Source organism: Tachypleus tridentatus, chromosome 8, assembly GCF_004210375.1.
Source record: "Tachypleus tridentatus isolate NWPU-2018 chromosome 8, ASM421037v1, whole genome shotgun sequence".
Taxonomy (NCBI): domain Eukaryota; kingdom Metazoa; phylum Arthropoda; class Merostomata; order Xiphosura; family Limulidae; genus Tachypleus; species Tachypleus tridentatus.
The window spans coordinates 683,151-818,682 of record NC_134832.1 but is presented as its reverse complement, the minus strand read 5'-3'; the positions used below and the strand labels follow the sequence as shown (position 1 = coordinate 818,682).

Below are 135,532 nucleotides of genomic sequence, written 5' to 3'. Positions count from 1 at the left end.
TGAAATGTTTGTTTCATGAGCTAAACCCTTCAGTGTGGATTCCTGTACGTGGTGAGGGGACCTACTAGAGAAGGTTCTGTTTTTTCAGCTTACCTCCTCTGGGATCTGAACATGCATCCATGAAGGGGAGGAGAGGATCCTGGTGGTTGAGGGGTCTAACCCTAACACACCACTTTGACCTTTTATTTCTGTAGATGGGCAGTCTTGGGGTACCCCCCCAAGGCTAGGGTCAACCAAGTACCAGTGTTGGATGTTCTCAACAGGTGTTGTGGACATATCTAATGTTAATATTTGGGCTTAGTGCTCGCAAAACCATGGCTTTGCTGCAGTGTCCTTGTTTGGCATTGTAGTGCATCTCTCATAGGGCTCCATGGTGGGTGGGGTTAGGGGGTGCCAAAACATTTTATTTTTTAATGGATCCTTGAAATAAAAAGTTAAATAAAATAGTGAAAAAACAGTCCATAGGTAAATGACCATGTCTTGACGATTCTGAGCAGCAATCTTCAACATCTGTAACGCCTGTACCTCATTCTCTTATACTACATTTTCTTTTAAATAAACCTTTAGGACAAATGTTTCCCCTTTCTATTCAGAAGAGACTAGAGGGACTTTCTGGCTTTCCAAAGTCAGTCAAAAAGTTTTATTCTTGTAACATTGGTGGAAACATCCACACCTAAACACAGTAAACTTCTCTTACATTCAAAGGCAATTGGGGATATACCTATTGAGGATATACCCAATGTTACTTTGAAGTTGTCATGAGGAGTTATTGTTTCCCCTTTCTATTCAGAAGAGACTAGAGGGACTTTCTGGCTTTCCAAAGTCAGTCAAAAAGCTTTATTCTTGTAACAATGGTGGAAACATCCACACCTAAACACAGTGAACTTCTCTTACATTCAAAGGCAATTGGGGATATACCTATTGAGGATATTCCCAATGTTACTTTGAAGTTGTCATGAGGAGTTATTGTTGAGAAAGATTTGAAGACCATTCCTGATTCTGATATTCGTGCTGTTTTCTCCACCCATGGGGATGTGCCTCACTGCAAAAACTCCTCTTGCAAAAATGTAATTATGATGCTTACCAATGTTCTCATTTTAACATCTACATCACCACATCCACCTGCCACCATCAAAGCAGCCATACATTTCAAACCCTTTCAGATATTTCCAGTGTCAGCAGTCTCTGCACTCCAAGACGACGTGTCATGGTTCCTTGACATATGCTCGTTGTGGTGGCAAGGACCACAATGCCTATTAGTGTGAAACAGACCCTCATTACTTCAATTGCAATGGCTCTCACCCATTGTACTTTCATTCTTGCCCTAAGTGATTGGAAGAAAAAGAGTTACAGCATTTGATGACTCTTCAAAACATTACTTACCCTGAAGCTCAATTTTCTGTCAACCACTTCAGCTCGGATGTATGCTGCTGTACTTTGTTCTACTGTTACAGTGGGAGTGCAGACTGATCTCTCTGTGCCACCAAAAGAATAAAAAAAGTAGATGAATCAATGTTAACACCCATCTCTGTCCCTAATGTTCATCGGCAAGCCCCAAAATCCATTTCTTTTGTTTTCAGGTATGGGCATTTTGTTGGGTATATCTTCTTTTGCACCCCAAGATGCAAAACGATCACTTATTCACATCTTCAGTCACTGGAATCCTCTTCCAACAGCAAAGACCTGCCCAATTAACCCAGGGCAGGATCCATGGAGGTCGAAAGACCTCCCTCGAATAAAGAAATAAAGATGTGGTCAAAAACAGAAAGGCTCTCAACCTAATTCACCTACACGTAAATAAAAATGGCCACCTTGATACAATGGAACTGTCAAGGTTTACATTCTAATCTGGATGTCTCCAAAGCATTAATTGCTTCCTATCATCCTGTATGTCTTTCCTTACAGGAAACATTTCTGAAACCTGCCAATACAGTCACCTTTTGGCAGTTTTCTTTGTACAGAAATGAGAGGTTGTGTGATGGACAAGTGCTGGGAAGGGTGGCACTGTTGTTTTATCAGCAGGTGCTCACCCTGTCTCTGCCACTCAACACATTTTTGGAGGCTGTGACCATCTGTGTTTCCTTGGGTCTTACCATCACTGTTCTACCTGTCGTCTGTAGAGACTTATGATCAATCAAGCCTTGATGTTCTTATTGAACTGTAGCTGTCTCCCTTTTCAGTCCCGGAGGACTAATGGACATCAGTGCTGATATTGATAGGAGGGGTCGATCTGTAGAGCGAGTGCTCTCTGATCACAACCTTTCTGTTTTTAATGCTGGTTCCTATACTTCTTTTCATGCACCTAATCAGTCTTTTACAACTATTGATTTCTCAACTTGCTCCCCTTCACTATTCTCCATCTTTTTTCATGGAGGGTTGACAATAACCCATAAGGCAGTGATCATTTTCCTATAATTTTGAGAGAGAATAGCCGAGGTTGATTCCACCCAACCGTGTGCCTTGGTGGAAGCTGGATCAAGCCAACTGGCACTCTTTCACTGCTTTCACAGAAATTGATTCTGCCATTGTCTGTAAGCCATCAATAAATGATTGTGTGGCAGCAGTTACTGACTGTATTATACAGGCAGCTGCTCAATGTATTCCTAAAACCCCTACACCTTTTCCATGATATCTTCATCCGTGGGGGAATCCTGCCAGCCTCGTGGCATGGAAGGTTCAAAAACAGGCCTAGGATACGTTTTGTAGATATCCCACACTTCTAAACCACATTGGTTAAGCTGACCTATGCACATGCTCAACAGGTCAGATGTCAAAGCCAGAAGGAATCTTTGACTGAATACATCTAGCATCTCTTCTAGCACCAGTACCAAATCATATGGAACAAGATCCAAAAGGTTAGTGGGCAATATAATTCAGTCCCCCTCTCAATCTTCCTCTCTGGTGGCCAGGAAGTAGCTGATACCCAGAGTATTGTTCATACTTGAGGTGAAAGTTATTGCCAGTTATCTAGCACTTCTGCTTCTTCTTTCACATTTTTAGCCAACAAGACTTGGGCAGAGCAATCACCTCTTTCCTTTCAAGCTGATTTTCTCTATGACTATAATCACCCCTCTACTCTGGAACTCAAACTGGCATTAAAATGGTCAGACCTGATGATGTACACTACAGGATGCTATGCCATCTATCTCCTGATTCTCTTACTATTCTTCTCATTGTTTTTAACTGGATCTTGCAGGAGAATGTTTGTTTTTCCTGGTGCCAGGCTATTGTCCTACCTTTCTCTAAGCCTGGGAAGGATCACAAGATTCTTTCAAACTACCATCCAATTGCTTTGACGAGCTGTTTCTTTAAGACCTAAGAGAGGATGGTTTATGCTCATCTTGTTTACTTCCTTAAATCAAACAACCTACTCTCACCCACCCAGTGTAGGTCCCGACAACAGCACTCCACCATGGACCACCTGTTTTCACTTAAATTCAGAGAAGCATTTCTCGAATTATAACATCTTGTATTAATATTCTTTGATCTTGAGAAGGCTTATGATACAACATGGAGGTATGGCATTTTGCAAGACCACCAAATCTCTATGGGTTACGGGGCCATTTGCCCATTTTTATTAAAAAATTTGTTAATGGACAGGAGATTCCGAGTTTGTGTGGGTTCAACACTCCCTGTTCTTTTCTACAGTAACTTGGAGTCTCTCAGGGCTGTGTTCTGACTGTTGCACTTTTCAGTATAAAGATTAATGCCATCACTGAAGAACTCCCTCTCACTGATGCAAACAGGCTCTATGTTGATGACTTTCATATCTTGCCAGTTGTCAAACACTAGCTGCTGTTCAATATACCTTTAGACTGGCTTCAAAGGTTTACTGGAGTGACCACAGCAAATGGTTTAAACTTTTCTCTCTCTCCAAAACTGGAGTGACCACAGCAAATGGTTTAAACTTTTCTCTCTCTCCAAAACTGGAGTGACCACAGCAAATGGTTTAAACTTTTCTCTCTCCAAAACTGGAGTGACCACAGCAAATGGTTTAAACTTTTCTCTCTCTCCAAAACTGGAGTGACCACAGCAAATGGTTTAAACTTTTCTCTCTCTCCAAAACTGGAGTGACCACAGCAAATGGTTTAAACTTTTCTCTCTCTCCAAAACTGGAGTGACCACAGCAAATGGTTTAAACTTTTCTCTCTCTCCAAAACTGGAGTGACCACAGCAAATGGTTTAAACTTCTCTCTCTCTCCAAAACCATTTGCATGCACTTTTGCTGCCAACTGAGTATTCACCTTGTTCTGAACTCCTTATCAGTGAAGTTATGCTTTCTGTAGTCCCCAAGACAAATGCTTTGGGCTTATCTTCAACCATAAGCTGACCTTTATACCACACATATCAAGCAACAACGAGTCAAATGTACAAGAGCACTTAACATTCTCCATGTCCTCTCTTCCACCACTAGGGGAGGAGACTGTTCTATGCTAAAGATATATTGTACTCTTATCTGGTCAAAACTAGACCATTGGTCAGTGGTCTATGGTTCTGCACTGGGGTTTTCTGCACTTCCTTAGTTCAGAGCTTATTCATAGAGTTTCATGAATCTCCTCTACACCTCTGCCATTTGCAACTGTCTTTACTACATGCTTCAAAACTTTGATCCTTACCAGAACATCCCACCTGGGATTGTGTTTTCCTTCCTCAGTGGTCTATGCTTTTAAAAATAGACAATTTGCCATTGTTCTTTTTGGCCTTTGTATCCAGGTGCAGTTGGGTAAGTTGGCTTTGTCCTTGGATAATGTTGCTGTATCAACTGGTCAACCCATCCCGTCATAGCTTATTACAATCCAAAAGTGTGACCTTTCTTTAAGTCATATGAGAAAAGTAGACACTCCTGATTGGAAATACTGTCTATTTGCTGAATATCTTTCAAACCATTATTCCATTCCTACTTATATGGATGGTTTGTAATTAGGTAACTCTGGGCTCTGCCATGGTTTGTTGTGGTTCAGTGGTTGTGCACAGAAAACCCTCTATAGTTTGTGTTTACTGCTGAACTATATGTCATTTCTCTTGCCCTTGATCACATAAAGGTTAAACAGTACTCACATTGCACTATTTATACTGAACTCTCTTAGTTCTGTACTGGCCCTGGAATTGCTTCACATTAGTTCACACCCTGTTCTCGCCAATATTCAAAACTGAGTGACCCATCTACTTCTATCCAATATTTCTGGATACTGGGGCGTATTGATATTTGTGGGAAAAAGCTCGACAAAACAGCAGCAAAATCTGTCTGCTCTGGCATTATCACCGCTATGCCTGTTCCATACATGAACTATGGTCCTGTATTCAAGTTGGCAGTCGACTTGGAGTGATCAACTTGAAAACAAGCTCTTTCAAATAAAACCCTCTATTGAACTTTGGCTGTCTTGCTTATGTAAGCATTGGAAAGAGGAAGTTTGTTCTAACTAGACTATGCAACTCTTTGTTTTCTTTTATCTGGAACTGATGCGTCAGTGTGCTGTCTGTGTAACACTCAGGTCACAATAAGCCACATTTTATTGTCTTACCGTAATTACAACTCTCAACAATGGCACTATTTTAAACATGTTTTGTCCCAAGGTTTATCCATAACGTTAGACAATGTTACTGGCGATGGTGACGCTGGCCCCCTTACAAATGTTTTTAGTTTTTTTAAAGGCCATTAATCTTTTTAATGCTATTTAAATTTTTTAAGTTTATGCACTAGATTGTTTTTTATGATTTCCTTTTAAAAATCAAAGTACATCAGTTCAATTTGAAATGAGAAAATGTCCATAACATCAAATAACCAGGACTGGAAAGGCCAACTTCAGGTGTCTGATGCTGATGTTTGAACTACTCATTTGTTATCCTGCCAAGTTACAATAATTAAAATTATGATACAGAAAGTCCTTTATAACTTTTACTGTAGTTTCTCTCTTACTGCTCTAAACTAGATATAAAAATTGGATTTAATGCTATTTATGTTTTTAATTCAAAAATTAAACTGTTTTGTATTACCTTAATACCTTTTTATTAATTTTACTTTAATCTTAACTTTTTACTGGATGTTTGCAGATAGCTTAGTTGCTTTGTGCCATAAAATACAAAACCAACCAACCAATCAATCATGAGTTAAAATCAACCTGAAAATCATTTGCACTATTGTTTAAGCCATGTTACTGTTAACACTGTTTCTCTGCTGTTACATCAAAATGATTTATCATTGGACTTGATGTTTGTTTTGTTCAAAAGTGTATAAGAAACTTTATTGAATGTGTTTGAGATTAATCCATTGGACTGACCTGTACTAGAGATAGAATGTAGACTATAATTTCAAATTTATTATATGCACGTGTGCAAAATGTGTAAGCTAGCAGTGAAATAGTTTTGTTGTATATGCCAAATGATACTAATTAACAGTAAAGAATCCTTTAAATTTGTTAAGGGTGAACAATATGTTAAAATAACAGTTGGACCTTTTGAGGGGGATGGTAAAGGAAGGCTGGTATCTGATGATCATGAATTGGCTAGGCTATTAAATATTGTTTTTCTTCAATTTTACCAATAAATATTTAAGCATTATTCAACATCTTTAACAGCTGATGAATAGAAACAAGATTAAACAAAATGACTACTTTAATTCTGAGCTTGTTAAGAAAAAAATTTGGAAGCTTAAAATATGATAAGGGTCCTAGGCCAGATGGTATATGCTCCAAGGGTTACTATTTTTTGTCTGTCCTTAAACAGTGAAATTGGAAATTAACTGATGTAACTCCTTTCTTCAAAGTATTTGGTAAAAATTGTACTTCCTAATTATATCAGTTGTGTTGGACATTCTTGTTTTTGGATTGTGTGCAAAGTTACACAGGGACTGTATGCAATAACCACCCATAGTTTAAAAGTGACAGACTAAAGAGTAGCTATTTAACATTATCTAATGCCCTATGGTCCAAAGGGTTAGCACACAGAAGAGGTGTCAAATTCAAGAGAAGCCCTTTCTTGGACATAAGAATTTAGCCTATACTCTGATGGCCAGGTGGTTAGGGTGCTCAACTCATAAATCTGAAGATCACAGGTTCAAATCCCCATCATACCAAACATGCTCACCCTTTCACCTGTGTGGGTGTTATAATGTGATGATCAATCCCACTATTTATTGGTAAAAAAGTAGCCCAAGAGTTGGTGGTGGGTTGTGATGACTAGCTGCCTTTCCTCTAGTCTTGTGTTGCTAAATTAGGGACAGCTAGTGCAGATCGCCCTAGTGTAGCTTTGCACAAAATTCAAAAAACAAACCAATACTCAGAAGATCACTAACATTAATCAGCCAAAGATAGGTAAGGATTGAACAACATCTGATTCATACTCCCAGGCTATGAAGATTAAACCATGCCCCTGATAATTCATGTAGGCACAATGTAAGCGAGAGAAATTAAGGGTTGAGAAGGTGGAAAGGTATCCAGTTATTTTGAGGTCACTTGGAGGAGATCTATCTAAAATGCCTAGAGACTGTTATAAATGAGAGTACTACAGTCCTGGTTCTTGTCTCGACCAACTAAAAAGTACCAGACGTTCCACTGCAAGATAACAACCACTACCCATAGTTTTACTCAACAGGAGAGATAATAAGCACCCATGATATAAATATACACGTGAATCCCCTTGGTATGGATTCCTGTACGTGGTGAGGGAACCTCCCAGGGAAGGTTCTGTTCTTTCAGCTTACTTCTGGGATCTAAACATCCACCGATGTGTTTGCCATGTATGGCCTCCCATGAAAGGGAGGAGAGGATCCTAGTGGTTGAGGGGTTCAACCCTTACACACCACTTTGGCCTTGAATTCCTGTAGACAGGCAGCCTTGGGTCAGTCGGCTGGTCCACTCAGGCTAGGGTCAACCAAGTACCAGTGTTGGATGTTCTCAACAGTCGTTGTGGACATTATATCTGATGCTGGTGTTTTGGTATAGTTTTTGCAAAACCCTGGTGTTGCTGCAGTGTCGTTCTTTGACATTGCAGGGCTCCATGATGGGTCAGTGGGCACTGAAATTTCCCTTTTCTTTCTATTATGGATACTCCAATAAAAAAATCTTAATAAAATAGTGAAATAATAACCTATGGGTAAACTAGAGAAACTTGCTGGCTTTCCAAAGTCAGTAAAAAAACCTTCCATCTGGTGACATTTTGGTGAAAACATCCCCATCTCAACACAGTGAACTCCTGTTGCATTCAAAGGCTATTGGAGATATACCTATAGAGGTTACACTTCATGCTACTTTGAATTCATCACGAGGAGTTGTTGTTCAGAGGGATTTGAAGAACATCCCAGAGTTGGAAATTTTCTCTAGTTTCTCCATCCAAGGAATTTCTGCAGTGAGGCGTATCTCCACTCGCAAAGATATTAATTATGGTGCCAACCAATGTCCTCATTCTAACATTTATGTCACCATGTCCACCTGCCACCATTAAGGCAAGTTATCTTAATTGCAGAGTATGGCCATACATTCCAAACCCTCTGAAGTTTCCAGTGTCAACAGTTCGGTCACTCGAAGACATCAAAACACTAATTGGTTCCAACCATCCTGTTTGTCTTTCCTTACAGGAAACATTTCTGAAATCTGGCAATACAATCACTCTTCAGCAGTTTTCTTTATACAGAAATGACAGGCTGTGTTATGGACGAGGGCATGGAAGGGTTGCACTGTTGGTTGATCAGTATGTGCCCACCCTGTGTTTGTCACTCGACACACCCTTGGAGGCCATAGCCATCTGTGTTTCCTTGGGTCATGCCATCACTGTTTGTTCTCTGTCTGTCACCTGAAGAGACATAATGATCAATCAGACCTTGATGCTCTCATTGAACAGTTGCTGTCTCCCTTTTTCACCCAGGGGGACTTTAATGGACATCATCCCCACTGAGGAAGTGCTGGTATTGATAGGAGAGGTCTATCTGTAGAGCATATACTCTCTGATCACAACCTTTCTCTTTTCAATACTGGTTCTTCTACTTATTTCTGTGTGCCTAGTCAGTTCTTTACTGCTCTTGATCTCTCAATTTGCTCCCCTTCATTATTTTCCCATTTTTCTTGGATGGTTGACAATAATCCACAAGACAGTGATCATTTCCTATAATCTTGAGAGAGACTAGCCGTGGTCAGTGCCATCTGACCCGTGTACCCTGGTGGAAGATGGATCAGGCAAACTGGTCCTCTTTCACTTCTCTTGTAGACCTTGATCATGCCATCGTCTGTGAGTCATCAATAGCCAACTGTGTGGTAGCAGTAACTGACTGTATTATACAAGCAGCTGCTCAATGTATTCCTAAAACCTCAACATGTTTTCCACTATATCCTCATCCATGGTGGAATCCTGCCTGCCACATGGCATGGAAGGCTTAAGAATGAATCTGGGATACTTTCTTTAGATATCCAAAACTCTCTAACCGCATCGCTTTCTATCGGGTTCGAGCATATGCTTGATGGGTAAAACGTCAAAGCCAGAAGGAATCTTAGATTTAGTTCATAACCAGCATATATGTCCTCTACCACCAATTCCAAATAATTTGGGGCAAGATTTGAAAGGTCAGTGGGTAATATAATTCTGTTCCTCTCTCGATCTTGCTCTTGGATGGCCAGATAGTAGCTGATATCCGGAGCATCTCCAATACTCTAGGTGAAATCTTTTGCTGGGAATCTAACACTTCTGTCTCTTCTTTCACCATTTTAGCCATCAAGACTTGGGCAGAGCAATCACCTCTTTCCTTTCGAGCTGATTGTTTCTATGAATGTAATTGTCCCTTTACAGTGGTGGAACTCAAACTGGCCCTTCATCGGTCTGGCAGTACATCGTTTGGACTTGATCATATACAATGTGATATGCTGCACCATCTACCTCTTGCTTCTCTTGCTGTCCTTCTGGTTATCTTTAACCAGATCTGGCAGGAGAATGTTTTTTCTGATGCCTGGTGCCAGGCTGTTATCCTGTCCTGCCTTTCTTCAAGCCTGGGAAGGATCCCAAGATTCCTTCAAGCTATCATCCAATTGCTTTGATGAGCTGTATCTGTAAGACATTAGAGGGGATGGTTAATGCTAGTCTTGTTTGGTTCCTCAAATCAAACAACCTCCTCTTCCCCCACCCAGCGTGGATTCCGATGACAGTGTTCCACCATGGGCCACCTGATTCGACCTGTGAAGCCTTTCTCACTCGACAACATCTTGTATTAATATTCTTTGACATTGAGAAGGCTTATGATACAACATGAGGTATGGAATTTTGCGAGACCTCCATATATTTGGGGAAGACATCCATTTGCTCATTTTTATTAAAAAAATTTTTAATGGACAGGAGATTCCGAGTTCATGTGGGTTCGACATTTTTCTGTTCTTTTCTACAGTAATTTGGAGTCCCTTAGGGCTGTGTTTTGAGTGTCACACTTTCAGTATAAATATTAATGCTGTTCTATGTCGACGACTTTCACATCTCATGTCAGTCATCAAACATGAGGTATATTGAGCGGCAGCTACAGAATGCCCTCAATTGTTTATTGAAGTGGACCACAGCAAACAGCTTTAACAGCTCTAAAACCATATGCATGCACTTTTGCTGCCAACACTGTATTCACCCTGATCTTGAACTCCGTATCAGTGAAGTTGTGCTACCTGTGGTCTCTGAGACTAAGTTCTTAGGGTTTATCTTTGACCATAATCTAACCTTTATACCACACATCAAGCAGCTTCCATAAGGTTCAGAAGAAGGAAGTTGTTCTAACTACGCATTGGTCACAGTTTTTTAACTCGTCATTTTCTTTTATGTGTAACTGGTGCACCAGTGTGTAGTTTGTGTAACACTCGGATCACAATAAGCCACATTTTACTTTCTTGTTGTCGTTATGATTCACAACAACAGAACCATTTTAAACGTGTTCTGTCCCAAGATTTGTCTATAATGTTAGACAGTGTTATTGGTGATGGTGACACTGTCCACCTTGGTTGTGTTCTTGGTTTTTTAAAGGCCATTAATCATTTTAATGCCATTTAATTTTTTTAACTTCTTTACACCTTTTTATTGTGGCACCCTTTTAAAAATCACAATTCATCTAGTTCAATTTGAAATTAGAAACTGACCATAACATTAAGTAACTCGAAACCAGTACTGGAAAGACTAACTTCAGGTGACTGATGGTGGTTTTTGTACTTACCTGTTAGTCTTTGTGGTGAGTTATGATTATTATAGTCACACTACAGAAAGTCCTTTACAACTTGATTTAGTGTAGTTTTTCTCTTGATGTTGTAGACTAGAGGTAAACATTGGTTTTATGCTATTTATTTATTTTTTAACTTTGTTTTGTTTTACCTTAATTTCCTTTTATGAATTTTACTGAATTTACTTTTACATTTTTACTGGACATTTGGTGCAGATGGCCTAGCTGCTTTGTGCCATAAAGCACTAAATCAACCAACCAACCAACACATGAATTACGTGGCCAGAACTTGTGATAAGTTTTAAATGTGCAGAGTTATATGGCGATTTGCCGAGAGCAACTTGTTGTTGTGCATCTGGACCTAATTCCTAGCATGAATGTTAGGGTTCCTATATACCTGCCATGCTGTACTTGCAACACTGGTGGAATCTTGGCCAAATACAGGCTAAGAACCACAAGGAAAAATCTTTACCCAGTATCATAGGTCCTTGAATGAATTCAAGCAGGTTTTTGCCTCCGATGTTCAAAGGTGCAGTGAAAGGAAACCTGACTAGTTGTTGAATCATTTCAGTAATAAAATTCCTAGACTCAGAAACAGGCAGTAAAATTCCTGATTCTGAATCATTATGGTCCTTTTTGGATCTTATACAAGGTGTTTGGAAAGTCACTGTGCACTTATATATTTATTAACAGACATGTTATAATATAGAATACAGGAGGTAAATATGAATGACAATTATGAACAATGTTGAAAGTGACCCCCGTTGGCATCAATACAGGCCTGGATCCTTTTTATTTTGTTTTAAAACACCACTATCAGTTGCTGGCTTGAAATAGATTGAATAAAATATGATTACCAAACTGCACAGTGACTTTCCAAACACCTTGTAGTATATGTGGTTGAAAAGAATGGATACAGTTGTTTATGTTGCACTATTGATTCAATCCTGTGAAGAATCAGGTGATCCAGTTAAAGAAGACTAAAACCAACAACTTTTTACATAGTTGATCTGTATTAAACATATAGTAAAATTAACTTCCAATGGCACAGCATATTGAAAGGACATACTTGTAAACAAGTCTGTTGAAAGACTTCCTAGCAAAACCAAAAAAAGCAAATTTTGTGTGAGAGACCTTCTCGTCTTTAAAGAGGCAGTTTCTTTTGAGACTATATGAGATAACTTTAGATGAGTCATTGGAGAAGAAAAGTCCATAATAACAAATTGGTTACAACCCAGAGAGAGTAATCTACTCTCTCATCTTCATCATGTTGAGCTATAGCTATGTCAAGGATTAACTAATTGTCTACACATTCCAGCAATTATTAATTACTATGGTTTTCAGTGAATGGGCAGGATTAAACCAAGTTCATCCATGAGATACATGCTGCATAAAGTGATAATGTTGATACTACCTGAATATCATTCATGTTGAGGGGAATGAAATATGTTTCAGTTTGGGGCTAGTTACTGAACTGCCCATATTTTATCAAGCAGAAAATACTGCAGGATAATTAGTTAAAACTGACAGCTTGACAGATGTCAGCCAACCATGAGTGACCCTACTATGGTATGCAAAGTTATTGGAAACATATCGGCAAGTGCAGGAAAACTGACAATACAAAGTGAACACTGTAATAAAAAACATCAGAAATCTAATAGAATCCAAGTTGGGCTTGACTAGTTTTTTGCTTGCACTGAAAAAAAATTATTGGTAAGCTCGGCTTTCTTGGAACTGTGTGGAGCTCATGATGCAGTCAGAACACATAAGATTTCATAATATTTCAAGCCCTTCAGATGAGACCACCATTTTTGCCAGTGAATTCTGGTAATTGACAAATGGGCTAGACATTAAAGAAAAGGTAGATCTCCAGTTTTGTATATGGAATATTCACAGATTAAAAGTAGTTATTTGTCATCTTGAATTTGGCATTGAAGATGGAGCAATGACACGAGTGAGGACTTTTCCATTACTGATATATTGCCACTGCTTTGCTGATAGAACAGCATGGTACAGAACATCAGAAGAAACCCACACAGATCAAAAAGCCAATTTCAATGGCTAAGTGGTTGCTGAGTTTTAGGTGTGGTGAAATGGTCACTTCATCTTATCACCCCAATATTATAGTTTGAAAGAACAGATAATACAGACTATGAAGTGGAAACTATGCCATAAAAGGCAATGGAGTAGGATCTACAGGCTGTTTCTCATCTTCAAGTGAGAAGTAATTCTAATTAATGTGATATGTAATCCTCCAAGACACAAAGATCTCCAATAATGTGTACAGAAGTGACTAAGATCAGTACTAGTTTATACACGTGGATTAGTTTTTTAAACACACATACAGTTAAAAGAAATTAAACGTACCTAAGTTTACTATACAGGATAAACCTTTACAAACAATATACATATACACACAAGATCATTATAAGCACGCAAAATACTTGATAAATATTTATGATAGAATACCCTTTTAAAAGTGACAAGTAAAATAAACGAAGTGTAAAATATAACCCTTTAAAGTAAAAAATTATGTATACATATAAAGTACAATCATGGTCTGACAATAGTACTCTTTTTCTCAGTATGATATAGTATAGTAGATACTTGGAAGTTTAAGCACACTAGACCATTGGAAAGTTGAGGATCAGGAATTTTATATTAAACAGAAAAGGCCAGATTTATATAAAATGTAAGGCAAAAGAAATTCTTACTGGTCAGAAAATCAGCTGGCTCAAGAAGATTGTAGCTGCCTGGTTACAACCACACCCTCCTTTATTAAGTACATTTAGAAACAAAGTAATTAAACTAATATATTTGTTATGGAACGTTTCTGTAATGTTTACCTGTGCTCACACTATTTGCTAGTAAAAGGTGTATAACTAATGCCTGTGAGATTCTCAGATTCATTGAATTTCTGTTTAATCAATACTTTTGACTGTGCTACCTACCGTTGCTATTGCCATGATAATGATCAACACCATTTAGCCTTCATCCTGGAAACATTGCTTTTACAGTTGTCTGTCTTTTTTATTAACTGTTCTTAGTAAAAAACAAAAGACTACAAAACTGGCTCTATACACATATATTGGCTTTGTTTTACAGATGCCAACCTATATTTTTCACTATTAGAATCCACCAATGCTTTTAAAATCTCTCTTGAAACATTATTCTAGATGTGAGCTTAATTCTGTGTAGTTTTTAAAGTGTGACCAAGCTTTACTTCCTTCATCATCTCTAGTACATTTTTAGCCTATATTATCATGTAAATTATTCTGAAATAATCTTAAGAAAATATTTAGAAAACATGTCTACTAAATATTTCATTCTGCGTAATTAAATATATTCAATCACAACTAAATAAAACATTGGTTATACCAAGTGTTTACATTTTGTATTTTATCCAAACCTGTCTGAATTTCATTTACAACTGACAATTTCATTCACTCATAAATATTTCAATTCAATCAAATCAAAATATCTTGCATGCTTCTAGCTGCATATTAACAAGTAAAACTGTTTTCACCCAAATATGGTAAGTTTATAATGTCTTATAAATAACTATAGTTAACTTTGTACCACAAGGTCTTAAAATCCAGATGAAGTCTCGTGTTTTTCCATTCACAAGCTACTTAATATTGATTTTTTTTTATTATTATTATTTGTGACTGATCCATCAGTGTTGGTCTGGCATGGCCAGGTGGTTAAGGCACTACACTCGTAATTAGAGTGTAGCAAGTTTGAATTCCCATTGCACTAAACATGCTCACCCTTTCAGTCATGGGTGTGTTACAATGTGTCAATCAATCACACTATTTGTTGGTAAAAGAGTAGCCGAAGAGTTGGTGGTGGGTGGTGATGACTAGCTGCCTTCCCTCTAGTCTTAAACTACTAAATTAGGAAATGGCTAGTGCAGTTAGCCCTCATCCAGCTTTGCATGAATTTACAAAAAACGCCATTCGTGTTATTTGACTCCTACATGGGACTTTATGTAATGTTTACATACATATGTTAGGTCAGACATATTTATACAAATATATAGCCATATACATATATCATCATTACACATCATAAACATTAAATGTTTAAAAATACCTGTGGCTCTCTCATATTTCAGCTGGAGAGCCCTTTTGGATTACATCATACAAATTGTATTTCGATAGTTGTTTTACAGTAATGTGATAGCCTGTAGGAGCTGTCAAACTCTTCTCTTTTTAGGCATCAAAGTGAAACAATCACTTGCAAAATTCATCTAAATTAAAATTTTTCATTGACAATAATTAATTTTTTTTTTAATTTCACACAAAACTACCCTAGGACTATCTGCACTAGCCATCCCTAATTTAGCATTGTAAGACAAGAGGGAAGGCAGCTCATCATCACCACCACTTGGGCTACTCTTTTATCAATGAAAAGTGGGATTGATCATCACATAATAATGCCCTCATGGCTGAAAGAATGGGCATGTTTGGTGTGATGGGGATTCAAATCTGTTACCCTCAGATTGTGAGTCAAGCACCCTAACAACCTAGCCACAATATGTATATTAGTATATACTTTGAGTAAATACAGCTTCCTTACCGTACAAAAAGAAACTATGGCTTTTAGATGTACAGTGAAGATCATACAGCATGCTCTACAGATCTGCCAATCAACCAGATTAGGTACGTGATTCTTGCACAGTAAGCTTCTGCTCAATAGCTTGTAAAATAAGGATTGCAAAACTCTTTCAGTCCAGCTGATCTACCAGTAAGCAAAATTTCTTATGTAGACAATAAAGTAATCATGCAGTATAGTTCAAACATTATACCTTACAATTCCACTCAACAGCTTATACAACAAGGATTATGATGCCTTTTCAGACTTCATAGCTATTATTTATAGTTGCACAAACTATTTTTGTACTATGCATCACAATTATTAGCAAAAGCCATCCTATTTTTGATAACTGAATGAAATACCATCTGATAGCTCAGAAAACTAGAGCTTTAACTCTCTTTCAAGCATTGGTAGTTCAACCTAATGACTGTCTTAGCTGCACACTGGTCAAGTGGTAATTAGGTTTACTCTCAGCCATGTTGGTTGAGAGGCTGTTGTTCATAGTTTAATTAACTGCAAAATATATACCTTATCTTTAGATCTGTTGCTTCCTTCTCTGGTTCATCCTAAATGGTCAGATAGGTGCATTCAACTCTTTATCCTCTGGTCAAACAATTTTATTAGAGGTTTGTCAGCATTGTAAAGCTGCAGCTTTGAAATGTATACGGTGAACTCTGACGTACCTTTCAAATGCCCTAACTCATAAATTAATGAAAAAATTTGTTAGAGCACAAACTAAACACCTTCCAGCCCAAGCTGAGCAGTTTCCACCCTTGTGACATGCACCAAAGCCACAATAATGCACCAATTTGGTACATTCATTCCACAACTGTCTTATCATAGCACCTCTTCTGTTTTATAATGGTTTTCTTAGATGTTGATACAAACACCTATGCATAAGCTGATGCAGAAGTTAATCCCTTCACATTATTCTTGTGTCTATGGGGAGTAACGTTTCCCACCCAAAAAGGCATATGTTTGACAAACAACCTATTGACCTGCATCTCGGAACAGCTAGTATGGGTATTAACACTTTTACTGAAAAGCAGAAAACAACATGTCAGTCTTCCTATTAACATATCTTATGATATATTTTTATTTCAAGTGGATTTCTCGTCATCAAGAATCCAATGACCTCTTCTCAATTTTCATGATAGACCAACATGATGTGCAATGAATGTTCATCAGAGTTTGCTTGGTTGTTACTAACAAACTTAGCAAATGTACTTTTAGCAGTTTGTATTACCCGCTTTGTTAAACTAGCAGACTAGACATAATATGCACATCTTCATCACAACCAGCATGTTACAGAATTCAAAGAACCCTTGGCTATTGAAGTTATGTTCCTGTTACATATGGTTCTATTTATGTGCTGTAAACCAAGTTATTCAGTACTCTGTCAATGGGTCAATCAAACATTGTGTTGATTTATCAACAAATGGGTAAGCCTCAACCAACTTCACAAAGTAGTCAATGGCCATGAGTATGTACATATAATCCAATTCTGTTCTTAGAAAAACCTGTGATGTTCAGCACTAGACATATACCTGATTTATCATCCATTGCAGCCCTCTCTGTCTAAGCTGTATCAGTCACTCAAAAGTGATAGACATGTTATAAAAACATTATCAAGAATTCTATTTATATCTGTTTGTTGAATTTCACCCAAAGCTGCTCAAGAGACTACCTGTTCATAAATATCAGGCCATGCAAGACCATGATTAGGATACTCATGAGTGCATCTTTCTAGATTAGTTCAGGGAAAGTCTAATTCTTTAATCTTAGAAATATAGCAGATGCATTACATAATCCAAACCATAAAACAAGAAATTATTACAGCCCATTTCCCACAGTAACAATTATAACCCTGTGATCTAGATGATATATCCAAAGTACAGTCAATTATCTACATTAGATAAGTATTCTTTTAATTTTCTCTCCAAGTTCTCTAATTTCTGGTCTTGTTGTTCTTTAATTTTCAGTATGTTTATCGTTATTCTCTATTTAGTTTTCTTTCTCATTCTTGACTTTCTTGAAATGGTTTTAGTATCTCTGGTAAAGTTATAATCTTGATTTATTGACGTTTGGTAATTTTGAAGTTAAATATGAGTCAGTTTTATTTTATTTTTACTGAAATAATCCCACTTATTACACAAATATTGTTATAGCTCTAATTGTAGAGTTTATTTTTAATTATTTGGAAAACACATTTTGAGTCCAGTGCACATAACGATAACAGATTAGTTTATTTTTCTTTTAAGTTTGCTGCAGGCTACTTTCACTTTTAGGCCTGTGGTATTTTTTAAAATTGCTGATTTTTCAATAAGCAAAAAAATAGATAAATCTGAATATATAATTAATGACTCATTCAGGAGATAAGAAGAGTGATTTGATATTAACTGAGTCTTACTAGTGCATGTTTGTAAAATGAGACTAATATAAAGTTGAAAAAGTTTAAGCAGTTTTTGTTGTTGCACAAAAAGAGAAAATCAGTGTATATCCATTTTCACACATAAAAAGACAGGCACTTTCCTTCAGTTCTATGATTATTCCCACAGTTATCTCTCTCTGAGGATAAAACTATATGGAACTAAACATGATAATCTAACAATATAACCTCTTAATAGAAAGAAACTATGCCTAAATTCAACAAGTAAGATCATTTTCTTTGACAGTATCATTTTGTGACATTTTCTGCTCTCACAGCATTGGTCACCTGTTAAATTCAGTAGTCACTATCATAATTGGCCAACAGAAGGTATTACAATGTCAATGTGTTTAACTCAGCTGCACTATCCTCCAAGGTAAAAGAGATATAGTTAACTATAGAATACAGAAAAGTTAAACAACTAGAACAAGACAGTTGTATTACCTTTCTGAAAATAAATAATGAAACCTTTTCTTAACACTCCTACGAAAAGTGGGGCCTAATAGGCCCCAAAGCAACTTGAAAGGTTATTAATATTAGGCTAATAATTTTGTATTTAAATGAAATTGCCATTTAAATCCATTAATGAATGGATTAACGAGATTCCCACTGCCCCTATCTACTATCTAGCGAAACCACAGCCAGGGGAACGGGCTTGGAGAAATCAGGACTAGAAACGTCTTTTCGTAGGAGTGTTAAACAAAAAAAATCTCTATATCATCAAAGTAGGTAAGAAAGTTATGATCTGCCCGCATATCACTTTTTTTTTTTTGCCTTCTTTTTTCCAGACTTGTCTCAAGCTGACAATGAATTTAACTTTAAAAACCAGTTATATTTAAACTAATGACATGGTCAAGGAGCATTTCAATAAAAATACTAATATATCACAAGGACAACAAAACCCCTTAACTTTTAACTAAAATATACTTCAAAAAATAAAAACATTCTTACAAAGTTGCAATGAACAAATACATAACAACATAATAGAAAATTAAACTAAGAAAAGGTAGAAGGAAATCAAAGAGATAATCTGTCCACTTTAAAAATGGATAATCTCTGGAAATTAATCATAAAACAAACCAAAAATAAAAACAGAGTAGAAATACTTTATCAATGATTACATATTATAAATCAATTTAACAACAGTAAGTCACTTATTCAGTGCCCCTTCAAAATGGAGGTAGTGCACATAATACTTAAATAAAACAAAATGCTCATGTTCATAAATTAACCAAATGAAAAGACTGCAAAAATGCTTTGATGTGTGATTTAGAGTCACTAAAAATTCACAAATTAAAACATTCATAAAAAAGGTATCCACAGCATGCAGAAATTTAAAGGCTACGTATGTAATGGCTACAGTAAGCAAATATTCAAAAATCAAAACTAAGAGACATGTCAGAAGATATAAAACACTGTAGGGAGCAGTCATAAATGAATAAAAATTGCCGAAATCAATAAAAGTGCTTTCAAATCTTATTTGACATTTTCACACAATAGCAAATATACTACTGTGCATACAAACATGTACAAAATATGAATTGATGTTTGTTGTACATTACTTTTGATTACAAAATCGTAACTTGTACAGATATGTAGAATACTACCAATGAAATATTTGCAAATTCCTGCTCTTTCAGGCATGTGTGAAAGATTGAGTGCATTGTTATAACACATAACAAACTGAAATAAATATATACATACTAAATACAACACACTGCCAGGTTCCTGTATTCCACAAATACTTATAAATGAAAAAGGCAAATAATACCTCAAATTAAAAGCCACTCTGCAGAATATTCAAAATAAATTAAATGTGTGAAAAATAAACATTTACTCAAGAAAAATGGTCGAGGCTTCACTTCACTCATATTGGTACCACCAGCATATTCAATGTTGTCATTATTTTGAACTGCTCAAGTGTTCATGAGATTCTGCTCAGCTTCAACTAGCCTGTCTCATAGGTGTCAAACCTCCTTCCATCTTAATTTGACAGAAGAGTAGCCTTTCATTGTATTTGATGTTCTTCCCAGTAATAGGGATCCCATGCTTCTATCCATGTGATTACTGTCTCTTGTTAGTAATGGGGCTTGAGCTCTACAAACTAATCTTCCTCAGACCAGTTTGTTATCATTTCAAGTATTTTAGTGGAGAGCTCTATGTCTAACACCTTTTTGAATGTCTCATACTATTTTTCTGCTGATACCTCAGAGATTTTGTTAGTGTATGACCTTTTACACCTCTCAGTAGTTTCAGCCCTCTCATTGAAAGAAGGAGTTGTCGGACAGGTCACCTGACTCATCTGCACCACTATCACACTGGTCTTTCTAGCTAACATTCTAGTCTTGCTAGAGCCAACCTCTTCTTTAACTTCCACGTCTTTTACCTCCTCTTGGTTGTTTTACTGCAAAGCTTAGTGGAATAGATTACTGTGATCTCCCATCCTTGATTTTAGTAAATAGAGCAATGTTTATTCCAACAGTCCAATGATGAATATTTCCTTCATCCCTTATCATAGACACCTCAAACATTTGATGACATCAGTGTCAACCAGCTTGCAAGCTATTCCAAGGTCGACACATTGGCAAGCATTACATCTTTATCCATAGGCTCTTCTTCCTTGATGACTTTACATCTTTCATTGTAGAAAAAAAAAATTGGTGATTTTGAAGAAAAATTCATGATAACTTATGTCTCTGACAGATAAAGAAAACTGGAAGTCAGTAACACTAGTTCAAGTCATGCCAAAGTACACAATTGAAAACAAGAGACTGGATAACCTTAAATACCTAAATTCTGGATTCATATACAAAGATTGCCTGATTTCTAATTGGTCACAGGTTCAGATGAGTGGATTAGTTATAGGAAGATCATAATGTTTGAAGTAGGTACTGGCCAAATGACATGTCTCCTGGCTTAACATGTACTGTTAGCCATATAGCATGTGCCAAAGGAACTAAAGGATTTCACAATTCCCTAGTTTTTCCTGGGTTTGTATGCAGCCAACTCCTTCTAAACATACTTCCCTCTGTTACACAATGGGAGCATCGAAGTCAAACTCTTCAATCTGGGCTCATTATTAACCTATCTTCTGGTTTTCATAAAGACATACCTTGGTTTCAAAAGCAAGAAATGAGGCTCAAGACTTCTTGGATCCTACATACTTGAGCTGACATGGATTGGATGCCATTAATTTCACATTTAATCATTAGGCTTTGACAATACTCTCATTGTATTTCCTTATGGAGCTCATTCTATTTAAGTCATGTAAGAATTATTTTATGGATTACAAGGTTTCACCACACAGGTGGTACCTTCTATCTACACTTTTAGTTAACATTTTCAGTCCAAAGTCAACTGCATTTTGTACCAAAATAAAGTTTAAAAATATTCAGTAAAACTTCTTATTAAAATATTTCAATTTGCATGTCTAAAATATTTTTATCAGAGTCAAGTAAAGCATGAAGTACACCACGTGCATGTACTTGTTATGATATCTAATCCATTATTTGCGAACTTAATATATCATCCGATAATTTCATCCACTCATCAGTATTTCAAAAATACGAAGATAAAAATATTCTTTGCACTATGCTTATGAGAATTACCAAATATAACTGTGTTTTTTAAAAAACATAGGTAACGTTGTGTTTTCTCTCTGTCACCATAGTATCAAACTCTTTGTTATAAATGTCTCTTTCACATAAAATCGAGAAATCTATATTATGGCTGGACATCGAGACTAAATGTTCCTTCAGCATCAACAAAACTCGTATGTACACCGTATTTCCCAAGAACGTTTTCCAGGTTATTTATCACAGATGACCTCGTATTCACCCGTTCTTAATGTCTAAATAAAATCCATTGTGTCCATGTTCCCTTTGTTTTCTTCTTATTTATATTCTGGCTTCTTACTAAATATTGTCCCCCGCTAGTACAGCGGTATGTCTCCGGATTTACAACGCTAAAATCAGGGGTTCGACTGCCCTCGGTGGGCTGAGCAGATGGCCTTTGTGGCTTTGCTAAAAGAAAAAACACACTTACTAATTATTACTTTCACTTGGGTACATTGCATTCTTTCTTTTTAGGGAAGCCTCATAAATAGGTTTTGGAACATCTGAAGTCATTGTGATGTTAGGTTCTGACCTTTCAACTCGCATAGAATTTTGATTTTTTACCTTATCATGTATCATACCTGCCCCCAGTGGCTCAGCGGTATGTCTGCGGACTTACAACGCTTAAAACTGGGTTTCGATTTCCGTGGTGGGCAGAGCACAGATAGCCCATTGAGTAGCTTTGTGCTTAATTCAAAAGAACAACAATGTATCCTGCCTTATAGAGCACAGTATAACGAATACAAACCTTCTCATTCAAGATTTTCTACAAATAGTATTATATGAAGGACTTAAATGCCAAAATTATGCCGAATATTGTTTTTTAACTGTTTGGGTGCATTCTTACCTACTATGAGATGTTTCTTTCTATTTGTTTTATAGCATATCAAGAGTTGAAAAAGAAATTTTTAGTACCTTTCTGAAAAATTCGATGTAAATTTTACCATAAACTAACGTCATAAACTAAATAATCACCCTGAAGTCACAAATGACGTTAGCCATTCCAAAGTCAATTTGTAAGTCTCCCCTGATTGGGTTAATACGTTTATCATAGAATCCATGTGATGTTTTCGACATTTACGTGTTGTCAAATGTGTATGTGTGATTAGTTATATATAATGCCATATGCACAAGCTTCCATTTCACTTTGTCAAATAACTTTAGCAATTTATACAGCTCACTTTCGACTACTGCATAAACAACTTAGAGAACTTCCTCGTCACCTCCCAAACCCACGCTTGGTGATGATGATAATGTCAAACTCTTTCTTGATTACGAGAAACCCACTTGAAATAAAAATGTATCTCAGAACGGCTGGTATGGGTATTAACGCATTTACCCGGCAATGGTCATTTTCAAAGTTTCTCTTTGTTAACTTGAAGATGACCTAAGAAGGCCGAAACGTTGTTCTCTGCTTATCAATAAAAGTATAAATACCAATACCAGCCGTTCTGAGATTCATTTTTATTTTAGAGTTCATGAAATCTATAATCACACTGGTAAATTTGACAAACTAAGATTGTGTACTAATAATTAGCTTACTGAATAAAATTCGTGCTGTTATTTAGTGTACTTCATTACACACCCAAAAGAAGTTGGATTCCATTGTCGATCATATATTCAGCATGTCACCATGAAAATCAATAAAAAAATCTAATAAGTGCAGGATGATATGCCAGATTCTCATAACTGTTTTTCGAGATATCGGAAAATGTTTTGCATTAGAAAAGTCACTTTGTACCTTAGAAAGCAAGAAGTCACAATAACCTTTCAATCACATGGTCATCTTAGTTGTCATTAACAAAGTAGTAACATTGTGCTTTCAATGATACACAATGGCTCAAAAAGCAAGGAGTCGTTCAGTTCAGCAGTTTTTAACTGCCAGGCGATCATATCTTTGAATAATCATTTCTTTTAAGGGAAACCTCATAAGTGAAAGCAAAGAATAATATATTATTTAAATCCTCGTGTTCTCAATCTAATGATGATTCTAGCTTTAGTTATAAATTTCATAAAATTTGTCTACAATTCAGATGTGGTAATCATTTCCAGTTCCCGTGACATTTCACCTATTTAAATAAGTTAAACCAATTAGAGCTTTCTGACACATCTAGATATTCATCTGTCTAATGTAAGGAAGGTATCAATGAAAGTACGATATTTACCCATTTAGAGTCCATGCACAACTTTGGCTTACTGTCATTCTTTCTAGCAATCACTAATGGTGATGACCAAGATTATTTGAAGGCTATATGACTCCCTCCTGTACTTTTTTGCTGTATTTCAGTGCCTCATCTTCCTAAATCTCCCTGATTGTTGGCATGGTGGTTGCTTTATTGACACACATTGCTTATGTTTACATGGTCCTGAGTCACAATCATTCAACCAAATCAACTATATAATCCCACAAATACATTGGCACTTGTCTCAGCAAGTGAGTTATTTTCACATCATTGAGATTACAATGTTAACCGACACTCTCAGCTATGTTAGAAGTCTTGTCTTTGCTCTTGTTTACAGTGAAATTAGTTCAAATCTAACTTTATGATAGCACTAGTTACTTTCAATTTGCTTGCCATACCTATGATCATTCCACTATATAACTGGTCAGTTAGTCACCCGAAACTACAAAATAACACTGGAACATCATTCCTTGCCAGATTTATTTCTGCCTAAGTTAAAATTACGTGTTTCTCAAACATGAAACAGCTTATTAGATGTATGGCTTTTAAAACCAGGTAAAATAGCACAAACATTAGGCTTTCTCTAAAGCAAGTACTCCTGTGTCAACATTTGCAGACTGACTGATGACATGGACCCTTGTAGCATTTACAAAACTCCTGTGCCAGGAGAGGACTTCTTCAACACTTGATGGTTTTTCCATACAGTTATCTCTCTATGCTTGTGAACTTTCGTTCTTGATAATGATACTTCTGCTAGAAAATGTAATTTTTTTCCATTAAAGTGTTCCTTTAAACTAATTAAACTCGGGATATCAATCAAGATTCAGTACACACATTATTGTTTCAGAACCTTCAGAATAAGTCCGCATTATAAGACACCGAACTTTATCTTTCTGATTTACTTCTGGTATTTTTGGGTAAAAAAATGTTGATTTCATGTCAGCTGTCGCGTAGGTATATTTGCAAGTAACTAGAGATTCATTCAAGAAATAGGGATAGCGACTCTAATCAGTTAATTAACTTAACAGTATTTTTCATGTATGTGAAACAATGAGAAAGGACAAAGTTAAAAAATGAAAGTAGCATTTATTATTACTTAAATAAAACGAAAGTGATATGTGCTTGTATGCACAAACACAAAAAACAGCCACTTTTACTAGGCTGTGCTTAGTTCCATAGCTTTCTCTATCTTGAAATATGTATATTGAACTAGATACGATGATTTTTAAAAAAGCATTTACTCTATTATCTCTTTTTACAACTGGTTTAAGAAAATACACCTAGATTCAACAAGTAAACTTGCTTTCTCCGTCCAGTCAATAATGTCACTTCATAATCTTTCTTATTACCCTCTCAGAACTGGTCACCTGTAACATTCAGTTAATGTATAATCTGCTAGTAAAGAATATTGTAATGACAATCTGTTTTAACGTAGGTACTATATATTGCTGCAATAATCTCTTGGGAAGAAAAGATACTGATTGCTATAGAGAACAATGAACTGTTTGTTTGTTTGTAATTTCGCACAAAGCTACTCGAGGGCTATCTGTGCTAGCCGTCCCTAATTATGCAGTGTAAGACTAGAGGGAAAGCAGCTAGTCATCATCACCCACCGCCAACTCTTGGGCTACCCTTTTACCAACGAATAGTGAGATTGACTGTAACGTTATAACGCCCCCACGGCTGAAAGGGCGAGCATGTTTGGCGCGACGGGGATGCGAAACCGCGACCCTCAGATTACGAGTCGCACGCCCTAACACGCTTGGCCATGCCGGGTCAACAACGAACTGAAGCAATACAATAAAGTAAATTTTATGATTTTCTGTACTACACATTGCTACCAATCTAGCACAGAAACTAATTAAGCAAAAACTTTATAAAAATATCTCTACCACTAATATAAATAGAAAACACATTATAAGCATACATATTACACTTTAATTGCATAAACAATGTTTGAACAGCAATTTTGAGATTAATGATATGTCTGAATCGCAAACAACACTTCACTGATTCATTTATTATCTGTATTTATACCGCACTCTTGTTGTAACATACTGCACGAATTTTTTAGATTCTATAGAGATTTTGGCTTTATATCTCCGAACGGCTGGTATGGGTATTAACATTTTTACTGAGATGTATTTTTATTTCAAATGGGTTTTTCGTCATCAAGATATTAACTTTCGTGGATTTCTGGAAATTGCTTTATTCATCCTCAATCAAACAAGTAACTATCTTTGAGCAATCTGTTGAAATCAGCGAGTGAAATCGAACCTCGGATTTTAGCGTTATAAATCCGTAGACTTACCGCTGTACCAGCGAGGGACAAAATTTTTGCACTATTCTGCTTTAAAATCCACATTGGACTGGATAAATAGATAATGAGAAATATATATATTTACTGTGATATTTTATTAAAGGTTTTGGGCTTGTAGGAGATATAATTTGCATTTGGGAATTAGAAGGCCTTAGTAGCTGTGCTCTTTCCGACATAATACATTGGGCTTATGGAATAAAGTCATTGTTTTTTACCCGGAAGTTAAATTTTAACTATTTTTTTTTTACATTCCGCTGACATAATTTCACAAAGTTCAGGAAAGTGAAAGTCAAATATACGTTGTCGTTATGCTTTTTTTTTCGATTCCATATGAGCAAAATTTACAGGTTTGAGAGTATTAAGAGTCAATATTCAGGTTGACTGTTCTTACTCTCAAACAACGAAAAAGTGTAGTGTCTTTTGTGTCAAGAATGCGACCAATGTTAATCTCTCGTACAATCCATAGGTTTAATGCTTGTGTTTTAGCTTAACTTTGTTTTAGCCTAGTGAAAGTAACGTTAGTTTCCTACTTTTTATTTCTGAAGATAGAAGTTCATCGTAGAATATTTTACAACTGGTAATATGTTTGGCACATGTAGAATGCATTTTCTGATATATGTGAACTTTTGAAAGTATAGAAATTTAAAAAATTGCAAGTCTTCAGAATAGAATGAATAAGTTTTAAAGGTAATCTAGGCTATCGTTAGTATGGTACTGATACATAGTAATAGTGTATTACCACTATCAGTTGTAAGTTGTTTGCTGTTAGTGTATGAATTTTAACTAATGGTAGTGTTGGCAAAATAAATATGTCTAACGCTCTCTTTAGGATATTTAAAATGAATAAATAGCCCCCGGCCTTGTATTACATACAACTAAAATACCGAGTTTAAACTTTCAATGTTGCTTCCAATTGAACATTTGTTGTAATTGTACTTCAATACTAATACTGTTAGTCTAGAACTGGTAAGTACTTCGTGCTGCTGCTTTACAAATGTCTTTAGTTGTAGGCTTAGTAATGCTACTGATAAAATGAGTGCTATTATAATGTATTTTGTGTGATTAACAGTAAGGCTACACCTGTTGTTAGTAATAGTAGTATTGGCTTATTACATTTAAAATCTTTTAGTTTTACAGTACAGTGCTACTAGTAGCAAGCTATTACATTTAATTCTTGTTAGCATATTTTGTTAATAACATTGTATAGTTTCAGACAATTTTCTATGATTAGACATGAAAGATGAATGTTTGAAATGTTAATTTTACTTTTATGTAAGTGTAGGTAAATGTTGCATATGATGTTATTTTGATGCTGAGTGTTTTGGAAAAACAAAATGGAACTTGAGTGATCTTAGCAGGAATGTAATCAGTATGAGTGGAGAACTTACAGACAGAAATATTTTATTGTAAGAGTTGCAGAATGCTTGAATTAAAGGTTTTTTTCTAAAGAATTTAATATTTAGTACTGTCTTGTAATCTTTGTTTTAGAAATAAGCATTTGTGAAGTTTTGTGTGTGTGTTTCTATAAAATAACAAGCATGAATATAACAGAAATGAAATTTCTCAATAAATAAAAACCATATACCAGAAAAAAGTAAAATAGACAGTAAAATGGTGATAAAACTCAATTACTCTTGTAATTTTGATTATGGTGATACTCCGTTTCATTTCTGTAATATCACAAGTGAGAATTGAATGAAAACAAGATACTGTGTTGATATTTTAATGTTAAATTTAAAGAAGTGAAATGGCACTTAAAAGTTTCTAATATTCAGTTGTGTATTATAAAAAAGATCTCTTATTTTGGAATCATATTTTTAAATTGAGATTAAAGTTTTTTCTAAGTACTGTGTTATATTTTATCCACTCAACCCTTTTGCTGTGTAATTAACATTTGGGCTTATTCTCAAGAAGTGTCAATTATCCACCAAGAAATATAAGTATCAATGTGACTATTTATAGTACTAATTCAATTCTGAATGAAGTTGTGTTTTCTATATTTGAAAGTAATATTTCTTAAAAACCTTATTGGACAGTGAAAATTAATGATTCAAACAAAAGAATTGTGGAAAATTAGAAGTGTTTTCCAGTAAGTGACATAAATATAGGAAAAACTAAGTCAACAAGGGGCCAAAATCATTATAAAATACATTATCTAGATAAGATTATCAAGGAGATAAAGAAACTGTATAGATTCTGTATGTATTCCTTCAAAGTTGGCAGTTTTGTTTTAAGGTGTATAAACATCCAAGTTTTGTGGTGTAGGACACAGGTGGCAGCATGTATGCAGGTTTGGTAATTGGCTTAAGTACAGGAGGATATTCCCACATGTTGCAGAAGAGAGAGACTTTTTTTTTTTTTTTTTAAGTAGGTTTGGGATAAGTCCATATTTCACAGTCTGTGGATACAAATGTTTATTTGAATGTGTCTGAACTATGCAACAAAAGAGTTAATTGCAGGAAAGGTGCTCACATTTTAAACAGTAAAGCCTTTTTGCAACTTAAACACTTTGAGTACTGATTTTGATGTTGGGAGTGTCATACTTGACTGATATGTTTAAAGAAAGAATGCAAGGACTTGTATCTAACTTTGGACGTTTTGTTTGGGTGGTGAAGAGATGATAGAGGAAATGTGAGTTTTAGAGATGTTAAGTATTGGAAACCCAGATGCAGTCTTATTTTTAAGCAGAACAAATGCTCGGAGCAATAAATGTTGAATGGCATGTGTTGTTATTGAAATAAATTAGTTTGGAGTTGGAATTTTGTTGATTGTTAAGCATGTGGATGTAAAAGATTAATTGTATTGCATTCGGTGAAAAGAGATTATTTGGTGAACTGATTGGCCTACTATTACCTTGCCAGATTTTAAGTAGGTCATTCTTTTGAGTATTGTTAGAAACTGAAACATGCATATATTTATATATACTGCTTTAAAAAATACTAAATCTTAGTGTAAACAATGAGGTTGTATTTGAAGGTTCATTCACTAGCCAAAAATAGCTCTCTAAATCTAAAAGTGCAGCAGTCAATTTGTTTTTTTCTGTCTTGTTAACAGAAGCATTTGATAATGATTGATATTAACCATATGTTGTTGGTTGTATGGGAAATATTTTAAATTCTATTTGCTTGGTACACTTCAAAGTTCTTGATTTCATTTCTATGGAGTGTGTGATTTCTAGTTAAGGTGTTCCTTGCAGTTAATTGCTATTGTATGATTGTTTCCTTATGATCTGGATGTTCAGATAGTTTATGGAGAAATTTTTGTTTTCAATTGCAGAATGAATGTTGAGAAGTATATTATTGATGTGGTTTGAGAATCTTTCTTTTTTCTTAAAGAAACATAACATTGACATAATTACTACAATCAAAACAAAAGACAGATATCACAATCAAACACCTTATTGCTTATAGTTACTACAGTGTAGATAAGAGCATCAACAGTATTACATGCAGCTAATAAAAACACGCATATCGGAGAAACCGAGAGAGAAATAATCTTGAGATTTAAGTGGCATCTTACAAGATCCTTGAATGTTTTGGAACATATGAAAGAAATGAAACATCACTGAAAACAATGTCAACATCATCCAAAGAGAACCAGAGATGAACAGAAGAAAGATAGCCAATGCTATATAGATATCCATGAACTCCACTATATCTATAAATATTTTATGTACCTCATTTTCCAAAAAAAAAAAAAGCTTACTTAATACACCTACAAACTTTACCTCACCATCTTGAGTCTGTAATGTTCTTTGAAATTCATCTGCCTTTTTCAGTGTAATTTCTATCCATTTCTGTGGCTCAAAACATTGTGGTCATTTAAAACAGATTTTGCCTACTATAAAAGTTCCTGTTTTTGTATGTTTAATTTATTCTTGTTAAACATGTCTAATTAATTAATCAATAGTTTTATGTTAAAAAGTATGATTGTTAAACTGCTTAAAATGGTGAATATTAACATTTGCTTAATTTAGATGCATTTTGTTGCAGTGGTTGGAATAGTGTTTTTGTAATATGTAGCTTGTATGTAACATCAGATGGGTATTCGTAATGTTGGATTTTATTTGTAGATTCTATATATACAGTATTCTTCTTTATAACAAATTTTAATAGTGTGTAAATTTTATATTTCACTTATATGTATTACCATAGAAGTAAAAAGGTTTTTCAATCAAATATGAACTTCTAGTTATGGAGACTTTATCAGTAAAGTAGGTAGATCAATACTGTTAAAGGATCTGATTGTCAAAGGTCAGAATCTACAGGTTGTTACAGTCCTAGTAAACAAAGTTAAGTAAAAGCCATGAATCAGAATAATGCTGTTGGTTGTAATATCTGTGATATATTTGTAGTGTGTTGTTCAGGTTCTGTGTTTCTTGGGAAGAGTGGTAACTTTTTTTTTCTATGGTGTAATTGTTTCCTTTCAGGATAGCTATACTTTAAATCCTTTTTTTTTTTTTTTCATTCTTGGTTCATCACTTGAATTAATTTTTTGTGCTTATTGGAACAATGTTGTTCCAAATTTTTCCACAGGATCAAAGGATAAGATCTAAGGTTTATGTTTTGGTTGCAGAGCTTTATCCAGAATAGAGGTGTAGGCCTTCAGTTAATAAGTAGGGAATCATGAAAGTTAGGTTATGTTTTGTGCACCAAAGTAGGATATGGTGTTAAGCCTAATGGTTGTTTGTATAATCAACAGCTGGGATTTATTATGTAACTTTGCTGTCTTAAGTATTGCTATGAAATTGACTTAACCCTATGTGCATGTGGTTGGTTAATTAGATTGACTCTGTATAGGAGAATTAGTGTTTGTTACAGTTCTAAATTTACTACATGTATGCTAACTTTTAGTAAACATTACAGATCTGTTGTACAAAAAAATTACTTTTTTCTTGTTAAAGAATTTTTACGAAAGATTTTTGTATGAATTTATGTAGATAATTTTCATGTTAAATATAAAATATTTAAATATAAAAATATAAAAAATATTTTTTTCAACTTCCAGTTTTCATATCTTATATACATGAAATTTATAATCATATAAATGAATACTAAGGTTTTTGGTAAAATACTTTGTCTTTTATTTCCTTAACCTGTTAATAATTGTAATGAAATAATTTGTAACCAAAATTGAAAAATGTTGTAAAAATCAGAAGTATTTATTTCTTTTTATAATGACTTCAAATAAGTTTTATCTCTAACCTCATCACAGATGCTTTTAATTTTATTATTTTGCTGCTTTTTGAATTGTCTAACTTACCATAAGGAAGCAATATATCACCAAACAAAAGCATAGCTCAAATTATAGTAAGCAGAGTATTTAGTTACATAATGCATAAGCAATTGCATGTGTTTTTTTATCTAAAGTAATAAGTTTCTAATTTTTATATTTTTGTAACTTTTACAATAATATATATAAGCAATACATTTAAACTGGCTTATGGGTCACATTGTAAAGGGTGTCCATAAATTATTCACCCAATTATAAGCCTTTATAAATTCCCCATTATATGAGCTATCTTAAAATAGTTTGCAGCAATTAATAACACAACTAAAGAAATTTGTTTTAATTAAGTAAATTACCACAGTTCAGGCAATAATTCAGTAAACTTCCACGTAAATGTCATTGGTAGCATGCAGAACATCAAGGCAGTAGATGATTTCATTCCAAACATTAAAAGCATGTCTTGCATGATGGAAGCCAATGTCTCTTCAATTCAGTGTCTTAATTCTGTGATGATATCTTTTTTTGCATACACTGCCCTTTATGTAGTCCCATAAAACAAAATCCAGAAGCATGATAAATGAGGCAGCCATGGAAAAGGTCTACCTCTCTTGATCCAACAAGAAGGGAACTTTTCATTGAGGAATCTGTGCATATCTAATCCCCAGTGTGGTGGTGCTCCATCTTGCTAAAAGAACACATGGAGATGCATATCATCAAGTGGAGATGCAAAATATGCTCCAAGCATATCCAGGTAATTTTTAGCCATCAGTGTTCTCATAGAAGAAAAATGGTCCATTCACTTGGTTATGGGAGAAAGCACACAAAATATTTGTCTTTGTCATGTGGATTTTCTGTTTCTCACATGCGGCAGTTGTGTCTTAATTTTGACAGATGGGATGTTGCTTCGTCACTGAAAACAACATTGTTAAAAAAATGCTCATCTTCATCAATACAGTTAAGAAATAAAGAAAAAAATTTCTTGTGTGATTATTTGCTGCAGACTGTTTTAAAATAGCTCCTCTAATAAAGAATATATAAAGGCCTATAATGGGGTAAATAATTTATGAACACCACTTATAACAAAGTACAAAAAACATTTAGAACTTGTGTAGGGGTCTCGCACTTGATCATCAAAGCCTTGTCAAAACTTAACCCTATTTCTTGGTATGGTTGTGTTCGTGTTGTACTATGTAAAGTTATTTTTTAAAATTTAAGTATGCAATTTGTAACAAAAAATATTGACATTCCCCCAAAAAGTATAGAATGCTCTAAAATTATGTAATTGATGTTCTAACAAAGCTATTACTGGGTTAAAACAATTTCATAAGTTTGTGAAGACAACAATAGTAAACAAGGAACCTGAGTCTGAATTTTTTAAATTTTCTTGTCCAAAGGATTCTGACTTCATACAAATTAAGTTAAATAAAATTATTTGGTGAGCTGAGGAAATATTTGGTGAATTACTTTTAATTATAATATGTATAAGGTAGTTCATATGGAGTAGCATAATTTTAATTATAGTTTTGGTGGAAAAATCTTAACAGTAGTATGGAAGAAAAAGTGTGGTGTTCTGGTTGATAATGCTCTTAAGTCTTTTAAGCAGTGTGTTGTTATGTGTGGTAGGGCAAATAAGATTTTGGGTTGTTTTTTATACAGAACTGTAGAATACAAGTTTAAAGAGGGTATACAGTATTCCCTCGCTATTCATGGGGGTTACGTTCTTTACCCCCCACGAATAGCGAAAAACCGCGAATATTGGATGCAGTTTTAAAACTTCTATGTATGAGATTATATACGGCACTAAATGCTTCCCAGACACTTTCTAAAGACACTCTTACTCATTAATACAGTAATAATGTAGTAATATTGCATGCAGTCATGTATTTCACTAATGTAGTAATGATAATGTAAACACATTTTAATTTTGTACTGCAACAATATTTTAATCAAAAAGAAATGTAAGTACAGGAGGACAGTAACACCGCATAGTATAGTTACCCATACTGTATTACTGTACCGTAAAGTCATTTTCTATGCGTACAACACATGTATTAGAATTGACAGAAAGTGGAACAAATTTAAAGGCAAACTTAGATAAATACAGTACGCACAGTTCAGGCAATAATAATACAGTACAGTACAATTCAGTAATAATTGTTCGATAAAGACGTCAATCGATAAAACTGCTTGAGAGAGTAAATACAGACATACCCTCGAAAAGCGCTTTTAGTCTCTATGACCTACAAAAACCCGGTTTACCGAGCATTCGTTTTTATGACGTTATGACGCTAGCCCGGTATACCGGCATACGATGCGATAGGGTTAAGAGCCTAACCCGCGAATGGGGAACCGCGAACAGGTGAGGGTATACTGTAATTTCATTGTATAAGTCACTGGTTAGACTTCACTTAGAGTATTGTGTTCAGTTTTTGGTTCCTTATCTTGGGAAAAACATCAAACTCTCAAAAGGGGTGCAGAGGAGGGCTACTAGGATTTACCTGGAATGAAAAGGAAAACGTTGGACATTTTATGATTTCTGATATTGTTTTTCTTAAAGCAATAAGAGTTGCAAGGAAATTTGAGGTTCTTAAGGTTAAAGGAATTGACAGTAGTGATGTAACATTTTTTTTTTAATGGTGAGAAGAGAATGACTAGAGGACACAAATTTTTAGAGGATAAGAGATTTTTGGAAGCAATTGCCTTAAGATGATGTCAGGTGGCTTATCTCTATTGAATTACTCTGAAAGTTAGAGAAGTAACTATCATGTAATTCAAAAATACATAAAAGACAGGTAATGCATTAAATTCTGAAATTGTTTTGCATTAATATATAAGAATTACTATCATGGAATATGTAATGCAGTTTATGCTGCAGTGTGAAATTTAGCATATTAGTGTAAAGCATCTTCATTCCTTGACTTGTGTATCAAGATAACTGATGTCTGTTGTTTACCATATTTCTGAACATGGGTCTTAAAAAGTTTAATGTGTTGATTTAATATGTGAGATAACAGTTTTGTTTTCTGAAGTATGATTTTGTATTTAGGCAATAACAAAATGATGTCATGATTTTCTTTAATATTTTGTTAATGAAATAATAATTATCAGGTTCTTAAGCTATTCAAGCAGAGTGCTGTTGCTAGTGTAGGACAAATAGGATTTTAGTTTGCATTTACAGAAATTTTGAATATAAGATTGTAAAGGTCATATTTCAGTATACAAATTCTTGGTTAAGTTTCATTTGGAATGTTTCATTAAGTCTTTGGCTTCTTACATTAAGAAGGAAATTGAGTTGTTGGAAAGGATTTAAAGGAGGTCTATTAAGGTAATACATTGAAAGGAAATGTTAATATCTCAGAAATTTTCTCTTGTAAAAGGAAAAGTTTAAGAATTGTGATTGAGATGTTTAAGATTCTTAAAGTAACTGATAGTGCCAATGCTTCTCTTGTTATTGTATTTAGCAGTGAGAATGGTAGGACAAGGGAACATGTATAAATTTTGGCAGGGTGTTAGTTTTCTATGAGGCTACAGTAAAATTAAATAAACTTAAGGAAAGGCCTGAAAAAAGTTTAAATCGTAAGGGCTGACTTTGAATTTTTCAATCTAGATAAGGCTATTTAAGTAGATGAGATGGTCTTGGTAGGCTAGCTGGCCTCTTGTTGTCTTTAAATATTAAATGGAACTTAGCAGTGTGTGCAACATTACGTTTCTCATTTCCAGCAACTATAGTTGATATAGTTTTGTTGCATTTCATCACACTGTGTTTTTGTTACTGTATGTTAACTGGTGATAAATTTTGTTACTTCATATGACAAATGGTTATCTTCTCCATTTTTAAATGTAGAGACAAACACTGCATAATGGTACTTTAATATAGTTTCAGTGTCTGATGTTTTTTTCTGAGTTTGAGTCTTCATTCCAGATTTAAATGATCATTTTGAATTTGCCTTACTGATATTTAAGGAATCTCTTCATATTATTTGGTTTCTCATGGAGATGTTTCTATTCTGTTATTAGGTTACAAATTGGAATGTTTTGTTTGTTTTTTTTCATTTTGGGAGGAGAGACAGTAGCTCTAGTTTCTTTGTAAGTATGCACATTCAAAATGGTTTTTTGCCATCTGATTCTTGCTGCTGGCCAACATCTTCACATTCTCAGTATGCACCTTCAGCATGTGTCTGTGCTAGTTTTTCCTTGGTTTTGTTATTTCTCTTGCAATTAGAATTCATAAGTAAAACTATTTTATTTCAGTATGGTGTTGAGTGAATCGGTGCTGTCATAATTTACATGTTCTGTTTTTCAATGTCATCAAACCCTTTGCCCTTTTGGTGACATTGTTATCCTGAGGGTCACTTCTTTCTCTGGAGTAGTCATTCAATATCCCATATGTTGCTCTCAAAACCAGAATATTTGTGTGACATGCATTTAAGTTAGTTTGTATCTCCCTTATGCCCTGAACAGTTCCAATTTGAACATCTTATTGGAGCTTTCTTGTTTACAAAGCAAGACTGATGTCTGTTTATGGCATTCTTCAATTGTTTCTTTACAGTTTCTATTGTAATTTTTATTCATTTTGCTGTTCTATTCATGGATTTTGAATTTAAGAGCACATAGACTATACTAAAAACTTGTTTGAGACTAGTAATGTTTTGTATTGTATGCTGCTCTTATTTAATAGCTATGGGCATGTATTTTTATCTCCTTTTACCTTTTAATGTTATTTGATGTTCCTATCATATGTATTATTGTTTGTGGTGCTTTCAATTCACACGACTTTGTTGTTCCTCCACAGATTTCAAGTTGTTTTATATTTATCCTAATAATTTCTTTTGCAGTTTTAATTATGAAATTCAAGAGTGTGTTAAAGCAGTTTTTGAAAAATTAGCAATTTTATTACATGGCTAGACATAACCTGTTGTATAGAAAATTTGTATTTTCTTCGCTTTTGATTCGTGTGCATTACGTTATTGTGATGTTTTTTTGGTATATGGTTTAATGTTGCCTATACGTTGCTTTGTTTTGTTTCATTTGGCTAGTTGTTTTGATGTTGACTCTAAATTTCTTTGTTCTAATAGTTCCTTTGTCTAGGTAGTTTGAAGTTGCTTATATTCTTTCTGATCTCCAGAAATGACAAGCAGTTGAGTCAAACTGGCTGTTAACAATTACTGGTTGAGATTGGTTCCAACTTCTCACTTAATATAAGAATTTGAGGTCTTAGACTAAGCCCTAAAGTTGCTGGGTTACCATTTTCCAGAAACTTCCATTCCCTCTTTCTGTTTCTCTCCACCTTTATAATGTTTTGTTCAGTGTATCAAATTGTTTGTTTTTTTTTCTGACATAAAAGTTATACATTATCACCTAGCTATACAGCAAGAACAATTATTCTTTCAAATGTGCAAATCAAATCTTTCTCTGTTTCTTTAAGTTATTTCCAGAATGTGTTTCACTCATAATATTGATTACCAAGCATCCATTGAGTACTACTTTTATCATTTGAGATAAGTTGAGAGTACTTTTTTGTTTGGAAGAGAGACTACCTTAAAAACCCACAGCAACAACTAACTGTTTGAGTTTCATGGGACAGTTTTACAAAAACAATTAAATACAGTTGAAATTTTTTGATCTGAGTTTCACCGTGTGGGTATTTGGGTATTGATGTTAAATACCCAGGAGGGTCAGGTACATTCTGTGGTCTAGATAATTTTGAATCTCTTGCCATTAGTTTGCAAATCAACCACCAGGACAGTACTGTTAGCAATACCAAGTCACCAGGTTTGCTTACATCTGAAGTCGATTTTTGTAAGTTATACTTTACCTATTTCTCAAACCTACACTGTCTTCCAAGAAACCAAGAGTTGTGGAAGGTGATGTTAGTGTTAATAAGTGTAAGCATAAATTGTTATCTATGCTTGAAAAGGTGGAACTACTAAAAAATTAGATAAAGGAACTTACTTGAAGGCTTTGTGTGAATTCTATGGCATTGGCTCATCAACAGTTTTTATGATTTTAAAAAACAAAAGAAGCAGATTTTTTAAAGTTTTTTGCTAAAAATGAAAGAAAAGTTTAAAGTGTTGGAAAACTTTGAAGGGTTTAAGATGCAAGGATATGGACAGTGCAATTATAAAGTGGTTTAAGCTCAGACACAATGATGGTGTAAGCATTTCAGGTGAGATGGTTATGGAGCAGACCAAGGTTTTTCATCAAGAACTAAAACTAGACTATGACTATGAATATTTGCAAGGATGATTACACAAGTTTAAAAACAAGCATGGTATTTCACTACATAGTGTATGCAGTGAAAGTGAAGTGTTGATACAGAAGCTGCAGCAAAGTTTGTGGATGAATTTGCACAGTTAGTAGCAATGAAAATTTATCTCCAGAACAGGTGCACAGTACCACTGGAACAGCCCTGTGTTGGCATTGCTTGCCACAAAAAACCCCTTGACCAAGATGCTGAGAAGACTCCAGTTAGAGGTAAGGATCCAAAGGAAAGGCTAACAGTTCTTGGCAAAAGCAATGCAACTGTCATACATAAGTACAAGCTCATGGTAAATGGTAAGAGTATGCATTAAAAGGGCCTTCAAAGAGGTGAGAATTTTTCCAGTTAGCTATCAAGGTAACAAGAAAAGGTGGATAACAATGCAATTATGTCTTGAATGGTTTAAAAATTACTTTGTATGGGAAGTTAGAGCACACTGCAACTCTTTTGTCTTCGATCTGAAGTGTAAACTTGTTTTGCTTTCAGATAATTGTTCAGCCCATCCCAAACCATAACTTTTAATAAAAGATAACGTTATTGAGCTGTACCTCCCTTCCAACTGCACCTCTTTGGTTCAGCCCTGTGACTAGGGCATATTACATTCACTGAAATGTAAATACAGATTAGAGGTCATGCACTGTTTGTTTCAGTGAATAGTGGAAGCCTGTTGCAACTTTTATGAAGGATTTAATGTAAATGATGTAATATGGTCACTCACTTCTATCTGGGATTTAATATTATCACATATTTGCACGACTAATAACAGCATTACAATTTTTGATATTGGAAATAAGGGTGATGCAAGTAAAGCTGAGGAGGAACTATGAACTTGCTGTATGGAGACACTACCTTACAGGTTATAACTCACAGTACAGAAATTTATGTATATATGGGATGTTAATTAAGTTAGTTTTCTTAAATGAAGGGTTGAGTGTCAAAGATGATTTATTTTTATTAAACAAAATATTCAGGAGGTAATAAACAAAATGCAAAAACCTTACACTAGGCCTTGTCTAATATTTTTATATCTAGGAGCCAATCCAGTAAATCAGGAAGCAGGTGTACCTAATCTAACTTCACTACTGTTTGTATGGGAAATGGGGGGGGGATTTATGTATATTTATTTACTTTCTCAGCAATGAGTGCATACTAAAAATCACGTTATATCAACAACCATTTGATAATATTGTCAAAACTAACTGCCTTTGATCCAATCTTTGTCTTAACATATGCACTGATTGGTTAAATTGATAGAAAGAAGAAAAAAATTTTGTGAAATTAATAATGTGTTGTGCATCATGAAAAAGTGTTGAATAAACCATTACAACCCTAGAAACAGTTTTATTTAAGACTTAAAGAATGCAAAAATATCAAGAGTCCAGAACTGTTCTAGATACAAGTTCTATTTAGCACAATTCTACACGAATAACACAGGATAAAATACTGGGTACTATGATTACATTTTGAGATGCCATGGTGACCTGGTCCCTGTGATTTGTCAAGGCCTGCCTTATATTGAAGTGTTGTATTGTTTATTCTCTGTGCCTTTAAAAAGACTTTGTTATTCATATCATAATCCCAAAGACAAAATGTATAGTACAAACACTTAATCTGAGATGGTTTCCAAGCTAATTTTGTTTCTGTGTATAAACTTTCACTTTTGGATAACAAATGTTAATGTTTCAGCTTCCCATGTTACATAATGTAGTAACTTCCATCCAGTTTTACCTCTTCAGTGATAACTAAATTTGTAATATTTTGCCTATTACGAACTCCATGTTTTGAAAATACTTGGCCTGCACATGTACAGCAAGTCCATATATAATAGGTTATGTTGCATGTTTTCAATATTTAATCATTATCTTAGGGTATATTTTTTAAGTTTCTAGATATGTTATAAATGGGTTGATAACTTCCTAGTATACCTTATTTATATTTAGGAATACACATTTTATACATTTGTATGTTTTGAGCATGCATTAAGTAGTTATTAAACTTTATTTTCAGGAATTGGAAATCACAGTTTAGGTATTTGCAGCCATACAGTAGTAACAAGACTATGGCTACAACCTCATGCTGTTGATGAAGACAGCTTGTTTATAGGTATTTTTCAACATATCATGGATCCAGTTGCCAGTTCACATACACCAGAAACTGAGTGAGTACATATACATGAAGTTTAAACTAATTATCTTGTGTGTTGAAAAATGCTACATAACAGAAACATATGATCGATCGTTCATTGTTTGTCTGATTTTTTTTTCTCTACAGAAATGTCTACATTCCTGAGAAGAGAAAGTTACAAATTGTCATGTCTTGCTAAATTACAAAACATTTGCACACTTTTTTTTTGTCTGTAATAAAATTGAGATGCATAAACACCTGGTGGAACATAGAAAGTTTTTGGGGATATATTTTCTTTCACAATTATTTCATTTGATTACCTTAGCTAGTTCATAATAGCATTTTGCTTTTATGTAGTGTGAAAGTACTTGTGTTCAGAAGAGGGAAACATGTATAGAAAGATGCTTTCTTTTTATCCAATGACTTGGTGGTAAACTTCAGGACCTGTAGTACTAAAATTTGGGGTTTTACCAAAAGATATTGGTCAGATAGTTTTTTGCATAGCCTTATGGTAAAATGATCAAGTCAAACAAAGGTCTAGGTTGGCAAGGATTTTGTACAAGATACAACAACAAAAAATGTTTAATAAATGTGAATAAGTTTCAGGAATTAAAGTTTTGTGAAGGGGAGAGATGTGCTTTTTTCAATCCATAGTTTGAAAGAGATTTTCACTTTCAGAGAGGTGGCTATTTTGGCCGAAGTTGAGGTTATTTCCATTACTAAATTTGACAGTACCATAGAATTCCCAGGGAAAAGCTTTGAGATGAACATACTTGTGGTTGACCAGTGTAATGTTCTCAGTTTGTGTAACAATTTTTTTAGTTTTTGTAATTATCCTGTCTTTGAGCTTCAATTTCTACATTTCCTTCCATATTTAAACATTTCAAATACAAAAAAAAAAATCTGTCTCATGAATATGGTTCCACAAAGTATGTAACCACAAGATATGCATGAGATCCACTCTGAAGTGCATGTGTATCAATACTTATGACATTATAACTTTTAAGAGATCAATGCATAACCAATCATACAATGTCTATGTGAAGTACAACCATTGCTAAAATAATATCACAGCAAGGAAAAACATCGATATTGTAACAGTGACTGCACAGTAAAATCCTTTAATACAGTTATCATGGCTAGACAAATATTGTGCTTGCTTTCTAGTGTTCTAATACAACTTAAGCATGACTTAGGCTGGCATAAATGACTTTGATTGGACACACAAATAATATTGAATACAAGAGCAACAGAATTTTGGAATAAAGCGGGTAAAATATCAAGTTTTGTACTGTTTTTAATGACCTTGACATTATCTGAGCGAGTCATTTTTACTATGTTTGCAAAACTAGTTTGCTGTTAACAGATGCAAAGGAAATAAGTTTCAATAAACAGTTTATACAAGTACAGTTTTGTGTACTTGTTGTTAACTTTTTTAAACAGTTATACAATTTTACTTTACAAATAATTGTGTTTAGGGAGAGAATATACAAAATATCTTGGTTACTGAAAAGTTTGTACTGTTTTTTTTCTAACATGAGAGATTTTTAATGGAGAGTTAGAGTTATGCTTGTTACAGATCAACTATATATTTTTCCAGTTTTTGCTCGTATTTGCTTGTAAGATTGAAAGAAAGCTAAAATTTAAATCTACTACATCCCATCCTTTTGGGTCAATTAAAGTGTGCATATCATGACATTTTACAGTGTTACATTCAGAATTTAATTAAACTTTGTTATTAATATAAATGAATAAATTTCAGTGGATATGTAATTTATTAATCAGATTTTTTTTTATATAGCTTTTTGGAAAAAATATTTAAAAAAATAAATTTTCTTTTGTGTGCCACATGATATGCCTGAGGTTCACTTTTTCCAGTTCACAATTTTCTAAATTTTAAGATAAGCTGAAGAAGATTCCATCCATTTAGAAATACACACAATGCATAATTACAAGCAGGAAACTGAAAAATGAACCTTTTACATTCTTGATCAGTTAAGATATTCATAAATTTGTGAAACCCACCAGAGAAGCTGTTTCACTTTCTCTCTGAATTTCAAAATCTCTTACCAACCTACCTTGTATAGCTGATGGACATATTTATAACAAGTTGAAAGAGTTTATCTTCTGTTTAAATTTTATAATTTAATGTCCAATTTTGGTACCATATCTGTTATTTGAGGAGTATTCTTTAGTTTGTGTTAAATATATTTGCTGCTCAAAACAATAACAAAATATTTTTAAACCTGTTTACAGCTTACTGAGAAAGCCATGTAAGTTGTAGTTTTGGGATAGTACTAGTGAATGATATATAATTTTTTTACCAAAAAAAAAATCAAAGAAAGATAAGTGCATTTGTTTTTGAATGCAAAAATATTGTGAAACTTATCAGTCTAGCAAAAAAGTCTGAAGCTTTGTTCAAATGCAAATTGCTGTTATTTTTTGTTTGTTATACATCTTTAAATACAAGAAACTAAAATATTGAAATAATAAACTTTTTAGCTCTGTCCAACTAAACTAAGTAGAAGGCTTAAAATTTCACAATGTCACATGAAGTGAGAAGCATGATTCTCACATGTACTATTTATGTTACATCTATGAGTTAAACATCTGATTAGCTCCCACTGTGATTTATTGCATTTGCTGTTGGATTACTTTTATTCTTCTACGTACAATGTAAATCAACAAAATCATAAAATTAAAGGAAAACAGGAATAAAAAAATAAACATTTGAGACTGTTATTATAAGTAATTTTAAATTTTCTGATCAATATTGTAATTAGTGCAAAAGAAAAAAATGGTCATTTTATTTAGTGATTTTTCAGTTTTTTGTTTCACTGAATGTTGACTTCTCTGATTTTGTGTTAGGGTAGAGAAGATGTACATAATTGTACTGAAAAAAAAATGTATCATTATGTGAGGCCTTAGGAATATTAAAACAAAGTTTTTGTTCTTAATATTTAACTCATCTTTTACTAAAACTAATTCAGTAATGACCTTTGAAATATACACAAAGATCTTTAGTACTAAAAGGTTAAATGTCTATTTTTTCTTATTCAAACTGATAAAAGTCAAGACTGAAATGTCCACAAGAAGAAAGGAATTTTGTATGTAGTTGAATGAACATTGTACTAAATATTTGTATTACTGTTAAGACTTTCAGGGTTAAAAGTTTTCAAAATATTCACCATTATAAAGTTGTACTCCTTCATGTTGTGTAAAGTTATGTTATTGGCATGGTACCTACCTAAAATGTTAATTCTTTTGCAGTGGGCTTGTTATAATGTACATGAGTTTGTCTACACATGTGCACATTAAGTATTTGCACTATAACTTTTGATACTGCATGTGTATCTTCACAAAATTTGGTAAATTTTAATAAATATAAAAAGTGTATTGTATTCAAAAAATCAGATTTTTTAATTAAATATTTTTGCTAAAGTTTGTGAAAATAGTCTGTGCAAAGTGATTTCATATTATGATTTAAAAGATTTTTCATCCCAAAAATCTCGTATGTTGTTTGTGTAATCTCTAAAACCTCCGAAATACATTTCAAATGTTTGTTTTCAGTGAAACTACATATTTTATTTTCTATACTATAACTATGTGGGGTCTGTCACAAAACCAACCTCATAATCATCATTAACGAAAAAAAATTGTATAAAATGTGTTTTATTCATGCTAGAATGACTGCATATTATAACACGGAAATACAAATGTTTATTCTCTGTGTGTGCGTGTGTATATATATGGACGTTATTGAATTACATCCATATGAAGCCAGATGAGTAAAACATATAATGAGGAAGGACTGCATTAAAATCAGCAAATCCCAACCTCTGATTAATTATATTATAACCATAAATTTTAAGCCATAAACAAAACCCATTACAATTTGTTTAATTTTAATGTGTTTTGTTTATGGCTTAAAAATTTATGGTTATAATATGAACATGTATATTTTGCTATATTGATTTTCCTGTCATACCTACCTAATATTACATAGCTTGCAGTGCACATTCTCTCAGGCCACATATCCAGTAATATAAAACTGGCCTTTAGTCATCCCTATCTTGGCTGTGTTTTCGTGGACTAGTATTTTGTAATATAGTCACATTTCAATTATTATACATTATATTTGTATATAGATTATTACTATTTAGAAATAAATTATTAAACTTATTTTTCTTCTAATATGGAACAATAAATCAAGAAGTAAAGCAATTATTTCTTCTCCCTATGACCTTTGTACACAGTTGCTGCTGGACATAGGTCACTAAGCCTTTTTAAAATTTCACTTGTGGAGGATATCAAACAATTTTAGGTTTTATTTGTACAGTTAAATAGCCAAGAATTTATACATAATTACATTTATACTGTAAATTCCATTGTAATTCATTAAGATCAGTAACTAAGATATATTTAGATTTTAAAAAACAGGACATTTTGAACAGACTAAAGACACAATCTACCTCCTTGAGACCTTGGATTGAAAGAACAAAGTAGCTCTTTCAAAGATTATGGGGTCACCATGTTTGATTTAGTACATGAGCCAAATCTCAAACAAAAATATGAGGTCCTGATTTTATATTCTAACTTGATAATACACTGCTGGCTAATGAGCATGAAGAAAATATATGCATTTTGTGTTGCTAGACTCAACCACTTATTTAAGTAGAGCTTTGAAAGATGAAAATAAGAAAAGGGAAAATAAAAATAAACTGTTTTTAGCATTTAATAGGGAAAATGTGAACACTAAAATTAGCCTGAATACTAGCTGGTCAAAAGTAGGGCTGCGACGATTACGGACTTTTGTAACCGGTTAATCATGTAATCGTCACAGCCCTAGGAATTTGCGCGTGACGGCTGCACCGAACGTTAACAAAAACTCTAAAGGCTTTCAACAACAACAACGAAAATTCAACCAAACAAAAAGGCAAGCAGTTTGTAAAATCGCGATAGGCAAACATACCAATGTCAAGGTCAAATAATGGAATATTTATACGCAAATGTCGATAATCGTATTGTTTTCCCTCATTTACTTTTCTCGGAAAAAAATCTTAGATTTACCGGTTAGGAAATCCGTAACCGGTTAAGAGCAGTAACCGAACCGTAACAGGTTTATCGTGTAATCGTCACAGCCCTAGTCAAAAGTTTAAAACCATACCAAAAATAAGTCCTAAACAGGGTAGGAAATGCCCAACAAGAGGTCTCGGTAGTGAGTTGCACGGCCATCATTGCAAATAACTTCAAACAATTGCTTTGGAATGGTCGATATAAGTGTTTGCAGAAGGCAGGCTGGAATGTTATTCCAAGTGGTGAAGATAGCTTCACGAAGATCATGCACCGTTTGGAATTGATGTCCGTTTTTATAGACTTCCCTTGCCATCCACCCCCAAACATTTTTAGTGAGGTTCAGTACGGGTGAACACACTGGATGGTCCAAAAGAATCACTGTATTCGTCATGAAAAAGTCCTTTGTCTTGTGGGCATTGTGGATTGCAGCGTTATCCTGCTGAAAGATTCAGTCATTTACACACAAGCGAAGGCCTTCAGTCAATAAGGATGCTCTCTGCAACATGCCAATGTAGCCAGCAACTGTTTGATGCCCTTGTATAACCTGAAAGCACCCCAGATCATGATGGAACCTCCTCCAATGTGTCGTGTAGAAAATGTCTCTGGTGGGTTATTCTCTTCGTGCCAGTAATGTTGGAAGCCATCTGGACCATTCAGGTTAAATTGTTTCTCATCAGAGTACAAAACCTTTGTCCACTTTTCTACATCCCATATTTGGTGCTTTTCAGCAAAATTTAACTAAGCTGTTTCGTGGTGTGGAAGGAGGCATGGCCTTTGAAGATGTTTACGTTTTTTAATGCCTTTCTCTCGTAGATGCTGTCTTATTGTTCTTGAGATGCATTCTGCATCCATGAGGGCCTTAGTCTGGTTCGACGATCAGCTGGTGTCTTGCTGGACAACCCATCGAATCCTCATGCTCAATGCCGGTGAAATTTTCTTGGGCCGACCACTTGAAATTCTCGTTTTGTATCCCTCAGGGTCTTTTAAGAAATTTGCAACAGCAGTTTTACTATGCTCAATTTCACCATCTATGGCACGTTGAGAGAGACCTTGCTTTTGCAGCTCAACAATTCTGCCATGTTCAAACTCTGCCAATTTTTTAGCCTTTACTGTGTTTTTACACAATGTAACACAGGAGATGTCGGTGGGAAATATTGACAACGCTAATGAACACAAATGACTAAATTTTGTTACGTGTTTACAGATTAATGCTTCGTTTCAGTATGGTCTTAAACTTTTGACCAGGTAGTATTTCATCTAATTTTATAGTGTTCATATTTTGCCTGTTAAATGCTAAAAAAGTTTATTTTCCATTTTCTTATTTTCCTCTTTGGAAGCTCTACTCAAATAAGTGGTTGAGTCTAACAATGCAAAATGCATATTTTTTCTTTATGTTCATTGGCCTTAAGATTTTGGTCAGCAGTGTATTAGTAATTTGAGTTCCTAATTTGTATGGAAATTATAAACTTGATATATTGACATCACAAACATCTAATTTTAAACAGTGCTGCATGCAACATAGCACTTGACTCATCAAAATCAATATTTAAATGTTCTATTAATATTTACTTTTAAATTAAGAAATTAACACATATAATAATAAAGCTTGAATTGCAATCTACAGTATGATTCCAGACTTACTGACATAAGTTCATAAAATAGTATTTCAATAAAAATTTGAATGCATCAACAAACATGATGACATGGCCTTTGAACCCTGACCTGATGTGAAAAGGTTATTGGAAGTCTTTACAGCAACTAAATGTTTCAAAGGTCCACTTAGAGCTTATGGTTTTGTTGGTGGCATTTCATGTACTTTTAAATGCTTTCCTATGAGAGAGGAATTATTGAAATAAGTGTGATTAGAAAATGTTTACTTATTCCTCTTGATAGTGCTATAGTTTTCAACATCTTCAACCACATTATAACAGTTTAAGAATCTAAAGAAAAGACTACGCATTGGTCACAGTTTTTTAACTCATCGTTTTCTTTTATCTGGAACTGATGCACCAGTGTGTAGTTTGTGTAACACTCAAATCACTGTAAGCCACATTTCCCTTTCTTGTCATCGTTACGCCTCTCAACGACGGCACTATTTTAAACATGTTTTTTCCCAGAGTTTATCTGTCACATTGGACAGTGTTATTGGTGATGGTGACACTGTCCACCTTGATAAAGATTTTAGTTTTTTAATGGCCATTAATCTTTTTAATCTCATTTAAGTGTTGGATATTTATTCATTACACCTTTTTAATTGTGTTTCCTTTTTCAAAGTTTCAATCTCTCTAGTTCAATTTGAAATTGGAAAATGGCCAGAACATTAAATAACTCGACACCAGGACTGGAAAGGCCAACTTCAGGTGATTGACGCTGCTGTTTGAACTACCCGTTAGTCGTCCTGGCGAGTTGTTATTCCAATTTTGCTGCATGTCTTTTAAACTTTTATTACTTTACCCTTTGGTACTGCCCATAATGACACATAACTCAGAACCAGGACTGGAAAGACCAACTTCAGGTGACTGATGGTGGTTCTGGTACTTGCCTGTTAGTCTTCCTGGTAGGTTATGATCATTGCCATTCTGCTGCAGGAAGTCCTTTACAACTTTATGGACTGGATGTCAACATCGGTTTTATGCAATTTTCTGTTTTTAATTGCTGTTTTGTTTTTACTTTCATTTACTTTTACAAATTTTACTACATTTACTTTACTTTTACCTTTTTACTGGACATTTGGCTACTCATTATTACGATTTTGCTATATGTCTTAAAACTTCTATTTTTTTACACTTTGATAATGGCTGCTGTGACACACAACCTGGAACTAGGACTGGAAAGGCCAACTTCAGGTGACTGACGGTGGTTCTTGAACTTACCTGTTGGTCTTCCTGGTGGGTTATGATCATTATCATTTTGCTAGAGAAAGTCCTTTACAACTTCTCTTACTCTGCTTTCTCTCTCACCATTGTAAACTAGGTGTCAACATTGGTTTTATGATTTTTCTGTTTTTCAATGATGTTTTGTTTCACCTTCATTCCCTTTTCTGTATTTTACTACATTTAATTTGTTTTTACCTTTTTAACGGATGTTTGGCGCAGACAGCCTAGCTGCTATGTGCCATAAAATGCTAAATCAATCAAATCTGCAAATATAAATAAAACTGAAGTATCTACCACATCTTAGATTTTATTAATTGTGAGAGTACTGCTCATGAATTGTCAAGCATGACAGTACAATCTGCTGAAAGATCTAGTTATATCATTCATATTTTTTTGCCCTTCAGAACTTTGAAAACAGATTTTCACACATTGTTGATTGTAGCACCAAAGCTTGTATTCCTCATAGTAAACTGTCAAAAATAAGTAAAACTGTGTTGATGGCAGTATAAGTTACCTAGTTGTTCAATAATAATTTTACTCACGTTCATAAATCTCTTTGAAAATAACTTTAGAAATTAATAATTCCTGTAATAAATTAAACTGGCTCTTATTTCATGTGCCAAGTTTCAAGACAATCTATTAAGAAATACCCAAGATAGTTCCAATTTTGACTGATTTTCTTCCTTTTTTTTTTCCTTGACCAGAAGTATGGAAACTATTTAAGAGAAAAACATGCTTTAATATTTATGAATTTCTTTCAAATATGGTACACTGATAGGTCTTTTCAGTATACAATTATGAGTATTATTTTGTTTAAATATAAGCCACAGTGCAGTTATTCAACAAAAACTGTATAAACTACTTGATTTTGACAAATATTTTAGCACAGAGTCATGAGGTACTGGTCTAACATTTTTACTGCAGCTTCACCTAAGAGTAAAATTAGATCGTTTAGTTCTTTGTCATTTATGTTAAAGACGGCTGGTTTAGAACAACAAAAAACTAACGTGAAAGGATGTGCAGATACACAAGTATTGGTTAGACCAAACAAACTAGATCAGCAGTTTCTAGCCCAAGGTGGACAGCCATTATTGATTTTTCATTGGAACCTTTGCAGCATGAGAATTAAAGGAATAAAATCATAATTGTCAGCCAAACTGGTGGCTACACTTATAGTATGAATAAGAAAATTACAGCTAATATTCATTCATTAGTGAGCTACACTGTGTATTTTACCCACCATTGTGCTGGAAGTTGAATGGCTGTGTTGATTTTAAAATACTTCATGTGTCTTTTGTGGTGTTAAAGAGTGCAATCAAATAAAAACACATTTAATATTTATTTTTGATAGCAAATTGTAGTGTAAGGTTATCTTATTTTATATATTTCTTGAAAAAAATAGATGTGCTTAATTCCCCCTTCAACCTTCACCTACTTATACAACATTATATAATAGCTATTAATATCTGAAAGAATGTGTAGAGGGCATTTGAATCTTATCTACCATGATTCTTGCCTACTACTACAATACTAAATAATTGTTATTAATTTCTGAAAGAAATGGGTGATGGGAATTTGGCCTCTTCGGATCTTTTTCCTAGGTCCATGCCTTGTTATATGGCATTAAAGAATGTTATTAATTTATGAAAAACAGTGGTTGGAGGGTATGGTCCCGTCTCCCCTAGATCTTCACCTCTTTATACAGCTTTTAAAAAAATAGTTGTCCAGTTTTAGATTAGAAACATAAGATAATGTTAAAATGGTGAATTTACACTTAAATATATAGAAAGTTGCCTGTGGGTACTTACAACCAATTATTTTGCTCCTAGTTAGCAGTTCAACATTATATAGTTTTATGCATAACAAATAGTATTTCGATTACTTGGAATAATTGAGTACAATAAGTAATTGAAAATCCTTATTTGGATTAGTTATTTTTGTGACATTTAATTGTAATTTAAATAAATCAATTGTTGAAATAATTTTAAAACAGTAATGACTGGAAACACTAATTTTTATTAGTTGATTATTTTCATGATATCAATTGATGTAATTGTTCACAAATGATGGGTTGTAACTGTAATTAGAAATACGATATAGATGCCAAGAAATAATTTTTGCTTTTTTTAACATTAAAGAATTAGTGTTCTTTTAGCTAAAAGAAATTTATGATAATTATATTTATTTTATTTATGAATTTAAATGATCAGAAGAAACAATTGTAAAATATATCCACCATAACAAGAAAACATATCAGTCATCTACCTAAACATAATAAGTCATCTTTTTTAATGCAATCAAAATATTAGCCATAGTGTCTCAATTACTTTGTCAAGTATGCTTATTAAATAAATACTGTAACAAAATTTAGAATAAGCTTTCCTGATACAATATAATAAGCTAAACCAAAAAACATCCACACTCTTTACTCATTTGTGATTCTACAAGCTATTCACATTTTTGTTTTTGCACTGTTCTTCATCTAACATCTTTTCTTGCTTTCATTTTTCCAGATTATATCCATTTTTCTTTTCTGTGCATTTCTCTTCTGTCATTCATTGTTTACCACAGTGTATCTATACTTTACATTGTATATGAAATCAGTCTTTGATAACTTTCTTTTTTGAAATATGCATGTGCAGTGTTATATAGATAAACACAGCTAACATTCTTAACACTAAGCAGCATTAGATATATTTTTAGATTTTCTAACTTCTCTTTTTATTTTTAAACCCATTTTTATACAGTAAGTTGCAATAACCCAGATTTCACTTCTACAAATACAGTTACTCTGTTGAAAGGTAGGATTTATGTTATTGGTGTTGCATCATAGAAGATGGAAGGTAAACAAAATATGAACCAATAAAACTACATCAAAAAATAACATGGCCATGTATTGTCCAAATCTGTAACAAAAATGTAAAGTAATAACCTAAGAATGTTTACATTCCAAAAATACGAACACTAGTATGTTGTATATTTTTGGGAAATATTGATAACTTCTTACATTAAAAAGGAATTACAAAATATAAATTCTGTTTAGAGTATCCCATGTGAAGAAGAAACGGTATTTCTCACAGGTTTTTGAAAGTCCAGTGGTAGTAGCAGACAGTGGAATAAAGGTTTGCAAGAGCTCTATTGATTTCTGAAGGTGATGTTTTGTCTTTTCTCCTGTTTCAGTGAAATAGTTTTTATCAGTAGTATGTCTGACAGCATGGAAGAGGAAGTACAAAAAGATCCAGGGAGCAAGAAGAGACAAAGTACACATCTGAAGAGAGCTTTAGAAAAGAGTAATGATTGGCTGTCTGCTGATAATGAATCTGTAAGTTTACATATTACTAGATTTTCTGCTGTTTTGTTTCATTGAAGTTATAGTTATTCAGTTTTGTTTCCTAAACCTAATTGTTATTTTTTTTCTTAACTCAAACTTTTTCATAATCAGATACAATTGAAGGATACAGAGAAATTAAATGTCTACTTGGAATTGTTGATGCTGAGTTGAAAGTAAAACTTTGTACTGTGGTAAGAGTTACTATTTATAAGGTTAATCACAATTTCATTTATATTTATTAAGTTTGAGAAATAAGTTTGAGTTGAAAGTAAAAATTTGTACTGTGGTAAGGGTTACTATTTATAAGGTTAATCACAATTTCATTTATATTTATTAAGTTTGAGAATAAATTATTTTACCAACTGAATTGGATTGGAGGAGAAAAGCCAGTATCATATCATAGCATGTATAGGTTAGAAGTGGCAAGCACTGTACTGAAACACAAACAGTTGACCATGGCCATTACATTGTTTGGTTTATTGAAAAACTAATGGTTTTAAGTATACATATTTTGTGTGTTGTTAGTTTCATTAATACATTTGTAACAGTTACTTTAAGTGAGTTTTATTGCAATAACAAGTGATATGAAGTATATTTACTAGAATTCTTACACTATTGTTTACCTTTTGAATGACTGTTTCTTTAGTGAATCTTTCCATATGGGTCATGGGTCAAAGACAGTGTCATCACATTGGTTAACTTGCATTACATATTCTGTTGCTAGTTTGGTATCAAACTGTAGAACTTTAGAAATCTTGTAATGCAAAATTTAGTATTACATCAGGTCATCCCTAAAGTAATTTCTGATTTTAGATTCAGAAAAAGAGAAAGGATTTTAAATGCTTTTACTATTATTTAATAAATAATGTATGTTCCATTATTATTAATTACTTCCTGCCAACAATTCACAAGCTTCTGAATACCACTTCTATAAATTTCTTGGTGCTTGGGAGAAAAGAATGTAGAGAGGGTAGTTTTGACATCTTCATGTGTTCCACGCTCTTTACCATCAAGATAGTTCTGCAAACTTCGGAATAGATGATAATCAGATGGGGCAATGTCTGGAGAATAAGGAGGATGTGGAAGTTTTTCTCAGTCTAGTTCTTCAATCTTTGCTGTTATGATCCTTTCTGTATGGGAACATGCATTTATCCTTGTATAGCACAACACCTCTACAATTTATCAAAACAAGCCTCTTTTCTTTCAGTGCAACATTCAAGCGCTCTATCTGTTGACAGTAGAAGTCTGATGTAATCGTTAAAAAGGGTGGCAGCAACTCAAAGTGGATCATATCAACAAGGTTGATTGATTGGGTGATTTGGTGTTTTATGGCACAAAGCAGCTATCTTTGGTATCAGCTATCTGCACCCACATCAACAACATTCCACCAAATGCTTAACAAGACTTTCCTAGGGTGGAGATCCATTTTAGGCTGTGTTTTAACCAGTTTACCTGCAGTGAGCCATTGTCTGCACTGCTTAACATTTTTATAAAATATCCATTTTACATCTCCAGTCACTAACCTGTCCAAAAAAGTGAGTTACGTTCACGAGAGTGCAGAGAAGTGCAAATGTCCACTTCTGTCAATTCATGGGAGATCCATTTTCCAAGTTTTTACACCTTTCCAAGCTGTTATAGATGATGGTAAACTGTTGAATGGGTTGAATTGAGCTTCTGTGTTAGTTCTTCAACTGGTACAGTACAATCTTCATCAAGTGCAACCAGCAGCAAATCATCATTAAATTCAACAGGATTATCTGAATAGGGCACATCACTTGAGCTGTAGTCACTTTATCTGCACCACAGACATGTTGAATGTTTTGTGTAGCTTATTCTGCACTGTTGCCTTTTTTAAACTTGTAAAGCATTATATTCCTAATGTGCTCCCTGGACACATCCATGTTTATCAGGGTTTATTTGCTTTATGATCTGAAAAAGTGGAATTATGTTAGTTTCTTTTATTTGTCTGAACATTTTTATACAGGTTCTACTACATATTTTAGTCATTAAAGTCTTGTACAAAGAAGTGATGATGCACTTTCTGTATTAAATTTTCAGGCATTATTTATGGGAGGACCTGATACATTATTGAATTTTTTTAGTTTAAAAGTAAGTATTAAAAACACAAATCAATATTTGTGTGTCATGTGGTATGTTTAATGCAGCAGTAGTTTAAATTAAATATTTGTGATGTGAAAATACTGAATATATAGTTTTGTATGAATTAGGAACTCGAATTACTGATGTTGACAAGCTAGAACACAAAGTAAGAACCTCATATCTTTTCTGTTATCTGAGGTATTGCTCACTTACTCAGTCAAAAGATAGTGGCTCCCCTCACCTCTTATCACTTTTGAAAACACTCCCTCATATTCACTTGTATGTGATGGGAATAACCAGTCAAAAGCTTACTGTCCCTCTAGTGACTTCCTCAGCCATTCTGAGTGTTGTCACATCTTTCTTTCTAAAGAAGATTCCAAGCAGGCAGGCTGTGTCTTTATTATGTTTGAAATTTCATATTTTTGTAGACTGAAATACAGCAGAGTTACTAAACTTGATAAATTATAGTGGAATTCTGTGAAATAATTTATGATTTTTGGTTGTTCATGTGTATGCATGCATGTGTGTGTGTAAAACAATTATTTCCTTTCGTATACTTTGTACAAAATTTTAAGAGCAACCATATATGAAGGTCATAACTAGAAGTTATAGTTGTTTGTAAATGCTAATAATCTGTATACATATAATGTATAATAATTGAAATGTGACTCTTACAAAGTACTTCTCTACTCAGATGCAGTGAAGACAGGTTACTTTGTAAAGACTAAAAGTCAGTTTTATTGTTAGCCAGACAACATGCGTTCATACATGTCTGAATTTATAACTTTCATTTGACTCATTACATAATGAGCTATTTTGAAGAACAACAGTGCTATGTTTTTGATCAGGGCAATGGTAAATATTATATAATACTGACTTCAGCACTGCATGTTGTGAAAGGAGCATCGGAAAAGACAGAAATCAGAATTTATTTTTTGTGAGCTAATCGTATCAAAATGCATTTTATCAATTTGCACCAATATACTGAGCACATGCTATGCATTCACTTGCTATAAGAACATCAATTGTCTGTGTCTATGCAGAACAGTTTTTAGAGAGATTATGAAAATTAGGATGTGGTAGATCAGAAATGTTGAAAACCAATACTGTCTGCATTTTGCTATTTTATGATTAATTTTCTTACCACTTACAGTGGAAACACATTGTGTACAATAACTTACAGCTTGCAGTTCATTTATTTCTAATCTGTATAAGAGAAAATACTGTATTTGTTATTTTTTTCTTTGTTGGTTATATTTTTCTAATATCTTTAATTAACACACACAATACATTGAATTTTTGTTTTTATTTTCAAGGGAGTGCACCCTATCTCTAAAAAACCTGCATCAAGAACTCCTAAAAGAAGAATCAACATCAAAAAAGTGATAGGAAAAGACAAAGAAGCTTCAAGTAATAAAGGTAAACTTAACTGTTTTGTGCAGTTGGTAAAACTTAAACAGTTTAGTTTTCTGTGTTTGACTGTGTGCAACACAGACTAAATAACAAACAGTGTTTTGATTACTCTGAACTCATTTCTTTGTATTGGAACAAATAATGTTTAAAGCATTAGGAGAAATTTAAAAAACTTCATTAACTTCTAATGTCTTCCACACGTCATATTTGTTTACATTGAGGATACTAATAATAAATTGACAAACAGTTTATAAGCATAACTAGCATAAAAGCCCATCAAAAATGGCTGGAAACCATAGAGTTTTAACAAAATCAAGTTTGTCTGTACCTCCAAAATGCATTTTTACTTCACGTATTTCATCAGCTACAAGTAATTCAATAATCACCTCATTTCTCTTTAAAAAAACATACAGAAATGAAATGTTATAGTAAACAAAAATTTATGTACACACTGAAAGAGATTTAAATAGGAATATTGAGCTTTTTTCAGTGAAAAGTAGAAACAGTGTGGACATTCCAATAAAAATTTTTTTAAAGGTCAAGTAGGTAATATGTGTTAAAATATCAAAATAATATATAAATTAACATTTATTTACCATTTAAAACATTTTAAGTGCTGACTGTAATGTTAGTAACAGAAGGCCTGTGTGTAGTATAATTTAAGTATTAGACTTAATACATAACCCCTCAGTGTGGATTCCTGTACATGGAGAGGGGACCTCCTGAAGAAAGTTCTGTTCTTTCAGTTTTCCTCCTCTGGGATCTGAACATCCACCCACATGATTGCTGTGTGTGGTGACCCATGAAGGGGAGGAGAGGATCCTGGTGGTTGAGGGGTCCAACCCTAACACAGCACTTTGACCTGTTATTGTGATGTTATTGATAGGAGGGGTTGCCTCTCTGATCACAACCTTTCTCTTTTCAGTACTGGTTCTTCTACTTATTTTCATGCACCTAGTTAGTGCTTTGCTGTTATTGATTTCTCAATTTGCTCCCATTTACTATTTTCCCTCTTTTCATGGAGGGTTGACAATAATCCACAAGGCAGTGATCATTTTTCTATAATTTTGAGAGAGACTGGCCGTGGCCGATACCACCCGACCAGCATGCCCCAGTGGAAGCTGGATCAGACAAACTGACCCTTTTTCATTGCTCTTGTAGAACTTGATCATGCCATCGTCTGTAAACCCTCAGTAGATGACTCTGTAGTATAATACAGTAACTGACTGTATTATACAAGCTGCTGCTCAGTGTATTCCTAAAATCTCGACACATTTTTCACGATATCCTTGTCTGTCAATGACTTTCACATCTCATGTCAGTCGTAAAACATGAGGTACATTGAGCAGCAGCTACAGACTGCCCTCAATCATTTATTGAAGTGGACCACAGCAAACAGCTTTAACTTCTTTCTCTCTAAATCCGTTTGCATGCACTTTTGCTGCCAATGGGGTATTCTTCCTGATCCTGAATTCCGTATTAGTGTAGTTATGCTGTATGTGGTCACTGAGACAAAGTTCTTGGGACATGTCCTTGACCGTAAGCTGACCTTTATAACACACATCAATCAGCTACGGGTCAAATGTACAAGAGCACTGAACATCCTCTGTGTCCTCTCTTCCACCACTTGGGGAGTAGATCGATGTTTTATGCTAAAGATGTATCATGCTCTTATTTGATTGAAACTCGACTATGCATCACTGGTCTATGGCTCTGCCAGACACTTGGCCTTAAAGATGCTGGATCCCATTTATTGTCAAGAACTTCTATGCATTGGGGCTTTCCACACTTCCCCAGTTCAAAGCTTATACATGAAGTCTCATGAACCTTCTTTGCACCTCTGCCATTTGCAACTGTCTTTATTATATGCTTCAAAACTTTGTTCCTTACCAAAGCATCTCACCTGGGGTTGTGTTTTCCTTCCTTGGTGGGCCATACGTTTTCAGAACAAACGGTCTGCTATTGCTCCTTTTTGGCCTTTGTATACAGACGTAGCTGGATGAATTGGGTCTGTCTTTGGATAACATTGCTGTATTCATTGGTCAGCCCATCCCACCATGACTTCTTGTGGTCCCCAATTTTGACCTATGTATAAGTCATCTGAGAAAAGCAGACATTCCTGATTGGAAATTCTGTCTGCTATTTGCTGAACATCTTTCGAACCATCCTACCATTCCTATTTATACAAATGGTTCGAAATCAGGTGACTGTGTGGGCTCTGCTATGGTTTGTTGTGGTTCAGTGATTGCTTGTGGAATCACCTCTACAGCTTCTGTGTTCACTGCTGAACTGTCACCATTTCTCTTGCCCTGGATCACATTCAAGTGAAGCAGAACTAAAACTGCACTTTTTAACTGACTCGCTTAATTCTCTACTGACCCTGCAATCACTTCACGTTGGTTCACACCCTGTTTTCGGCAATATTCAAAACCGACTGGCTCATTTCTCTTTCACATCTACTTCTGTCCAGTTTTTCTGGATACCAGGCCACGTTAGTATTTATGGGAATGAGCTCACCAAAACCGCAGCTAAGTCTAGCTGCTCTGGCACAGTCACCTCTGTGCCTGTTCCTGGCAGTTGACTTGGAGTGAGCAATGCAAAAACAAGCTTCTCCAAATAAAACCCAATATTGGACTTTGGCCATCTTGATTCTGTAAGAATTAGAAAGAGGAACTTTTTCGAACTAGACTACACATTGGTCACAGTTTTATAACTCTGTTTTCTTTTATCTGGAACTGACGTACCAGTGTCTCGTCTGTGTAACACTCAGATTACGGTCATTTATCTTTTTAATGCCATTTAATTATTTTAATTTATACATTAAACCTTTTTTTAATATGGTTCCCTTTAAAGAATCACAATCCATCTAGTGCTATTTGAAATGAGAAATTGGCCGTAACATTAAATAACTCGAAACCAATACTGGAAAAGCCGACTTCAGGTGACTAATGTTGCTGTTTGAACTACTTGTTAGTTGTCCTGGCGTGTTATTAAAATTTTGCTACATGTCTTTTAAAACTTTTATTACTTTACTTTTTTAAAATGGCCATAGTGTCAAATAGCTCAGAACCAGGACTGGAAAGGCTAACTTCAGGTGTCTGACAGTGGTTTTTGTACTTACCTGTTAGTCTTCCTGGTGAGTTATGATAATTACAGTTATGCTACAGAAAGATCTTTATTACTTGTATTACTGTAGTTTTTCTCTTAATGTTGTAGACTAGATGTAAGCATTGTTTTTTTAAACTTTGTTTCACCGTAATTTACTTTATGAATTTTACTAAATTTTACTTTAATTTTAACATTTTACTGGATGTTTGGCACGGATAGCCTAGCTGCTTTGTGCCATAAAACACTAAATCAACCAACCAACAACCTAATACATAAATGTAGTGTGAAACTTAGCTGAAAAATTACTTGGTGAACTTTATTTTGCTTTTAGCTGAGTTAAACTATTTTTCAACATAAATCATATAGTTGGCCTAAGAACAATCATAAGATAGTTTTCATGCTAACTAACAATATATGTTGTTGAGCATTACAAAAAAAGAAGTGTGTGAGAATTTTCAACAGAGAATTAACAAGCCGTTTATAGTCAGTGATGCAGTAGTTTTATTTTTGGAGAACGTACTACATTTTACATTTTCCTGTTGTCTCTTCTTGTAACATGTAGTACGCTCACCAAAAATAAAACCATATCATTGTGCTTATAACAAGCAAATTATTATATAACATTTGGCAGTTCTTTATTTTGTCCTTTTGTTTTGTTTTTTCTCACTTTTTGTTTAATATGCTCAACATTTGTTGAAGATCTCACTTCTGTAATAAAAAGTTGTTTTTGTGGTAATTGTAACTTAAGGAATGAAACAGTTTCAAAAGAATATTATGCACTTTTTCTCTGATTTTCATTTGTGAACTTTAATTGTGTAGTACAAAATGCTCAGTATCCAATTATTACTACTAAAATTGACAAGCCAATTATTTGGGTACCAAATATTATAACCAAATAGCCAATAAATGCCGTTTGTTGAATCCATTTAATTTACTTTTATGTGTGTGAGTTAAAGAATTAGAACCTATTAATATTACATTTTGTGTATAATTTCTTTCACTTTCTTTGCAATTACTTCTGATTTATATCAATAGAAAAATTGTCAAACATCTTTGTTACTTAATCATGCAGCTCAGTAACTCAGAGAAGAAGTATTTAGTTTAAATGAGTTTCTGGTATGATAGATACATTAATGTTATTATAAGTTTTTGCATCTCCATTTTGTTTAAAGAAATACTGAACTTTGCAGAACCTGATGAAGATAGAGTAGTTAACACAAATCCTGTTCCTACTGTTGCTGACAAACCTCAAACTTCTAATCAGAATGGGGGAGTTAAAAGTAACAGGTGAGTTCTGATTTCTTTACTAGTAAAATAGAAATGGTACAATATTTCTAAATATGGAATCTTGAGTATAAAAACTGAATGCTTTATCAATGTATTCTTTCTTTTAGTCTCTTACTTTAAAATTTTTTTGTTCAAGTGTTGGGTGCCTTTTATTTCTTGCTTTTTCTGTCTAATTTTTTTGTCTGTCAGACATTTTTCAACAAGATCTGGTTGTCCAGCTTTCTCCATTGGAGCTTCAAGGGTCTAAGTGTCCAGTAAAGTCAGTAATTAGAACCTCAGTTTAATCCTTTCATGATGGGTGGGTCTAACTGCATATTATGGTCTTTTACCGAGTTATTTTAAAAACTAATTTTTGTTTGTGTTATACCAATTAGAAGAACAAGATCATAGTTAATAATCCATATTTTAATAGTATGAGTTTTAAGCTCTTAATATTATGATACAATGCTGTAAAAATTCTGAATTTCCCCTAGTGTAAGAAAAGTTACATATTTTCTCCAGGCATCCCATTTTCTGTATTTTATTCACCATCCCTTCAATAAGTATTAAATTTAACATAAATTACCTACTATAAAATTGTCATTACTCGGACAAACCATAATTTTTATAACCTTCAATTGTGTTTGATTACAGAGCCATCAAATGCAAAGTCAGACCTCTTGTCAATCCCACCTGTCACATCCTTTCTTTCAGGATTTGTTAATAGTTTAATTTATATATTATTTACAATCAGTAAAAAGCCAAGGTTTTGATTTATCAAATAACATTATATTACATTGTTTTCTGAACAGAGAATTGTCAATTTCTCAGTTAGTAGGAGCTTCGGTCTCACAGAAAAAATAATGAGCAGCTTGGATGAATTTGTAACAGTTTTTATCTCATAGTTAGCCAACAAATTTATGATGGGGGAAATTGTCTGCTTTTCATTTGTTATTGTTGAATATTATTTGGTACATTATTTAATTAAATTAAAATTTAGTATATTATACCATTAAACAAAACAAAATAGGGTTAAGTGTCATTGTTTTTCATGCTTATTCTTTAAAATTCACCAAAATGTGAAGTAAAGGACCTCTTTAGGTTTATTAAGGCAAGATTAGGTAAAATATAATGTTTTACAAGTCATACACGAGCAACTTGGAACATAGGAGTAGCTCATGGGTAATGTAATTCAGTAGTGCAACATCAGTTCCACATTCCCAAATTTATACTGGCACGAATAGTAGTACTTAGTTGTTCAAAAGGAAATCACAGCAACAAAATTTAAGTATAAATAGATATATACTGTTAGGAGTTTAATACTACTGAGGATAAACGAATGTAGTTTTGTGTTACAGTTTGAAGTCATTCTAGAAAAACAAACAGTAATTTAGATTTTTTTTCACTGGTTACAAGGTTACATGTAGAATAAGAGTAGAGAAAATAATGGATAGAACATGAAATTTTACACAAAACGAATATTTGAATTGTATTGAGGAGATTTAAAAGACTGTGCAAATAATATTTGAGAATTATGGGATGAATATTTTTTGTGACATGAAAATTACTTCACACTTGTATTAGTAGCAAAACAGACTTAATATTTTTACAAACAAATCTTTGATTGAAATACTTTGAGAAAAGTTATAGTACAAATATTTAACATGTGCAAGTATGTGCACAAACTCATGTATTTTATACTGAACCCCATTGTGAAAGGGTTTATATCTGGATAGTTATAAGCTGCATATCCTAACAACATTTGGATTCTATGCTACCAATCTGTAACCAGTTACTTGCAATTTGCTCAACATAGATGAAAAGCTGTACACTGCACCAATTTTAAATGGTTTAATGATTGTTTATTTTTTAGATGTACTGCCTCATAAAAAAAATATTGTAGAAGCCAATTTCTTTGATATTTTGTCTGAAATATACCTCCACTCTCTCTCTCTCTCTCTCTCTCTCTCTTTGTTTCCTCCTTTGATGTCGATATTTTACCAATGGCAGATTTACGGTTGTGTAGACCCAGAGGTTAATAATTTTTTGCAGGCCCTATATCCCATGTAATTTTACATAGAATAAAATTTTCAGTGGGGCCCACATTAATATCATGGGCCTTGGTGTTTTGTGCAAATAATTTTGTATTCTTCAATATTTTGTTATATTCCAAAAGGAAGTTCATTTTCAAAACACTCACTAACTTAAGTGCACTTACCAAGTTTCTAAGATACAGATTTTTTTATATTAACTTTCATTTGCTTTCCTTGTAGACTGTGTATGCCATAGTGTAATATCAATTACCATGTAAATGATTTTAGTGCTATTTCATAAATGAAGGAATGCTATTTTATCACAGTAATAATCTAATTTTAACTTCTTGTATAATTGCTTATATTCACTTTTTTTTCCACTTCTAGTTCTGTGGAAACATCCAAACAAATGTTTTTTTTTAGAGTAGTACCAGTAAATCCTCTAGCCAGTGGACCTCGACAGCAACAGCAACAACTAGTTAATGGAAGGAGTTGGAAGTATGCAACTATACTGAATGCAGATATATCTCCCAGGTAACTTCAGAATTACTTAAATGTTAGTTCAGAGTTCAGCTTAGTTATCTCTCTCAGCACAGAATCTGTCCCAGGGACTAACTTCAAAATAATTTTGTGCTTTTTATAGTTTCCATTTAATTTTTAACAGTGTTCATATCTTCACCAAATTTTGCATATTATCAGTGAACATTACAAGGTTTTAGTACTCGGTAATGTTTTTCTCATGCCTTTTTTGTTTTCAAATGTTGACTATCCAACATGCAAAGTAATTTTGATGTTAAGGTTAAAAATACCTTTATGCATCAGTAAATTTTCAAATTTTTCATGTTAGATAAATATCAAGCTTAAAAAAAAACTACATTTTGTTATTTTCACTGTTATATCTCTGTATGGGTTTGTTCAATTTGACTGACCTCATAACCACCATAAAACATTAGGAGATATAAATTGTGCTTTTTGTTCTAGAATGACTTCAGATTTTAACATGAAAATACAAGTGTTTAGTGCAATTTGTTTAAGTCTCATAACATTATACATTTGTATATATATTTACTATATTGACTTTTCAACCGTGCCTTGCTAACATTTCAGAAGTTGCAATGATTGATGCCATACATGTGCATTCATGTTACTGTATTCAAGAATATAAAAACTGACCTTTACAAAATTACATGTTGTGGCTGTATTTTAAGGAACAAGTATTTTGAAAAATAGTCACATTTCAGTTATAATACATTATTAGTATTTCCAAATAAATTCTTACACTTATTTTTCTGAAACCATATAACAGTAAATAAAGCAGTATAGAAAACAGTTATATCTTCTACTTATAAACATTGTAACCATATAACAGTAAATAAAGCAGTATAGAAAACAGTTATATCTTCTACTTATAAACATTGTACTTGTTTGTTGATTACCATAAGTTGCAATGCCTCATGAAGTTTTGCAAGTAGAAGATATGAAACAAAGTTGTTGTTTTTATATATATACACATTTTGAAATAACCAAAAATCATAAATCGATATATCAATACCACAAAATTATACTAATTTATAAAACCAAGCTACATTTGGGGGTAAAAGTATGAAATTTGGAGCTCACTAATGTCATACCTTTATAGCTTGAAATCTAGAAAAGAAAGAGTTTGTCATACACACATCCTTTGCAAAGGCTAAGAAAACCACTTGGGGGACATTCTGAGCTTTCAGTTGGTTATACAGATGTCATTGAGTGAAGTAGCTGTACGTGTAAGTATTTCCAAAAATTGAAAGTAGTGAAGCCACCATGGTTGATTCAATAAACATATTAAAATTTTGCAAAATAGAAAAGATAGAAGGTTCTTATTTTATATCCTAGCTTGTCAGTATCAGTAATTTGAATATGTAATTTGTGAGATACTAGAGACTTTGTATTTAGACATCACAAACATCTAATTTGAACCAGTGTGTCATTCAATATACATGCTACATTTAAATATCTATTTAGGAAGTTTTATAGAAAAAAATAATAGTAATTAAAATCTACCCCAAAAGTAAACATTCTAAATTATTTTTTCAAAAATTGCTTCAGAATGGAATATTTTTGAAATCTTAAAGCTACAAATTTATAAAAATATCCTGTATAGATATATCTTGTTTGTAAAAGATACATAATCTGTTAAAAGTATTTCTTAGTTTTACACTATTTTATCTGGTAGGTTTTTATCACAATGCAGTAAAACAAGTCATACAATGGGTGCATCAAAATGACGTGTGTGAATTATAGTTAAATTTTTAAGCCCCCCTTATAAAAAGTAACATTTTGTTTTTAAGCCTAAAACTGAAAAATTATAAAATAAATGTTGCACAGTTTAGAAATGAGCATTTTAGGAAGTTTATGACAACAGCCAGTCATGCTTAAAATTAACTAACCTAACTTAATGGTCTGGCCATGTGTCTCTCTCTCTCTCTTTATAATTTTCTTTTCTATATTGAAAAACTTTTATGACAGTTGATCTGTAGCTTTTACAGTCCATGCAATTTTTTTTAATGGGCATCTCATGACCTTAGCTTGCTTCTGACTTCATTGTGACCTTAATGTTTATAAGAAGATGAAAACTTTAAACATATTAGTAAACCTATGCTTCCTCTTTTAAAATCAGGTCATCAACAGTTTAACTTTATAACCTGTTGATGTTTTGTATCTTATTTATGCATCATGGTATTTCATCATATCTCTACATCCAGGTGTTTAGCTCTCTTGTACACTTGTTACCTTCTCAGACAAAACAGTCTTATTACTTTGTGTATCATGCCATATAAAAACAAGACGGAATCCTCAACAGCCATGGCACTTGAAATTCTAGGTGAGATTGTAGTAAATTAATCTGTGAGACCTTTTTTCTTTTCTATTAGCTATATTTGTTTGTGCCAAAAATATTAAGCATTGGGCACTCATATACCCAGTTTGGTTTTATTACCAATCAGGATCTCTGTCAGTGTACCTTCAAATTGAAATTATTTTAGGCAAGATTAGAGTAAATTTGAGCATGGTCAAATACATCATTCAAAAGAGTTTGATCTCCTGAGCTGAAAACTAATTAGATCTAAAATTGTTCTAAAAGAGATGACAGAGCTGTGAGACAAAAGTGTGTGCTTAAAAAAAATAGAAAATGAACTTGAAACTATTCAATGAGTCACAGCTAAAGAGAACTTTGGTTTAAGAGGTTAACAACATTGGAGTTCAAGATCTCACCTGATGTTCCTGTTTGATACTGTATATAATGCTTCTGCAGGAGGCCATTGCATCCAGAAGAGGTAGTCCAAGAGAAGACCAGAGCACACCAACAGATCATGTCCCAACTAGCCTCAAATAATGTACAGATTACTCCAGTTTCTAACAAGGTTAGTTTAGAAGAGACACATAAGAATTTGAAATAATTATAGAATTAAGTATCAAACTACTGACCAAGAAGTTTGAAGAAAAACCTGTTATCATTAACTTGTTTATGCAGGAATATTAAACTGAACACATAATGCTATGTTGCAAACTAAGTATTTAACAGATGTTGAAACATTCCTCAGTGATAATGTAACTGATCATAATTGTACTGGTTCAGTTACTTCAAGAGAAAGATGTTTTACAATTTCAGTACTTGTATATTATTATTGTGTGACATACTTGTCTGCTGTCAGTGTTTGCACTTCTTACACATATTATTGGGGTACTTATAAAAATTGTGTGTAGAATGACTTCAATATTGACTAAGAGTCATGTAAGTTGAAAAGCAACATATATCATTTGCTTATTTGTTTTCATGGAACAATTCATTTTTTCAAAATGAAACCATGGAATAGGAACACGGATCCTCTTCATTTGAACAGTTTGCTGTGTGTACGCACTGTGGTCAGTTAAGCAGGTGCTTCACCAGATGTGACTTTTGTAAAACAGTCCTGCCTCAGCCTGTCAAAGTACACAAAAAGGCAGTCATTAAAGATCTGGTTATCTCTGGAAACTCGTGGACATCATTGACCAAACAGAAGTTCTATGGTGGCAAGCTAGCAGAACATTATCAAGCCCTTGGAGGAGATGAGCACCAAGGAGAGAAGATGTTTGCTACTTCTGGTGAAACCAAACAAATGAAGAAAACAAGAACAAAAGGGCAAGAACCAGGTACAGTGTAATGTTTGAGGGTGGTAAATAACTTGTGTACAAAGTCTTTAGAAGGAATAGTTGTGTAAGTAAAAATGAAAACACCACTGACTAATTATCTGCTAACAGTTGTGTGTTTAAAGTAATTATATGATGAGGGAAAAAAAAAAAAAATTATTACTGTGTGTGTATTATCATTTATAGTCCTTGGTATGAAAAAAAATTGCAAGCTATAAACATGACTTACCAATTTAGTATTGTAGTATTTAAAAAAAATTACTTCATTGGAACACTTGTAATTTGGTAATGTACCTAAAATTTATTATATTCAACAGAATGTTTAAAGTACATAGTGACACAAAATAACTAATTTTTACAAATATTTTAAAAACCATTTAGAATTGAGTTTGCATAAACATAACTCTTAGGTGGATATAGAAAAATGTGAATTGTTGCTCCAACAGTCACTTTAAAGTTGCTGAAGAAATCTGTTTGAATAGACAGGGAAGAACTTCTTAAGACTTTTTCTCACTTATTTTAAGAGTTAAATATCTTTAAAGTTTCTGTATCAGGAATACAAATTATATGGACATCATTATTTCTTTCTAAATAGTATTTTCTTGTTTGTTTAATATAAGGAATGCTGAAATTATGCATCTGGTGTATAAACTCATACTTTCCTTTTATTAGTTACAAAACCTGAGGTATTTATAATATTATTCTTAATCTTTTGAAACAAATTAAAGTTAAGAAGTTTAGAAGAGAAGAAATTTCACTTGGTTTTGATTTTATTTCTAAATATTTTGTAGAATGTCTTACACTATCTTCTGATGATGAAGATAGTAAAGAAAATACAAGTGTACGTTCACAAGTAAATTCTGGTTCAGATGATTTGGTTATTGACAACAATTCAGAGTTTTTTGATGATAAGATGCTAACTCAAGCTGCCTCAACCATCTTTGCACAGAGAACAGAGAGAATGAGAGACAAGGTAAATAATTTTTAACTATTTAAATTTATAAATTTTATGTCTCTTACAAACTTTTATTTATTAAAAAGAAATAAAGATGCAAGAAAATAAGACTGAAGTAATTTGTTTTTAAAAAGAAAATCATAATTTATAGTCAATTAGAGAACTTATTCCAATAAGCTCAAAATGTAAGTAAATCCACTTGAATATTTTATGTTAAAAATTTACAAAAGAATTGTAGTATTTAAAGGAATAAATTCTGTCTTTTTATTCTTATAAATGGAGCTATGTTCCAAAATTGAGTTTTGTGCTTCATATTTCCACTTTTATAATCAAGTTGATTTACAAGTTTTTAGGAATTTTATCAAAAACAAACCTTTTATAACTTAAAAGTTTTTTATTTAATTCCATTTTCAGAATAATCAAAAATTAGAGCTTTAACCCTCTCCTGACAGGTCAAAGGCCATATCATTGTTTTTGTTGATTTACATTCAAAATTTTATTGAACTACTATTTTATGAATTAATGTCAGTAACTTTGTTACCAAACTGTAGATTATATCTCAAATTTTAGTATTATACATTATTCTATATCTTAATTCAAACAAATATTTAAAAAAACATCAATTTTTGTGCATCACATGGTACATTGAATGCAGCACTGGAGCAAATTATATTTGTGATCTTATAATACAAAGCCTCTAGTTTTGTACAAATTAGAATTTCAAATTACCTACACTTAAAAGGTATAATGTGAAATAAAAATCTTCTGTCCTTTCTACATCCATTTCTATTACTGATGTACTGCTTTACCTCCTTTAATTTTGGAAATGGTCCATTTTATGCACTAAATTCAATATATGAAGTGAATAACCAATTAAAAGTTCACAGTGTTTCACAACCGATTTTTCTCTGCCATTTTCAAATATAAAGGCATCTTATGCTTGTGAGACAAATCTTTGTACTGGTAAATTTAGTCTTTAGTTTGTCTGAAATTTCATATTTTTTTTAGACCCAAATACAGCTTAGTTTCTAAACTTGAATATATACATTTTACATAATTAAATTGTGTTTCATATCTTCCATGTGCAAAATTTCTTCAGGCAAAGGTCATAACTGTTTGCTTTACATCTTTATTTACTGTTCTATGTTTTCAGAGAAACATGTTTAAGAACTTGTTTGTAAATATTAATAATGTATATACATATATAAAAAGTATTACAACTGAAATGTGATTGTATTTTACAAAATACCAGTCTACTAAAATACAGCAGAGAGAGGTCATTTCTAGATACAGTAACATGAGTGCAGGTGCACCACAATATTCTAACTTTTATGCTAGCCAGCAGTGGGTGAAAGGTTAATGTAGTAAAACTGGTAAATATATAATGTTAAAGTATTTAAGTTGTATAGATTAAACATTTGTATTTTCAAGTTATAATTTGTCATCATTCTAGAAAAAAGAAAAAAAACAAAAGCATAATTTATATTTCCTAATTTTTTTTATGGTGATTATAAGATTGGTCAAATCTGTCAAGCACTTATAGAAATTTTGATTTGATGGTACTAATAACATATAAATACAAAGTTCTTTGAAAAAAAAAAGCATGATAATCATCTGACAATTATGATGATTTAGCATGTGAAATTTAAAATTTTTGATTCATAAAATAATTTTAGTCTGAAAATGAAAATCTTTAATTAAAGTATCTTAAAACTTAATTCAACAACCTGATATTTTGAGTATGAAAGCCTTTTAATGTTACTAATAACCAGCAAAATTTTGTAAACATATGCTTGAATTATAAAAAATCATACAGGGTGTTTGGAAAGTCACTGTGCAGTTTTGTCTGTTAATAAATGTATAAGTGCACAGTGAATTTCCGAACACCCTGTAGTATAATTACTGTAATAGATACTGTCTCAGTTACAAATTGTTTGAATTCTATATAGTGTATAATGAAAGTATTACATCTACATTCATTAGTTTTGTATTGTAGTTATACATCTTTTCTATGTCTCTGATACACAAAGATGAGGAAGCATCCTGTTTCTTGATTTTTAATTTTGTTACATAAGCATCATTGAGCAGTTAATCCTGTTCTAATGGACTTGGTTAATATAAGTTCCTAACTATTTTGTACTTGTTGCAGTTGTAGTACTATAACATTTAACGTGATAGATGTAGCTTTTCAAACTTTCAGTAAATGTTACAAGACTTTTGTTTGTGAATTAGATTTTTTAGTTAAGTATTTTTAATAAAGATTACCGTATGAGTATGTTGAGTATTTTTGTTTATTAGTCCAAGCACAAAGTGATGTTAAATTTCAAAATGGATTTATTGAATCTCAACATTTTCTAATTTTATTTGTGTAATCTAAAACCTTCTAAATATTTATAAAACTTGTTTTTCAATAAAGCTTTGTTTTGTGTGTTATTTTCTCTTCCCTGTCTGTATAAAAGTTTGGTTAATGTGACTGACCTTGTAACCACCAAAATAATTCAAAATAGATCTAAATCACCTTTTTTAATTCTGTTTAGAATGACTTCAAAATGTAACATGGAATTACATTTCTTTATCTTAATCAGCTTTAAACTTTTTACAATACACATCTGTTTATACTTAAATTTAATTGTTTTATTGCCCTTTAAACTGTATCTAAATTAATATTCCTGCCATAAAATGTGTAAATCAATTGGTGAATGTAGAAGTTATTTTACCCTATCAAATTAATCAAATTACATAATGCATGGATTGTTTCTGAGTGTACTTGTAAAATAATTTCTTTATTAATCTTTACTTTACTTTATCTATCTACATTTAACTTCAGTTTCTAATTTTTACATTTTAATTACATTTATAATAATAAATAAACATGAAAAACAAGAAAAAAGTGCTTACCTGGATCTTCTTTTTTGTCACCAACTATTGATAACACTTAACCCTACATTTTTTATACTAATGGTGCTACTGCACTGAATATTTTTTTATGTAATTAAGTAATGTCCCAAATAACACAGAATAATAACATTTGGAAAGCAGATAGTGTCCTATAACTATCACAGTTTTTCTGGCTAACTATTCAAGAAGAACCATTAAAAATTTAATTAAGATCATCAGTGTTTACCATGGGAATGAAGTTTGAACTAGAAGCAAAATAAACAGTTTTTTTGTGCAGAAAACAATGTAAAATATGTAATTTGGTATATTTAAACCTTAGTTTTTTGTTATTTATAAGTAATGTAGTATTACATCTCAGAAAGAAGTCACACCTTCGTTGAGTGATGAAAATATTATAATGAGCAATTTGCTTTAAGATACCTAGAAAGCAAATTTCTTAATTCTTACACTTGGGGAAATTGAAGATATTTTAATCTTGTTTCATCAAATTAAGAACTTCAAACTTGCATAATATTAACATTTGGATTATTATCTAGGTTTTAATGCCAAGTTTGTATATATAATGCTAAGAAAGTAGTTTAATTAAATATTTAATGTGACTAAAACTTCCTGACATGCTAAAAATGACGGTTGTTCTGAAAGAGTTAAAACTAAATTTTAATTTTATTTGTTGTTGAGCATACTGTGTCATCTGCTGTTAAAATCATTATTTTGTTGAACTGACATAGTTTTCCACATAATTAAAGTTGTGTTATAAACTGTGTTAACTAACTCAGACATATATTGTAAGAAACCATATCAACAAATAGTGCCACAATTCACTTATTTCTTTCAAGATACATATAGAATTGTGGTTATGGATTATGTCAACACCTGTAATGAGATCATACAGGTGTTCTCTTTTGTGTATGCAAAATCTTACATAATTTTAAATCTAGAAGTACATAGTTGTAAATGCATGTGTAATGTAAGAAGTGAAGCATCAAGAAAACCATAAACAAATGGTTTTCATATATGTACCATAGTGTGCAATCAAAAATACTTATTTAAAAAAAAAAAAAAAATCTCGTCATTAGTTATCTTTGTATTTGACCTTTTATGGATGATATTAACCAGTTAAACATAAATGCTAAGAGTGATATATATGTTTGGATAAAAAAAACAAATTAACTTTCTACTCTCTGTTGCTCTAGGATGGAAATTTATTGATGGGAGCTTCAGTTCCTCCATCTTCTATACAGCATACAGCAGTGGCTGTCAACATGCAAGGCCAACCTGTTATAACAGAAAGTGTTGTGAAAACAAACCAGTCATCAGTAGGCGAATTTTCACTAAGTTGTCGAAGTATTCGAGTTGGTTCATTTAGAGTTCATGCTGAAATACTGGACCTGGTATCTGTAAACAAGGATAGCCTGACTCTGAAGTTGCCAACATTATCTAATTGTATGTAACTGGTTCTGAAGGGATTTTTTTCTTTTTAAAGAATCAGTAGACAGTCATGTTGTTTATAAAGTTTAAAATAATCCTAGATATGCCTTGCAAATCTGCCCAAAAGTATTTTAAAATAACCTTAACAAAAACATTCCTAGGTCTGCTTAATGTTTTCTAGAGGTAGCTTGAGTTTGTTTACAAAAAAGTATACACAAGATTACCTATGGATATCTTAAAGTAATATTGAGAATAACTTGCCAAAAAGCATTCATAGGCTTACTTTAGTTGTTGTAAACCAATCTCAGTTTGGTTTTCTAAAAAGGTTGTAAAAACCTAAATATCGTAAAATAACCCTAAATATGCATCCTAAAATACCATACTTAAGTGTATTTCTTTAACTCTTAAATTCTTAATATTTTGTACATTTTTTTGGAATTATTTTCAGGATGCCCTAATAATTATAATTATACCTTATACAATTTCCAGCCTGTTTTTAATAAGTGAACAACAACATGGTTTGCATTAGTTTTCAGCCAAAGAGGCATATATGTTATTGGACAGTGTCAATGTTCAATGAGTAAATCAGGATTTGAAGCCAGATGCTTATAACATCCACTCAAGATTAAGTTCCTTACTGTATGTTTCATAAATGCTGACATTGTTTCTTAACTACCAAACTCATTTGGGCTTAATCTTTCATATTGCTTAACTGTTTTTTGTTTTGTTTTTTCCTCTTCAAAACTAAACTTAATTTTCTTCTTGTGTTTAGATTTTCAACTTTTAGTTTTGTAGTTCTTAATAATCAGTGAAATTAAAAGTAAAATTTATTTTACTGTTGTTTTTTTTTTTGTTGTCGTTTTTTTCAGCTGATGAAACTGTCACTTTAACACTTCATACGGACGACATAGTTCGTGTGCTTGCACATTTTGGAGATTCACTACCAGTGTTGTTTATCTATTCAACCCCTGTTTGTGGTACGTTAATCCGAAATCATCTGTGTATGGATAAAAAACTTGGACCATTTTATGACCCAGGAGGAAGAGGTATGGCAGTTATACATTGGACTTGAGTTCAAACACAGCAAGTGGGCAAGTTTTCTGTATGGCTACTTGTGTATTTTTTTATTTGTAAAGTCAGTGAAATGTGAATGTTTAACTTTTTAAGTCATGTTGGTAAAAACTTAGATCATATCTATCAAATCAAACATATCAGGCAATACACATTTTTATTGGCAGATTTAACAGAAACAAGCCTTTGCAGTCATTAATAAAACTTGTAACAATAACTTAAAAATACGTTTATCATTAATGTTCACAATCAATATTAATAGCCTATTTCACTTTTTAACTACTATTATTTAAAACAAAAGATTTTTTGATCAAAAATGAATACAATAAAACATTTTAAACTAATAGTTTCATTAATATTACTAGTCTGATATATTTAACAGCATTCCTTGTCATTTTTGTCTGGGTTGATGTAACAAGTTTAAGCAGAATTCTTCCACAGGTAAGAGTAGATTTTATTGAAACATGATTTACAGTAATTTATTTATTGCTGTAAAATTTATGATCTTTAATAAAATCATTCATTACTTTATTTTATATACACTTATTTATATTTACAAATATTGTAGTCCTGTTTATTCAGTAGTAGTTTTCACACATCAACTCCTTTTTCCCCCAGCCCTTGGATTATTGCATCATTTCTGTGGTTTGCCAGTGCAACAATGTTAGCAAAGGAAAGATGAGTTCCTTGTGATCCAATCTTCCCAATCATTGATAATATTTTAAATAATACTGGGATTAATGGCCCATCCTTGTCCCATTTGTTTTGGAATAAAAAACTTGTATAATCACCCTCTTGATGAAATGATGACAGTTTTTGTTTGTTATAAAATCCCTTGATTATCTTGTACATCCTTCATTTTCCAGATTTTTCCATACAGCTTCTTCTTACTGATCTTGTCAAAAGCTACTTTAAAGTCAATAAACCATGCATACAATTTTCTTCCAAGTCTTTTTGTTTATTTTTCATTGCTGTATTCAACATAAAAATGTCTTGTGTCTCATAATTTTTTCCAACTTCTGTTTCATTTCCCATAATTAGCTTTTCATTTTTTCAGCCCAGTCCATGAGCAATGTAGTCATTATGTTGGCCAGTACCTTGTACAGTGTTAATTAATGTGTATAATTCTTTGGGTTGCCTTTCTTGCCAGCCTTGTAGATTGGCAAATTAGTCTGTCTCTCCAACTATCAAGGAAGGTTCCACTCTTCCAGGTCGTGTTAACTAGTTTCTAAAGATCTCTCACTTTCTATGTAAGTGCTTTATAAAATTTGTTGATTTCAAAGTTCTCCACTAGTTACTTGTTATTCTTCTGTTTCTAAGTTGATTTTGTCAATTCTTCTTGTTCACCCCTCGGTCTGGATTCCTGTACGTGGTGAGGGGACCTCCTAGGGAAGGTTCTGTTCTTTCAGTTTACCTCCTTTGGGATCTAAACATCCACCCACATGTTTGCTGTGCATGGCAACCTGTGAAGGGGAGAAGAGGATCCTGGTAGTTGAGGGGTCCAACTCTAACACACCACTTCGGCCTTGAATTCCTGTAGACGGGTCAATCGGCTGGTCCACTCTGGCTAGGGTCAACCAAGTACCAGTATTAGATGTTCTCAGCAGGTGTTGTGGACATTGCAACAACGCCAGGGTTTCGTGAGCACTATACCCAAACACCAGCATCAGATACAGTGTCCTTATTTGACATTGCAGTGCCTCCACTCGTGGTGCTCCATGGTGGGTGGGGTTAATGAGCACTGAAATTTCCCTTTCTTTATTATGGATACTCTAATTACAAATCTTAATAAAATAGTGAAAAAACAGTCCATAGGTAAACGACCATGTCTTGAAGATTCTGAGCAGCAATCCTCACCATCTGTACTACCTGTTGTTCCTCATGTTCTTATATTGCATTCACTTTCAGACAAACCTTTAGAGCAAATGTCCCCCTTTTTCATTCAGAAGGGACTAGAGGCTTGCTGGCTCTCCAAAGTTAGTAAAGAAGCTTTGATCTGGTGATGTATTGGTAGAAACATTCACATCTTAACACAGTGAACTCCTATTGCATTCAAAGGCAATTGGGAATAAACCTATTGAGGTTATACCTCATGCTACTTTGAATTCATCACGAGGAGTTATTGTTGAGAGGGATTTGAAGAACATCCCAGAGTTAGATTCTTGCTGGTTTCTCCACCCAAGAAGTTTCTGCAGTGAAGCGTATATCCACTTGCAAAAATGGAATTATGATGCCGATCAGTGTCCTCATTCTCACATTTACATCACCACGTCCGCCTGCCACTATCAAGGCAGGTTATCTTAATTGCAGAGTACGCCCATACATTCCAAACCCTCTCAGATGTTTCTCGGTTTGGTTAATCGAAGACATAATGTCATGGTTCCTTGATGTGTGCTCGTTGCTGTGCCAAGGACCATGATGCTTACGAGTGTGAAACGGACCCTCATTGCATCAATTGCATGGACTCTCACCCATCCTACTTTTGTTCATGCCCTGAATGGTTAGAGGAAAAAGAGGTTCAGTGTTTGTAAACAATTCATAATGTTACTTATTCTGAGGCTCAAAAATTGCTGTCCATCTCAGATCTATGCTGCTGCACTTCGTTCCACAACTAGTGGGAATGCAGACAGAAACTCTCTGTGCCTCCAAACGAATCATTCTCCAAACAAGTGAAAAGTCTTTTGACCTCCATGGTTAAAAAAGTTGATAAATCAACTTCAACACCTATCTCTGTCCCTTACATATATTCCAAAAAACCCGAAAATTCACATTCTTTGGATCCAGGTACAGGCATTTCCTCGGATGCATCGTCTTTTCCCATCTCAAGATGCAAAACAATCATTCGTTCATGTCCTCAGTCACTGGAATCCCCTTCCAACAGCAAACACCTGCCCAGTCGACCCAGGGCAGGATCCATGGAGGCTGATAGACCTCCCTCAAATAAGGACAGTAAGGAAATAAGACGAGGTTGTAAACAGAAGGGTTCTCCACCCAGTTCGCTTAGACATAAATAAAAATGGCCACCCTGATACAATGGAACTGTTGAAGTTTACATTCTAATCTAGATAGCATCAAAACACTAATTGGTTCTAACCATTCTGAATGTTTTTCCTTACAGGAAACATTTCTGAAACCTGCCAATACAGTCACCTTTCAGCTGTTTTCTTTGTATAGAAATGACAGGCCGTGTGGTGGACGAATGCATGGAGGGGTGGCACTGTTGGTTGATCAGCGTGTGCTCACCTTGTCTATGCCACTGGACACACCCTTGGAGGCCATAGCCATCTGCGTGTCCTTCGGTCCTACCATCACTGTCTGTTCTTTCTACACGTCACCCTGAAAGACATATTATTAATCAGACCTTGATGGTCTCATTGAACAGTTGCCATCTCTTTTTTTCATCCTGGGGGACTTTAATGGACATCATCTCCTCTGGGGAAGTGCTGATATTGAGAGGGAGGCATTGCTCTGTAGAGCATATGCTCTCTGATCACAACCTTTCTCTTTTCAATACTGGTTCTTCTACTTATTTCTATGCACCTAGTCAGCCCTTTACTGCTACTGATCTCTCAGTTTGCTCCCCTTCATTATTCTCCCATTTTTCATGGAGGGTTGACAATAATCCACGAGACAGTGATCGTTTTCCTTTAATTTTGAGAGAGACTGGCCCGTAGCCAATACCACCCGACCAGCATGCCCCCGTGGAAGCTGGATCAGGCAAACTGGCCCTCTTTCATTGCTCTTGCAGAACTTGATCCTGCCATCGTCTGTAAGCCATCAGTAGACGACTGTGTGGCAGCAGTAACTGACTGTATTATACAAGCAGTTGCCTAATGTATTCCTTAAACCTCAACACGTTTTCCACTATATCCTTGTCCATGGTGGAATTGTGCCTGTTATATGGTACGGAAGGCTCAAAAAAAGGGCCTGGGATACTTGCTGTAGATATCCTACACTCTCGAACCTCGTTGCTTTCCAGCGGGCCATTCATATGCTTGGTGGGTAAGACGTCAAAACCAGAAGGAATCTTGGATTACATTTACACCAGTTCTGAAGTCATGGGACAAGATTCAAAAGGTTAGTGGGCAATATAATTCTGTCTCTCTCTCGATCTTGCTCTCTGATGGCCAGGTAGTAGCTGATACTCTAAGTGAAAGCTTTTGTCAGGTATCTAGCACTTCTGCCTTTTCTTCCACCATCTTACCCATCAAGACTTGGGCTGAGCAATCACCTCTTTCCTTCAGAGATGATTGTCTCAATGACTATAGTCATATCTTTACACTGGTGGAACTCAAAGTGGCCCTTCATCGGTCTGGCAGAACATCAGTTGGACCTGATGGGATTTGGTAGAAAAACGTTTTTCCTGATGCCTGGTGCCAGGCTATTGTATTACCTTTCTATAAGCCTGGGAAGAATCCCAAGATTCCTTCAAACTACCATCCAGTTGCTTTGACGAGCTGTCTCTGTAAGACCTTAGAGAGGATGGTTAATGCTTGTCTTTTTTGGTTCCTTGAATTAAGCAACCTTCTCTTGCCCACCCATTGTGGATTCCAACGACAGTGCTTTACCATGTACCACCTGATTCAACTTGAAATGTCAATCAAAGAAGCCTTTCTTGAATGATAGCATCTTGTATCAATATTCTTTGACATTGAGAATGCTTATGATACAACATGGAGGTATGGCATTTTGTAAGACATCCACATATGTGGATTACGTGGCCATTTGCCCATTTTTATTAAAAAATTTTAATGGACAGGAGATCCCAAGTTCGTGTGGGTTCGACACTTTCCCATTCTTTTCTACCCTTATTCTCAACTCTGTATTGGTGAAGTTGTGCTGCTTGTTGTCCCTAAAACAAAGTTCTTGGAGCTTATTTTTGACTGTAAGCTGACCTATATACCACACATCAAGCAGCTGTGAGTCAAATGTACAAGTGCACTGAACATCCTCTGTGTCTTCTCTTCCACCACTTGGGGAGTGGATCGATGTTCTATGCTAAAGATATATCGTGCTCTTATTCAATCAAAATTCGACTATGGATCACTGGTCTATGGCTCTGCCAGACCATTGGCCTTAAAGATGCTGCACCCTATCCATCATCAAGGACTTTCGCTCTGCACCAGAGTTTTCCGCACTTCCCAGTTCAGAGGTTATACATAGTCTCATGAACCTTCTTTTCACCTCCTCCATTTGCAACTGTCTTTACTATATGCTTTGAAACTTTGTACCTTACCAGAGCATCTCACCTGGGGTTGTGTTTTCCTTCCTTAGTGGGCCATACTTTTTCAGAATAGAAGGTCTGCCATTGCTCCTTTTGGCCTTCATATCCAGGCACAGCTGATGAATTGTCTGTCCTTGGATAACATTGCTGTATCCACTGGTCAGCCCATCTCATCATGGCTCCTTACAGTCATCTGAGAAAAGTAGACACTCCTGATTGGAAATACTGTCTGCTATTTGCTCAACATTCTTTCGAACCATCCTTCCATTCTTATTTATACAGGTGGTTCAAAATCAGGTGACTGTGTGGGCTCTGCCATGGTTTGTTGTGGTTCAGTGATTGCATGCAAAATCCTCTCTACAGGTTCTGTCTTTGCTGCTGAACTGTATGCCATTTCTCTTGCCCTTGTTCACACAGAAGCTAAGTAGTACTCAAACTGCAGTATTTATTCTGACTCAGTTAGTGCTCTACTGGCCATGGAATCACTTCACGTTAGCTCTCACCCTGTTCTCGGCGATATTTAAAACTGACTGGCCCATTTCTCTTTAACAGCTACTTCTGTCCAGTTTCTCTGGATACTGGGTCATGTTGGTATTCACGGGAACGAATTCGCTGAAACTGCATCTAAGTCTATCTGCTCTGACACTCACCGCTGTGCCTGTCCCATACTTGGACTATGGTCCTGTATTCAAGGCTCGGCTCCGTGCCAGCTGGCAGTCAACCTGGAGTGAGCAATGCAAGAACAAGCTTTTCCAAATGAAACCCTATATTGGACTTTGGCCAACTTGCTTCTGTAGGGATCAGAAAGAGGGAGTTGTTCTAACTAGACTACTCATTGGTCACTGTTTTTTTAACTCATTGTTTACTTTTATCTAGAACTGATGTACCAGTGTCTAGTCTGTGTAACACTGTAATCACAATAAGCCACATTTTAATTTCTTGCATGTGTTACAGATCTCTACAACGGCACCATTTTAAACATGTTTTGTCCCAAGATTTGTCCATAATGTTAGACAGTGTTATTGGTGATGGTGACACTGTACACCTTAGAAATGTTTTTAGTTTTTTAATGACCATTTATCTTTTGAATGCCATTTAAGTATTTTAATTTATACATTAAACCTTTTTTAATGTGGTTCCCTTTTAAGAATCACAGTCCATCTAGTGCAAATTGAAATAAGAAATTGGCTGTAACATTAAATAACTCAAAACCAGTACTGGAAAAGCCGACTTCAGGTGACTAATGCTGCTGTTTGAACTACCTGTTAGTTATCCTGGCGAGTTATTATTATAATTTTGCAACACGTCTTTTAAAACTTTTATTACTTTACTTTTTTAAAATGGCCGTAATGTCAAATAGCTCAGAACCAGGACTGGAAAGGCCAACTTCAGGTGTCTGACGGTGGTTTTTGTACTTACCTGTTAGTCCTCCTGGTGAGTTATGATAATTACAGTTATGCTACAGAAAGACCTTTACAACTTGTATTACTGTAGTTTTTCTCTAAATGTTATAGACTAGATGTAAATGTTAGTTTTGTGCTTTGTTTTTTTAAACTTTGTTTTGTTTTATCTTAATTTACTTTATGAATTTTACTAAATTTTACTTTAATTTTAACTTTTTACTGGATGTTAGGCACAGATAGCCTAGCTGCTTTGTGCCGTAAAACACTAAATCAACCAACCAACCAATCCTCTTGTTCAAATTGAGCATCCAGTTCATTATTTTGAAAAGGTAACACTTCATGTTGACGTTCTGTTAGAACTGTTTCAAACTACTATTTGCACCAGTGTAAGTTGTAAGTTAGTTTGTGCATTGTGCAAAACATTAATATCATATAATTTAACTTGTACACTCGAAAAACAAGAAATAGTTTTTACCTGTCTTCTTTTTTATGCTATGAAGTTTCGATGACACTTAACCCTACTTTTTTATACTAATGGTAGTAATGTACAAAATAATTTTTATTTAATTAAATAATGCACCAAAGAATAAAGATTAAAAATATGCAAAAAACAGACAATTTCCTCTAACTATAACAATTTTTCTGGCATTCTAATTATATGTCAAGAGCTGTTTTTATCTAAGCTAGTCATTATCTTTCTCTTAGGAATGAAACATGTATTTGAAGAGAAATTGACACTTGTCTGTTCAGAAAACAATATAATATAATAAGTCATTTGACAGATGAAAACCTAGCCTTTCTATTGGTTATAGATAATATGAAATGAAACATAAAATAGAACTATTAACAAAGACAGGATGTTGCAGGTGTGTTTCAGGAGTGGTATGAGTTTCTACTTGATAGCTCTGTATTCAAACAGATTTGAAATCTATAAAAGTTATGGTTTGTCTGAGCAATTGTGATTTCCTAATTAGTAATTAATCTTAAATTTTGTACTTATTGGAGGAGTGGAGAATAAAATAAACAAGATAGGATGCTTATGGAAAATGTCACCTTACTCAGATGAATTCAGGACTTTTTAAGATGTTGCCATATAATATAAAGAAGTTAAACTTGTATACTATTAAAAATGGATTATTAGTTGTGATATTATGCTATACCAATTGGTATAAAGTAAAAGGTAGTTTTAATTCCTGTCTTATATTTGATCCTATTTTCCTTAATGCTCGTATTAAAATTGCATCGAGAACCTGTATTCTCCTTTTCTTATCTCTCATTTTCCACTAGTTTTTCACTAGTCACTTTTCAGATTATGGCACAGCATGACCAGGTAGTTAGGATGCTCGACTCATAATCTGAGGGTTGTAGGTTTGAATCTTCTTTGCACCAAACATTCTCACCTTTTCAGCTGTGGGAGCATTATAATGTGATGGTCAATTCCACTATTCTTTGGTAAAAGAGAAGCCCAAGTGTTGGCAGTGGGTGGTGATGACTAGCTGCCTTCCCTCTAGTCTTACACTGTTAAATTAGGAACAGCTTGCACAGATAGCCCTCATGTAGCTTTGCTCAAAATTCAAAAAACAAACATTTTAAGGTAACCATGAACTCTCATCTTTTAGCTGGCTTCAAAATAATATATAATTACTTTGAGACAGGGTACTGTTTTTGAAAGTAAGCTAATATTTTGGGCATTTTTACTATTTTTCACATTATTATATGAATACCAAGTTTTTTTTAAAATAATAAAGCCTGTCTAAATCAGAAACTGCATAGGGTGGAAACCTATACAATCCAGAAATATCAAAATTTTGTGGCATTGTCTTAAGATTTCTCTTATAGAAGGCCCTCTATATAGCAGAACCTCCATAACACAGACGGAAAACTCTTTCACCTACCTCGTCTATCAACAAGTAGAATTAGAACTTGAGTAAGGCAGAAAAAATGTTTTTCATTGAATATTAATTTTTTATTTAATTAATTTGTTTAAATATTAATAAAGTCTCAGACATTTTGTTACAGTAAGTGTTGATTAAATATATTCTGTTCTTTTTTTTGCTGTCGTTATTCTGGAGGTCGCTATTAGAAAGAAAAATTGACTGTACTTTTGGTCTCATTTGCTGATGGAAAACTAGAGAAACCATGGGTAATAGGTAAAAGTGAATATCTGCGCTATTTAAAAAATTAAGGAAGAACCAACTTTCTGTGGAATAGAAAGTGTACAATAAAGCATGGATGACATATGCTATATTCCAGGAATTTTTGAGTAAATTAAACAAAAGAAGGGAACAAGAAAATTGGAATATTCTACTTTTCCCAGATTATGTAACTTGTCATTCAACAGTTCAACTTTCAAATATTTGTTTAGTCCTTCTATCTCCATGTACAACATTAGTTTTACAGCCACTTTAGACCCATATATAATTTGGTGTAAAGTGAGTCCATTTGTGCAGCAAATACTCTGACATTATCTTCAAGTTATATTAATAGAAAAACTACTATTCATAATATCTATGTAAAGCTAAATTGTAGCATATTTTGTACTTGTGGCAAAACTACTGAGACCATGCTGCTATCCCTAATTTTCAACAACCAACCAAAGTGAGGACATCCATCAGTTAGCTACATCCTATCATCCACCATCCTTGATAAGAAATTGACTCTCACTCTTATTGTGCACCCATAGCTTAAATGTATGAAGAACATCTTGTGGTATTTCACAGATTCTTGGGCCTGGCATGGCCAGATGATTAGGTTGCTGTTTGTCAGTTAATCTGTGGGTTGTTGCCCTTTCAGTCATTGGGGTACTATAGCGTAATGGTCAATCCCGTTATTCATGGGTAAAAACATATCTCAAAAGTTAGCAGCAAGAGCTGCCTTCTTTCTATTCTTTAACTCCTAAATTAAGGACAGTTTGCACAGATAGTTGTCATGTACCTTCACACAAAATTCAAACCAAACCCAGTTTCAGAATCCAGATCTCTTCCACACTGCAAACTTGCAAAACTTGCATCTTATGACCTAATTAAAAATGTGCTAAATTGTCAAACAGGATGGTCGAATTTGCAAGTACTTTCCATGCTATGAGGGAGTAATACATATATTCTCATCCAGATTTCCACTTAAAATGTAAATTAACACACATATTTGTTGACCTGAAGATTTTGTTACCAGTTATATTAAACTTATTGTGCCATCATTTTGCTGAGTATGTCATAAAGTATTCCTGAGGGTTTGCCCATAGTAATATATAAAATTAGTTATACTATGCTGATGAATGAAAGTTTAAGTTTTTATTCCATAGAAAGTTTTTCTCTGTTAACCTTGCTTAAGATGAGACCCAAAAGAGAATTACAGTCCTGCCGCACGAGATCACCAATGAGCAGCGATTATTTTTTCGGACTCTCTTTCTTCCTGGCAAGGTTGAAGAGATTGACCAGAAGACAGCAAATGAAATCTTAGTTAGGTCGACACCTGTGAACATGGCCTTTACCAATGTAAGTATTATCTTTAATGAATTAATTACCCTTTCATCTTCAGACCTTATCCCCATTAATCTGATAATAAAAATAATATTCACTTGATGAAAAATTCATGGTAATATTTCATTTTTATAATGACACATATTAGACAGTCTGATCCTTATTCATAAAATTCAGTGAGACTTAGGATATGCAATTTTTAAATCTACTTACTGTGAAAATTTATTAATTTTAGAAATGTTTGAAAATACACTACTGAAAAACCTTTTTTAAGAACTTTAAAGCTATCATTCATGTTTTGGGGGTAGCTAAACATTATTCTTTTTTCTTTTACTTAACAGAATCGCTTAGGAAAGTTAAATGCCCTCCCTGTAGCAAGTCGCTCATCGAATCTATTAGTTCAGGTATTTTAGTTATGTTATAAAAAGTAAAAAAAGATTAGTATTCTGATTCTAAAGAAGTCAAGAAACAGTTTAGTAAAGAAGGAACATTATTCATCTGAGTTAGTTCAATTCAGATTTCTAACTCTTTACAAAATTGTACAATTTGTAAATAATTAAAGGCTACTGTTTAAAAAAACTTGATTTATTGTGTAGTATTTATTAGTTTTTAATTTTCCTGAAACAGTTTTGTATCAAGACAAATATACACATTCACACTTCATTTGGTTTTTGTTCCAAGTTCATACATCAAAGAGTTTCTTAAAATAAAACTTGTGTGTTTTTGTTAGAATAGCGTATGTCTTGACATAAATCATTAAAATGAAAATTTTCTTTGTTTCTGTTTTCCCAGAATACTTCATTTTCAATATTCAAATAATTCTATCACTATGAACATTTATAGTACTTTAAGTATAAAATAAAAAGCTTTTCTTGTGAATGTGATACTACACCAAAACATCCGAGATGAGTGGTACGAGCAAAGGATCTGATAGGGTTAATATTTTTTTTATCTCTTGTAGTCATACCTTTTATGGCTAACAGTATTTGTCTTGTTTCAGAGTGGTATGTCTGCTCAGTGTCCTTCAGACAAGCCTGTCAAAAAAGTAAGTCTGTTTAGGAATATTTAATGGAGGTCAGATGTTTATTTCTGGTGTTATTGCAGCTTGAACTTATTTCACATACAGAAATAAAACAGTTAGTTAAGGTGTGTGGTGTATAGAAGTTACCAACATCAACAGTGTTTCACCCAGAAAAATAAAACGCAAGGAGTTAACATGTGGTGTATAGAAATGCCAACACTGACCAAAGAACAAAATCTGCACTTAGCCTTTTCACATAATTTGAATTTATATATCCACAATATTCATTGGAAGAGTTTTAAAAATTAAAACAATAAGTTTTAAATAACTTCATTTATTCCTAGATTTATTATTGTTACTGATAAATAAATTGTAATATTATTGTAATGTAAAAAATTACATTTTTTTAGAAAATGTAAGTGAATATGAAAAATTGTAGAATTAAATAGAATAAATTCTATTTCAGCCTGGTATCCTTTAAAAGAAAGAAAAGAAGCAATTTTCTTTAACATATCTTTAAAATATCCAGTGCAGCAATAGCTACTACACTACTCACAAAAATTAAAGGATAATGAGATTTGCTTAGTTTTTTGTTGTTTTTCAAGTTCAGAAAGTATGTTGTTGCATATTACAATTTATCCAACCTAGGGCTTGCACATTTGTGCAACAATAATTTCTTATATAATACCAGAAATGACTGATTCTGCAAAGCAGAAAATAAGTTTTGATTGATTTGGAAACATGTTTACTGTTAAGAAAATGCTACATTTATACATTTTGTTTTTGTTGGTTGTGATTTTTGTTAAGAGTTGGAAGAGAAACCAATTACCTGAAACTGAAGTTTGCAGAGGTATGCCATACTGCTTCAGGAGGACAGCATCCTTATAGGTCACAAAAGTTTCACAATCTGTGGTTATTAGATTGCAGAGAATACATCAGAAGGCTAGACCAGGGTCACAGAAGGGATACAAGTGTAGTAATGGATAATATTTGCAGAATTTAACCCTTAAAAACTGGACCAGTAGATTTAGGGACCTCAGGAACATGTTTCGTCAAAGCAATGGAGTGCCTGCACTATCACACTTAATGGTTAGGAACAGGCTCAGTGAGGCTGGAATCAGGTTTAAGATACCAGTTTTAGCCTCTGTGCTTAAAAGAATCAAACAGACCAACTTATGCTTTCTCAGAAACATGACACCTGAACCCATATTCAACAATGGACCCCTGTACTTTTGTACTGTACCCAGATGACAACAGGCTCGGCATATGTTCAAGTGATTAACTTGTCAGGATTTGGAAACATGAAATGTATTAATATAGATCTGGTAACATTGTCCAACATGTGGATGGCTCAGTTGTGGTTGTATGGGGTGGAATCTGCTTGTAAGGGCATACAGATCTTTCAGTGATGATAGAGGACACCTGAAAACAAAGTGATGTGTGTTTGATATTCTGCTCTCCATTGTTCACTCTCTTGCTACTTCTGTTGGAAAAACATTCATGTACAAATGGGATAGTACCTTTACTTAAATTGCCAGTATCACACTTTTTTTTTAAGGATAAAGGAATAGAGATACTGGACGAGCCCATTAAGTCACCAAACCTAAATATGATTGTGTGTGTTATTTATTGTTGATGTCAAATGCAGGTCTTTCATCGATTCATCTGTTTTTTGTTTTAAATCCAGTGTATGATTTTAGTTAACCAAATTTGTAATATGTAGTCTTTGTTCACCTTTCTTGTATCTTTGTAATACTTAAAACCAGCCATTTCTCTCACATGTATCAATTTTATGCTTCAAATTATTTTCTCTAAATTTATAGCTTCTGTATATAAATCTCTCATTTCTTCTATTATATCACTGTTTCTGGCATTTGCTATAATATTTTATTTTCATATTTTTTAATATAGATTATTGGTATATCCACCTCCACCCCAAACAGGTGGCATCACCATCACTAACGAGGATTTAGAGTGTCTTGCAGAAGGAGAGTTTTTAAACGATGTCATCTTAGATTTCTACCTCAAGTAAGACAGATTTGTTATTTTCTAGTGTGTTTATAGAATTCCAACGTTATATTTCCTAAGTTATAATTTATTACAAATCTACTTCATACTGTTGGATCTTCTCTAAGAAATTCATTTCTCCAATAACTTGTACAACATTTTTAGTTAAATATACATTTTTTGTTGTCCTTGTTCTTAGTGTAAGCTGTCATTTACCTCTTCTCTATGTAGTATGTTACATTTAATCTTCACTTAGTTTTAAATGAAAAGAGGTTGGAATAAAGCAGACTCCAGCATTTTTTCCACTAATGATGAACAAAGTAACATGTATTTGAGTTCCAATTTTTAGTTTTTTTGATAAAAACAACTTGGTACTTAGTTAATTATCTTACTAAATGTTGATATCCACAAAATTAGTTTTGGTTTAGTGGAGTTATCTTTTACTTCTAGTAGTTAGCTGATGTAATAGTAAGTAGCCTATTGGTAATGAATATTTTTGATGTTATTGGAATTGTGAAGGTTTTAATTTTCCAATTACAGGAGGAATGGCATGATTCATCACCAAATTTTGCATGGATAGAAACTATAAACAAAATAATTTGTTCTATCTGTTATGCCAAGTTACAGTTTACTCTTACTATCAATATTTGATGTTTCATTTAAACTCTAATGTTTACTTGCATGAAGCTTCACAGAGAGATTTCTAACTTTAGGCTTTTAATAGAGTTTATTTAAGACCAGTTTCAGTTGATGCCAACTTTTGTTTTCTAGATACATAATTATGGAAAAACTTTCAGAAGAAGACCGCCAAAGAACTCACATATTTAGCTCTTTCTTCTATCCTCGTCTCACTGCTAATCCAGGCAGTAAGCCACTTTCAGAGGAGGAGGCCAACATGACGTAAGTTTTATAATTTAGTTTAGTAATGGAAGGGTGTTTCTATCTCTCAAGGTAAAAATGTTGGCTTACTCCTGAGAAAAAAAAAAACATTGAAAAACCATCAGTAATGTGTGAAAGTAGTTTGGTTAATGAACTATATGGATGAAAAGGTGCTATTTGAAATTTTTAAACAGTCAGTATTGAAACCAGAAAGTTTGTGCCCACTTAATTATCTTGTCATTATGTATAACCCTTTTGCAACTGATGAGTGTCATTGCACATTTCATGGTCTTTTGGTGGGGTATTTTCAAAATTATATTAAGTAACTTCATTTTTACTATATATCAGTAAAATTAGCATTAAAATGTAGTTTATATTTCAAATTTTAATATTGCCTTTGTTTTAATTTCTTGATTGAACTGAAGATACTTAAAGCTAAATTTTGATTTGTCACATCTCACCTCAAGTCTTGTTGCTCAGTTTATTTATATTTTTACACCTACCATTTACTTCTGCAATTGGTTATCAAATTAGAAACTGGAATTTTAGATACTGGCAAGCTAGGATATAAAAATAGAACTTCCACCACTTTGATTTGCTGAGATATGAATGTATCTAGCAAATCAACTAGTTACATCTTTTACTCTATGCTTTCCAAATCTCTTGTTTAGTACCACCTACTTTTTTAAATGTATATTTATGACCAATAGAAAGAGCAGTTCTTTATAAAGAGCTTGGAGGAGAAAATCATAATTTCAAAACAGTTGAAGTGGGATGAGCAAGTTGTTGCTCTGACAAAGATTTTTTAACACACATGTTCTTTATAAACCAAGATGAGTTAGATGTTTTTCTTTCTAAAATATACATTTCTTCACCTTCTGCTCAAAAGGGTAAACAAGGTTTAACACTAAATGCATGCAGGGGCAGAATATTTTCCTATTGCCTATCTTTGCTTAAGTACTAGAAATCAGTGTTTGTAGACATAATTTTTATTCATTGTTCCATGTTTTGAGAAAATTAGCTAAATTGTAAGCACTTTGTATATGTATTATATGGTAGCTGAAATATCAGTTTAATTTGAAAAATATTAGTATTAAAGTTAAATGTGTACTTTGTGGGCCTGTGTCTAGTAGTTTCAAACTTTGTAATAAATAACAGAAATAATTGAACAGAGCTACTCATTGTATTTCACATTTTACATCTTTTTAGTATGCTTTCATGACTTGTCTACAGGTTGAATAATCAAGTATATTGTTAGGGTTAAGGTAATAACAGATAAAATATAAAGTTTTACTGAAAAAAAACGAATTTTGTTTACTTAAGTTTTTGGAGATTGCACAAATGAAATTTGATATTTTTGGGACAAATAATAGTATTTTTAACATGAAAATCACTTTGCTATCAAATAGTAACAAAACACTTGATATATTTACAAATAAACCTTTAGTAAAAATGCTTTTAAAAAATCTGATTTGTGTACAAAATACTTGTAATGTTTCCAAAAAGCCTACCAAATTTTGTGTTAATAGCCATAATATAAATATTTAACTAGTGAAAATGTATATATAAACTCAGAATTTAATACCAAACCTGTTGCAAAAGGGTTACTTAGAAGCCCAGAAACCAGTAATGAAGTCTGTTTTTCCCAGTTTACACTTGTTTAACATTATATTAAGAAAGATTTAGTGAAATAAGAGTAAAGTATTTTGGGCTCACATTTAGATACATAGCTTACTGTGATTAGTTATTATTGTGTCAAATTTTTTGTAGTCTGAATAACATTTGTTTTATATTTATTACATAGTGTTCAAGAGAGACGTCATAACAGAGTTAAAAAATGGACTCGTCATGTGGATATTTTCCAAAAAGAGTTTATAATCGTACCCATCAATCAAAATCATCACTGGTTTCTTGCTATCATCTGTTTCTCAGGCCTGGTGAAAGACAAGGTTGTCAGTTCTACTAAATCTACTGGTGAGATAGAAGCTAGTCCAGCTTCTAGCCCTGGTTCTGAACAAGCTAATTCCAGTATGACGATACAGGAAGAAGGTAAAATCATGAGTATATTTTTAACTAACGTAAAATCCATAAAAATCAAGTTGGTCATCTCTATTTATTTATTTGTCCAACCCAATAACAATATCTACATGACAGCACAACTCTCAAATTTACTGAGTTATGTAAGTTTAATGTTAACTTAGGATTAAGTAAGTGATTGTTAAACATTTTACAATAAACTGAGTTTTGAAGTACATTGTGTGAGGCAGGACTCAAGACTGACTTTTGTGTGACTTACGTTGAATAATGTACATTCAACAGAACCCATTGGGATAACTTCTGGATCAGATCTGAAAGAGGGTCAGTTAGAGATGGAGGAACCAGAGTCTCCACTTCCAGCCAAAAAAATGTCACCTAACCTGTCCACTGATGAGCAAGAAGACCCTATTCCAAAGTCTCTAAGTCCATCTGAACATAAACAAGGACCAGCAAAGTCTTCTAATAATTCTGATCTCCCAAAGAAAGAGTAAACTTTTTAATATATTTTTGGAAATTTAAACAATGCAAGAGTTGTCAATGTATATGCAATAATAATGCACTTGTGAAATGTTCTTGGTAGCACTAGTACATTGTGATATTTGTGACAGAAACCTATTTATGTATATGTTAGCTAATAATAACTTTTTGTAGATGTATTTGCTGAATGAGAAGTTTGTTTCTCAAGGTTGAGAAAGTTTTAGAAAATAGTTTGAAATTTCTTGGCAGTTCTAGAAGTAATACTTTTGATATCAATCATTCCTGTCAGGTTGCTCATTAAAAGCATTTGCAATTGACTTTTTATCTCTCTCTCTCTTTTTTTAATTAACTTTTGAGGATAATGAGCATTTCATTACAGGCCATGCATCCTTGTGTTTGATTCTTTACTGGGACCAGCACGATGGAGGATAGTTGCCACGCTGAGAGAGTAAGTAGTAATTATTGTCAGGCAACAGTAATGTTGTTCTGGATTTGTACAGAACATCTTTGTATCTGGTGGTATTGAATTTATTTTTATATCTTTAATACAAGATGCCATCATATGAAATTTAGTTTATTTTTTTGTATTCTTTTTTAAAGATTTTTCTAAATGACCTGAAAGTTTGATCGTCTTGGTTCTTGTGTTGTTAATTTAGCTTGGAAACATGTTTTAAAATTTTAAGAATAAGGCACAAAGATAAATTGGGAGAAAAGAATCAGATTATGCTATTCAGGGGCACAGGTGGAGGATATAACTCATTATGGAAGATATAATAATGGGATGTAGCAGAAATTCAGTTTTTGAGGTGTACATAGGGGCTAATGATGTAGGGAAAGGTAGGTCAGAGAAGCTGATTGATAAGCAAAGGGTTGATTAAGACATTTAAAGAAAAGTTTTTAACTTAATTTTGTCAGGGATACTACCTAGAATTAACTGTGATTGATGAAGTTGTAAGTAGGTCACTAGGTGTAAATGCTAGGCTTAGATTCATAAGTTAGGATAAGCAGATTGGCTGGATGGACTTGTAGGATCAGGTCAATGGAAGAAGAGAATGTTTTGGAATGGATGATTTACATTTAGATAACAGCTGACTTGTGAATTGTTACTATCATAATGCTTGAAGTATAAGAAATAAAACAATGACTTTAGAGCACTGGTAGGAATAAGGAATTTTGGTTTAATGGGAATAATGGAAATGTTGTTAAATGTAAATGAATTTGGTAATAGAAATTTCTTTAAAATACAGGGTCACAGGAAGTTTAATAGGGATAAAATATTGAAGATGTGGGAGACTGGCTTCATTATGTAAAATGTGAGTTACATCCTGTTTAAGTTGAGGACAATAAAAATAACAGCAAGAACATTGAATTCATTTGTGTTTCTATTAGTTGATATACTAAGGAAATGACTTTTAGTGGGAATTTATTACAAAACTGGATGATACTGATGAAATTAGTGAGAAACTTTACCATGAGATTAAAATTTAACCTGTTAACCCTTTTGCAGCAGGTGTCCTTTACTGCATATCTCACAAGGCTTTTGGTGACTTGCATAAACATTTAATTAAATTACTTTGTTACACCATTAGGATAGTATATAATCATAGCTAATAATCAGTATTTTAATAGTAAGTATGTTTTAAGATATTGATTTTATAAAACAATATTAAAAAGGAATCTTGAATTTCCACTAGTGTGTGAGAAATGACTTTCTGTAGACATGTGCTCTTCTGTAATATATTCACCACACCTTCAATAAGTACCAAATGTTATGTACATTACTAAAATATTGTCATTGCTTTGACAAAACAATTTTTACACCTTCAATCTTGTTTGATTACAGAACCACCAGAATAGAAAACCAGACCCCCTTTTACACACCCACCTGTCACATACTCTTTTATACATTTAATATTAATTATTTATAACCAATAGAAAGCTAAGGTTTTTATTTATCAAATTACATATTATCTAAGGGTGGTTAGGTTTTGGAATTGGCAGTGAATGGGGTGAACTAGCTGCCTTTTTTCTGGTTTATTGCTTCTAAATTAGGGGTGGCTAGCACAGATGGCTATGAAGTAGTTTTCCATGAAATTCAACAAAAACCTAATATATAAGTAACAAGGGAGTGTCTGTTGTATGGATGGGATTTTATGCTGATCAAAGAACATTACTTTCTATATGTTTCTGACAGTGTGTTATTGGCACAAATAGAAAAGCATTATTCTGTTAATATGGACAAGCAGGTTTTTAATCATTGTTATGCTAAAGATTAAAAGTGATACCCATTCTACAGATCTTCTACAGTGCATAATATAGAAAAACTAGATGTAGTTGATCAAATGGACTTCATTGTGAGATTTGAGAATACAAGTGCGTTTGATGCATATGGAGTCGAAGTTGTGCTTAAAATTGAGTTTGATAGTATAAAACTATGGTTGTGTTTGTTTACTTGGTGAAATTTTGATCAAATGCCCTTTCAAACCCATAAACAAGCCTCTTGGTTAATTATAACTTATTTCTGGCTTTGAAAAAGTATGTGTGACTGAAATGTCACCTTGAAAACAAAATATGAGCATAGTTTATTAAGATGATTTATCTCTGAAGTCTAACTTCTTTCTCTTATCACCTTCATATTTTTTCTACTTATTTGGTATTAAATACTAGTCAAAACACTAAAAGATTAAAAAATATATTTTTTTAATTACAGTTTCTTGTCTATTCCATTTGAAAATGTAAATCTTTTTAACATTTGGATTCTTCCAAAATCTGTATTTCTTCAATATGTCCACGTCTTAAGACTGTATTCACCTACTTTATTAACCATAAAACTATTAGGTACTTAGCCTGTGAATGGAAAGCAAAGAAAGGAGTGGCAAAAGTTTTTGATCGAGACACGATGCGAGGATACACTCCCAGGGTTCCACAGCAAACCAACTTCAGTGATTGTGGTCTCTACGTATTGCAATATACTGAAAGTTTCTTCGAGGTTTGTGTCTTTTGAGTAATCGCATGCATATATGAGAATACTTGTTTATATTTACTGTGAGCATTCTCATTAAACTAGTTACTTTGGCATTTTTTGTTGAAATTCATAAAATTTTCAAGATACAGATCAGATAACCTTTTCACATTGTACAGAATGAAAATCTTTATTTGATTTTGCCAATTATTTTCCATGTATGTCAAACATGGCTTAATGTAAAAAGCAACATAACAATATTTTTAAATAACATATAATATGAAGTCTATTTAAAATAGAGAACACATTTTCCTGAATTTAAACAGTCAACTCATGAAGGGTTATCCAATTAACTAGTAAGATCTGGTCTTTAAATAATGACATGAAACCAATTTTATATAAATATAGGGGAGCATCCAGGTATTTGTTAATATTAGGCTTAATATACCTTCTTCCAATAGTGTCTGAGTTTTCTAATGTAGGATAATTTTAATGGTTTGAAACTGGCTGTTTCAATAAAGGTAAATTTATTACACATAATCAAATGTTCATTGAGTGTTGATTTCTTCCTGTTTCTTTAATATATTTAGCATTACTTACATTCTGTTTGGTATATTACTGTGTGATTTTATGGCTGTTGTTTGTTTTAGCTTTAATTATATGGGACAGTTGTGATTAAACCACCACTTTTAAGCTTTGTTTTCCAAGTAAGCTGTATCTCTTTGAAAATTAAATTATATGAGTCATTTACATTTTTTGATCAATTGTAAACCTTTTGGGGTTTGATTTTAGGCAAAAATATGGTCAAGTGCTTATGGCAAAATGTTGCCATATTTTACAGTCAATAAATACAAGAAACACCAATCTTTTAATATTGATCAAAAATTTTAATATTTGTGTTGTAGAAAATTTGATAAGACATAAACATTTTCTACTGCATTTTCAAAAATAAATTTATCTTAAGGTTAAATATGTGTATTCCAAAATATTGAGTGTTTTTACTTCTTTAAATATAGAATCCTTTGCCATGGTTTGGTAGGCCTATGCCTTGTCTTGATGACTGGTTTCATGAGGAAAAAGTGATGGGAAAAAGGGCCGAACTTAAAGACCTTATTTTACAGATTCATAAACAACAAGCTTCACAACAACTGCTAACTACACCGAAGTCCCACCAGAGGGCACAACCCTTACAGGGTACTTGTCAGGGTCAAGACTCTGTTTCCAAAAATAATGCTTCTTCCACAACTTCATCTCCACTCGTAGTGTCCCTTTCGCTATCGGAGGCTTGTAACAGTTGAAATTCCAAGGATAAGCTAGTTTTGTGTTATTGTGTCTACGATTCTAAGACATACCCATGTGCAGCAACTTTCTAAAAAAGAAAGAGGGGCAAGTCATAGGAAATCTTGAAAGATTTAAGGTAACTATGGAAACTGAATCAGCAACAATCACTGTGCTTTACTTTATCAACTTAAAATTGGCTAGCTAAAAGTTACATCCAAAACAAAATGCAGTTGAAGGAACTATTACAAGTAGTTTCTAAGTCTTACTTCACTGTCGAAGCTTTTCTTGGTACTCGCTATAGAAGCAGAACTAACAATGACAGATTTATTGGATTTTTTTTCTTCTTCTCCACAGTGATATTAATATAGTATTCAAAAGTCAGTTCTTGTTGTGTATTAACAGTGAGTAATTCACAGCCAGTGCAGAATGTAATATAAAGCTCATTGTTCATTGTTTTGTTTTTTAATCTTCTTTCCAGAAAATAAAAATACTTTGGTGTGTGTAAAATGCACATGTAAATAAATGAGAATGTATACTTTGAGTGTGGACTACAATACATTTCATAATTATGGTAATAACTGGTATGAGGGCCTTTAATAATAAAAAACTTCATCCTAATACCTAATAAAGTATTGGAAGGTTTCACTGAAGGTAGATTAGCTCAAGTGTTTAATTGCACTGCATCATTCTGCAGATATAAATGTATCCTTGTGATTGTATAAGTGACGTGTGTTCATTAGTACTGATCTATTTTCTTTTCTTTTTTTTTTAATGTGATTGGAATAACTGTTTTGAAGTCATTTGAATAGTCAACTGTGTGGAACAGTTTCAAGCAAATATTTTTTGGTTGGTACTTTTAACAGACCTATTACAGTAGGTGAAGTTATGATATAAGGAAATAAGTACATCTCGTGCTTTCCACTTCGTTTACAAAAATAAAGTTATATATTTTGTACCAGCCATTGTATGGTTGTGTACAAAAACATCATATTAACTTGAGAATTTATATATTATGTAGTTTTTCTTTGATAGATTGTTTAGGCAGAGTATTTATGATGAAACTTTGTAGAATGGGTGGCAACTGCTTGTTGTGGAGACAAAAGTGTAGAGGACGACATTTCAGAAGTTTTCCACCTTTCGTATTCAAGTCAGTGCGTGTAGATGTTGTTGGTCTTTTATAGTAGTCCTGATGGATTGTGGAGAGCATGTTATGATTGGTTGGATTATCACTGTTTCTGATTGGAGGAAAGATTTCTTGTAGATTCAACCAATGACAGTCACAGGTTACTCACCTCCAATCTGGAATCTCTGTTTAGTGAAGATTTAATAGTGTTAATATAAAATGCTTCTTTGATTTTTCTTGTCTTCCAGAATTTGTCTGTGTTGATGATTCTAGTTTTCTCCCAGTTTATTGTGTCCAGTTGATGTGGCATGCTCTGCAGTGGCTGAATTTTGTGTTTTCATGAGTCTTGTACAATCTTTGTTCTTTTATTCATGTCACAAGTTTTCTTTCTGTTTCCCCAATGTATGTATCATTGCAGGAATCATTTTATATTAGCACTATTAAACCTTCACTGAACAGATTCCAGATTAGAGGTGAGTAACCTGTGCCTGCTATTGGTTGAATCTGCAGGAAATCTTTCCTCCAATCAGAAACAGTGATAATGGACTTTTGAAACGTCATCATCTACACTTGTCTCCACAATGGGCAGTTGCCGTCCATTCTACAATGTTTCATCATGTCGATTTATTTCTACACACCAAATAAAAGGATAAATTACCCTTCAGTTTTAATGTTCTGGTTTTGTTTTTAAGCTCTTTAATTCTCATTTAGTAATATCTAATAAAAGTTTCTTAACCATTTAATTTCTTGTGAAGAATTATTTTGCTATAAAAAAATATTAATTATTTCAGTTAAATATTAACATGTTCTCAAAATTTACATGTGAAAAACACATCATATAAAAATAACTGCTGTCACTGTTTTATTACACACAGGATGATTTATTTAAAAGAATTTTGTGTGCATCCATTTTTTTTCTCAAGTGTTGAATATTTTAATAGCAGATCACTTTATATAATATTAGTTTGTGTGTTTTGATATGTGTCATTTAAGAAAATCAAAAAAATCTGAATATTGTGAAACTTATTTGGTTTTTCAGCATCACCTGTTGAATATTTTGTGTTCAGCTAAAATAATTTTTAAATACTTCAATAATTGAGATATTTTTGAGACTGGTCTCCATAGATGCGTTAAATTTATTCTGTCTTGTTACTTTCAAGTAGCAAAGCAGTTTTTTTTTTTATAACATGATTACCTGTGATCAAACTAACATTCATGAGAACATGTCTGGAAACAATAGCTTTATTGACATATATTTTAAATCTATCTTTAAAAAATATTGATTCTTTCTACTGCTGGAGCAACTTAAAAATATATACATATAATTTTTCAGTAACAAAAGGACTCAAAGTAAACCATAACTGGTACTTGAGGAAAAGTTTGAAAATAAACATTTAAAATTTTTATTGTACCCTTAGTGGTAAAAACTGATTTTCAATTCCCATGTTGGGCACAGCACATAGCCCATTGTGTAGCTTTGTGCTTAGTAACAAATAAATAAGCAAGCTCTTTCTTTGTTTAACAATGAGAATAATGGGTTTCCATTCAGACTTGTGGTTCATTTGTAACTTCAGTTTGATGTCTAATTATAACACAGAAAAAGTTTTGCTTATCAACAATGCAAATTTCAAAATATTTTAAGAAATTTTTAAACAGTGCTTTTATTGGAAATGTTAATAAATTTTGTTAAGGTTGCATAAAGCTTCAGTAGATATCTCAGCAAAAACTTAATGAATGGGATCAGGTGGAAGTTGAAATTATTTCAATCATTGTTTAAAAATGAAATGAGATAAAATGTTTTGTATATTTTTCTCAATTTCTAACATAACTGGAGTAATATTATGGAAATAGCTTGATCAACAGTGAAAAAATATTAAACCCAAAGTTGGAATTCATGCATTATAGCTGTTTTGTATGTGTATGAGAAAGTTTGTTTGCATAAAAAAAATTAAGTAAAACCCTAAAAGCTTGATGAAACATCTACTTTGGGTAGAATACAAAAAATAAGTAATGAGAAGTTTTTTTTATTAATACCCAAACATGATTTAATGGTCAAGGTATTGAATTGGAGTCTGCAGTTTGAGACATGAAGCTATTAAAACTTGCTCTATGTCTTGGTATTGTTTGATGTACTATTGTATTGGACTCATCCACTTCCTGTTTTCCTTGAGATTCCAAATCATCATGGATTTTTATTACACGTTGGTTGAAAAATGTGTCAACTTCCTTTATAAAAACACAACAGGTAAATGCTACAATTTCAAAATAAACTCAAAGCTTTAAAGCAACAAACCTGAGTACAGCACAATTTAAAATTAAGCTTTCTAAAACCTGCAGTCATTCAGTGTGACAGATATAACTTGATATTTTTTTAAGCCACAAAAAAACATTTATTGTTTAGTCATGTCTTGTGCTATAGCTTGTTTTCACTGTTCCATGGATAAGGTAGAATTCTTATCCATCGAGTATGATATTTTTGTTACAATGTAACACCAAAATATGCCTGGAATGTTCGTTTAAGAATGTCAGCTTGTCTTTGAGCTTGTGACAACGTGAATGATTTTCTTTGTCGAAATCCACTTCCTTGGTTATAATCAGTTCTTGCTTGTTTCCGTTGCTGGGCATTTTTACTTCTTAACCATCTATAAAAGAAAATGGGAAATAAATTTAGTTATCTCAACAGATCAAGTATATTTAATTGTTAAATGAATTAATAAACAGAACTTATATATCATCAATCACAAACTGTTATGTTCTAATGCTTTATGAGCTATTTGGATTTTATTTATTAATTTTTCAAAAGATGTGCTTTACACTTCAGCAGGGTTCAGAGTTTATGGACTAGGGTTCATATCATTAAAACAGCTACAACATATACTTCATGTAACATAAACATAATGCTTATACAAAACCAAAGTATGCAAGTGTAAAATAAAAATTATTATGGTTGTAAATACACAAAAAAAGTTAAATTATTTAAAGGAAACTGATTTTAAAATTGATTTTTTAATACTGACAATAAAGAAAAACGAAATTATAAATAAGATGTTACAATAATCAATGGTAAAATAAAATTTAGCTTTGATCTTAATGTCTGCCCATATTCAAACCTTTTACTTCAAAATACTTAAGGTGTAGTATGCTCATGTTCACTTATTATCTTTCTTGTAATGGCAGCAGCACAACTACATGGAGGTTCAAACAGAAATTATATCATGGAATTTAAAATGAAAAATAAACTTTAACTATATACAATGCAACACAAAGACAACAGACAGTACTTTTATATTGCAGTGTTAAAGTTGTATACTGACCTATTGATAACCTACTTTTCATTTTCCCAGTTGTGCTATATGATACTTTATTTTTCAGTGACCTTATTGATGTTGATGGAGACATTTCTTGTTGGTGTTTTCTTAGTGTTATGAATTAGGTCTATATCCTACCAGTGGAACTGTGCTGGAATTTGTGTGTGAGCTTTTGAACTAGTCAACTACTAAAAACTTGTAGTTACATCTTGTTTTTAATTTCAGCTTTGCTAGGACATCATGTGTACAATAAGATTCCTTCAGCAGAGGTTAGTACATGTCATCTGGTCAGACTATCAAGACAGGCTAAATCCATAATGTATATTTTGAATACTGCTGGTGAGAGCAGTGATCATTAAGACAGATCAGTACTGGTGATGACTGAATTTAACTGCCAGCTTCCATGCTTAATGTATGTTCTATTAGTGAATGCAGCTATAACTCATACACATTAAAATGATGCCACTCCTGAGAATTTTGTCACCAAGGATGGGCAGATAGACTATATAGAGCCACTGCTCAAGTGTTCTGAACAACTTCAAAACCTTTCCTTATATCACAAGCACTTATACAGGTTTATTTTCCACTTGTAGCAGTTTATTAGGTAAACCCAGTTACATCCTTCTCTTCAATGAATTTTTAGATGAGAATGACCCTTCACAGATTTGATAAAAGCACCAAGTTTCATAGATGATATCAATTATTCAGATATGTTGATATTGCAGCAATACCTTTAAATAAGATGGCTTCTGAAAGGTTAAAATTATTACACCACTTGGACCTGGCGTGCATCTTTAGACGTTTGTTTGTTTGTTTTTGAATTTTGCACAAAGCTACTCGAGGGCTATCTGTGCTAGCCGTCCCTAATTTAGCAGTGTAAGACTAGAGGGAAGGCAGCTAGTCATCACCACCCACCGCCAACTCTTGGGCTACTCTTTTTACTAACAAATAGTGGGATTGACCGTTCCATTATAACGCCCCCATGGCTGAACGGGTGAGCATGTTTAGCACGACGGGGATGCGAACCCGCGACCCTCAGATTATGAGTCGCATGCCTTAACACGCTTGGCCATGCTGGGCCATCCTTAGACGTACTTGTGGCTCTGTGCATCATATCCAGAGTTGAAGATAACTTCCACATGTGTACATCATCATAGGTGAATAAAGACTACTGTAGCTTGAGCTTCTCTTGCAAGTCAACATGGTCATGTGTACATGAAAGCTTTGACTTACTCTTAACTGGTATAGATTGAGGTACTGTTATTATCCTAAACAAGAAATTGCTATGTCTTTTAATTTCTGCATCAACCATAAATTTGTGGGAGTGATTATTAATTTGCCCTTGCTTTGTAATTCATTCCATTTCATGCCTCACAGTTTGGGAGCTGGTCACCTGCAGAAAGCACAGATACTGTGTAATATTTGCTTTTTCTGTCTAGGTTGGTTCATGCCTTATCTACATGAGCACAAGCTGAGTTTGACTGCTTACTTTTCCAGGGTATAGCAGAATCACTTTTATACTAGTATAGCTTTTTGCATAAGTTGCTGTTTTTATTTGACTATGGAAATACACTTGAGGACATTACATTGCTAAAAATGTCACCTTGTATGGGTTTCTAGACTGTTTTATACTACTTTTTGTCTTCATTTTAACACAACCTTGACCTCTGTTTAGTTGCATTATATGCTAACACGGCAGAGGGCGTTTGCCCCAGTTGGTTTGATTAGGTTTAACAAACTTTGCAAGCATTTGTTTCATACTTTGTGTTAACTATTTTACTAAACCATCAGACTAGGAACAGTGAGATGAAGAGTGTGTCTTCACCTCACCTAACACATTACAAAACTCAGTGGATAGTAGATTGTTCTCCTTGTTCAGTTTGAATATCTTCAGGTGCATGAAATTGTGTTATCTAATGCTCTGACAACACATCACCCATGATCTGTGCTGAAGCATCAGCTAATTGGTAAGCACACACCAATTACCATCATTCAATCCCTGAGAGAGGACCAGTAATATAAAGGGATGTTTTCTGTAGAAGTGACTCATCAAGAATATTGGAGTTCACCCTATTTAGATTGGCTTTTCTTCTGGGTAAAATGCATCATACACTACTTACACCATTGTTGAGTATAGTAACTAAAATGCAATCGGTAGAACTACTATCAGATGTTGGCTCTGGTGCATGGTAACCCCCTTGGTGCCCTCTAGTTTTGTGTCATACAAAGTGTGGAAATTTTCTGCCTTAGAACTTAGGGGAATATTAGCTATAGTTGAGGACAGTAAAACAATACACCTTCCTGCACTTAGACTGCTTGTACAAGTGCTACATGTTATGTATGTTTATACTTCATTCCTCAAGTTGCGCGAGCTGAGTTTTGTCTGGTTATACTGGAAGGAGAGTGCACAATAGTTTGTTTTTTTTATTGAATGTGCATTGTTTGTACTTGCGTGATGTTAAAATACTATTGTTTGTCCTAATTGATTGTCTGTTCCCAAGGAAAACAATGGCATACTTTTATAGCAAATCACTGAGTTCTGTCACTGTTAATTGCAAATTATTTGAACAGTTCTTAACCAGTAACCTTAAATATGTTGACAGCCATGTACTTCTTGTCTTGCTACTTTAGGTAGGATGAGATTAAGGCAGCAATGGCATTAGCACTGGTCTTGATCTTCTCCATTTTATTTGCTGTACCACCAAATATCTGACTGCTTGTAATCACAGAAAAATACCATGACTTCCATCGTTCCTCAGACAAATTGCTCTCTAAGCTAATGGTATTTGCTTTCTGGACAGTAAACTGCTTTATCACTACATTACAAGGAACTAACAATTAGACCTTATCCACTTTAAATCGTATAACACACTGTGATTCACTCTCCAACATGCACTCGTACTGCCTGCTGTTCTCGGACCTAGTTTATCCCATCTGATAATTTCTGTTGTACAAACTGTACAGCTGTCTCATATATATATTCATGCCAAAACTGAGGTGAGAAATAACTAACACTGTTCTATGAGTAATACCTCTGACATAGCTGGAGGTGTGCCTCTCCATTCACATTTAGTGTATCACCATTAGACAGAACAACATCAGTATTAATTGACTGTATTTTCACAAGTACCTGAGATAGCTGATGTGAAAACCATACCTATTGGAGCAAGATGGTTGCTGCTGCACCCTAAGTCAATATTAACTGACTACTCTCACAAGCACAACTGATCTGACCACCTTTTGGAGCAAGATGATTGCTGCAATCCTCCAAGTCAGTGACCAGACCCAACTTCCGTTAGTCTTCTAGAAGTGAAGTAGAAGCAAATGCTGCTGCTTATTAGTGTTTCTGTGCAGTTTGTCAGAACTTAATGTCTTGTATTACGAGGTATGAGTAGTTCACTTTTTAGTGACCCAAAAGTTCAACCCTTAACGATAATATACTTTGTTCCTGGAGTGACATCTAAAATAATCACGGGAGGCTGACACAAACATTATAAAAGGACAAAAAAGTTGTGACTACTTACTGGAAACCAGAGCAGTTGTGTTGCAGTATGGGTGGTTAGTTAACTCTTGACATAGGCCAAGCATGACATGATGCAGGTATCTCAGTAGGACTGCACTCTTGATCATCTGGTGCAAGATCTGCTTTTCCTCATTCACGGGTGCCTATAGATTTGGTAAGAGCTTCTCATCTTTGGACTTCTGGCTAACACTCGAGAGACTCTCTAACATAAAATATATGGTTTTGTGGGCGTACTCAGAGGCACCCAACAACCATTAATCCTTGTCCATGAAAAGCAAAATGGTTAGTTGCCACATGCAGCTCATCCATTGACTTTGCACAATACTAGGTTTTTCTGTGACTCAATATCGCTCTGGCATAGTACCTCATTGCCTGGAGAGGCTTGCAACTAACAAACTCCCCAGTTAGTGCCTGCTATCTCTTCAGTATCTGGTGGACTTTGAATACCCATGGCACCTCCAGTCTATCTTAACAAGTCATTGGTGATTGAAGGTGGGGTTGTGTTGCTGTGGTTTGCTAAAGTGCGAGAGACACTTATTCATTCTTAGACAAATCTAACAACACCATGACAACTCTCAATACTCCATGTCTCCCTCAAACTAAAATTGACCCTCAGAGGCAAAACTTGATCAACCATACTGATTCCATGGCTACATCGATAAAAATGTTACAAACCTTCACAACATTGATAAAACTATGAAAGGATTTCTTCTAGACCCAACAACTCTTTTGAACAACTGTCTTTCCTTAGTTACCAACTTTTCCTCTTTAATGTGTCATTCAACTTGCCAAAAATATCATTTCTCCAAGAACAAAATATTTTTTTAATTTAATAGTACAAAAGTACACATATTAAAAGAAAGCGTAAAAGTCCCCAATAACAATCCTGTGGTCAACGCACAAATTTTCTTCCTCCTATAAACTTTATGTAATTTTAAGGCGCATTAATTTACCTCGAGAGTTAAAAGATAGGTTTTGCAGAACAAGAGGAAATACAATAATGAAATGCATTGTAAATTAAACCCGAAATATCATGTGTAATTGAATTTCAATAATAGAAACTGAGAGCCGTCTTTCCTATATGATATTCAAATGGTCGTCGCGTATAGTACGTACATCCTTTCGTAAAACCACTTGATAGCTCAGAAAGGAACACTTTCAGTGGATAATATTTTGAGTAGCCTACCAGCTTGATTGTTAATCTTTGTTAGTACCTTAGAACCCCCACATCTGAATAAACATTTGGTTCCTACTACTTATCAGAAAAGCAATAAAATGTAAAAAGAAATGTTCTTTTCAGCTCTGTACAATACATTTTGTACTAGCAGCATGCCTCTACCCTCAGCAGAGATATCTTCTACTCCATAGACAACCTTCTTCACCTTTAACTGCTTGCTATCTAATCTGGTGGCAAAACAGCTAAAGCAAATGTATTTTGTGTATTAATGGTACCTCCAGTCTTCCTCTAGCTATTAGTGATAACGAAGAGCGGTGAGGCCCACTCTTGCTGGTCAACAACAATTTGGGTATTTTAAAGAAACCTCCTCTTGATCTAAGGGATTCCAAACAGTAGGCCATTGCTGCAACCTCAACGACCACTTTCTGTGAGTAAAGATTACTTTCAGGGGAAGAACTCGATTAGAGGTTTCAGGCGGACGTTATCCTTCCTGAACTTGTAACCAACTAGAGACTTTGTACACGAACTTTTATAGCAGCATCAAAACATTTTTTCCTGACCTCACTACGTTTTCTCTTCATCTGGCAAAGAATGAACGGATTTCTAAAATCACTGATGATCCCCTACGTGGAAGTTTCCAGATTCTTCTAAACCTAAACACGGAAATGTTCCTTGAGAATGTAAAAACAAAACAAAACTAGGTATCCAACGATATCGCCTGCGTGAAGGCCCAAAATTCCACCTGAGAAACGTTTATTGACCATATACAACTAGCATACGAAAAAAGTAAAGTACTGTACAAGATAGGAATTTATATATGTTACATATAAAGATATATACTCCAAAACACGTCGCTATGTGCTTAAAAGACTCTGGAATCGGACACATAGCCACCACACCCCGAGAATAGTATCGATCAGGGTTTTTTCTATTCTTATTTTTCAAGACACCAATTGGTGATTCAGGACGGTGTGTGTCAGTATCAAGCGATGCCTCCAAATGCTAATATCTAAAAAGTTTTGGGTGCCGGATCCAATCACCACGCCCTTCAGTAACACAGCAGGATGTCTGCAGACATACAACGCTTTAATCTGGATTTCGATACCCCTAGTGAGAAGAGCATAGACAGTTCTTTGTTTAGCTTTGCCCTTAATTACAAACAAAGTACTACAACACCTTATAAATATTGTACTGAAAAACAACAACATGGTTTTCACGAAGTAGCTGAATTAAATGTGTGTGATTTACATAAGATTATTTTCTATCGTCCACCGATTTTTCCCACTTAGTTTAGATTTACACCAGGTAATGGATGTGGTATGCATAGGTATGTAATCATTAACAAAGCTGATAATACTTCTCATTCGAATCCCTGTCACCGAACATGCTTGTCCATCAGCTGTGGTAGCGTTATAATATAACAATGAATCCCACTCTTTCTTGGTAAAGGGGTAACCCAAAAGTTGGCTGGGGGTGATATTGACTAGATCCTTTCCCTCTAACCTATCACTGTTAAACTAGGGATGGCTAGCACAAATAGTCCTCGTATAGCTTTGTGCGAAATTCAAAACAAATCACTATAAATGTGTCTCGGGACGGCTAGTATGGGTATTAACGCTTTTACTAATAAAGCAGAGAAGATTATCTTCAGGTTCACAAAGAGAGAGTTTGCAACTGAAGGTTGCCGTACATATGCTTTAGGAACGAGAGTGTAAACAGGTACGGGATTGTAGGGGGCGTTGCTATTGTATCAAATTTTCATTTTAATCTACGTGAGAGTGTCAGCTCGGAAAATAAAATCACACCAAGTATCAAACTAAGAATTTTAATTGTTAAACCCTTAAATTAATTATAAGTGAATCTCTCAAGGTCTTTGAAATTTGAGTCTTACTTTGGTCTCGCACTTATATAAATAATACCAATATAATTTACAATTATAACTTATATTTATTAATACTGTAAACAAAATCAGCTTAACAAATGTTTAGAAAATTATTATTGTTAGTTAGCTCTTACGCCTTGTAAGCGTTTTGTGCTTCTTCTTTGCTTCTCATAGGCTTAGCTTCTACAGTTTCCTGCTCTTCATAGAATTTTAACATATTTTCTCGAAGTTCTTCCTCATCTTTTCTCGCTAACCACGCTCTAAAAGCTCCCTCTGCGTCTCTCCATTCTTTACGAGGCTAGAAGTAAAAAAAAAAAAAATTACTATTGTCACACTTGTTTATATTAACTTTGAACACCACATGGAACTGGAGATTCAATCAAGAATTCTCGTAGAATTAAAACTGAAAATTTGGCCTGACTTTGCGGATGTCAATATACTTTTCAGGGTTCATAATGCTGCCATACATAGTTGTGATTGATATATATAGGAACTTTTACCATAAACATGGCAACGAGATATGACAATAATATTTTAAAATGCAATATTTCTTGACGTTCATTTCTTTAAGGTTTCGGCCGATTGTGCACTTCTAAAAATATTTGTGCCTTAGGAACAACTAAACCCTAATAAATTTGTGGCTCTTGAATTATACCTACACCTATACGCTGCATTCCAAGTATTTGATTCGTTCATGATTACCAGTATGTTAACAGTTAAGTTCACATAACTAAGTGGCGTACATGAGTCATAAAAATGCAACTGCTATATTACCTACATATCATAAGATATCTAACTACATCATTTGTGTACTTTTATATTTCAGTTCATGATTTAAAATATACAACGACTATTTAATGTTCTCAAATACAGAATTTTAAACATAAATGTTTAATGCTTTAAAATACTATATCTACAATTTAAGTTTATTTTACAATCCCACATACTTACAGGCATAAGAAACTAACAGGGCCATAAACAAGGTTTATGTGGTGAGACACTTAAAACGTAAAAAGCTTATGCATCTATTTGTTAGTAACATAAAGAAATACAATTAGTGCTGTGGTTGATAAACACAGTATTTCTGGGGCCGAAAAGTTCTGATGCTTAGGCTGCCTAGACAAAGGTTCGTGGTTCGCATTCCGTTGAAGCAAAAAACACGTTGTGCACACTGGGGCCATGAGTACACTATAAGATTGTTGGTAACATCCCAGACAACAGTGACCAAAAGGTTGGCGATGGGTGCTGTTGACTAGCTACCTTTCCTCTACTCTATCAGTTTAAAATTAAGGATGGCTGTGCGCAGGTACTCTTAACAGTTTTGTTCAAGATTTCCGAAAAACAACCAGTGTTTCTGAAATGTATTCGACAGACTCGAGTGAAAGAGCACAATTTTTAACGGTTTTAAAAGTAGCATATGTTAGGCAATAGAATGAGTATTCGTATTTGACAAAATATAACGAAAACCTGATATTATTTAGTTGAATTATGGATATTGTGTGTGTTTTTTTATTATAGCAAAGCCACATCGGGCTATCTTCTGTGTCCACTGAGGGGAATCGAACCCCCTGATTTTAGCATTGTAAGAATTATGGATAGGGTGTTGAACTTTAATTATGAAAAATTCCTAAATTATTTCATTTATTTATATAATTTTCGTGCTTGTGAGAACTGTTCTTAGTTAATGATGTCATCTTTGTTATTTTTGTTTTATTTTAGCTGGATAACTTGCAACTAAATTGATTAATACAAATATATTATTTTTCACAAACACGCACCTTTGTGCCTGAATAATTCAGGCAATTTCCCTGTTTTTTTACTTTCTTTTGCTCAAGCCAGGCTTTGAAAGCACTATCCGCCAAATTATGTTTCTCTTTCTTTCTTTCGCTTTCTTCTTGTACCTTCTTCTTCTTTTCCTCCAATTTGTCCATTGTTTCCTTACGAAGCTCTTCACGTTCACGGTCAGTTAAACCGTACTGAGAACGTGCATTACCTCCATAATTTGGTAGTTTTCGTCGGAAGTCCCCATTCGCAGAAACACTTTGACCAATATTACGATCTCGGTCTCTCGCGGATTGTACAAGTCTTTTCCCTCCCGATATCACTGATTTCGAAGTGGTTCTAGCTGACCTGGGTCTCTTCATATTCACAGGAGTTTGACCTTTTTCTCTGTTTTCTGACCAGTTTGTTTTATTAATTTCACTGCCATTAACTACACGACAAACACGATCATTTTTAGCTTTACTTACATATTCCAACGTCCTACCACTGAGAGAGCGACAGTGAAGCTGTACTGAACTGTGTTCTGTAGTAGAATAGTCTGAGCTTAACGCACACGTTAAATTTCGATTTTCTATGGTAGTACTAAGTAATACTTCATTATCGTTTTTTGTGCTGGAACATTCTTTGTCATGTAACGGGAACCCTCGAGATCTTTCTTCACATAATTCATTTGCCTTGGAATTATCAGTACGATCTGACTGCACCAAACGACCTTCAGAAAAATCCGTAACCTCTTTTTCATCTTCTCTACGGACTTTATTTTGCTCTAGTTGTACGTCGGTACCAACAGCTCTACTCTCGTGGGCGTCTTCCAATAAATGTTCTTGCGATTCAATAGCATTTATTTCTTCTTGATTCTGACAAGTAGATTGTTGTTGCCCATTTACAATATTACTTTCCTCTGGGTCTTTTTCTTCGTCTTCTGCTGATTTGCTAATGGAGTCTTCCTCAAAGTCAGAGGGATAATCTATACTGAGATAGTACTCGGCGTCGTGTCCTCCCTCGAAACTGTCCGAAAAGTCAGAAGGTGTAGGAGATGGTGGTACTATTAAATCAATCAAGTCTTCTTTAAACTTCACTCGGACTTCTCGGTCGCATTTAACAGGAATGGGGTCCTCTTCAAAGTGGGCATTAATTTCCTGTAATTTTTGTTCGATATCATAGGGAATATCTGCAAATGCTAAAACAATGAAAAGTCATAAACAGAATGTTGTTTACCCTTTTTATCTTAATTATTTATAATTTATTCTACTAATTCCAGTAATATTCCCATATTTTTACTCGTTAAAACTAGTAATGGGATAAATCGAGATTATATAAAATGCTTTAGTCGAATAAAACTCTTTCAGAGGAGAAAAAAAATCGGATATATTTTTTATAAATATCTTAATAATTTTTATACAAATTGTAGGGTGCCTCAAAGAGAAAATAAGGTCAAACTTGTTTTAGATAAAAAAAACAAAACTTTTCAGTTAAATAGATCATAGGCTTCATTTTGTAAAAATCAAATAAGTGATTACTGACATATTATTAATAATGTGCTTCAAATAATGTAATTATATTCTCGGTTGTATAACATTTATGGAAGTGTTTCGACACTGACAGTCAGAGGACGAAATAACCAAAGTAAACTTCCGGATCCCGAATGTTCATGAGCCCACGGAAAAACATGTGATCTAAAAAAACGAAAAGCTTATATTTTTTATTATGTTACGCTAAAAATTATTCATTGTTGTTGTCTTAGTGCATTGCTATTCAGTTGATTATCTGCACTCTTTCCACCGAGAAGAATCGAACCCCGGATTTTACCGTTGTGAGACAGAAAATTACCGCTGACACACCAAAGGACACGACAGCAACAAAAATATTAAAATTTATTATACTTTCTCAACGTATTTTCTTTTAATATATGTTTTCCGATTGTAAATTATATGTAACGAGAGGATACATATAACGGTGTGATTTTTCTGTGGTCCCACACTTCTCCGCAGAGACCAGACCTTGTTGTGAATCTTTTTTTTCTTTGAAAGAAAATATCATTTTGAAGTCACTAACACTTCCTGTTTGGTCAACAAACTTAGACATAGGCTTTATAGTTATCTGTTTTGTCTTACCACTTAACTAGAAGTTGATGTGTTTTTTTTTCATTAAGTGTTTGGGTTAAATACGTGTATTTAACACTATTCAAATTAACAACCAGTATTGCGCTGGCAATTCATAAAATAAATAAAACAGCCAACAGGGAAGTAAAGACTGAATGAGTTGCTAGCTGGAGGTACCGTTGTGAGGAAAAACAATTCTGTTGGGTAATTTGTCCGACTAATACGAGATACCAACACTATACACCAAAGAAAACAAAAACTTCAATGTCTAGAGACTGTTATACTTCTATTGTTACCTCAGTGATGTCAAAACGTAAATAATCAAGTCGTACCAGAGGTTTTCGACCTATAAAAGCAGCTGTTAGCTGTTTCATCTTTAAAAGTGAATTGGTTTATTTACTCATTGACAGACTGGATCAGTATATTACTTTTGTTTTGTTTACTTTCTTTTTTGAAAAGTTTTTCTTTGCTTTTTTATTATTGGCTGGTAATTCCTGTTTCATCCTGTACTTAAGCTTTTTAAAGGAACACCAAATTTCTGTGAGAAAATTGACATAAAGAGGTAGTGATAAAATTGTTTACACTATAATTTTGATTCAAATTGTAATAGTTATTAATAGTACTCATAAAAGGAGATACTCCGTTTGAAACTGAGAATTGTTTGACACCATTGTTTTTGGCTTTTGAATTGTCATGTAATTGAAAAAAAAAAGAAGCAGAAGAAAGAAGAACAAAAAATTTAAACTTTTTGCTATTAAACGTACTTTTCACCTGGACGTGGCCAAGCCTGGTGGTTAAGGCGCTCGATTCCTCGTCATCGGAATGCTGGACCTTTCAGCCATGGGAGTGTTGTAATGTTAAGTTCAATCCCACTAAAAATTTGTAAAAAAGTAGCCCTGGAGTTTGCGGTGGGTAGTATTGACTACCTGTCTTCTTCCCTCTTTTCTATCACTGCTATATTAGGGACAGCTAGCGCAGATATCTCTCATGTCACTTTGTGCAAAATTAAAAAAAAAAAAACACTATTCATTTGATAAAGATCTAAAACAAATAATCAGCGATAGATTCTCCAAATGTTTGGAGACAGCATACAAATTACTTGAAGTACAAAATGGATTCAGAAAATTTAGACAAACAACTGATCATTTAGTTAGATGAACTGACACCATAGCAAATGGTTTAAACAAAAATAAGACACTGTCATATGTTTTCTCGATAACGATAAAAATCTCCGACACTGTATGGCAGAACTGTCTTAGGTTGCACGTGTCAGAAACGAACTTGCCGTGAGATATTAATCTATGGTTACCCCCTTTTTTCTGGAAAACAGAAAATGTAGATGGAATGTTATTTACTCTGAGGGCAGGCGTTCCTTAGGGAGAGGTAGTTAGCCCTGTTCTCTTCATCATATTTGCTAAAAACATGTTCCTGAAAGATCCTAATCACAGGTATTCCTAATAATTTGCTAATTCCGTATCATTCTAGAAAACTGCTCTTAATGCAACTGTAGCGGCTACAAACCTTGTTTGTTCGTTTTGAATTTCGCGCAAAACTACATCAAGCTATCTGCTCTCGCCATCCTTAATTTAGCAGTATGAACAAAGTAGCTAGTAATCACCACTCACCGCCAACTCTTGAGTACCTCTTTTACCAACGAATGGTGGAATTCAACATCACATAACGCACCCAGGCTGAAAGGGTGAGCATGTTGGGTATGACGGGGATTTGAACTTGCGACCCTCAAATTACAAGTCGCACGTCCTAACCACCTGGCAATATCGGACCTGCCACAAACTTACGGCCCTAATTAAATAGACTAGTTGGAGACTGCTAGAAATACCGAATTAAGCTGAATGTACCAACCAACAACCCAACTGGTAGTTTTTACCAAATTAATAAATCACAAAAAAAACTCACGAACACTTTATATGAACGGAATACTTCTCCAGACTGTTACATCTGTAGAATCCCTAAGATTCTACGAAACATTCAAGGTGTCTATGGTACGAAGTCTCTCAATGAAAGAAAATGTCGAAGGTTGTTTCGGAAATTCAGATCAGGTGACTACTGCTTAAGTGATACGCCACGTTCAGGTCATCCCGTTGAGTTTAATGATAACTTGTTGCTGGTTGCACTTGATGAAGATTGTATTGTAACAGTTGAAGAACTGGCACATAAGCTCAATTCAACCCATTCAACAGTTCACGGTCATCTACAACAGCTTCGAAAGGTGTAAAAACTTGGAAAATGGATCTCCCATGAATTGACAGTAGTGAACATTTGCACTTCTCTGCACTCTCATGAACATAACTCACCTTTTTTGGACAGTTTAGTGACTGGAGATGAAAAATGGATATATTATAAATATGTTAAGCGCTGCAGGCAATGGCCCTGTGCAGGTAAACTGGCTAAAGCATAACCTAAAATGGACCTCCACCCTAAGAAAGTCATGTTAAGCGTTTGATGGGATATTGTTGGTGTGATCCACTTTGAGTTGCTTCCACTCTATTGTTAACAGTTAGAGCGGTTGAATGTTGTACTAACAAAAAAAAAAGGTCTGATTTTATCAATCGTAAAGGTGTGTTACACCAGGATAATGCATGTTCCCATACAGCAAGAATCACATCTGCAAAGATTGAAGAGTTAGACTGGGAAAAATGTTCACATCCTCCTTATTCTTCGGACCTTGCCTCATCTGATTGCCATCTATTCCGAAGTTTGCAGAACTATATTGATGGAAAAGAGCTTGAAACACATGAAGATGTCAAAAACTACCTTCTTTATATTCTTTTCCTCCAAACCCCAAGAATTTTATAAAAGTGGCATCCAGAAGCTTTCAAATCATTGGCAGTAAGTAATTAATAATAATAAAACATACATTATTGATTAAATAACACTAAAAGCGTTTGAAATCCTTTCTCTTTTTCTGAATCTAAAATTGGACATTACTTAAGAGATGACCTGACAAAAACGTCACTTATTAAAGCACACTAATTTCCTACATCATCTTCCTTCAACTTCACGTACACTTGTGCGAAAATAGAAATAACAACCGATAGATTCCTACATAATAAGCTAAATTATTTTGAGAAAAAGTGGAGAAAAAATAACTTGTTATGCGAACTTGACAGATGATAGATACATGATGCACTTTTCCATTTGAAAGTATATGTATATAAGAAAAAAAAGTGAAAATGGGCCACAAGACCATTTTAACTCGACGTTGTTGTTATCATGACAGCTTAAAAAGGTTTATATCTAGATGATGTCATTTTAACTTAGTATACATGTGAAATGACACCTTGAACTGTTTGAGCAGTGTAGAACCTTACACAATCAAACGAAGAGATAGTTTATTTTTGCATTAATGTTACATGGACATGAGAGTGGAAAAGTGATAAATAAATGTTACTAGTCTATACTGCATATGCATCGTCTGAAATAACGGTTGCTAAAATGCACGCGTGTTTTTAGTTGCTAAGTAGCGGTTTTGCTCAAGTAAATAACTTGATCTCCAAAAAAAGTGTATTGATATTTTCAAAAGGAAACGGAACCTTCAGCAAACGTGAGCTAAGCGGTTATGTGAAAGACCCCTAGCGTTGAAGCACAGCTGTTCTTAGTTGTAAGCAACCGACTAGAGAGAGAAAAGCCAGCCAGTGAGCAGTACTCGTTGCACTAAGGTCTTTGTCCAGCTTTAAAGCGAATAATGGAATTTGCTGTAACTCACATAACGCATTCACAGCTAAATGTATGGTATTGAGCCACAGAACTTATAGCTTCGATACGCAGTTCGGTACACTACGTCACGCCCGATTCCTAGACACGTACTTAATGACAAGTATCAGTTTCATCCAGCCTTCACAATAAGTTAAGTCCTAATAGTGAATGCAGTTTTGTAGGGTAGGAACTACTATATGCCTTTATTGACGAGACTTCTCCCCCCATGATTTTATCCCCTAAAGCTTTATAACAACAATAAATAGTGAGAGTGACAGCAATATAAGAGATGTTTTAATAGCGTGCAGTAATTTAAATTTGACTAGTACTGGGGGATAGGACACGTTTAACACAGTCACACATATAGGTAAAAACGTTTGATGTACTAATTCATTATAAAGAAGGTAAGACAACGATATTACACTGTGGGTGTCATCACTGTGAAATGGGCAAGTAGCAACATACCATAATAGCACCTTTTCATCAACACTCGATAATAAGAAGTATGTCTTTTGGGTATAATTTATTTGTTGTAGAGCAAACCCTACATTGGGCTGTCTGTTGTGTTCACCACGGGAAATCGCAGCTCGAATTCTAGTGTTGGGAGTCCGTAAAATTACCGTTGTCCCGCCTGGGGACTCGTATGTTGTAAACATTTTTTTTTTATAGCTCAATAAGTAAAAATCTTGAAAGTGAGAAAACGTAACAATTCTATGTGTGTGTGTGTAACAGTTACATATACATATAACTAAATATAATTTTATGGGGAAAAACTGAAAAAGAAGTAATAACTAATTGCAGCCAAAATACAAACAAACATTTAAAATCATAATATGCGATTTTTTCGTTCCATCCCCCACCCCCCATATAATTACATTTAATATATTTCATCTGATGTTTGGATATGATTGTATATTTCGCACTATTCTTTCTTTTGATTTATTTTCCTTTTTGTAAATTTAAGGCTTTCTAACATATACAGATGCAAAATTCACATAATTATTCTATCCTTATTTGTATAATATTGATAATTAATTAAAATTTTATTCTCATGGTGTTTTATTATTCAACGTATTTAGAAATAACAAAACTGTTTTTACACTACTACCGCTATTCTGTCGTAACTTGATTTATTATAATTAATACTAGCTGTGGTACCCCTCACTTGGGCGGGAGTACTGTAAATTTATAATTAATGAAAGGTTATCTTAGGACATGAAAAGTTGCATCCATTATGTGTCATTGTAAAAAAAGCAGTCATAAAAACTACAAAGCACAAAATGAGAAATCGAAAGTCTGCAGGTATCTCTGCGTGAACCCAACTAACCTTCATGCCAACTTTGATGGAGGTCCGCAATAAGGAGCAAAGCAGTGGTAAGAAGTTTCCATAAAAACCTCAAAATGCAAAACTAAAAATTTGCATGTACCTCATAGATCTAATGAGCCTTTATACTAAATTTGGTGAAGATTCATCCAAAGGAGGGGAGGTAGTGGTAAAAAACGCAAAAACACCAACAGAAACCGAAAACCGTAAAACTAAAAAATTATATGGACCTAATGAATCTCTACACGAATTTTGGTCAAAATCCATCCAAACCCTGAGAAGTATTTACATGGACAAACAAACAGTACTATTATATTTATATAGATAACTAGTTACATGGACATACGACAGACAGTATTTTTACATTAATATAGATTTGTCAAATTTTATTTTCCAGTAGTGTTTACAACAATGACATTGACATAATATTGCGTCTTTGGACATGTTCGATAGCTTTTCGAAATTTACAAAGTAAAATAATGTTACGACCTGACAACTAACGCTAGCTCGAAAAACCTTCTTAAAATAAATATATAAGAGCTTAGCTATTGCTCAATCTATTATTTAATTCAAAATTTACAAAGGCCATCTATCTGAGCATAGATGACCCATCGCCATCTACCCTTGTTATAGGGTTTGACTGTCACTCTTATATTGCACCCAAGTCTCTTTAAAATGTTTTTGCGGAAATGGGTCGCGAACTATAAATAATGAAAATGATTCATTTAATGAATAAAAGTAGCCGTCTGATTTGCATGGTTCATAAAACGTATCATGTTTTTACATAACTGAAACGGAATACGTTAAATATAAGGAGAGTTTTGACCAATATATATATACACTTATGTGAAAATGTTAGAAGAGCTTTATAATATATATTATTTTAATGCATTAAATACAAAGGGAATCTTGACTGAAGTTACTTTTACATAAGTACTATTGTTTGTTTGTTTCTTATAGCAAAGCTATATAGGGCTATCTGCTCAGCCCACCGAAGGGAATCGAACCCCTAATTTTAGCGTTGTAAATCCGGAGACATAAGTACTAAATTTTGTTGTGAAAATTAATATTATAAATCATGCGGAGTTGATAACTCATCACTGAAGCTTTGAAAAGTTCTATTAATTTTGGAATTAATAGAAAACACATGTATAAAACACACACACATATACATATGTACTTACTTCAAGGTTTCAAGGTCGTCGTCAAGCGGAACGGACGTACAAGTCGAGAGCTGCGAGAGACGTACTATAGAGACAAGGAATATTTTGCTTAAGTGCTTTAGTTTCAAGTTTTACTTTAAAAGGTTTACCCTTAGTCCTTGTCAGGACTAGTAAAACGAATAGGATGAAGAGGAGAAAGATCGTAACACGATCTAATGGAAACGCGCTGACGAACGAAGAGATAATAGAAACGTTGAATGAGGTGATCGAAGGACCAGCCTCAGAATCCCTGGGCTAACAGTAACATGGATAACGCCACTAACTCTAAGAACACCACCACTGTTATACAATCACACGATTCTCCTCAATACAGAATCCCAACTCTGTTCATTGAAGGAATAAACAACACAACACGCATCCCTCAGATAGTAAAACAACTGAGGGCTTATTACCCGGGCATCCTATTTAAGAACATTAAACGTCTTCCCAACGGAAGAATTATGTTAAGATGCACAGAACCACATGAGTTTGCACATATTTTGGCCCACTGATGCCTTCGGGGTCCAAGCCACCATCAATACACCAAAAAACAACACGCCAAAGTTAACTGTTATTATCAGAGGTGTCGATTTCGACATCGAAGATAACGAGATCACGGAGGAGTTAAAAACACAAGGTTACGACATTGTAAAATCAGACCGAATCATCTCTTTCAGAACGAAACAAAAAACGCCACTGGTCAAGGTAACCGTGAACAATAAAGATGATCAGGACAAACTATTAAAAAACGGTTGTCTCTTATTCTTCAAAAGACACACGACCGAACCGGAAAAAACACACCAAAAGCCTATGAAACAATGTTACAAATGTCAAAGGTTCGGACACACGATTAATAATTGCATGGCCAAAGACAGATGCGTGAGATGTGGCGGACCTCACGAAGTTGCTCAGTGTCCTAATGAGCGTAACCAAGTGAGATGCCCAAACTGTCAGGCCCCTCACGCAGCCAGTTACAAAGGCTGCCCTAAATACACTCAGATACGAAACAAAATTATTTTCAAAACCACAAACAGTAACAAACAAACCCTCGACACTCATATCACTAAACCACCATTACTACAAACCCAAACAGACACACAGATCACAAACTCTCGGCCACAACCAACACGTACATACGCAGACGTCACACGCTCGAAAACAACACATACGTTCAACACCACAAATTTATTTGCAATGCTAATACAATTGAGTGAATTCCCTGTATTTGAATCAAGGCACGAATCACTCAAGGCTCTTTGTAGCCTTGCATGTTATTACTTTCATCTTCCCCATCTCAAACCACACCATCTTTCACTTAAAATTCATGCAAGGGAAGTAAAACAACACAATGATACAACACATTAAAATCTTACACATCAACTGCCAAGGAAACCTCAAAGACAAAAGGATAGAAATATACAACATAAACAAACATATAAATGCCAACATTATCATCGTATCAGAAACACTCTGCACAGAGAAACAAAATACCACAATCCCCGGATTCATCACGCACAGCATACCTTACTCAGAAAACAATAGAGGTATAATAGCCTACTTTAGCACAGAAATTTCGCATTTAATATCAATAGAAGATTCCTTTAGATCTAACATAAATGAAACCATTTTTTGCAACATACACTTTAACAACCGGCTAACTATTCCGATTCTAGCCATATATTGTTCACCATCTAAAGATATTGACATTAACTTCCTTCAAAAATGTGTAAATCGCAAACCCAAACCAATTATTATTGGGGATTTTAATTCCCCGCATACAGAACTAAGGGGAAACAGAAACACATGCAGAGGGTTGTGCATAAAAAATTTTCTTTTTAGTAACAAAATGCACCTAATTAACGACCATACACCTACACACTTTTCAGCCGCCAGCGGCTCATACGATGTACTTGATTTCATCATAGCACCCAAGGACACAGTAAAGAGAATCTCTAACTTCAGAGTACATGATGAAATCACCAGTGACCACTTCCCCATTTCATGTATGATTCACCCGCGCCACCCTGCCGTGGCGTACGTGACTCCCTCTGCATACACCTATACCAAAACTGACTGGCTCACTTTCAATGCTACACTGGACTCATACCTACCCCACCCAATTGAACATGCTAAAAACAAGACAGAACTAGACAATTATGTAAATCAAGTTACAGAAGCCATACAGAAAGCCACAAAAAACACAATCCCTAAAACAAGAAGAAAGCAATCACATAATCAATGGACTCTAACACCAGAAATTCACGCACTAATAATCAAACGCAGACAATTAAGACGAACACACTATATTACATGTGATCCATCTATCAAAACACAAATCAACAGAACAAATGCAAAAATTAAACAAGAAATTAAAACAGCAAAAGAAACTAATTGGCAAAACTTCTGTAAAAACTTAGAAAAAATCAAGAACAATCCAAAAGAATTTTGGAAAAACATCAAGAGTATTGCTTCAGACAAAAACACAAATCACCTGCTACAACATATCACACCCAACAATAAAATTGCAAGGACGGACGTAGAGAAAGCTGACTACTACGAATCCTCCTTTAGCGACCTAAATTCAGTAGACTTTGACACACAACACCAACATCATGTCAACAATTTCATAAATACAAACCAAGCTTCATTCTCACCACGGTTCCCTGGCGAGACACTAGAAGCATACTCAAATTCAATCAATAGAAAAGTAACCATAAATTAAATAAAAATTAATATAAAAAACTTGAAGAATACTTCCCCCGGACATGACCAAATTCCAAACATTATTCTGAAAAAAAGCTCTACTCTCCTATTACAACACCTCACAAACATCATGAACATTTCACTAGCAACTGGATATTGCCTTGACACTTGGAAAAAAGCCATTATAACCACGATCCCAAAGAAACAAACCAACAGAACTAATCCAGATAATTTCCGTCCCATCAGTCTGTTAAGCTGCCTTGGCAAACTGATGGAGAGAGTTATCTCCAACCGTCTTCTCCATTTTTGTGAATCAAATAACATCCTTCCAGAATCCCAAAATGCCTCCAGGAAAAACAGGCAAACAACAGATCACCTCACGCGACAAACCGAATCAATCTATAAAGCTTTCAACAACAACCAAGTAACCATTGGGGTATTCCTAGATGTCAAAAAAGCATTCGACAGCGTATGGCACAATGCCATCAAATACAAACTAAAACACCTGAAAATAAATCCCACTATAGTTAAATGGATTTCAAATTTCTTAACAGATAGAACAGCACAAGTAAAAGTCAATAAAACTATATCTAAATCATTTAATATAACCGCAGGAGTGCCCCAAGGATCAGTCCTCTCACCACTTTTATATATTATTTTCGTCAGTGACATACCTTTCCCAAATCTAACATACACGCATAATTCACAATACGCAGACGACATCGCTATCTGGAGCACCTCCAGAAACACAGTGATGGCCATGTTTCGCGTACAAGAATCACTAAACAACGTCTCAACATGGAGTAACAAGTGGAGAGTAGTGTTAAATCCAACTAAAACACTAGCAATCACCTTCTACAGGAAATTAAAAAAAACAAAGAAAAAATCTAGAAAAAATAAAATTATCACTCGGAAATACGACCATAAACATGAGCAAAAACATCACATTCCTTGGCATCACTTTCGACACAAAACTAACATGAAAAAAACATGTTAACAATATACACTCATCAATTAGGAAACGGATTTCACACCTAATGACTCTAACCAGTAGACAATCGAAATGTTCACCAAACACCATTATCCAAATATACAAGGTTTACATCCGTCCACTAATAGAGTACGGATGTCAAGTAACATACAATATGTCAAATAACACACTCCAGAAAATCCAAGTTCAACAGAACAAAATACTAAGATCTGCATTCAGTCTACCGTCATTCACTCCAGTAAAGTATATACATCAAATCAGTAACTTACTAACACTAAGAAATAGACTAACGGAAATATCACACAAATATTATCTAAAAGCAGAAAACAGAAACAAACTAACGGCATCACTCCACAAATTAACTAGTGCACCAACAAAATACATTTCACCTTACAACATATTTCAAGAATTACAAATTACACAACAAAGTATCTAAAGAATTAAACTCATGTTAATAATATGTATCCTCTTTTTCAGATATCGGGCACAGGACAGGCAAAACTTTCGGCGCCTGTCCTGTGAAAGTGGGTTTTCTCGGGGCACTCCCGTTTCCCCCCACAGCAAAAACTTAGGCATTGGATTTTTAGATCCCAGCACAGGCAACTGAGTCGGGTCGTTTGATTTCATGTTCATATTTACTTTGACTTCTGCCTTTCGGGACGGGACCTGGCCGTTCTCTCCGGTGCTGCTTTTGCCTCGGTCTAGGATAACATTAAGAATGACCTCCTTCACCCAAAAAAGAGTCGAAAATTATTTAATAAATAAATAAATAAAACTAAACCTAATAACCTTTCACGAAAGGGGACGAAGAGAAACCACAACGTTCCTGAACACCCCAGTTGGAGAGAGAATTCTTACGATTTTTCTCTCTCTAAACTAAACCCCTGCCACGTTAGTTTGCGTTTGCGTATGTACTTACTTAAAAATGCCCCCTCACTGGTAAGTCTCTTGACTTAAAATGCTAAAAATCGAACTTCGATACTCGTAGTGGACATAGCTCAAAAAGTCCACTGTATAGTTTTGTGTTTAACAATAGACATTTGTTTAAATTGTATTTTTCTCACATTATTTGGCCTGGCATCTAAGTAGCACGGGTTAAAATCCCTGTCGCCGAACTTGCCAGCTCTTTAAGCGGTGCGGGCGTTATAGTCAATCCCATTATTTCTTGGTAAAAAGAGTTGTCCAAGAGTTGTCGATGGGTGATTATTATTTGCTGCCTTCTGTCTTGTATTTCACTGTTAAATTAGAGACGGCTAGCGCAGATAGCCCTTGTGTAGTTTTGAGTGATATTTAAAACATACTACTCGAGTCATCCCAAAAAATAAATCACCCCCTCGAAAGTACTATATAATTTGTTTGTTTGTTTTTTTGAATTTCGCGCAAAGCTACTCGAGGGCTATCTGCGCTAGCCGTCTCTAACTTTGCAGTGTAAGACTAGAGGGAAGGCAGCTAGTCATCACCACCCACCGCCAACTCTTGGGCTACTCTTTTACCAACGAATAGTGGGATTGACCGTAACATTATAACGCCCCCACGGCTGAAAGGGCGAGCATGTTTGGCGCGACGGGTCGTACGCCTTAACCCACCTGGCCATGCCGGGCCACTATAAATTTAAACAACTGTTGAAAATGAAATGAAAATAACGTGCTTAACGTGCTTAAAAGAGAAATAACCTTTCTCTTTTAATTCAATAAAAGTAAAATGGCCAAAACGAAAAGTTAAAACAATTAATTAACGAACTAAAAACAACAACAAAATTTTTCAAAACTACTTATATTGAAAAACAATGGTTTCTGTTCGGAAAAACTCTTCCGATATTTTATCTACTGTTACTATCGCAAAACTAATAATAACCCGATACACTTCGGTTATAGCAGAACAAGAAGATATAGAAGCATTTTCAGTTTGCTTCACCAACGGTGTATAATGTTCTTTAAAAAACAGGACTGTTTAGTTGAATTAGAAGAATAAATACAAGTTTTTCAGAGTTTTTAAGTCAGGGTAACACACTTGTACATGTACTCACAAAATCGCTGACATATACAATAATATTTAAGCCGAACTTTGCTTTATTTGTTACCACGTTTAGCAAAGAGTTTCTCAGTTAAGGAACACCTTTGTACAGTATTAGTCTCTGAGGCGTATATAGTACGCATTTTCAACCGCGACTCATACTTCAGCTTTGAGGCTTCTTTTGTGTATGTGTTTTCGAGTACAAACTTTTAACTCATAATTCCGTCATCTCTTGACCAATTTAAGATCTAATTAAAGTTTTGAAGTCAGGAGGTCAAACCCTTTAGATTGAGGTATTCGACCACGTTCAAAGTCCCATAGATTAGCTTACTTTTATTGTACTTAAAAGAATTTCAGTTTGAGGGTAGGTTGGGAGAGATCCCAAAAATCGAATTTGGTATACGTGGGTCCAACGCTTGTTATTGTTGACGCACAAAAATATGACTAATGAAACGAGGGAAAAAAGTATCAGAGTTTAAGTCACTCTAATCCTGCGGCTATTGTGGATTTCAGCTCAAGAAACCTCGGAGTAAGCCTGTACTATTTTCCACTGGTGTATATAGATTGTTGTCATTCTCGGTTCTTCATATGTTTGAGTCAATATAAATTACCAAATACTGAACACAAGCAAAGTGGCGCCAGTGTAAAATGTATTTTATTTTGTTGCTGGATACATTTATTAATCACTAAGATCTTTAACAAAGTCAGCTTGTTCAGTCAAAATTCACTGAAACATTTGCTTTTAAAATTACATTTTGTAATTTATTTTGTAAAATATTTGTTTTTACTGAATAAAATGATATATTTTATCTATCTGTTATTTTTTGTAACAGCAGTTTATAAAATGTAACATATTCCTGGATAAACAAAAAATAACCGGGTCACTGAAAAGAACATCTTAACAAAACAAGTTAAACATTTACTGATAGAAATACTTGAATTTGAGAATACGTTTACCTCACGTTTTAATATATATCAACCAGGGTTCAATTATGACTTCTTTGTCTGTTTTTTTAATTTCGTGCAAAGCTACACTAGAGTTATCTGCGCTGGCCGTCCCTAATTTAGCAGTTTAAGACCAGAGGGAAGGCAGCTAGTCATCACCACCCATCGCCAACTCTTGGGCTCCCAACGAATAGTGGGATTGACAGTAATTTTATAACGCCCCTACGGCTGAAAGCGCGATCATGTTTTCTGTATTGGGATTTTATTACGAATAAGGTCTTCGATTCCTTGCAGTGGACACAGCATATATCTAATGTGGTTTCACTATAAGACAGTTTATAAAAAAAGAAACTCATGGTTTTTATTGTTTATATTTTATCCGAATCTCAGTTTTCTGAAAAAAAAAAAAAAGAAGACATTCTTCACCATGCGTATTTTGATATCACAGTAATTCATATATTTAAAAAATAGTAGATACTTTGTATTCAGAATTTTTGGCAGAACTGTACATTAAAACCTGAAAACTTGGATTTTTTGAAAGAAAAATGAGCACAATCGTTGGTGTTAAACATCTATCACTCTGTTGAGAAATGTATTTGAAATATAGGAATAATGATATATTATTTTTCACCAGTAAAATAATTGTATGTTAACAAATGTTGTATTTGTTACAATACAATAGCAATATCTGCATATTCATACATGTTTTTCAATATTTCATACAGGCGATCTGCTTAGCTATGCTTTAAACTTGTTCTTACCACAAGAGCTGTTATGTCACACGGTTTGATAATAATAAAGAATGATAATACTTCATAATAGGGATCGCAAGGATTAGTTTGTTTTGAATTTCGTGCAAAGCTACACGAGGTCTATCTACGCTAGCCGTCTCTAATTTAGCAGTGTAAGAATAGAGGGAAGGCAGCTAGTCATCACCACCCACCGCCAACTCTTGGGCTACTTTTTTACCAATGAATAGTGGGATTTACTGCCACTTATAATGCTGAAAGGGTGACCATGTTTGGTGTGACGGGGATTCCAACCCGCGACCCTCAGATTAAGAGTCGAACGCCTTAACCCACCTGGCCATGCTGGGCCATATATTTATGAGAGGAATATCATTACAAGATTGTTAAAACAAACATAAAGTTAAAAATTTATCAAACAAATTAACAATGTCATCAAGATACTACATAGGCTAACCTGAGAAACCACCATCTTCAAAGCCATCATCTTGGTCTGAATCTTCTTCTTTTGATTTTTTTGAAGCTAGAATATTTTCCATTTCCAAAAACTCTTTGGCATATTCTGAACTAAATGTGTAGTCATCTTCAAAATCTGATGCTTTTACACTACTTATTGTTGGCGTCTCCATAATCATTCACTTGACAAACTATAAATATGAATTTATTCACATTTTACGTAAATTTTCCTATACAAATTTTATTCTTGAGTATTTTATGTTTATATTTGTTTATTGATTCAGTAATTCATCAAAATTTTACTTTTGATGTACTCCGTGAGACAAAATCTGTTATTAGTTATTACTTATAAATATGAGAGGTTGAAAACAAATATTTTTAAAATGTGTATGGAAAAATATACACTCATAAGTTAAAATTAAGAGACCTACTGCATACAATACTAGTAGAAAAAATGCATTGGATAAACTTACTTCTGGCATCGCTTTTTAGTAGTCAGTCCTTCTGATCATATTTATATCAAATTCGAAACATTTTAACCAAGAATACACGTAGCAGCAGAGACTAAAACTTTCTGTACAAATAATTTTCACTGTTATAATAAATAACTTGAATCCTATTTTTCAAAGACAGTTCGTAGAATAAGACACGCCATTATTGTATCTTTCAGGTTATCACAAGCTGACTGAAAATTAAGTACAGGGAAACATAGGGGACACTATAGATGCAACTAAAATGTGTGTATATTGATCTTCTGACGTTTTCCCACTAGGACACTGTTGAAAGTATTGATTGTGCTGAGTCATAGTAACTAATTTCTTGGTAACATGACCTTTTGTAAAATAAATTTCTGCTTTAGCAACAACAGCAACAAAAATGCATAGTGAACAATATATAAACGTATTTGCATAATTATATTAATAAACAGAATATATTATAATATTTGGGCTTAAAAGTAAATCATATTTGCTTTTTCTGTATTCTTCATTCAAAAGCTGATCGAGTATTATGTGTTTCTGTATAACATACAGTTTGTATAAATATATATATATATTATAAATACGTATGTATGAATATATAGATTGTTAGTATCTATGGTTGTTATCCATATGGCACTTAACTTGATCTTGGCGCTAACGACGTGGTGTTTCTTTAACAAAATGGCGAATATATGCGTAAGTTTGCTTCGAATTTTTCCGCTTGTAATTTACATCTTTGTGAGAGTGTATAGTGTCACAGGGGAAGAAGCATGTCACCAGTTTGGTGGAGGACATGTATATCCACAAGAAACAACTAAAAGTTTAGGGCATTCTCTACATTGGAGTAAAGCACAAAGTAAGTTAAATAGAACAAATGTGAGGGTAAGCTCCTATACCTTGATAGCGGTTTGTGCAGTAAATTTCGTTTTCAAATTTCAGACTTTTCGCTATGTGTGCACTATTCTTTACAGTTAATATACCAATTGTACCACAAAATTGCTATACAATACCTAAACTGTCTAGTAAGAAAAAGCATATCATTTTATTAATTTAGTTACAGGATTTAAAGAAATATTTGCTATAATTTAGGTTTTATTGTTAATTTATTTACAGGAATTCTTGCACTGTATTACTAGTAATATTACTATTAAATATACAAAATATGCGATATTTTAGTATGATTATATAAGACACTCGAGCCTAGTTGAAAAATATTACTAGTTTGCAATGATGGTAAAATAATTAGGCAAATAAGTGATGTTATATATATATATATATCCTATCAGTATCAAAACCAGCACCAGCCTGGGAAGGAACAGCTGTAGTCAATGGAGAATTTAAGGAGTTAAAGCTGTCAGACTTCAAAGGGAAATATGTGGTTTTCTTTTTCTATCCTTTAGATTTGTGAGTATAAAATTTTAAGTTGTTGAGGTAATTATTAATATAATGCTGCAAAAGTGAAATTGTAAAGAGGTGTTATAGTTTATAATATTAGTTTAATAATAAGTATTTCATTAAGCAGTATATAATATCTGATTAAATGAGCAACTAAACCAGGGATATTTTAATTTAATACTTGTACTACATGGTTGTCACTCAGAAACTTATTAAAACTATTTTAGTTACTGTTAATAATGCACTGATCAACCAATATATATATATAGTTTGAGTGTGCTTGTAATTTATAAGAGATATTTAATATCAGTGTTTTGGTCTCCTTAGAGTCAGGTGTTTAGTTCATAATGTATCTGTAGAAGTATAAAGTCTGTGTGGTGTAGTGCTAGATTTAAAATGTTAGTTAAAAATTTTCCTCTCTTCTAGTACTAATGGTAATATTTTTTGTAGTGAAAAACCTTAACAAGCACCAGACAGAAGCTTATTTTTAGTTGAGTTGCAAAACAATGATAAAATATCATTGAAAATGTGCACTTTTCGTGACGTTTACAGTTAAAAATGCATTCAGTGGTAAAAGGTTCTGAAATGCAGTATATTCACGCAAAGTGTTTTTTTTTTTTTCACAGCTTTAGATTGTTGTTGCTCTTAATTTTATATACTAGTTAGAAAGTTTTTTTTTTTCCTATTTAACTACACCAGGCTAATTATAAACATCAATTAATTCTAACTTAACTCTGAATAGATTAATTTGTAACTTATCTTTGTAATACATTTCATCTTTGTGGCTAACTAGACCAATATATACATATAATTGTAGTGTCTTCATAGACATAGAATTCAGTCAACTTAACTATTTGTATCTTATACAAATTTCATTTGTGTATTTAATTTGCTTGTGTTCAGAAGTATTAATATAAATGTGTTGTGGTCTGTATGAACAATGAGCTTTGGGAGTATATTCCAGATTGATCCAAAATATTCTGTAATTTTTTTTATTTTTGAGTAGTTAATTTAATCATAAAATATTGTTAGTATTTGAGAAAAGTTTCATAAATGTTAGTTTTACCCAATTCAGACTACAGACTATTCAGATAATGTAACTTTAATCTAAGGACATTAAAGAACCTGTTGGTTCATCTAGGTTTTCCCATTCACTAAACTAAAAGAAAATCCTCAAAGCCAGCTCTTATTATCAAAACATTTTTCAAGTTTTCCTTTAAATTCACTGCATATACCACATCTGAAACAATCCACTCCAGAAGCCAAACATCCTATTAAGAGTAAAACTACCAAATTTATATTTGCGTTCCCTATTCTCACCATTAAATATGAAGAAAAAGAAGGTGAATCAACTCTGTAAGTTTCCTTAACAGTCGTAAACACCTCAATCAGTTGCCTCTAACCCTTTTTTTTTCAAGAAAAGAGAAGTTATGAGATTTTAATCTCTCCTAGTAGCCGTCTTCTGAACACTTTCAACAATTCAGTGTCCTTTCTCTAAGGTAAAGAGTCCACAAATGAATACAGTAATCCAGATATTGTGTAATCAGTAGCCTACACATTTAAACTATCTGTTTAACTACAACCTAGCAACATAACAATGCTTGGATGGCTTAAAAGACTTATCAATCACTACACTGAAGTCCTTTTCTTTCATAATGCTGTTGAGGTTATTTCACCAATATTATATTTGTAATTTATATAATAATCTACATGCACAATCTTGCATTTATTGCAATTAAAGCCATCTGCCATAAATTTACCCAACTTGCCAAAGGATCCAAATCCTTCTGTAAAGCAGTAGTATCCTTTTCAAAGCCAGTGACACCCAAAACCATATTCACCTTTAGGTAATTTAGTGGCTATTCCTTCATCTATGTCATTGATGGAAGTCAACAAAAGGAACAGAGGTCTTAACATTGAGCCTTCAGTCTCCACTTGTGGCATTAGCCCAGTTTGACTGAACTTAATTTCTCTACTTTCTTCCATTCAGGCCATTTTCTATCCATTGAGCCAATGTATTCCCATGTATCTACAGAGATAATATTTTTAACAAGCCTTTTATCTCATTGAAGGGGAACAATTTAACACTAATCTTTTTCAGTTTAGTGCACATACAGACCCAGACATCCAAAGGTTATTGAAGATGTGTTATCACTTCACCAAATTTGCAGCTTGTGGATGAGAGAAATGTATAAGGAATATGAGCTAATGACTTATGCTTTAAGGGAATTCCTTGTTCAGAAGGGGAGTAATTACAAGTCCCTATCACAAAGGAGGTTCAGTGGGTTATACAGTCTTCTTGGATAGTTGATTCACAAACTGAATTTCTTGGTGTAGAACATATATGGGTCTGGACAACTAAGGATATCATAGACTTGTTATTGCTGTATCTTGTGAAATATACTAAATTGAGGTTTATCAAGTTTTCTGTTTGCTTTTTGGCAAAGAAGGCAAAAGTTAATCAGTGAGATCATGAATAAGAGCAAAGTTTTGTGAAATCAGTGGTTGTTTATTTGAAACAACTTTGACAAACATTAAGTTTATGCTTTTTCTGCTTTCTAGATTATGATCAATTTTTAAGAAGTCTTCTTTGTTCAGAGTTTGTAAAACCTTTCAAATTTATTGTGATATCGTATATTTGTTATCATTTCAAAAGTAAATCAGTAAAGATTTAAAAACCTTATATGTATTTCATATCTTTTTGTTTAGAAATTATATATTTAAAGTAAATATGCTGTTTCAAATATGAAAAATAGTTCTTTTCACATTTATGGTTTCAGTACTTTTGTTTGCCCCACGGAGATCATTGCCTTCAGCGATAGCATCAGTGCCTTTCGTTCTATCAACACAGAAGTTGTTGCCTGTTCTGTTGATTCTCCTTTCACTCACCTAGCCTGGTAGGTATTAATTAGTCCATTTAACTCTTATGTTTTTTTTTTAATTTACTAGAATAATTTCCTAGTTTTTAATTCAGTCTTCCTTGTTGTAGTTAGGAACCTTGATTTTTTTTTTTTCAATTTAATTATAATTATTGTACATGTATGTGTCTCTATATCTTTAAATGTTTTGTTTTTAATCTTGGTAGTTTAGAGAAACAACTCTGAAGATAGAAAATATTAATTGTCATGGTTAGTTTAAGAATTATATAAGTTACCATGGTATTGTAGTTATTTTAGTTTGTGCATCTGCATTCAGGATTTGAACCCTGTACTGCTTGCATGTCAGCCAGAGGTTGTATGTATCATTTCTGTTAAAATTAAAATTTAAACTTTTTCTTTAAAGGAGTGTAAAATGCACATTTAAATCTGTCTTCATACTTAGTGTGAATTAAACAAATTCAATAGTATTCCAAGCATTATCAATTTTTGGTATCTACTGGCAGAAATTAGAGGGCTCTACATAACGTGATATGGGATGTCTCCATTTAATAGTTGTTCTATATGAACACAAAAAAAATACCCTAATATGGTTTCAACAGTGAACAATAATAAATATCAGTATTTAATGTAATTATGCTTTATACTTTTAGTTATGTAGGTACATGTGTTTTTTTATATCTTGTAGGAAGAGACTTGTCAGTTATAAGCAATAATTCTTTACATTGTGTAAGAAATACCTAAAATATGTTATACCCCTTATCTGAAAACTATATCTCTTATATTTGTAACCTTTGCATTATATTGACCAGTGTTGGTTTTTACTTGCTAATTGCAGGATATATTTTACTTGCATAATAATATCTTTGATACCAAAGGCATAATTATGGATAGAGAGATAATATAAATCCCCCCCCCCCTTCAAAGTGTTTATGGTATGCATAAGTTGTCTTAAGAGTACAGTTAAGTTTCACAGGAAATATGTTCAGTGTTGATGATATTTTATTACTGTTGTATTCAGTTCAATTTCATTTCATACAAAACATTCTTAAGTTTTTTATAATACCTGAAAGAAAGATTATTTATTTTGCTGCAAAAGTGGTTTCTGATAACATCAGGAAGTTTTTTAAAATTAGTGCTTTGACAGTTCATATCAATAGATGGTTCTATCCTTGAATATTGCAGCGTATTCTTCAATAAGTTGAGGATAAATTATATGTAGCTTATACATAAAACAATATTTTTTACATGCATACATGCAACGAAGTGTTACTAACCATTAAGATAAAAATTAAAATGAAAAACATAGTACTATTTGATGTAAATGTAACATTTTTCTTTTTTTTTACTTTTCTGTATTTATATTATTTGTCCATTACCAATTGTATTAAAATGTATGATTATAAATATTGCATATAGATATTACACACTGAATAAAGGCTACCTTATATAAGCAAGTGTTGTCTTTTTACTATGAATAATGTGTAAACTAAATTCCAAGCTTCACAAGCTGATGAAGATTAATGAACAACAGAGTAAAAACTGGGACTTATAATAGTTTACTAAATTCCCTTATTAGCAGTGTTTAGGGCTCTAGTCGAATATCCATTCTCAGTTTTACTTTTTTACCAGGATTGGAACTTTGGACTGCTTGCACATTAGGCATGTTTTTGTACATTTTATTTTTTTTATTTCTTTATTTAAAGGATAAAAACTCCCCGAAAGCAAGGTGGACTTGGACCTATCAATATTCCTATTCTCTCAGATCTAACTCACCAGATCTCTAAAGATTATGGTGTGTTACTAGAAGACTTGGGACACACTTTGAGGTGAGACCAGAACTAGTTTATATTTGTTTTTGTTTAATGTGCTCTAGCAAAACATAAATCTTCTATATTATGACTGATGGGAAAGTTGTTTTTTATTATTAGCATTCGTCTTTTAGGTTGTTTTCCTTGTATGAAAATTTGTTTTTCAGTCTGTCAGTTTTAAAATCACTTGATTATTTTAATATTACATTATGAAAAAATTTTGTACATGTAAAATAAATAGCCTTAGAAAAGTTTTTTAAAAATAATTTGAATTCAGCAATACCAAATTGTACTCATTATAGATATGAATAAAAACCTATAACTTGAGAGTTTTCAAAAGGTGGACCTTTCTTCTCAAGGGACAAACTGTTAGTTGTGTTGGTATGTGTGTTTTTTATATCTTGTAGGAATTTTGTCAGTTCTAAGCAATTATTCTCCAAAAGAAGAAAGGTTAACCTTTTGAAAATGTTCTGGTTATTGGGTTTTTATTCATTTCTCCTGAACCTACATGTTTTTCTGACATCATGAAAATACTCATTATAGATGTTATACAAAATTTAAACTTCTGTTTAAATTATTCTTTCTATTTTTCTCTGTTCAGTTTTGAGATATTTATTAATGTTCTGTTTATTTGTGATAAAAGTTTGGGTAAATAGGGCTAACTTTCAACCTGTTTAAGTTGTGTCTTTTCAGTTTTATATCTTTTAGTTTGGGTTTTTTATTTCAGAGGGTTGTTTATTATTGATGATAAGGGCATTCTACGTCAGATTACCATGAATGATCTTCCTGTGGGAAGATCTGTGGACGAAACATTACGTTTAGTCCAGGCTTTCCAGTACACAGATAAGCATGGTGAGGTGTGTCCTGTGGGATGGAAACCAGGTGGAGACACTGTAAGTAGACTGTGTGTTTTTTAAGTATCTAGGCTGTGTTGTTATACCTCAAAACAAAGCCACAAGTGTAGCAAAATATTTTATATCATTACTTTCTTTTGCTAGTAGAATTAATTTTCTTTACTTTGAGTTGTTTTCTGTTATTCAATGAATATTATAGTTTGCACTGGTTGATACAGAGTAATTGGCTATTTTAGTATATTGAATGTGTATCTTAAATCATTTTTCAGTTTACTTCTATATAAAATATGGTACGTTACTATCTTATTTATAGGTGATATATAAGACTTTAATTTAAATAAAGTTAATTTTTTTACAGCAGAATAAGAATAAATTAACCAATAAGACCTTTTTTCCCCTTTTTATTAGTTATATTTGTGTGTGCTAACAATACCAAGTGTGGAGAGTGAGTGTACCCAATTTAAATTTTGTTACTCATCAGGATCTCTACCAACCTACTTTTAAGTTGAATTTTTTTAGGCAGATTTAGAGTAAGTTAATCTGCGAGATGTTTGGTGTTGTCAAATGTATCATTTGAAATGTTTTCGATCTCCTGAGTTTTAAACTAATTAAATCTCAAATTGGTGAATAGTTGATGGAACTGTGGGTTAAAAGTTTATACTTGAAAAAAAACAATACCCTCAAAGTTGTGGTGTGAGCCTTTATATCACTGTAGCTCTGTATAAAATATGGTTACTGAAGTTACACCACACTTGAGCTCACAATTAGCTCAAATATTTATATACTTAAAAGCATTGATAATACTGAAAACCTTTGTTTTGATTAAATGCTTGAAGCTAAATGAACCTTACTCTGCAAGAAGCTAATTTTCTATGGATTTTAAACTAATTTTACCTTTAATGTACTAGATACTAATTTATCTAAATAAAAAGTTTTGAATTTTCTTTAGATAAACCAAAGTCAGTCACAACTAGTGTTATGTTTTGTGTGTTTATGGTGCCCTCTGTTAGTGATAATTAGAAATTTATGGCTTTTACATTTGTATATGTGTATCTTAATATCTACAAGTTTTGAAATTGTTAAAAACTTGTTTCTGTTGAATTACACAAATAATACATTTTTAAGCATATAATTTAAACTTTTATGTGATATATTTTTTATGGTAAAGATAACATATTTTAGTTTTATTACAATATTTTGCCTAATATCATTTCAAAAAGAAGTAATATTAGTAATATTACATTCTTTCAATACCTGGCTTTCAAACAGCTACTATAAAGCTCGGTTAACTTTTACGATTTGATGAAATCTCAATGTTTCCAGAATGATCATGATAGAGAACTGACTATGTTAATGGTAGGTGATATAACTTTAATTTAAATGAAGTTCGATATGAAAAACAAACAAGAGGGGATCCTCAATAACTACAGCACTTAATTCTTTTAGGAAGGATTAGAGTAAATTAATTTTGAGACCTTTTTTTCCTTTTTTATTGGCTATTTTTTGTGCACCAACAATACCAAGTGTGGAGAGTGCATGTATCTAATTCAGTTTTATTACTCATCAGGACCTCCACCAGCCTACCCCCAGATTAGAAAGGATTTGAGTAAATTAACCTGTGAAATCTTGGGTGTAGTTAAATAAGTCAATCAAAATTATAATTAGATCTCAAATTGGTTAGGAGATGACACAGCTATGAGCTATAACTTTATAGCTTAACCTTAACTATGACTCTCTTAAGGTAGCCAAATGCCTCGTCATCTAATTAGTGAAGCGCATGAATGGATTAACGAGATTTCCACTGTCCCTATCTACTATCTATCGAAACCACAGCCAAGGGAACCGGCTTGGAGAAATCAGCGGGTATCCTCAACCCCGCTGATTGTTGTATAAACAATATGTTATTTTTATAAGTTATAAAACATATAAAGAAAGGGTTATATCTCCATATAATAAGGAGATATATATCACCTTATATATACAGGTCACAGGACTGTATATATAAAAAGATATACAGTTCTTTTTATACATGAAAAAGAACACGAAAATCTGAGCCATTCTGCCACAGCTAACAATAGACTTCATGCTTCTTGAACCTGTTTAGTTTTCTGAAAATTTATTGTATTTTGATATGACTGATCATTAACAGTTGTTTCTGTTTGCTGTCAAACTGTTTATTTGTGATTGAAATCAGCATAATACTTATACTTCATGAAAGTGTTCAATATATAAAGTATATTATTATCTTTATAAGTTTAAGCCTAAAATTTATAAATGTCACTTAATTTATGAAAAATGCTGACTGGAATAATAACATTTACTTAACTTTATAGTTGGTAGCTGACAGAATAATAGAAAATATACTGATACTGCCTAATGAAATAATAGAAATGTTAATAATGATAGCTAAGAAGTAGAAAAGGTAACAATACTGATTAATGAAATAATAGAAACAACAATAGGTAAAATATAAAACATACTGCAATTACTGGCTAATGAAATAGTAGAAACATTAGCAATAATAACTGAAAAACTAAAATAGAAAAACAACCAATACTGACTAATGAAATAATAGAAAAAGTTAACAGAGATAGCTAGGTATGCAATGAAGAGATAACAGCAGCATTTACTGTCACAGTAAAAGAGCTGTCAACTGGTGACATAATAGAAGAGCTAACAATAACAGCTAGTGACACAATAAAAAAACTAATGGTAATAGCTAGTGTGATGGAATAACAATGAGAACTGGAATTTTGGGTGTTAAAACACTGAAAGATGGTGAACCATGATACTAGAAAGGGTTCTTATTCATAATAGAATCATAGACTTCAGATCACTCCCTACTTGTTGTTAATTTGTTAAAGATTTCAATTCATAGGTATACAAATTGCATTTCTTTTTTTGTCACAGGTCACCTCTTGTTCAGTTTTTTGTTGAATATCAGAACTTCTTGCTAAAAATCCTACAAGTGTTATATATGTAACTAATTTAAAACTTTTCAGTTCATGTTTAATGTGTTCTAGCAAAACACACATCTTCTATATTATGATTGATGGGAAAGTTGTTTTTTATTATTATACATGTTAAGAATGGTAACATTAAACCAGAATGTTAAATGGCATAGAAAAACAAAAGTTACATTGTCATGGCAATGGAATTGCTTGGACATTACTTTAAAATAAAAATTACATCTTTTACTGGACTCTGTATAATAAATTAACAGTAATGTTTGGCTCTCAATAACAAAATTTTTTGTTGTGTTCCAACTAATACATCACCATGAAACCTTTGGGAATTCCTAGATATGTTCCAAAGCAGTTTTAAAAATTCCAACATTACTTGCTTTTTAAACTTAATGAGTTTCACAGCCATTTCAGTTTGTCCCCTTGCTAGGTACACATCACCCTGGTATAAATTTCTTTGATACTATTAATAATAACACCTCTGCACAACATTAGAAGAATTTTATATCAGACAAAATTAATGGATTAGCAACTAGCATGTATCCAGGTATTTAGAAAAACATAATCTGTGTTAGCATGTATTCAGGGGGAGATGAGTAAAATTAAAAATTATATATATTAAAACATTATAACAATGCCTTTGGGCACCTTGATAATGCATAATTTTCAATGAAAATTACAAACTTTTTCCAATAGAGCATGTCCTCTGTTTGGCTTTGCTGACACTTGTGTCCTTTTTGTTTTTACAAGTGCGGCACCCCTTGATAATTTTTTATGTACCCTAGATCAGAATGGTGTTTGCCTCACTCAGTTGTGCTCATTCATCAGTGGTATGTGCACAAACATTTTGTGTGTGTGTATATATATTTATGAGTGTGTTTTAAACCAAAATGGAAATTCATGAGATTGTTATAACAAGTTATTTCTGAAATGTACCCATCATTATTATTATTATTATTTCATCAGATCATTCCTGACCCAGAAGATAAACTGAAATACTTCAGTAAAGTTGTGGAAAACAAAGAATTGTGAGAAATCAGTGGAATTGTCAGATTCTAGCATGTGGGCATTTAATAAAAATATTTTTTGTTTATATTGTAGAGGGTTTGTTATTCTTAAGAGAAATGATACTTTTATAAGGCAACATTGTCAGGTTTTAGTCACTGTGTGTTTGTAATTTTTATTTGTATAATTCCCAGAAGCACAAAATATTATGAAATATGCTGTTTAATTTGTTGTATTTGATCAACTGACAACCAGACTAAAAGTAATTTCTGCTTGAAAACAAATTTGTGGTTAAAACATTCCTTTTTTTTTTAGTATACTATTTTTGTACTTTAAGCAAAATAGAAATTTGTGTCAATCTCTTTTTAATGGTTTTCAGTAGTGAAATTTTCAACCAGTTCGTTTATAGATGGTACAGAAAATACTAAAATCATCTAGATATTAGAAATTAAATTAATTCACTGGTTCTTCCCTACACGTTCAACTTCACAAACTTAAAATACAATCCTGTTTTATTGTTACTACGCATTCACTATTTAACGAGATGCGTGCAATAAAAGTTTTTCCGTTATGCAAGAATAAGCCTACGACCAGTTTTACAGTGAAAGTCAGTGAAAATGAAACATGAACTGTAGGAGCAGATGGTAAACAAAGATGTAATAATATATTGATTCATTTTATTCGTTATTTTTTGACGTTGAATACAACAATCATTGTGTCACGTCACGTACTTACTAAGGATACATTTGAAAACTTTTAGGCGATTTTTAATTACGATGACAGAGCATGTGTAACCCTGGAATTATCGACGAAGCCCCTATCGTATTCTTAAAAACTTCTGAAATATGCACAAAATTGATTTCACAGCTGAGATTTTGTTGATTACAGGACCCCCTAATAACGTAAAAAAGTAAAATTACTGACAGTATATTACTTAATGCCGATAAGTACTGCCGACTTCTGTGTATTTTACGTAAAAATGAATTGTTTTACCGAATTATTTGGGCAAGTTCTTTGCGCGGAGTGTCAGAGCAAACAAACAAAATATTTTACAGTGCGTTGCGGTCCGTTGACCCCCATCGGCAGTGAATGATATAAAAACCATTCATGATGAAGAGAAACCCACTAGAAGTATTTGTTTGTTTGTTTTTGAAATTCGCAAAAGCTACTCGAGGGCAATCTGTGCTAGCCGTCCCTAATTTAGTAGTGTAAGACTAGAGGGAAGGCAGCTAGTCATCACCACCCACCGCCAACTCTTGGGCTACTCTTTTACCAACGAATAGTGTGATTGACCATAACATTATAACGCCCCCACGGCTGAAAGGGCGAGCATGTTTGGCGCGACAGGGATGCGAACCCGCGACCCTCAGATTACAAGTCGCACGCCTTAACACGCTTGGCCATGCCGGGCCCACTAGAAGTAAAATGTATACTCAAGACGGCGGATATGGGTATTAAAACTTTAAAATATAGTACATAACAACGTTTCGACTTTCTTAGGTCATATTCAGATTAACCTGGAGTTTCAATACCCGTACCAGGTGTCTTGAAAATACGATAGAAAACCAGTTGTTGCGTCTTTAAGAATATAAATGCAAGATGATGTATAATATATATATTTCTTTTTATAATCCAAAGTTGGCTGTTTTGATTACCGAAATTTTTTGTAAGGCAACTGGAAACATTATGTTTAAAGGCTATTTTATTTTAGGAGTTAGCGCAAACATCTCCATTTCATGGACTTTTTGGGGAGGTTTTGATGAAAAGTAACAAGTTTTTAATTATTATACTTCATAAAGAAGTGTACGCAGTTAGCATATAACAAGGAATTTAATGACGAAAGAAACGGAATGCTAACACTGTCCATTATACATTTTTTACATCTTGTTTGAGTTTCGCACAAAGCTACACGAGGGCTATCTGCTAAAGCCGTTTCCAATTTAGCAGTTTTAGACTAAACGGAAGGCAGCTAGTCATCACCACCCACCGCCAACTGGTGCGTTACTCTTTTACTAATGAGTAGTGGGATTTACTGTCACTTTATAACGGCTGAAAGGGGCGAGCATGTTTGGTAGGACGGGGATTCGAACCCGCCATCCTCAGATTGCGAGTCAAGCGCCCTTAACACCTGACCATGCCAGGCCTAGTACTAGAAACCGGGCTTCGATACCCGGAGTGGGCAGGGCACAGACAGCCCTTTGCGCTAAACAACAACTTTGGTTCACTTGAATTACAAAACGAAAATTAACTGACTGCTTTCTTGGTTGAATACTAGATTTTTCTAGACCTGGGGAGTCAGGATCACTGTTCATTCTCTGCATGACAAAATATTAGTCATATAATGCTGCTTCTCAATTCTGTAAGTGGCTCTGTCATCTTTGTTAGTCGTTTTGTTCAAAATTCGTTTTCTAAATGAAACAAGTACTTGTATAGCACATGTAATATATATATATATATATAATAAACAATTTAAAAAATAATAAGAAATATTTAATACTGCTTACCTGTTTCTCGAGTACTTTCTTTCCCGTTGTTATTACATTTGAAAATCTGATTTAAGTAACTTTTTTTTTAAGGGGGCGTCAAATTAACTTAATTTTTAATGAATATTAGAAAGTTGGATAACTTATGCCACAAAACACTTCTTGAGAACTGGATCATCTTGCCACTAAACACTTCCTGAGAAATGATCACCTGTACCACAAAAAACTACTTTGAAAATTCGACCGCATGTCAT

General features: G+C 33.5%; 3 protein-coding genes across 7 annotated transcripts; 2 read left to right on the top strand and 1 right to left on the bottom strand.

The window, feature by feature from the left end:
• The first annotated feature begins 26,670 nt into the window (after positions 1-26,670).
• On the top strand, positions 26,671-94,284 carry LOC143258400 (sentrin-specific protease 6-like). 5 transcript variants are annotated; one of them, XM_076517289.1, is made up of 22 exons: positions 26,676-26,891; positions 32,090-32,294; positions 39,810-39,960; positions 51,059-51,200; positions 54,626-54,728; positions 59,021-59,117; positions 61,517-61,663; positions 64,422-64,530; positions 64,984-65,299; positions 66,088-66,269; positions 70,343-70,592; positions 71,447-71,623; positions 81,606-81,769; positions 82,096-82,158; positions 82,755-82,799; positions 84,688-84,803; positions 85,554-85,682; positions 87,466-87,710; positions 87,981-88,185; positions 88,555-88,623; positions 91,014-91,164; positions 92,154-94,284. In XM_076517289.1, the coding sequence occupies exons 2-22, from the start codon at positions 32,267-32,269 to the stop codon at positions 92,433-92,435; spliced, it is 3,171 nt and encodes a 1,056-aa protein (XP_076373404.1). In that variant the 5' UTR covers positions 26,676-26,891; positions 32,090-32,266; the 3' UTR covers positions 92,436-94,284. The 5 variants fall into 5 exon arrangements, with proteins under 5 accessions (XP_076373405.1, XP_076373404.1, XP_076373407.1 ...); XM_076517290.1 differs by lacking the exon at positions 82,096-82,158 and having other exon boundaries at positions 26,671-26,891; XM_076517292.1 differs by lacking the exon at positions 32,090-32,294 and having other exon boundaries at positions 26,680-27,001.
• Positions 94,285-95,907: 1,623 nt separating this feature from the next.
• Positions 95,908-122,253, bottom strand: LOC143258401 (uncharacterized). The gene is made up of 5 exons (XM_076517294.1): positions 121,886-122,253; positions 121,414-121,603; positions 105,210-106,393; positions 103,566-103,729; positions 95,908-96,183 (listed from the first exon to the last, which is right to left on the bottom strand). The coding sequence occupies exons 2-5, from the start codon at positions 121,589-121,591 to the stop codon at positions 96,021-96,023; spliced, it is 1,689 nt and encodes a 562-aa protein (XP_076373409.1). The 5' UTR covers positions 121,592-121,603; positions 121,886-122,253; the 3' UTR covers positions 95,908-96,020.
• Positions 122,254-122,393: 140 nt separating this feature from the next.
• Positions 122,394-132,883, top strand: LOC143258402 (peroxiredoxin-2-like). The gene is made up of 6 exons (XM_076517295.1): positions 122,394-122,747; positions 123,178-123,295; positions 126,067-126,183; positions 127,869-127,991; positions 128,701-128,866; positions 132,757-132,883. The coding sequence occupies exons 1-6, from the start codon at positions 122,507-122,509 to the stop codon at positions 132,820-132,822; spliced, it is 831 nt and encodes a 276-aa protein (XP_076373410.1). The 5' UTR covers positions 122,394-122,506; the 3' UTR covers positions 132,823-132,883.
• The last annotated feature ends 2,649 nt before the right edge of the window (positions 132,884-135,532 follow it).

Excerpts from the sequence above, each read along its gene's own strand:
- LOC143258400 (XM_076517289.1), top strand. The coding sequence starts at position 32,267 with ATGCAAAATATGCTCCAAGCATATCCAG. Across the intron at positions 39,961-51,058 it reads TCACATACACCAGAAACTGA|TGAAATAGTTTTTATCAGTA; the intron begins GTGAGTACATAT and ends CTCCTGTTTCAG. Across the intron at positions 84,804-85,553 it reads ATCTTAGATTTCTACCTCAA|ATACATAATTATGGAAAAAC; the intron begins GTAAGACAGATT and ends TTTGTTTTCTAG.
- LOC143258401 (XM_076517294.1), bottom strand. The coding sequence starts at position 121,591 with ATGATTATGGAGACGCCAACAATAAGTAGTGTAAAAGCATCAGATTTT. Across the intron at positions 106,394-121,413 it reads TGAAGATGGTGGTTTCTCAG|CATTTGCAGATATTCCCTAT; the intron begins GTTAGCCTATGT and ends TCATTGTTTTAG. Across the intron at positions 103,730-105,209 it reads TGAATTATTCAGGCACAAAG|CCTCGTAAAGAATGGAGAGA; the intron begins GTGCGTGTTTGT and ends TTTTACTTCTAG.
- LOC143258402 (XM_076517295.1), top strand. The coding sequence starts at position 122,507 with ATGGTTGTTATCCATATGGCACTTAACTTGATCTTGGCGCTAACGACG. Across the intron at positions 122,748-123,177 it reads ACATTGGAGTAAAGCACAAA|TATCAAAACCAGCACCAGCC; the intron begins GTAAGTTAAATA and ends ATATCCTATCAG. Across the intron at positions 126,184-127,868 it reads CCTTTCACTCACCTAGCCTG|GATAAAAACTCCCCGAAAGC; the intron begins GTAGGTATTAAT and ends CTTTATTTAAAG.